The 139,556-nt window shown below is 54.6% G+C and overlaps 2 protein-coding genes, 2 long non-coding RNA genes and 1 pseudogene across 8 annotated transcripts; 3 read left to right on the top strand and 2 right to left on the bottom strand.

Annotated features, from left to right (window-relative positions):
• The first annotated feature begins 53,861 nt into the window (after window positions 1–53,861).
• PADI1 (peptidyl arginine deiminase 1) lies at window positions 53,862–94,999 on the top strand. Its single transcript, XM_072828171.1, has 16 exons — window positions 53,862–54,029; window positions 73,662–73,842; window positions 75,041–75,113; window positions 75,722–75,783; window positions 77,069–77,186; window positions 77,313–77,438; window positions 79,565–79,737; window positions 79,888–79,991; window positions 80,928–81,051; window positions 81,443–81,550; window positions 82,852–83,003; window positions 86,709–86,853; window positions 87,760–87,853; window positions 89,261–89,340; window positions 90,142–90,267; window positions 92,936–94,999. Exons 1-16 carry the CDS (start codon window positions 53,938–53,940, stop codon window positions 93,167–93,169), a joined length of 1,992 nt encoding a protein of 663 aa, XP_072684272.1. The 5' UTR covers window positions 53,862–53,937; the 3' UTR covers window positions 93,170–94,999.
• Window positions 61,406–63,906, bottom strand: LOC140634362 (uncharacterized). Its single transcript, XR_012031877.1, has 2 exons — window positions 63,694–63,906; window positions 61,406–62,453 (listed from the first exon to the last, which is right to left on the bottom strand). It is a non-coding gene; the product is annotated as an uncharacterized lncRNA (long non-coding RNA).
• Window positions 91,434–96,844, bottom strand: LOC140634359 (uncharacterized). Of its 5 annotated transcripts, none has more exons than XR_012031872.1 (4): window positions 96,670–96,844; window positions 93,807–94,001; window positions 93,437–93,586; window positions 91,434–93,141 (listed from the first exon to the last, which is right to left on the bottom strand). It is a non-coding gene; the product is annotated as an uncharacterized lncRNA (long non-coding RNA). The 5 variants fall into 5 exon arrangements; XR_012031873.1 differs by having other exon boundaries at window positions 91,434–93,094; XR_012031870.1 differs by having other exon boundaries at window positions 91,434–93,091.
• A 261-nt stretch (window positions 96,845–97,105) lies between these two features.
• On the top strand, window positions 97,106–124,978 carry PADI3 (peptidyl arginine deiminase 3). The gene is made up of 16 exons (XM_072828170.1): window positions 97,106–97,241; window positions 104,715–104,895; window positions 107,166–107,238; window positions 108,628–108,689; window positions 109,642–109,759; window positions 110,761–110,886; window positions 112,431–112,609; window positions 112,835–112,938; window positions 113,062–113,173; window positions 114,911–115,018; window positions 116,136–116,287; window positions 117,854–117,998; window positions 118,107–118,209; window positions 120,049–120,128; window positions 122,084–122,209; window positions 123,634–124,978. Exons 1-16 carry the CDS (start codon window positions 97,150–97,152, stop codon window positions 123,865–123,867), a joined length of 1,995 nt encoding a protein of 664 aa, XP_072684271.1. The 5' UTR covers window positions 97,106–97,149; the 3' UTR covers window positions 123,868–124,978.
• An 11,993-nt stretch (window positions 124,979–136,971) lies between these two features.
• Window positions 136,972–137,824, top strand: LOC140634353 (histone H2A.Z pseudogene; annotated as a pseudogene).
• Window positions 137,825–139,556: the final 1,732 nt, after the last annotated feature.

Below are 139,556 nucleotides of genomic sequence, written 5' to 3'. Positions count from 1 at the left end.
ATTTGTCGCCGGCTGAAAATTTCTTTTGTGAGCAGATAAAAACCCAAGAGTCAGTTAGATGTGGATTTCAGATAAACGACGGATAATGATCCCAGGTTCCAAATATTGCGAGGGGCATCGAAAACTATCCGAAAACTATTGTTTATTTGAAATTCACATTTAACTGGGCTCCTGAGGTTCACCCGATGAGCCCACCCTACTTTCGTGTTGATAATTGCCTGTTCTATACCCTCTCCCCAACTAACACTGTAAGCCTGTGAGTGTTCAGTCTTTTTTTTTTTTTTCAGATTTTATTTATTTATTTGAGAGAAAGAGAGAGAGAGAACGAGTAGGGGGAGGGGCAGGGGGAGAAGCAGACTCTCCATGGAGCAGGGAGCCCAATGTGGGACTCGATCCCAGGACCCTGGGATCACAACCCGAGCCGAAGGCAGACGCCTAACCGACCGAGCCACCCAGGGGCCCTCAGTCTGTCTGTCTTGTTCACTGCTGTATTCCTGGGACCCAGCACAGGACCCAACTTACGGTCTCCCCTTTTTGGGGAGGTTGCCCTTGGTGATCCCTTGAGAAATCAGAAATGAGCCTCCAGGCTGAGTTCAAACCTGGCTGGGTCCATCCTAGACCAATTTTTTGAATGTGCTGTTTGGGTGTCTGTCCTGTGATGGAGTTCAGAGCTGGGAGCGGCAGGAACACTGACGCTCCTCTCGGCTGGGACCCGTTGGGGACCTGGGGCAGGTGCCTCTGAGCCCCAGTGATGTACCTGGTCCACCGGTCTGAGGCCAGGGGGTGGCTGCCCGCCCACAGCAAAGCTGAGTGGAGGGGTGAGCCACTCACTGGTCCCACTTGTCCCCTTCCCAGGGCCTGCTATGTGTGCCTGAGAGAGAGAGCGAGGGTCCCACATGTGGCCTGCAGGAATGTGCTCTCCTGGGCCTGGTGGTGACCTTCCTGCCCTCACAGCCCTTGGGGGCTCCAAGGAGGGGCCCCGGGGCCCCCAGAACCTCTCTCACTCCAGCCGGGATGGGAGGGGTCAAAGCCTCAGCCTCTGTCCCCTTGAACCAGACTCCTGGTCTCAGCACGGATGTGCTGACCCTTGCTCTGGCCCAGACGAGCTCGTGTGCACACACTCAAACACGTGCACACCCGGGAGCTCATCCTGCTTCGATCTCATGGACCCCGCACGTGTCAGCTCCCAGAAGCCTCCCTGGGACCCAGCCCCCTCTTGGGGGGCATGCCTCACCCTGAGTGGCAGTGAGGGGCTGGGAGGTCTGCCCTCGGCGTTCAGGGACCTCTAATTCATCTCGGTGTCTGGCGCCTGGCACAGGGCTTGGCAGTGCTCAGTAACCACTTATGGAAGGGCACGAGCGCAGGCCTGGGCCCCGCCCGGCAACAAAATTAAGCACCGAGACATGCTTCAAGCCAGGCACTGCTCTAAGCTCTTTAGCTTAGTGCTTAGAATTCTCTGAGTGCTCTCAGTGAGCTTACGAGGCGGGTACTACCCTGACCCTCACATTTCTGAAGGGGAAACTGAGGCACAGCAATTCAGTGAAGCCAGTGGTGAATTCATCTGAGCCTGTGAGCCCGACAACTGTGAAGGTTGAGACCCACACACACACCTAGTAACTCCCCTTATCCACATGACTTAGCTAAGGCTCACAGATGTCCCCTGGTTCCCCTAGGACCAGGCCAGAGCAAACCCTTCGAACTCCCATCCTTCACCGGGTCAATGATTAGCCGAACTGCTTGTCCCCACCGAGCCATCGATCAGAACAAGGCGTGTACTGGCCGCGCCGCTTTCCTTCCTGCGCTTCTGGCCCACGGTCAGCACAGGCCAGCTACAGGCCCCCTGGAAACAGTCTGGCTGTGGGGCACAACCGGTCTACCTTCCTGTCACCCACGGTCCACCCCACTTGCCACCCCGATTCCTCTTGCCTCATTAAGCTCTTTTTGCCTGCCTCTTAGGATGCTTGTAGAACATTCCACAGAGCTCTACCTACTGCCAGCAGACCCCCGCCCATGAAATCGTCCCTTCCTGCCCCGCAATAACCGGTATTGAAGGCTGCTCCCCGCAAAAGCTGGGCTTGTCGGATTTTATTTGGCAGTAACTCGCCCAAGCTCACATGGCTAGCAAGGGGCAGAGCCAGGGGCAGAGCCAGGCCTTCTGCTCTGGGAGCTGGGAGCTGGGCTCTAGATGCTCCACTCGTTGGCCTGTGGTGGCCACTGCGCCCTCCGTACCTCTGCAGCTACACGCACGCACACACGTGAAGCGCACCTCCATCACCCCCCTCCTGCACGCAGGCTCACACACGCACCCACCCTCACCCAGGCATGTACACCCCCCACGTGCATGTGTGCACGCACCCATCCTCACACAGGTCTGTACACCACCCCCCATGTGCATGGGTGCACGTGCTTATCTTCATATAGGCATGTACTCCCCGCATGTGCTCATCCTCACACAGGTGTGTATCCCCCCCATGTGCATGTGTGCATGCGCCCATCCTCACACAGGCATGTATCCCCACATGTGCATGTAAGCACGCGCTCATCCTCACACAGGTGTGTACCCCACCCCCGTGCATGTGCGCACACGCTCAGCCTTACATAGGTGTACCTCCCCCACATGCACGCACACTCTCACTCTCCACATCTTCCCTGCGCAGCACTGCGGTTCTTTGTGCCAGGAAAGGAAGGTGAGTCTGTGGAAAAGCTTGTCGCAGGCTTTGGCTGTGACCCCCCTCTCCCTGCATCCCTCCGCGGCCTGCTGGGATCTCCTGAACCGAACCCCCACCCCCATGCTCTCCCAAGGCACCCGCCAGGCTCATGGCACGTTACTCTCCACCCACTGTGATTCAGGCACCTGCAGGGAGGGAGCTTGAGCGGGTGGAAGATCCAGTAGATGGATAATGGAACTGGGGTAACGTGGGCCCCAACACTCAGGAGCTGGCTGGCAGATGTCGAAGGAAGCCTGGAGCCGCACACGTGGAGGCGTGCCTTCCTGCCCCTCCCTCTGAGAGGAGCCTCTGCTCCGGGTTTGCTTCTGGGTTTGAATCTTTGCTGCCTGCCAGCTGGATGGCCCTGGACAAGTTACTTACCCTCCCTGAGCTTTAATATTTTTATCTGTTACATGAGGGCAGAGAGGACAATTAAATGAGATGAGCTAACACTGTGTGCCAAACACTGGGCCAGGGAAGTTAGATGCGTTAATTTATATGATCTTCTCAGTAACCTGCCAGGTTAGACCTTAGGTCAAACCCTGTGAAATTGCCATTTTTATAGGTCAAAAATAGTCAAATGCTGACAGATGTATTTAGTATAGCCTTTTGTTATCATCCCTGTGTTACAGGTGAGGAAATGGAGACTCAGAGAGGGGACAGGACCTGCCCAGGATCACACGGACGCAGAGCAACAGAGCTGGGGTTTGGACACTGGTCCACCTGGTTCTTTTTTTTTTTTTTTTTTTTTTTTTAAGATTTTATTTATTTATTCATGAGAGACACAGAGAGAGGCAGAGACACAGGCAGAGGGAGAAGCAGGCTCCCTGCAGTGGTGGGGGGGGGCTGATGTGGGACTTGATTCCAGGACCTGGGACCGCGCCCTGAGCTGAAGGCAGACGCTCAACCACTGAGCCACCCAGGCGTCCCCCACCTGGTTCTTCTGTTAAATGTTAATGCTGGGCCTTGGTGAGGACCAAACCAGCCCAGGTCAAGTGCTTGGCATGGCACCAGGCACACAGTGAGTGCTCAGTAAATACACTGTTTCTTTCCTTGTTCCTGGGGTGACTTCTCAGCTAAAATCTGAACCCCTCATCAGGCTAGATGACTGACTCCCCCATTCCTACCCCAACCCCTCCCTCTGGCCTGTCACTCACACCAGTGCTGGAGTGAAATCATGTGCTGGCCTCACCCACACTTGACCCTTGTCCTTCATCATCATCTAAATGCTTTCTGGCAAAGGCAACCCATCTTCTTTCAGGGAGTCTTCCTGGATGGGCACCTCCCTGCCAGGTGCACACTCCCCTTCTTCCTGGGCTCAGGTTCAACACCGCGTTCAACTGGTTCTGCATTTGCCTGTGGAGGCTGTGTGCCTGCAGTGCTCAGCAGGGCTCTGGAGCCGGAGGCCCCCCACCCCCACCCCTGAGATCACCTGATAATGTTATGTGTGGGGCGCTAGGCTAAGTGTTTTCTGTGTTCTCCAATTTTGTTCCCATAGCAACCCTTCAATAGGGAATACTTTTTTATTCTTTCTATTTTGCAGTTGTTGAGACTGGGGCTTTCAGAAATAAAGTGACTTTCAGGCTTGAGGTGACTCTGAGGATGGAGGGGCTGTGACTTCTGCCCAGGGGAACTGAGGGGAACCGAGGGATACCTCCTGGTGGAGCTGACGTTTGGGAAGTCCCTTGACAAGGGGCTAGCCTGGCAACAGGCAGGCAGGGGTGGGGAGGTGAGAAGAGAGGAAAAGATGAGCCGGGAGGAGGAGACCATGTGAGCCAGGATTGAAGACACGAGCAACCCTGGGTGTCTTCAGAGAGTCAATCCCAGGGTGGGCGGGAAGCAGGGTGGGTGGTGGGGGCTCACAGCATGACCGGATGGATGGTGAGACTCTGGGATTGAGGTCAGGCAGGAAGAGGAAGTCGTCTGCTGGGGCTGGGAGGGGAGTCATGGCCCAGGCAAGAAATGGGTCCTGACCATCTAGGAGGTCCCTCCACCCAGGACACTCTGATATTCCACTGTCCCAAACATCTGCGGTTCTCATCTACCGCAGGCTGATGAGGCCACCTTTTTTGGTGTTTGTTACTTTTAACAAGTAGCATCCTGAGAGTCCCTAATCTTGACATTTTAATTGTCTAAGGTCATGCGTTTCTTCCATCTAAGCTTCTACTAAAGCAAGAGCTTAAAAGCTTGGGGAGTCTATAATTCATACCTGCTGAGGAGCCCTTTGCATCTCAGATCCAGTGATTTGTAGATTCTATGATTAATTTCAGGAAGATGCTGAGCGTGTGGGTGGGGAAGGCAGGGACAGGCCTGGTGCATAAGCATCAACCCCCTCCTTGAGTGTCAAGTTCCCAAGGGCTGGGTACAGAAGAGGAATCAGGAAATATTTACAGAATGAATGTTTGGGTGAGAAAGGACAAGGCCAGCTCAGGGGTGGGGGCTTGGGTGGTTCTGGGCCGGGGACAGGGCTGGCGTTGGTGCAATTAGGAGGAAAGGGCCAAGTGCATTTGTGGGAAGTCCACACGGAGTTGCAGATAAGGGTTGAGCATTTGAGCTTGTGTTTGAGACGGGAACCGTGCTGACATTGGCACGTAGTGAAGTCAGATTTGCAGCGCGGCCCCATGGCTGCTGTGAAGCCACGATAAAGCCAAAATGGGGGTGGGCCAAGCTTTTTCGTAGATGGCCAGCTAGTAAGTATTTTAGGTGCTTTGGACCAAGATATGGTATTGTTTTCTTTTAGCACAGATAGAGTGTCGTTGCATAAGTACGCCTTGCCCCCAAATTCAATAGCGAAATAATACACACGCTCCCCTGTACCTTAAAGTGTGACATCTGACCATCCGCAGTCGGAGGGATCATCATGTTGTAGTAAACACACATGTTGGAATACTATTCAGCCTTAAAAGGAAGGGAATTCCAACATCTGCTGCAGCATGGATGGAACCTTCAGGACATTCATCCAAGTGAAATAAGCCAGTCACAGAAGGACAAATGCCCTATGATTCCACTTACACAAGGTCCTAGAGTAGCCAGATCCACAGAGACAGGAAATAGAATGGTGGTGGCGAGGGGCTGGGGTCGGGAGAGGAGGGCATGGGGAGTTCGTGTTTAGTGGATGCAGAGTTGCAGTTTTACAAAATGGAAAGTTCTAGAGGTGGATGGAGGTGGTTGCACAACAATGTAAGCGTATTTAGTGCCACTGAACCGTACACTCTGAAAATGGTTAAGATGGTTAAATTTACGTTGGGTGTATTTTATCACAATAAAAAAAATTTGCAGCGTTCAAAAAGTCTCCTTTTTTCCATGTTTTGACATGATCGGAATGTACCAGTTAAAAAAAAAAAAGGAGTGTGCTGTGGCCATACGCACGCTGCCGCCTTCTCAGCTGTGTCACTGTGATCTGTCATGCTCTGAGCGGCCACCCACGGCGAAGAGAGCGGCGAGGCGGTGCCACGACTCAGCTCCCCGGTCGTGGGGCGCAAGCACCATGGACAGCGTGTAGCGAACAGGCTTGATTGTGTTTGGATGATTGTGTTCGGCTGAAACTTTATTTATGGACTAAATTTCATTTAGTTTTCATGTGTCATGGAACATTCTTCTCTTGATTCCCACCCTCCCCCCCCCCCAAGATCAATGTAAAAAAGTATTAAAATCCTTCTTAGCTCCTGGGCTGTAGGAAAATCAGCTGTGGGCCGGATTTGATTTGTGAGTTGTAGTCCGTCAGCCTCTGGTCTGAAACATTAGATTTCTTCATAATTTGGCCAGAGGCTTCCTTGGAGGATTGATAATACGGTGGATTGACTTTTGGTCTGTTTGCTCGGAGTCGCTTGTTCTGCTTCCACGGGCAGGGACGAGTTCGGGCCACTTGGGTGCCACTTTGCCTGACAGCTCGCTCTTGGAGGAGAAAGACTCCTGGTGCCCTAAACATCTGGCTAGGATGCTGTGGTCCAGGTCAGCTCCCTGGGGGAGAAGCTCGGGGGATGAAGTGCGGGACAGGGTTTCAAGGCTGTGTCCCAGAGAGGAGCCCCGCTACTGTTATGCTCTTGGATGTTGGGCACCGAGGGCTCATTGGTGTTCTCCACGAATATGGTAGCTCTGGGACTCTTGCTTCCAATCCCAGTTACCTCCTCTGTGAAACGGGGTAAGAGGGGATGTCCGCTGTGGGTGGCACTGTCTTCATTGTTAAGTAGAGAGCCTCTTAGGTGGGGGTCAGGATGTACACTCAGCGACGAGCAGGTACCTCGTGGGGCTGAATGTGGCTAAGAGCTAGGGTGGGGATTGGAAGGGCCTGGAGCACCCACTGCCCAGGTAGCTCCCACCTACATCACTGACGACCATTGGCGACACCATCTCCCAAATGGTGGCATGTTTCCTAACTTTGCAATTTTTGCCGTGTCCGTGATTTATGACACAATTACTACTTGGATTACTGTTTACCTGAATAATTATTTACTTCATTTTTTGTCTTTGTCTCACCTTTTCTTTTTTTTTTTTAAAGATTTTATTTATTTATGAGAGATGGAGAGAGAGGCAGAGACACAGGCAGAGAGAGAAGCAAGCTCCATGCAGGGAGCCTGATGTGGGACTCGATCCCGGAACTCCGGGATCACACCCTGAGCCAAAGGCAGATGCTCAACCGCTGAGCCACCCAGGCACCCCTCTTTTTTTTTCATTTTTAGTTTTATTTTTTTAAGATTTTATTTATTTATTCATGAGAGACAGAGAGAGAGAGAGAGGCAGAGACACAGGCAGAGGGAGGAACAGGCTTCATGCAGGGAGCCCGACGTGGGACTCGATCTGGGGACTCCAGGATCACACCCCAGGCCGAAAGCAGGCGCTAAACCACTGGGCCACTGGGCCACTGGGGCTGCCCTCTTTTTTTTTTTTTTTTTAACTCACTTTTTCAACATGAAGTTATTTAAGAAGGCCGGTTTATATCACTGCCGTAAGTGGGAAAGCAGCATGACTTGCCCTCAGTTGATTCCTATAAAATACATATAAGGGAAGTGAAATCATTTTTATTAAGGTCAAGCTGGAGACATTAGCTTGGCATAGGTTCGCGAGCCTGAGACCTGATCCCTTCTTGCCTGAGACAGAGGTTGGCAAGTGGTAAAGACTAGGCAGTGCCAACCCGAGACCCCCTCCTCCACATGACCAGAAGGAATGAAGAGAACTCTAGAAGGAATTCAGTGCTACTTCGTGCTGGGTTCATTTCCCTGCGCCTCCTGAAAAGCATCTGGACGACCACCAGCGGCATTTTGATCACCTTGGGGAACGGGACAGTAAATCACGGGCCTGCCTTGAATGTGTTACCTCCAGGGCTAGGTAACTCCAGGAGCATTATCAGAACAGGATACTTGAGGGTAAAGGATTCTGTTGGTTCCCTCCCCACGGCTGCTGGTAGGGTGAAGGGAGGAGGAGAGATGGGTGGTAGCAGGAGCTGGTTGGGGGGGTCACTGGGGAGGAGGGCTGGAAAAAGGGCTCAAATGAAGAACGTGTGTGTGGAAGGGAATGCATCGGTAGGGAAACACTGAGTTTGGAGGATCTGCTGCTTCTACAGCAAGCAGAAGGAAGCCAGCTTCGTCCTAGGGGTGATCTCCCCTCATCCCCCCAGTTGCTTGCTACAAACACGAGCCTGAGACATGGCCTGGGTAAGGAGCAGTCAGGACGCTGCAGTTTTGGCAGAACCAGCAAGAAGGCAGAGACGCTTCGGGCCCGTGGCCAAGGGCCTCTCCTGAGTGATACGGGTCCGTGTAGATCTCCCCGGGAACGGGAAGAGGGAAGAGGCTTTTTCCACGACGGAATTTCGTCTTGCTCTTGAGCTATAGGAGCATTTCAAGTCTGCTTTCCAGGATGACTTTCACTCCCCGGGCCTTTCTGGACACGGCTGATCATCCTTATCAAAACACGCTTGCTCCTTCGGTTGATGAAGGGCTTACTGAGTATCTGCAGTCTGCTGGGCACTGCACTGCCCGGAGGTGCCCCTACCATGTGCTGGGTGCTGTGCTGGCCATCGTGTGGACCCTGAGAAGGGTCTGAGATCTTACCCTCCCCTTGAGCTAATATGCCACCTGTCATAGTTGCATGGATGCTGGCCTTGGGGCTCCTTAAGGAGCTCAAAATGGGGGCACTAATACAGGTTTCAACCCAGTACCTACCAGAGCAGGAGGTGCCAAGGAAGGAGCAACAGGGGGGGAATTTGGGAAGGCTTCCCAGAGGAGGTGGTATTTGAACCAGGTACTGAAAGTCATGCAAGAGTTTGCCAGGCAGAAGATACAGAAGGGTGTGTCTAGCAGGAGGATGTTGTATGCATCTGGAGATGTGAGCAGTCCAGAATGTTCCAAGGAATGGGTCTGGCACGTTGGCCCTGGATCTAGAATCCTGCTCATTTAGCCGCTTGCTTATCCTGCTACAGTACCTGTGGGGCAGGAGAGAGCCCAGCAGAGAAGGTTGGAAGCCCCTGACTTTGAGGATGCCGGAGCTCTGCCCAGCACAGCATTAAATTAACGATTTCCAGGGAGGGGCCGGATGAGGGACAACTGGTTAGGGAACACTGCCCAGAGGGAGTGAGTCACTTTATTTTAAGAACTATTTTAAAAATTATTATTGCATATAAAATGCGTATTTGTTGTAAAAAAAAAAATCAAACAATTCCGAACTATATAAAGTAAAAAAGTGAAACCTCACTCTCCCCCACAATCCTCCTCAGAGGTGACCACTTTTAGCCATTTGATGTGAATCTTTCTAGAGCGTCATATATATAAAATGAATTTTTCCAACAAAAATGGGATCATACTAATATATATCTTATTTTGCAACTTGCTTTTATACACAATCATTATTCATTTGCTCAGTAAATATTTATTGAGCACCTACTATAGTCCAGGCAATGTAGGCTCTGGAATGAAAGCAAAGATCAGGTCAGGCAAGGTCATTGTTCAGGTTGAGCTAACTTTATACAAAGAGATGAATGGTAAACAAGCAAATGTATACATAATTACAGGGTATTAGAAGTGTGTAAAGGAAATAAGCACAATGCTGTCACAGAGACAACAGAAGAGACCTATTTACATAGGGTAGCCAGGGAAGGCTTCTTGGAGGAGGTGACGTTTAAAGTGAGACTCACAGGAGGAGCAGGAGAAAGCAGCTGAAAAGCCAGGAAGTGAGCTTTAGGCAGAGGGAAGAGAAGCACAAAAGCGTATGCCATGCGTCCCCGGAGTCCAACCACGGGGAACTGGCATTACTGGAGTCTAATCACGAGGACGCATCAGATAAAACTGAGGGACAGCGAGTGAAGAAGCTTTAAGAATGTCAATGTCGGGGATCCCTGGGTGGCTCAGTGGTTTAGCACCTGCCTTCGGCCCAGGGCGTGATCCTGGAGGCCCGGGTTCGAGTCCCACATCGGGCTCCCTGCATGGAGCCTGCTTCTCCCTCCGCCTGTGTCTCTGCCTCTCTTTGTGTGTCTCTCATGAATAAATAAATAAAATCTTAAAAAAAAAAAGAATATCAATGTCATGAAATACAAAATAGGTCTGAGGAGCTGTTTCAGATGGAACCAAAGAGACATGATGACCGGATGCAACATGTGATCTTGGATTTTCTTTTGCCGAAACAGACGTTATTTTGACAATTGCTGAAATCCCAGTAAGATCCATGGATTGGACAATAGCATCGCATCAGTGTTAACTTCTTGATTTTGATAATTGTACTGTGGTTATGTAAGAGAATTCTACACTTTTAAGAAACCCATGAACAAATATGTACTTACGGTAAAGGATGTCATGCCTGTGGCTTACTATAAAGCAGATTGGGGAAAATATATATATAATATATAGAAAATATGGATAAATATATATATAGAGAGGGAGAACACTAATGTAGTAAGATTTTTTTCTAAGATTTTCTTTATTTGTTCATGAGGGACACAGAGAGAGAGAGAGAGGCAGAGACACAGGCAGAGGGAGAAGCAGGCTCCATGCAGGGAGCCGGAGGCGGGACTCGATCCCAGGGCCCCAGGATCATGCCCTGAGCCGAAGGCAGACGCTCCACCGCTGAGCTCCCCCGGCGTCCCAACTAATGTAATAAGATGTTAATATTTCAGGTATGTAGCTGATCCAGATGGAGGGTATCTGGGAATTCTTTGTATGATTTTTACAATTTTTCCGTAAATCGGAAATCATGTCAATAAGAAAAGCTTAGGACAAAGTATAGGGTTGATCATTCTATTCCATTTTATCTATATATTGATAGATATTGGGAAGACCATACCCTTTATCCTTCTTGCTTGTGGTGGAAGAAAGGGCTTGTCTCCCCTCTCCCCCAACCCATGCTAACACGGAACATCAATAATCTTTTAAATCTCTGACACTGTGATAGATTAAATGTGTTTCATTGGGCATCTCTTCTACCTGGGGCTGAGCACCTTTTTCTCTGCGTGCTGCTCATGTGCATTTTTCTTCTGTATAAGTAGGGAAGCGAAGGGGGCCCAGGACCAGAGCCCCGGCCCCTTTGAGGAGGAACAGAGAGGTTGACGGAAGCCAGGGAAACCAAGTAACTCAGGAAGCGGGGAGGCCAGCTATGTCCAAGGCTGCTGAGAGGGCCGGTAAGGTGGGGACAGAGGAGTGGCCCCTGGAGGCCGCAGTCTCGGTGGCATGTTGGGATGGAAGCCTAGTCACAGCAGGTGGAGGGGAGAATGGGAGGTGATGTTTTTGGAGAGACTGACCACCCCCACATTGCTAAGAAGGTGGGGTAGAGAGATAAGGCAGGAGCAGGAGAGGAGATGTAAGGAGGGTGACACTCCTTGTGTTCGCTCATGGGGACATTCAGAAAAGGGAGAGGACTAGTGGCACAAGAATGGGCAGAGAGAGCAGGAGTAATGTCCATCAAAAGAGAGGGGACGTTACATTCTCCTGGGTGACCTCCTAGCCAGACACCAGTGACTCCCAATGGCAGCCCCTCTCTTTACCCTAACTGCTTCCCTGAGCCCCAGGCAGGGCCATACACCTGCCTGCTTGATAGCTGTCCATGGGTGGCCAGTGGGCATTCAAGTCCAACTGGGCCAGAAAAGAACTCATGACTTTGGGGTGTCTGGGTGGCACAGTCGTTTAAATGTCCAATTCTTGATTTCAGCTCAGGGTCACGGGGTCGAGTCCCATGTCAGGCTCCCCACTCGGCGGGGAGTCTGCTTGAAGATTCTTTCTGTGTCTCTCCCTCTGCCCCTCCCCCCAGTCTCTCTCTCAAATAAATACATAAATAAATCTTAAAAAAAAAAAAAGGAACTAAAAGGAACTCATGACTGGATATGTTTCTTAACTACTATGGGCTACAGTTTCCTCATCTGTAAAATGGGGATAATAGAGCCAACCTCATGGGAATTTGTGGCAATTATTTTTTTTCTATTTATTTTATTTTATTTAAATTCAATTAATTAACATACAGTGTATTATTGGTTTCACAGGTAGAGGTCAGTGATTCATCACTCTTACATAACACCCAGGGCTCATTGTATCATGTATCCTCCTTAAGGCCTGCCACCCAGTTACCCCTCTCCCCTCCCTCACCCCTCCAGTGACCCTCACTTTGTTTCCTATGATTAAGAGTCTCTTATGGTTTGTCTCCCTCTCTGATTTTGTCCTGTTATATTTTTTTCCTCTCTTCCCCTATGATCTTCTGTTTTGTTTCTTAAATTCCACATATGCGTGTGATCATATAATTGTCTTTCTCTGATTCACTTATTTCACCCTCTAGTTCCATCCATGTCATTGCAAATGGCAAGATATCATTTTTTTGATGGCTGAGTAGTATTCTGTTGTGTGTGTATATATATATTTTTTTATATAATATATTAATATATAATATATTTTATATAAAATATATAATAAATATGTAATATATAATATATATTTTATTTATATAAAATATATATTATATATTAATATATTATATAAAATATATATTTTTTATATATATACATACCACATCTTCTTCTTCTTCTTCTTTTTTTTTTTTTTTTTTTTTTTACCACATCTTCTTTATCCATCATCTGTCAATGAACATCTGGTCTCTTTCCATAGTCTGACTTCTGTGGACATTGCTGCTATGAACATTGGGGTGCAGGTGCTCCTTCGGATCACTACATTTGGATCTTTGGGGTAAATACCTAGTAATACAATTGCTGGGTCATAGGGTGGCTCTATTTTTAACTTTTTGAGGAACCTCCATACTGTTTTCTAGAGTGGCTGCACCAGCTTGAGTTCTGACCAACAGTGTACAAGGGTTCTCTGGGGATTATTATGAGAGAATCCATGTAGAGCAGCATTAACTAGGATTGACTCCCCCCCCTCCCCCGGGGGTCATTCAGCAGTGTCTGGAGACAGTTTTGGTTGTCCACCTGTGTGTGCATGTGTGTCTGGCATCTAGCCGGTAGAGGCTGGGGATGTTGCTAAACATTCTATAATGTGCAAGATGGTCCCATGACAAAGAATGATCGAGAGTACCAAGATTCGGAACCCCTGATGCGAAGCTTGCCAGGCATAAAGGAAAAGCTTGGTAAGTGTAAGATATTACTATTATTTAAAACTTCTGGGGTGCCTGGGTGGCTCAGTCAGTCAGTGTTAGACTCTTGATTTTGGATCAGATCATGGTCTCAGGGTTGTGAGATCGAGCCCAGCATTGGGTGTGGAGCCTGCTTGGGATTCTCTCTTTCTCTCTCCCTCTTCCTATGCTCACCCCCCCCCCCCAACCTCACTCACTCTTGCTCTATCTCTTTCTCTCTAAAAACCAAACCAAACCAAAAAACAAACAAAAACTTCTAGAGTACCCAGCTGGCTCAGTTGGTGGAGCGTGTGACTCTTGATCTTGAGGTGGCATGTTCAGGCCCCATGTTGGGTGTAAAAAATAAAAAAATAAAAATAAAAAAATAAAATCTTTAAAGAAACCAAACTTCTGTCTGAACCAGCTTCTGTTCCCACCTTCTGCCATTTTCCCCTTCTAAGAAAAAGCATGACCATCAACCCAAGAGTGGGGGACCTTGTCTTGTTCACGATGTACCTCCAATGTCTACAACAGTGCCTGACATACAGTAGTTGCTCAATGAATAATTGGTGACTTGATTTTTAAATTATGTGGCTTGTCTTTTCATGACCTTTACCGTTTTTCTTCCGAGTTTTACTCATTTGTAAGAGCTATTTGTTTATGAAGGATATTAACACTCTGTCTTTTGATTTCTTAAAAGGTGTTTGCTGGAAATGGTACAAAGTTTTAACTACGGTAGCATGAACTCCAACTAGCTGGATTAACTGTTCCAGCCTTAGACTATACAGAGCAGAAAACCAAACAAAACAAAATCCCACTAATGGACACTTAAGAGTTTGCCAACTCATAGGCAGAATCAAAGGGAGGGACCAGTTCCCCTCCTTGGAATGCTGAGGAGCTTGGACTCCCAGATCCTTGCCCTGACTTAGCGAGTGGCATGAGCAGGTGACTTTTTGGCATGTTTCTTTGCCTGAGTTGAGTCACTCGCAAATTGGGGATAATGATGTTTGTTCCTGGCTCGTCAGCTTGGGGGTGTTTTAAGCTTTTCAGGTAGAAGGGTTTGGTGTTGGATCAGCAGGCCCACAATTATCGAGTGAGTTCCCTCTCTGCACCATGGCCCTGATTGAATAAGACATAGTTCTGCCTTTGAGGAGCTAAAAGTCCACACAGGGACAGAGACAAGTACGCCAATCACCATAGTGGCTATGGGAAATGGTGTGTGTGTGTGTGGGGGGTGTGTAGAGCCCCAGACATTATACACACGAAGTGGGTGGCTGCCTAGAGGGAGGGCAAGAAAGGCTTCCCAAAGGAAAGGGTATCTGAAAGGGCTGGAGGGGATAAATAGGGATTTGTCGGACAGGCAGGGGGCAGGGTGGTCAGAGAGAGGGAAGTGCATTTGCAGAGACTTGGAGGTGCACAACAAGACAACGGAGATGGGGACACTGCACCTTGTGGGATTCCTCCTCTCTGGCTGACCCAACACTTCAATTACTTCTTTCCTTTCTGGACTTTGGCCTGAGCCAAGTTGGTCTTGGCGGGCAGGAGGCTGACATGTGACGGCAGCAGTGCCCAGCCCCCCTGGGGAGGGGGAAGCAGTCCTGTTAGGAGGCTCTGCTTGGGGGAGCAGGCCTTTAGGGGGCTGGTCAAGTCTCCTTTCTTTGCACAACAAGGAAAGAGGCAGAAGGAGGCTCTGACCCATGGCTCTCTCATTTGGCCCGGGAGTCTCAGCTGTCCTAGGGGAGGATTGTTTTCAGAAGCAGAGAAACCACAGGGGTGGGGGCTCTGGGGGGAACTAGAAGATATCGAGCTGAATGGCAGAGCTGAGGAGAGTCTGAGTTACCTTAGTCTGGGGAGGGCAGAGCATTTCACCTCCCTTGGTACCTCTGTCCTTGGTGCTTGGTGGCTTCTGGGAGTGATGTACTTGAGGCTGAGATGTGTTTCAGCAGGAAAGTGTGCTGGGATCCATTAGCAATGTCTGCTCTGGGTGCTGGAAGGCAGAGAATGGGCCCGTATGCTATGTTGCTTGCCGCCTCTGCCCTAGTCAGGTGCTCATGTTTTACAGATGGGGAGACTGAGGAACAGAGAGTGGAAGTATCTTATTGGTTGTTGTATCTCCAGTCCCAGGACAATAACTGTCACAGAGTGTCAGGAAATGTCCATGGAGCTAACTTTCACCAAGTCCTCGAACCTCAATTTTGTGTTTTATTAAAACTGGACAAGTGGCTGTTTGGTGCACAGAATCTTGCATGTTCCCTGGAAGTTTTTCTGCAAAGGAACAGCCCCCAAGAGGAGGACCTGGAGTGGTGTCTTCTCAGGGAAGCTGTGAGCTGACCTGGGCAGAAAGGCCGAGAGCTGGCTCAGGCAGCAGGCTGCAGGAGAACTGACTTGGCCCTTTTCAGAAAGATCAACTAAAAAATATTAAATAGAACTGAAGGGCCACAGAACCTCAAGTCTGAAAGCCTTCAACAGTTTAGCAGGAAAAAACCAACCAACCAACCAACCAACCAAACACAGACCTGTGTTCAAACATCAACTCTCTCTCTTTCTAGCTGTGTGACTTTGGGAAAGTGACCTAACCTCTCTGATTCCATTCAGTTTCCTCATCTGTAAAAAACGAGTAATATCATCTCCAGCTCAAAGGTTTAAATGAAATATGCAAGCACATTGCCAGCCCAGCGCCTGACACTGAAAATAGGAGTCCCCATTTTACAAAGTGGAAGAAAAAAAAAAAGAAAGAAAACCCAGCAACTTCAAGTTCCAAAGACACTAGTGTCCCTATTTCTAGCAAGTAGTCGTCTACAATAGGCACATTTTACTGGTCTTCCATGCCTTCCAGAATATGCAGTGCCTTGGCTTCTCCCACAAAGTCACCAGTTGAGAGTGGAGTTCTGGAAGGACCCCAAAGGGCCCGGGGTTCACCTAGCACCTACTACCTGCAAAGGCCTGGCCTAAGCGCTAGGGCCTGATTTTAGTGTAGATGGGAACAGGGGGTGACAGTTGGTGACCAGGGCTTCCACAGGGGTGTCCAGCTCTGCGGCTCGGGCCAAGTTCCTTCCTGCTGGCCCTATTTCCCCATGTGTGCCTGGGGGATGGGATGTAGGCCTGGACCAGTGGGCCTGCATGGGGAGGGGAAGGAGGGGGTTGGCTGTTGCCGTCGGGGCTCTGGGGGTGGGAAGGGGCAAGCGAGGTGCACCCACCTGGGCTCTGACTCGTGACCCCGGCCCCGGAGTGAGCCCCCCCGCGAGGGTTAGGGAGGCATTAGCCTGGATTAGGACGGGTGGCCCAGTGACTAAGAGGTGTTTGCAACCTGAGCTCCCGCCCTGGGCGCCCGAGGTGGGTGGCGGGCACCCTCTCCCTCCCTAGCCCTCCCTGGGACGGCCAGCTTTGGCTGGGGACAGATGGTTGTCCCTCCGCACAGACCCCCGCCCCAGTCCCGCCCAGCCCTGCTCCTGGCCGAAATCTGCGCTTCCCAAAGCCAAGTCTTGCCCCGCAAGTGGAGCCCCCCTCTTGGGGCGTCCCAGGCTTCCTCCCGTTCGGCGGCAGCCCGCTGTGCTGGAGCCACCGTGGGCCCTGAGTTCCAACCCCACCCTTGCAGGTAGCCTGCTCTGTGACCTGGACAAGTTAAGGTCCCCGAGCTCCAGGTTCCCTACGGGACTGTGGTAAACTCATTATTAGGAAAAACCGCAGCGAACACTTAGCAAGAGGCCATGCACAGAGCGTGGAAGCTGCTCGCGTGGGCCGTGGACCAGCAGCACCGCACCGCCAGCAAGCTTGGTAGAAATGCAGCGGCTGGACCTCAGGCAGATGCCCAACCTGCTGAGCCAGCCTGCATCCCCCCGCCAAGATTTTATTTATTTATTCATGAGAGACACACACAGAGAGGCAGAGACACAGGCAGAGGGAGAAGCAGGCTCCATGCAGGAGCCCGACGCGGGACTTGATGCCAGGACCCTGGGATCACGGCCTGGACAGGAGGCAGACGCTCAACTGCTGAACCGCCCAGGTGCCCCTAGCCTGTGTTTAAAATAAAAGAGATTTATTTAATTAATCTATTTGAGAGAGAGAGTTGAGTGAGGAGCCCAAGGTAGACAGATCCAAGACCCCAGGACCTGAGCGGAAATCAAGAATCAGAGGCTCAGGGACGCCTGGGTTGAGCATCTGCCTTCAGCCCAGGGTGTGATCCTGGAGTCCTGGGATCGAGTCCCACGTCGGGCTCCCTGCCTGGAGCCTGCTTCTCCCTCTGCCCGTGTGTCTGCCTCTCTTTGTGTGTTTCTCTCATGAATAAATAAATTAGAAAAAAAAAAAAAAAAAAGGAATCAGAGGCTCAGTAGTCTGGGCCCCTCAGGCGCCCCCCGGCCTGCATTTTAACAAGATCCACAGGAGATTCCAGTGCGCTCCGGAGTCTGCCCAGCGAGCGGCGGGAGCCAGGACCTGCCTGCAGACCCTGTCTGCCTCCTACCACGCACTCAGCTTGGGCACGTTACGGGGCGCACTTTCCTCCTCTGTAAACGTCGAGAATAAGAGTGTGACATAGTGTGCTTCTAGGGATTGTGAGCATCAAACAACTGAAAAATGAAAAAACACCCCTCCCCCCCATCACCTCACACGGCAGAGGGCCTGGTACAGAGAAGGACTCCCTCGAGGACAGTCCAGCGTAAGGGGGTCCCGCATCTGGCCTTTGCTGCCTCTCCAGCCTCCGCCACTGCCCGCTCCCCTGTCCCAGAAAGCAGCGCCCCGCCCTGGTACCACCGTCCTTCCAGAGACCCCGTCTCCCTCTCTCCGTGTTCCCCCCGCAGGGAAAGGGCACGTGTCCGCCAGTGTCCACCACCCTTAGGGCTTTACACACAGGAGGTCACTAATGAGCACCTGTCCCGCCCGGGCTGACCCGCCCTTGTTGCTCTGTGTGGGGGCAGGGGGGCTTAAAGGGAGTCTAATGACAGCCTGTATTAAGTACTTGCTGTTTCTAATCCTTGCTGCATACTTTACATGGTTATTCATTTAGTGCTCACTAAACAGCTCTGAGTGAGGGACACTCTTATTATGCCCATTTTTCTGATGAGGAAGTGAAGGCTCAGGGAGATGAACTCAGTGGTCCAGGTTCCCACCGCTGGCAGGTGGCTGACCTGGGATTTGGCTTTATCTTTCTGCCCTGCGACACTGTCTCTTCTTTATTTTTTTTAATATTTTATTTACTTATTCATGAGAGACAGAGAGAGAGAGGCAGAGACAAAGACAGAGGGAGAAGCGGGCTTCCTGCATGAAGCCCGATGTGGGACTCCATCCTGGGACTCCAGGATCAGGCCCTGGGCTGAAGGCAGGCGCTAAATCGCTGAGCCACCCGGGCATCCCCCGTCTCTTCTTTATTAAGTCTTGGGGTGGGGGGAGGGCCGAGAGCAGTGAAAGGACTGGGGTGAAGGGAATCTAGCCTGGGTCTGGACTGAAGTAGGGTCAGAGGTTCTCCTTTGCCTGCCCCCGGGGGAGGGATTTAACCATGGTATGGGGTAGGAGGGAGGGAAGGGAGGAGTGGGAGAGAAAAGGAGGATGTGTATGAATGGGAGTTGGCTATTTCTAGAACTCTTCTAGCTATTTCTAGAGCTCTTCTTCCCTGTTTTCCAGATGGGGCGAGCGAGGCTAACTGCCTTTCTGGGAGTCCCACGGTCAGAAGCTGAGCCTGCCAGTGTGTTTCCCTCTCCCAAGACTTTGGCTGCACCTGGCATCTGGGCCAGGACCTAGCCCTGCCCCAGTCTCTTCCTGCCCCTCCCAAGACTCTCCCTTAATCCTTTCTGCTTTGGCCTGACCAGGGGAGGTGGCTCAAGATCAAAGGCCCAAAGGAAAGCTGGGGGCGGTGTTCGGCCAACATGCCTCACTCAGGTGGGGAGACAGGCTTCCCAGGAGGCCAGCAGAGGGTGAGCCCCTTGCCCTGCCTGCTCGAGGGGAGACCCCATGTGAGTCTGGATTCGAACCCTGGACTTTGTGATTTTAGGGATGGGTTCCCAACCTCTAGTTCTCCCAGGATTCCAGGGAGGTTGGTCCTGTCACCTATTCCCAATTGGGGAAACCGAGGCTGAGTGTCTGTATTTGTTTCCTGTGGCTGCTGTAACAAATTGCCACAAAGCTGGTGGTTGAGCAACACGCATTTATTATTTTATAGTCCCGGAGGTCAGCATCCTGACATGAGTCTCACGGGGCTAAAATCAAAGCGTCAACAGGGCTGCATTCCCTTCAGGAAGCTCTAGAGGAGGATCATTTCCCTGCTCTTTCTAGTTTCTGGAGGCTGCTCACATTCATTTGTTCCTGCCCTCTTCCCCCAGCTCCAAAGTCAGTAGCGTTGCGTCTCTCTACGCCCGAGGAAAGCTTCTCCTCACCCAAGGTTGGTCCACCTGGAGAAAGTAGGGTTATCTCCTTATGTCAAAATCCTTAACTTTAATCCCATCTTCGAAGTCCCTTCCCCCGTTTTTATGAGTTCCAGGGATTAGGATGTGGACCCGTTGAGTGTGGGGGTGGGCGTTATTTTGCCTAGAACAGAGGGGTTAAGTGATCTGTCCAAAGCCACACAGCCCAGGAGTGGCAGAGCTAGGACTTGAACCCAAACCCCAAGCCCCAAATCCTGGCGACCTCTCCTGCCATACTCCTCTGCTGCTGTGGTTCTAACCTTATGGATTGGGTGAAGTTTTCCTCAATAGTGTCAGGAGGCTTCTAAATTAATAAATCACTTTATAAACGAAGATGTCTCAGTAGACAGGTGCTCAGTAGACACCATTAGTTGGAGGACAGAAATGCCAAAAGTACATGGAGGAGGAATTGTCCCGTCCCCCCCTCTGGTGTCACTGCTGCCCTCGAAGAGTCAGTCTTTCCTCCAAAGCTGGTGAGAAACAGGAGCTTGTTTGTGAGAGACGTGCTTCCTCTCAGATGACAGTAGGAGGGCTGGCCTGGCTGCAACCAGAGTCTTCCACTGTGGGTGCTTTAGCTCGGCCTCCTCCGTGCTAATGTGCTAATCCGGTTGCCTCTAGGACTTCCCCCTAGATTTGCATCTTGGGGTATAACCATCAGGTTTTCTTTAGTAAAAACTGGGCAATAGGGATGGAGCTGGAGGAGGTGCCTTGCTGGAGATCTAATGATGGGCAAGGCAGATGTGGTCCCTAACCCAAAGGGCCTAGTTTTCCAAGTGTGCGAAGTTGTCGTTACCATTTTGTAAAGATGCTAGTATCAGAGGAGCCTCTGGGACTTTCCCAAGACCACACAGTGGTGGAGCTGGGACTTGAACGTGGAGCCTCCAGCTCTCTCCAGGATGACCCCGTGCCTCTCCCTCCCCACAGTAGCTACCTTCTGGTTAATGGGCCAGACTTCCTTCTGGTGCACTCAGGAGCCACGTTTGATGTTGCTCTTCCTGGCTCCAGGAGCCGACAGGCCCTCCTCAAATTACCGCTGGTAATTGGGGTGGAGAATTAATCACAGCTTTGAGGTTCCACTTTCCCCTCCGGCAGCCCTGCACTGCTGCCCAGAGAGGGAGGCGGAGCCCCAGCACCGGGTAATGATTTTGTGTTCTGGGATGAAGCCATCGGGAGGAGGGCAGGCCAGCTCTGCTGTGTGTGTGCATATGTGTGTGGGCACATTTGGGCGTGCAGTGTGTGTGTGTGTGTGTGTGTGTGTGGTGGTGGGGGTCTATGAGTGTTAGAAGTAACCCTGGGCAGGGTTGGGGACTTCCCACTGGAGACCTTGTTCCACCTGTCCCTAGCTGGGTCACCAGGGCCTCAGTTTCTTTAACTGTAAAACAGGAGTGATCCTTGCCTTGGTCCTTCATCTTCCTTAGGAGATGTTTGTGAGTAACACGTAAGACCACAAGGACAAAACTGCCTGGGAGGAAAGGGAAGGATGCTCTGTAGAGACAGAATGGCCCGTGGTTAGGGTGGCTTGATCCCAGGATGTTGGGATCCTGACCTGAGCTGAAGGCAGACGCTCAACCAACTGAGCCACCCAGGCGCCCCTATAATGTTATATTTAAGTTATTAACTAGGATTTAAATACTACTAAAAGAGGAGGAAGGGGTGAGGAAAGGGGAGGAATGGAACTCACCCAGATTGATGGAACTCACCCTTATTTGCCCAAAGCAGACAAATCCTAAGTGGCTGAAATTAATCTGATATGACCGAGGTTACCCGTTGGGTGGTTTAGGTTTCCACCCGCAGGAAACAAGGAGCTGGAGACATAAACTCCATCCAGTTGCAGAAAAACAAAATGTTTCTTGCCTATGTGAGTTTGTGTCCTGGGAAATCCACACTCATTGCATGTTCAAACGCACACGCCTACGTATGCAGATGGGTGTTCATGGCCATATTGATATATGCAGGAAAAAGAATCAAAGGAGAGACATCCAAAGGTAACGGGGTGTCCTCTGCATGGGGGCCACCTCGGTTTTTAATCCATCGGCACACGGGTTTTGTTGTTGTAACAAAGGCCAGAGGAACTGTAGTTCCCAGGAACGGGTGCAGGACATGCACAGTTCAGGACTGACGTGGGTGCTGGTTGACGTTTAAGATCCCAGGCTCCTTCTGACTTGTTGCTCTGCCCTCCCCCATGTTTGGCTTCCACCTTAGGATCTCACCTGGCTGCCCAGGTCCTTCCCTCACATCTGCATTCCGCCTGGTGGGAAGGCAGACTGGGAAAAGGAGGACAGATTTTGTTCTTTCTTCTTTTTTTAAGGGCACAATCCCAAAGTGGCACATGGCGCTACCTGTCACGGGACTCGGATGTAGCCTGGTCACATGGTCGTGATGGCTACAGGGGATGCTGGGAAATGGAGTCTTTCCTGGGCAGCCACGTGTCTACTCTTCAAAGGATCTGGATGAGGGACATCTAGCAGTCGGCCGCATGGATGGCCTTCTGTGTTCCTTTCTGTCTTCCGCAGTTAGTGAAATCATCCTGCCCTGTACCGCTGGTGCCATTTTTACCTGGTTTTTCCTTCCTTGCCTGATGGGAGGCAGTGTGGGGTCTGATCTGGGTTTAAATTTGCCACCGTCTGGCTGGGGAACTTAGGACAGGTGACTCCAACTCCTTGTGGTGGACACTGTTGTGTGCTGCCCAGATGCTCCCCGCCCCCACAAAACCAAACAAAATCCTGAAGCGCACGCGCCCAGCTGTGAGGAATATTTGGGTGACCGAGGGCTGTCCTGTGGGTCCCTCTCCAGGAATTGCCCTTAGCCAGAGGGAGCTGCCTTGCCCCAGGCTATGTTGCTTTCCTGAGGCAGCCCCCATGCAGTGACATGCCAGTGTGGGGGTACAAGGCCCACCCCTCGCCTCAGTGGAGGACATCTCTGAAGGACATTCCAGCTGCAGAGCCTCCGGTGGGGTTGGCCGAGGTCTCTCTTGGGGATGCCGTCCAGCCCAGCTTCTCCCTCCACCCAACCCAGCTCTCTGGCCCCCCACCACCCCACAGGTCTGGGCCTGCGACCACCCCTCAGTGAGCTCCCTTCGTGCAAATCTCCATCTCGGAGTTTGCTTCCCCCGGGAGTGACTCTTAAGTCGGTTCCCTGGATCTGTGGACTTGAAACATTATTACTATGAGGTTTTAAGTGAAGCCGCCCGGCACATAGTAGTTGCTCAGTAAAGTATAACACCAGCGAGCACTTCAATGGCTAGCACGGACTCTGCCAGACTGTGTTCCACGTTGTACACGCCATGACGTCATTCACTCTTCCCGACGAGCCTGTGAGAGAGGTACCACGCTTACTCCCATTTTACAGATGTGCAAACAGCCTCAGAGAGGTCAAGTAACATGCTCCAGGCTCCCAGCTTGCGAATACTCAGACGCAGCACTGTCACCGGTCAAGTGGTGGGTCAGGATTTCAAGGCCAGGGCCAGGAGGCCAGGCTCAGTGACCCCAGGCAAGGAGTGTCTGCTGTCACCTCAAGGCTCCCTCCCGTGCCACCGAGGATGGAGGTCTCTGCGGGCGGGAGCGCGCTGGGCACCGCGGGGGCAGGGGCTCATCTCCCCGTGGCTCTTATTCCCACGATGACGGTGCCCGTGCGGCCTGTACTCACCATGTGCCGGGCCCGCATTGAGCCCTCGACAGGCGTCGTGTCATGGACTTCTCACCACCCCCCCGCCCCCCGCAAGGCACCCCGGCTCTTCCTGTCTGTTTTATAAATGGGACAGTAGAGGCTCGGGGAGCTTAAGTAAATCGCCTCAGTCCCAGGGCTGGGAGGTGGCACCGTGGGTCCAGCCCAGGTCAGTGTGAGTCTGGACGGTTGTCGCTCCCCGTGAGGCCTTCATTGGGGTGAGTCCCTGAAGTGACTGCCCTCAAACAGACCCAAATAGAGAGCATAAGTTTACCCGGGCTGGCCAGTGTCCCGGAGTGGGTGGGGGGTGGCACCCAGGGGTTCCCAGCGCGGGGGGCGGGGGGAGGTGCAAGGCCACCCTGGAGGAAGCCCCCACTGTGACGGGCAGGCTCGGCTTCTCTCCGGGCAGGGCCGCTAGTCTGAGAGGGGAGGTCCAGGGGGAGCACCTGCCGTGGGGGGAGGCACAGGCCCTGCCTTAGGGGAGGCCCGGTCTGATGAGGAAGGCTCAGGCCCAGCCCTTGGCGTCCGCGCTGGGGAGCTCAGGTGCCAGGGGCCCCCGGAGGGAGAGGGTGCCAGGAAGGCGCCGAGGGGGGCTGGAGCAGGAAGCTGGCTGGAGGCCAAGCCCAGGCCAGTCTCCCCCAGGCGCAGGCCGCTGTGTGCCGGGGCCTCTGTAGGCCGGTGAGTAAGTGCCCAGCAGCCAGGCGCCGGTCACGAGGGCATGACGGGGCCTCCTGGAGAAGCCACATGAGCTGGCGCAGCATCTGCTGACTCGACGTGCCCCGGGTCGGGGGGTGCTTGCCCGGCTCCAGCGCCCTGGGCCATTTCTTTCCTCCCTGGGCCTCAGTTTCTCTATCTGCCAACGGGGGGGCTTCCCACCCCACCACCCCTCTGTGCGGGAGCGTGGTGCAGTGACCCCTGGGCCCTGGCTCCCGGCCCGCTCCCCCGCTCCCGGCTTCTCAGCCCCCCGCCCTGCGCACAGCCGTCCTGAGGACACGCTCGCTGCGGAGCACCTTGGCCTTCGGTCCCGCCCCGGCCCGGGGTGTGGGGGGTGATGTGTGGACGCCCCGCTGCGGCACTCAGCCGTCTGCCGCCAGAGCAGTCCCGGGTGCGTGTCCAGCTGCCCCCCCTCCCTGCGGGGGTCCCCGCCCTACGGGGTACTTCCTCGATGCTCACAGCAATTCCCCGTGCTCTGTCCGGATGTGCTGCTGGCCTTCCCTTCTGCACACTCACGGCTAGTGAGGCCTTCACATTCCCCCGTCCGGGCGTTCGTGCCCGGTCCCCAAAGCCAGGCGCCCCTCAGATGGCATGTGCCGTAGAGCTGGGATTGCGTGCATGTCTACCCCAGTTCTGGACTCCAGCCCTGGCATGTAGTGGGTGTTCAATACATGCTTCCCCCCGCCCCCAAATACATATAGTGACTGGATGGGGAGGAAATGCATGAGAGTGTCCACATCTGTACGGTGGGACTGGCTTCTTTATGTATTTGGGAGGAGAAATGAGAAATGCCTGTGGGGGGCTCACCCAGGAAGTGCCCAGTGCGTGTTGACTGTGACCATTATTATCCGGCTATAATTTGGCAGGACCAAGTGATAGGAACTTGCACTTGCTGCCCTGCTAATCTCTTTTAGGCCTCCATTTAGATTCCTGCCCATGGTTTTTTTTTTTTAAAGATTTTGTTTATTTATTCATGAGAGACAGAGAGAGAGAGAGAGAGAGGCAGAGACACAGGCGGAGGGAGAAGCAGGGAGCCCGACGTGGGACTCGATCCCAGGTCTCTAGGATCAGGCCCTGGGCCGAAGGCGGCGCTAAACCGCTGAGCCACCAGGGTTGCCCCTGTGGTTCTTTAGAGCGAGTCTAGGCCAGTGTCTGATAGAGCTCAGAACTGCTGAGTCTCAGCCTCCAACTCCTGGGGACTTGTGGGCCCCCCGGGGCCCCTGTGTTGTTGTTGGCCAGTGCCCGCAGCCGTGACTGGAGGGCAGCCTGTGACCTGCAGGAGGACCCCATTTGAGAGAAGAGAGGCGAGCGAGGCAGGACCCCACACAGAGGGTGATCCCGGAGGTTGCAGCAGCCTTTGGATCGGTGTTGGACTCTCCGCTGTGCACCTGCTGTGTGCCTCCACCTGGGAGGGTGTGATCTGAGTGAGATGTGGGAGGCAGCAGCTTATAGGGAGCCTGGAGTAATATACTTGGGGTCCAGTCCTAATGGGGCGGTGGTGGAGAAATCCCCTGACCTGTCTGAGCCTTTGTCTGTAGGCTACAAGCTGGCCCTAAAGGCGAAGTGAGCACAGAGCACAGCTTTGGACGGTTCTGCGGCCAGGCGTGGTCCGCACCCACCCACCTTGTACACCTAATTATAGCACGGGGTCTTGGCTCTTCAGGATCTTACAGTCCAGCACAGGAGGCAGGTGAGAAGCAGGCTGGGAGGTCTAGAATTTCAGCTATGATGTGCGTCCCAAGGGATAAGCTTCAAAGGTGGAGACTCACCTGGGTTGGAGAGATCTGGTTGGGTTTTCTGGAGAAGGGGGTCCCTGAGCCAAGCCCCAGGGAGAAACAGGCTGTGGACTGGTGGAGGGGAGAATGGAGGCGTCCGGGCAGGGGAATAAGGTGCAGGGGTCATGGCGGTGGGTGGAACGGCGTCAGGGGTGGCAGTGGTGTGGCCTGAGGGCTGCCAAGGACACTTCGGGGTGTAACAAGAATGGGGTGGGAGGCAGGGCCCATGGTCTTCGGAGAGCAGGAGAGGTTGCTGAGTGGGCCTGTGTAAAGAAAGCTTTTCCCTTTCATCCGTCACAGGGTTAAGAGTTGGTTTTAGCAGGTCGGGGAGAGACCAGGGGCTGCAGCCTCTCACATCTTCAGGATCAGGGCAAGCCTCTCAGCCTGGCCCCGCTCCCCCGGGGCCCTGGTGACCTGGCCTCTTCCCATGTCTCCGGCCTGAGCAGCCCCACCCAATCCTCTGGCCCTTCGGAAGCACGCCCCGTCCCTAAACCTCGCCCTGCTTCTGAGGCCTTTGCTCCACTGTCCTCAGCCTGAACTGCCCTTTCCCCCACACCCACTTGGCAAACCCCAGCTAATCCCTTAAGACCTGGCTTCAAAGTCACCTCCTTTGTGAAGCCTTCCTTGAACTGCGCAGGAGGGACAGACTCCTTTCTCCTCTGTGCCCCACAGCAACCCTGCCTTCGTTCGTCACAGCAAATGCATTTTGCTCTGCCAATTAGTGGCCGTGTGACCCTGGGCAAGTTCTTAAATGTCTCAATGCCTCACTCACTGTCCTCCCCAGTAAAATAGGGGCAGTAATAATAGTAACCACCTCGAATGGGTTAACACTTGTAAAGCGTCCAGAACAGTGCCTGGCATTTAGTCAGTAGTAAATGTTACCCATGATTAAAATAATTACTGTTGCCTCATCGGGCTGTTACGAGGATTAGTGAGTTAATGCATGTCAAGTGCTCAGCACAGTGCTGGGCACCTGGTGAGCCCTTAACAAATTGGACCTATCATCCCCATTGTCACTGCCATCCCCCCATCGCCGTCATCATCTGTAGGCCCATCTGCCTCCCCCACACGGAACCCCCGAGGCACTGCCATGACCTGGCCATCTTTGATCCCAGTGGCCAGTTCAGAACCAGTCACACGGTAGGTGTTCAGGAAGTGTGTTAAGTGGCAGCGAGGACAGGGTAGAGATACTCAGAGCTGGGTGGAGAGGGCTCTGGGGAGCCATGTTGCCCTCCTTGGAAGATATATATATATACTTTAAGATTTATTTAATTATTTTAGATTGAGAAAGAGAGCATGGGCGGGATGGGAGAGGGAGAGGGACAAGTAGACTCTGTGCTGAGCACAGAGCCCGACGTGGGGCTCTATCCCATGACCCCGAGATCACCATCTGAGCTGAAACCAAGAGTCTGACACTTAACTGACAGTGCCCTCTAGGCACCCCCCCTTGGAATATTTTGTTTTATGTTTATTTTATTTATTTAGTTGAGAGAGTATACAAGCAGGGGGAGGGGCAGAGGGAGAAGGAGAAGCAGGTTCCCCTCTGAGCAGTGAGCCTGGGGCTCCATCCCAGGACCCGGAGATCATGACCTGAGCTGAAGGCAGACACTTAACCGACTGAGCTACCTGGGTGCCCCTCCTTGGACTATTTTAAAGGTAGTCCCACTAGAGGCTTGGAAACTTCTAAGCTGTGACCTTGCTCCAGGAGGCTACCCAGGCTACCCAACTCTGTAAACTAGCAGCCGTTTGGCCTTGGCAAGTCCCCTACCCGCATAGGGCCTCAGGTGCCTTCTCTGCTTAATGGGGTTGGTGACAACCAGGATGGCGTTCCTTGAGGGGGGGCCCCTGCACTAGTGCTTTACACATAGGGGTAACTGGATCCTCACGGCCACCCCGCGAGACGGCTGCTAGTGAACAGAGACGCAGAGGATTCTGCGTGGTAATGCTGCCCAAGCGTTGGCACCGCGTCTGGCCCTGGGGAGCACTCTGCTCTAGGAGTTGCCAGTGAGGGGCCCCTGGCTGGCTCAGCCGGTAGAGCTAGAGCATGTGACTCTTGTCCGTGCAGGGCCTAGAGCTTATGTAAAAAAAAAAAAAAAAAAAGATTAAATCTGCATAAAAAAGAAAGAGAGGGGGCACCTGGGGGGCTCAGTTTTTGAACGTCTGCCTTTGGCTCAGGTTGTGATCCTGGGGTCCTGGGATTGAGTCTCGCATAGGACTCCCCACAGGGAGCCTGCTTCACCCTCTGCCTGTGTCTCTGCCTCTCTCTGTGTGTCTCTCATGAATATATAAATAAAATCTTTTAATAAAAGAAAGAAAAAGAAAGAAAAAGAGTTTCCAGTGAAACGGAGGGAAATCTATCCCCCTTGAGGAGAGAGCCCAGGCCCTAGGACCCTCTCTGGATGCCGACTACTAGGACCGAGTCAGGATGGGATGGTCCTCAGAGTTCTGGGCCTTGACACCCGCCTGTGCGAGGGGTCGTCGGCACATGCCAGGACTCCCTCTGGAGCCTGGTCAGGCCACCTACCTCTCTCTCTTGCTGTTCCCCCCGGCGGTGGCATGAGTCATGCCGTGCCGCCTCCCTGGCTGTAAGCCTGGCCGGCTACCTACTGTGCATCACGTTTTGATGTCAGGTAATTACAGCCATTACTGTCATTATGAAAAAGTTACGTGATCGTGCAGGTCCAGGAAGCCCCAAAATGCCCCGGGGGAGCTCCTCTCCACGGCTGGGCTGCTCGGGAGGAGGATCCTCCTTGCCAGCCAGTTCTGTCTTCCTCCGTTGGACGAGGAGCTCCTTGAGGATAAAGAGGGAATCTCCCTCATGGGGCCGGAGCTCTGGACACAAGATCTAAAAGAATGTTTTAAAATGCATGACTGAGCTGGCAAGAAAGGAAAAGGAGCACTCAAAAGCCAAAAATAGGTTAAAAAAATTAAAGATAAAGAAAGAAAGGCTGTGTACACACATCGAGAGGGGAAAGTGAGCCCTGGACTGGTAAGTCCCCCTGAAAGATGCCTGTAAACCAGGGCTTTGTTAGTTCGTCAATGGCAGCCAAGTTTACAAAGCAGGACAACTTGCCTCTTTTAGCATCAAGGTCTTTGAATCGTGGCAAATGCAAAGACAGTTGACCCTTGAATGACATGAGGGTTAGCGATGCCGACCATGCCTCGTCCTGCGCAGTCGAAAATCCCAATATAAATTTTGACTTCCCAGACCTACCTACTAAACAGCCTACTGTTGTCCAAAAGCCTTCCTGATAGCAGTCAATTAACACACTTTTGTGTGTTCTGTGTACTGCCTACTGCATCCCCACAGTAGAGTCGGCTAGAGAAAAGAAAATGTTATGATCATTGTAAGGAAGAGAAAATACATTTGCAGTTCTGTTCTGTATTTATCAAAAAGAAATCCAAGTAAAAGTGGACCCACGCAGGGTCCTTCGAGGGTCAACGGTAGTTGTGTCCACATTACCATGGTCAAGATCTACAAGGGTCTTCTCCTCTCAAATATCCGTGTCCCCCTGTAGTCAACCTGTTTTCTCCTCTCCGGCCCTTGGCAAACTCTTATCTGATTTCTGTCCCTGTGGTTTTGCCTTTTTGCAGGATGTCATAGAAATGGAATCCTATAGTATGTCACCTTTTGTGGGTTGGCTATATATATATATTTTTTTTAGCACAAAGCATTTAAGATTGATCATGCAGTTGTGCAACTGGTAGTTTATGTCATCGTATGATGTACCACATTTTGCTGATCCGTTTGCTTGTTGAGGGACATCTGGGTGGTTTGGAGTTTCTAGTGATTATAAATAAAGCTGTTACACACATTCACGAACAGAGAACGGTGTGAACGTAGGTTTTCATTTTACTCAGGTAAATAGTTAAGAGTGAGATCGCGGGGCTGTATGGCATGTACATGCTAGACTTTATAAAGGACTGCCGAACTGTTTTCCTAAGAGGCTGTGCCACTTTGCATCCCCTCCATGACCAACACTGTGGAGCTTTATTCATATATATATATATATATATATATATATATATAATTAGCAGCTTTATTTTATGTTCTATATCAAGTGTTTTTTTTTTAAGATTATTTATTTATTTATTCATGAGACACAGAAAGAGAGAGGCAGAGACACAGGCAGAGGGAGAAGCAGGCTCCATGCAGGGAGCCCGACGTAGGACTTGATCCCGGGTCTCCAGGATCACACCCCGGCCGAAGGCGACACTAAACTGCTGAGCCACCCGGGCTGCCTGCTTTATTTATATTTTAAAGATTTTATTTATTTATTTATTTGAGAGAGAGAGAGAGAGAGAGCAAGCATGTGAGAGTGGGGGGGAGGAGCAGAGGGAGAGGGACAAGCAGATTCTGTGCTGAGCACAGAGCCCGACACGGAGCTTGATCCCACAACCCTGAGATCATGACCTGAGCTGAAATCAAGAGTCAGATGCTTAACTGACTGAGCCATCCAGGTGCACCAGGAGCTTTGCTTTTAATAGATGCACATGGGACAGAAGACATAGCCCAAGACCTGACCAGGTAGGAAGGGGGATCCAAGATCCCCCATAAAGTCAGAACCTCTGCAGACAACGTCTTCACTGAAAGGGTAAACTTGAAAAGTATCTATCTTCCAGGACATAGAAAGAAAGATGTTAATCTTGGCTTTGACTCACGATAAATGGGAAAATAAACTCTTCTCTGAACCAGCCCTCAGGTAAGACCAGAGCCCAAGTTCCTACTTCTCACTTGGTCCAGAAACTTCCAGCTAAGAAATTTTTTAAAATTTTATTTATTTATTCATGAGAGAGACACACAGAGAGAAGCAGAGATATAGGCAGAGAGAGAATCAGGCTCCTCGCAGGGAGCCCGATGTAGGACTCGATCCCTGGACCCTGGGATCATGAGCTGAGCTGAAGGCAGACGCTCAACTGCTGAGCCACTCAGGCATCTCTCCAGCTGAGAATTTAAAGTAGTTCCTGGTGGATAATACTCTCAGGTCTCTAGCAAAAACAAACTAAAATCCTTTCTGGAGGGAAACATGTCAATGAAAGCCTTATAAAATTCCCACAGATAGAGTCCTAATGATCATGAGCTCACAATGAAAAAAATTTAAGAACACACAAAAACCAAGGTTCCATGGACACAAGTTTTAATAGAAACAAGAAGCAGCAGAATCAGATCTGCCAACACTTCAGGGATGGGATCTAGAGCATTCATTTTAGGAAAGAAAGGTGCTAAATAATTTAAACGAGTAGAAGAAAGTATTGAAAGTATAAACAAGGAACAAGAGACTATCATGAATGACCAGGCATGGTTTCTTATAAAATTAAACATATACTTAGCCATATCCAGCAGTTGTACACCTAGGTATTTGCCAAAGAGAAAGGAAAACATGTGGGTGCCTGGGTGGTTCAGCTGGTTAAGCATTTGCTTTTGGCTCAGGTCATGATCCCAGGGTCCTGGGACGGAGCCCCATGAAGGGCTGCCTGCTCCCTGGGGAGCCTGCTTCTCTCTGTGCCTGCCACTCCCCCTGCTTGTGCTTGTGCTCGCTCTCTCTCTCTCTGTCAAATAAATAAAATCTTTTTTAAAAAGGTGCATATATTCTTAAGAAAATTAAAAAAGAAATGAAAACATATGTCCTAGAAAAATTTGTGCATGGGACGCCTGGGTGGTTCAGTGGTTGAGCACCTGCTTTCAGTCCAGAGCATGATCCTGGAGTCCTGGGATCGAGTCCCATGTCAGACTCCCTGCATGGAGTCTGCTTCTCCCTCTGCCCATGTCTCTGCCTCTCCCTCTCTGTGTGTCTCTCATGAATAAATAAATAAAATCTTTTAAAAAATTGTGCGTGAATGTTCATAACAGTTTCTAATGGCCCCAAACTAAACAACACAAATGTCCATCAACAGGCTGCTGGAGAAACAAATTGTGGTATGTAGTGGAGTGCTACCTAGCAATAAAAAGGGATAGACTACAGATACTTTCAACTACCTGAATTCATCTCAAAAACACCATGTAGAGGGGATCCCTGGGTGGCTCAGCGGTTTAGCACCTGCCTTTGGCCCAGGGTGTGATCCTGGAGTCCTGGGATCGAATCCCAAGTCAGGCTCCCTGCATGGAGCCTGCTTTTCCCTCTGCCTGTGTCTCCGCCTCTATCTCTATGTGTCTATCATAAATAAATAAATCTTAAAAAAATAAATAAAAATAAAATAAATAATAAAACGAGGTATATATATTTAAAAAAAACACCATGTAGAGAGAGAGAAGCTAGAAACAATGACACACTGTATGATTTAATTTTTATGAACTTTTCAAAGAGGCAAAGGCTAATCTATAGTGACAGAAGGCTGATTAGCAGTTGCTGGGGGTAGAAAGTAAAGGAGCAAAAGGACACGAGGGCCTTTTTTAAAAAAAATTTTTATAATGGAAAAGTTCTGTATCCTGATTGTGGAGGTGGTTACATGAATGTCAAAACTCATCAAACTGTACACATCATATAGATGCTTTTATTGTGTGCAAATTATACAACATAACCGCACCTCGGTAAATTATGCTTCAGTAAAGTTAATTTAAATAAAGCAATAAATTGTTGGGGTACCTGGGTGGCTCAGTTGGTGAAGCGTCCAACTTTTGATTTCAGCTCAAGTCATGACCTCAGGGTCGTGAGACTGAGCCTGGCCTTCCACTCTGCGCTGGGTGTGGAGCCTGCTTAAGATTCTCTCTCTTTCTCTCCCTCTACCCCTCCTTGTGGACATGCACGCTCTCGCTCTCAAAAGAAAAAGAATTAAAGCAATAGGCAGGCAGTGTGAAAAAGACTTAATCTGAGCTTCTAGAGATGAGATATACAAAATTGAAACAGAAAATATGACAGATAGGTTGCATAGCAGACTCAGCCGTGAAAAGAGCTGAGGAGAATCCATGAACCAAAAGGTTGGTAAATAAACACCCTGCGAGGAAGGACAACGAGGTGGAGACGATGAAGAGACGTGAAGGATGGGGTGAAAGCCTCTGAAGCAAATGGGCTCGCTCAGTGTTCTAGAAAGGGACAGCGGTGGAAATAAAGGAGCAACATTTTTCAAAGGGATAAAGGCTGAGAATTTTCCAGATGAACCTTCATACTCAGAAACCCCAGCAGGAAAAATGAAAAGAAATACACATCTTGACGGTTAGATCGAAATTTCAGAATAGTAAGGATAAAGGAAAGACTCCAAGAGCGGTTAGAGCAGTTACATCGCCTACGAAGGGACAGGGACAAGGCTGATAGGCCACCCTTGGTCAGAGACAGCAGAAGCCAGAGGCCACGCCCACAGGAGAGCTCAGAGGAAGAACAGATGCTTCGCGAAGCTTTCCTTGTGGAGCTTAAGGCAGTTTCAGATCTGGAAAAGCTGAGCGTGTGTACAGTTTCAGAGGAGACACATTTGGAGGAGCTCGCCAAGGAAGTGCTTCGGAAGGAAAGAACATGATCTTAGAAGGAAGGCTGAGCCTCAGATGGAATTGTGAGTAATAAGCATGTCAGACCCGTGGCTAAATCTAATTAAACACCAAATCTATAATTAGTGCTAATAATGTCTTTTTTGAGGGCTTAAAACAATAAAGTGAAAATACCAGACAACAGTAGCACATTAAGTCACGAGGGGGTGACGGGATTTAAAGTTGTCTAAGGTTGCTGTCCTGTTTTGGAAGGAAAGTAACTGTAGGGATTTATGTACATAGGCTTTAGGACAGAGGCCTGCAAACTGTGGCCCTTGGGCCAGATCAGGCCCAGCGCCTGTTTTTATACATAAAGTTTTATTGGAACACACCATGTTCATTCCTTTAAGTATCATTTATTGCTGTTTCCAAGCTGCCTATGGCAGCGGAGTGAGTGGTGGTGCCCAGAGAGCTCCGTGCGCAAAGCTCCTCCTGGGCGCTTGTAGGATGCGTTGGCCCTCGCCTGCTTCAGGGTAGCTACCGAAAGAAGAGAAACAGAGGCTATGACATTTAAACAGTTGAGGGAAAACAGAATGAGGAGAAAACTCAATTCAAAAAAAGAAACAAGAAAGATCTAAGATGGGGATCCCTGGGGGGCTCAGCGATTTAGCGTTTGCCTTCGGCCCAGGGCGTGATCCTGAAGTCTCAGGATCGAGGCCCACATCGGGCTCCTGCATGGGGCCTGCTTCTTACTCTGCCTGTGTCTCTACCTCTGTGTCTCTCATGAATAAGTAAATAACATCTAAAAAAAAAAAAAAAAAAAAAGAAAGATCTGAGAAAATCAAGATAATAGAGCGTGTAAAGCAGGATGTCAAAGTTGGGAGGCCTGGCGGGGGTCAATCTTTAGGCCTCTTCTTAGGCTCATCTTCAACATTTCATGCAACTTATGCTGCCCCTTCTTGAGACACTCTCCCTTCCGGACACAGCCACTCACTCTTGGTTTTCCTCTCCCACCCTGGCTGCTCCTTCTCGGGCTCCTCTGTTGTCCCCAAGCTCTGGAGGACTGCAGGGCATGGTCCCCGGGCCCCATGTCTCAGTTGTCTACACTCCAGCGTCCCGGCTTCGAACCAGCCCTGCAACTCCTACTGTCCTACCTCCAGCCCATCCTCGCCTCCAGACCCCAGTGAGGCGGCCCACCATGCCTCACCTCGTGGAGGCCTAACTGGCACCTCAGTCTCAACACCTGCAAACCAGCCTCCTGATTTCCAGCCCCATGAGCCAGCCCCTCACCCAGGGTCCCCATTTTAGCCAGTGGCAGCCCCGGGCTTCCATGACCCACACCCAAATGTGGAATCACCTTTGGCTCCTCTCTTTCTCTCATACCCCACATTTGATCCATCAGTGAACCCTATCGTCGGATCTGCCTCCCAAACCAATTTCAATCTGACCACTTTTTACCTGCTCCACTGCTGGTTTCTCATCAGGGTTATCATCACCGTCTCCAACTGGTCTCTCTGCTTCATGCTGGCCTCCAATGAGCTGTGGTCAGCAAGGTAGCCAGAGGGATTCTGTTAGAACCCGGGCCAAGTCATGTCTCCTCTGCTTAAACCCTTCCTGGGGATCCTCCACTCATGAAGATGTGTGAGACCCTTTCTTCTGTCTTGAAGGTCAACATGAATCTACCTTCCCCCTTTCTGACCTCATCTCCTAACACCCTGTCCCTTTCCCTGCACCATGCGGCCACACTGGCTTCTCAGCAGGTCCTTGGATGTGTCTTGGGGGTTTTGCACACTCTGTTCCCCTTCCCAGCACTCAGATCCCCCAGATATCCCCCATTGCTTGTTCGCTTGCTTCCTTCCGGTCCCTACTCAAATGTCACTGTCTGAGAGGCTTCCTGGCACCTGTGCAAAACAATCACCTTGGGGCACCTAGGTGGCTCAGTCAGTTAAGCATCTGACTCTTGATTTCGGCTCATGTCGTGATCCCAGGGTTGTGAGATTGAGCCCCACATTGGGCTCTGCGCTGGGCATGGAGCCTGCCTAAGACTCTCTCTCTCCCTCTGCACCTTCCCCTCCCCCCAAAAAGCCCAAACCAAAACCAAAACCAAAACGAAAAAAACAGTGGCCTTGCCCTGCTCTGTGGCGTTGAGCACCACGTCTTACCACTGCTGGCGTTAACCTTGATCACCTGGCTGAGGGTATGTTGGTCAATTTTCTCCACTTGTTATGATTTGAATTGTATCCCACCCCATTCCCTAAATACATGCACTGAAGTCCTAACCCCCTGGTATCTCAGAATGTGACCTTATCTGGAGATGGGCCTTTACAGAGGGAAGCAAGTCAAAAGAGGTTGTTAGGTGGGCCTGAATCCAGTACGCCTGGTGCCCTCATAATAAAGGGGGTGACTTGGAGACTGACATGTGGGGAGAACGTGGAGGTGGACCATTTACAAGCCAAGAAAGTGGCCAGGAAAGGTCCTCACAGCTGTCAGAAGGACCACCGTGCAGTCACTCTTTCGTCCCCCTTTTTGTGCTCTGTGCATTGGAAGAAAGTCATTATGTGCAGCCCATAATTAAGCTCTACCTCTCTGAGGTGAGAGTATCTCCAGAAGCTGCTTGGAATCCTTATCCATGGACATGGTATGTGTTAGTCATGCATTTGGTGTCTGTGTCCCTAACCAGCCTCTAGCTCCTAGGGCTTGATTCTGGCTCTTTGATTCACTGCTGTAGCTCAGCCTCTAGAACAGTGCCTGGCACACAGTAGGGACTTGAATATTCGAATGTCCAAAAGCAATGAGTCAGCAATGACAATAATTAGAAATGGACTGTATTATCTACTTTAAAGGCATAGAGGGTCCACGTACTAAAGAAACTCTCCATATATCAAATCACAGGAAGTTTGAAGAGTAGAATGGAAGAAAGATGAAAAGAAATGCCAACCTAAAGGAAGCTGGTATGGCTTTAACAATCACAGATAGAATGTTAGTTATTAGAGGGGCGCCTGGGGGGCTCAGCCGGTTAAGCATCGGACTCTTGATCTCAGCTTAGGTCTTTTTTTTTTTTTTTTTTTTTTTTCAGCTCAGGTCTTGATCTCAGGGTTATGAGTTCAAGCCCTGCTCCATGCTGGGCGTGAAGCTTACCTAAAAAAGAAAGAAAGAAAGAAAGAAAGAAAGAAAGAAAGAAAGAAAGAAAATCATGGCTAAAACATTATTAGGAAACAGTAATGTAATTATTTATAATAACATTATATTTATAATGTTATAGTAATGTTATTATTTATACCAGAGAATAATTATAAATAAATAAATAAATGTATAATGAAGGGGGTTGTCCTGTAATGTTAAAAGGTTTGATACTTTGGAAAGCTGGAACAATTCTGAACTTGTATGATCTGATGTAACGAGTTCAAAATATATAAAGCTGAGTTTCCTTTTCTTTCTTTTCTTTTCTTTTCTTTCTTTCTTTCTTTCTTTCTTTCTTTCTTTCTTTCTTTCTTTTTTTCTCTTTCTTCTTTCTTTTTTTCTTTCTTCTTTGTTTCTTCTTTCTCTCTCTCTCTCTTTTTTTAAAAGATTCTATTTATTATTTGACAGAGAGAGAGAGAGCACAAGCAGGGGGAGCAGTGGAGGGAGAGGGAGAAGCAGACTCCCCAGTGAGCAGGGAGCCCTGTGTGGGGCTTGATCCCAGCATCACGTGATCATGACCTGAGCCAAAGGCAGATGTTTAACGAACTGAGCCACCCAGGCTCCTCTTTTTTGCCTTTCTTTTGCATATCCCAGACTAGGTACCAGAGAAGGTAGCAACCCACAAACATCAACAGGCACAGATAAAAAAAAAAAAAAGCCCCACAAAAGTCTGCTTTCTCCAGTCAAAGAACCAGAAAAGAGGCAGCTGAGCAACATAGAACAATAAACTGCTCTGTTCCAGTCACACACCACAGAATGAACTGTCTCTGGTATCATCCCACCAGCAAAATTGAAAAGAATTGAAATCATACACAGTGTGCTTTCTGACCACAATGGAATTACAATGAAAATGAAGAACAGAAAAGTAACACAGAAATCCCCAAACTCCTGGAAACTAAAAAAATACACTTGTCAATGATCCACGGGTCAAAGAGGAAGTCTCAAGAGAAGTAAAAAAAATATGTTGAACTGGATGAAAATTGGAATATATCATATCAAAATGTGTGGGATGCAGTGAAAGTGGTGCCGGGAGACAAATCTATACTAAATGCTCGTGTAGACAGTAATGTAGAAGTCTCAAATCAATACTCCAAGCTCCGGCCATAAGAAGCTAGAAGAGGGAAAGAAACCCAAAGCAAGCAGAGGGAAGAACCTAATAAAGTTAAGAGTAAAAATCAATGCAGTTGAAAACAGAACAATAGGGAAAAATCAATGAAACAAAAAGCTAGTTTTTTGAGAAGATCAGTAAAATTGACAAGTGTTCTAGTCAGACTGACAAAGATGAGAGAGAGAAGGCAGGAATTGTCAACATCAGCAATGGAGCCAGGGATATCTATACAGACCCTGCGGATATTAAGAGTTAAGAAGGGAATGCTACAAACAACTCTACACACCTCACTTTGACAACTGAGATGAAATGGACCACTCTCTTGGAAAACACAACCAAAATTCACCCAGTAAGAGATAGGTGATTTGGCCCTGTAGCTATAAAGTAATTGAATTCATAATTGAAAAACTAAAGAGCATGCAGCTTTTGATCTTGGGGTTGTGGGTTTGAGCCCCACGTTGGGTGTAGAGATTACTTAAAGAAATAAAACTTAAAATACATACATACTCCTAAAAAAGAAATCTGGCCCAGGTGGTTTCCTTGGAGAATCCTCATTGAGAGAATTAATTCTGCACAATCTCTTCCACAAACAAATTCTGCACAATCTCTTCCTGAAAACAGAAGAGGAGCAGTCATTTTTCAATTCACTTTAGGAAGCCTGAATCTCACCTGAAAATAGAAAACAATAAAAAGATGACAACGTATCAAAATACAAAAAATAGGGATCCCTGGGTGGTGCAGCGGTTTAGCGCCTGCCTTTGGCCCAGGGCACGATCCTGGAGACCCGGGATCAAATCCCACGTCGGGCTCCCGGTGCATGGAGCCTGCTTCTCCCTCTGCCTGTGTCTCTGCCTTTCTCTCTCTCTCTCTCTGTGACTATCATAAATAAATAAAATTAAAAAAAAAACCCAAAATACAAAAAACACTAAAATCACAAAAAATATGTGAAGGTAAAATGGATTGAACTCTGAGCATTGGATGGGGGGGGGTGGCGGATTTTAACACATCTCATTAATTGATGAGGTAGACAAGAGAGTGGGTAGCCAAGAGAAGGTTTGAGAAGCACAAATAACGGGCTCCATCCACACAACAGACGTGTAGCACTGCGCATCGATCATGGACAGACACCCATTCTTCTCAAGTGCAGGGAACAGAAGTGACAACTGACCATGTGAGGCCTGTGCAGAAAACAAGGCTCAACGAAATGGAAATAAATTGTATCATCCCAACAACATCCGACTCTAGTGCAATTAACTTAGAACTCAGTAAGGAGAGTAAGAAAAAAGCATTCGTTTGGAATTTAAAAAATATATATATATATTTATTTATTTTACAGAGAGAGAGAGAGAGCGCACGCGCACATGTCGGGGGAAGGGGTAGAGGGAGAGAACCTTCAAGCAGACTCCTTGCTGAGCCCCGAGCGTGGGGCCTGTCTTGCTGCAGCTGTGCTTGGAGGCTGATGCGGAGCTTGATCCCACGGCCCATGAGATGGTGCCTTAGCCAAAACCTAGATGACAGAGCCACCCAGGTGCCCCTTGTTGGGAAACTTATTTTTTTTGGAAACTTTTAAAAACAGCCTTTTTTACTAACCTATCAGTCGAATGGAAATTATGAACTGAACACCAGTGAAAAGGCAACATCTGGAAACAAGTGGGCTCAGCGAAATAGAGCAAGATGCCGCATCTGAAATGTCGATGGCCGGAAATAAGGAAGGCAGGAAATTAATGAATTAGGCACCCCCGGATTGAGAGGTTAGGAAAACAACAAGATTAGCCCAGAGAAAAGAACGAGGAGTAGAAATGTGGGGATTGGTGAAAAAATTAGGATTTAAAAAAATCTGAATTTGGTTCTCGGAAAAGATGAATTCAGTTGGCAAAGTTTGGGCAAGATTCATGAGGATAAAAAGGGAAAGGCATGAATAAAGGGACTTAGAGAGGCTGATGATGTGGAGTAGGCGACCCAAGGAAGCCACGTCAGTGCCTGGAGGGGACAGGCACCGTCTCAGATCTACTGGCTTTGGAAGGACCCCTAGAAGGGGGTCACCCACATCCTGCCATCTTTTGGAGGAGGCAAGCCCATGCCTCTGGGAGCTTCACAGTCCCACTTGCAAACACGCAGGAGCTTGGGCCTTCAGGGAGGGCCCGCTTCTTTTCTGACAGAAGCTCCCACGGCAGGAACCCCTTCCTTTGATGGTAGCCAAGGGTCAGATTACCACACAGCTGCCTGCTGATTCCAAAGCAGCTACATCCCCGCCAGGTGTATGAGGGTTCCAGTTTCTCCACATCTTTGCCAACACTTGCTGTTATCTGTTTTTTGGACCGTAGCCATCCTAGTGGGTGTGAGGCGGCCTCTCATTGTGGTTTTGGTTTGCATTTCCCTACTGACCCCCGATGTTGAACATCTTTCATGTGTCCGGTGGCCATCTGGATGTCTTCTTTGGAGACATGTCTATTTAAATGCCCGGGGTGCCTGGGTGGTGCAGTTGGTTAAGCATCCCACTCTTGATTTCGGCTCAGGTCAAGGTTGCGGGGTCATGAGATGGAGCCCTGAGTGGGGCTCTGCCCTGGGTGTGGAGCATGCTTAAGATTCTCTCTCTCCCTCTCCCTCTGCTAAATGGGCTCTCTCTATCTCAAAAAAAAAAAAACCAAAACCCCACAGAAAACCTTTGCCCATTTTGTAATTGGGTTGGCTTTTTGCTGTTGAGTCGTGAGAATTCTTGATATATTCTGAATATTAGACGCTCATCAGAGCACAGTTTGCAAATATTCACCCCCTCCTCCCTCTTCTCTCCATTGTCTCTCACTTTTTGGATATTGTCCTTTGAAGCACCAAAGTTTTAAATTAAAAAAAAAAAATTTTATTTGTTTTATTCATGAGAGACACACAGAGAGGCAGAGACACAGGCAGAGGGAGAAGCAGGCTCCCTGGGGGAGCCTGATGCGATCCTGTCATGGCCTGAGCCAAAGGCAGGTACTCCACCGCTGAGCCACCCGGGCGCCCCAAAAGTTTCAAATTTTGATGAAGCCCAATTTATCTTTCATTAGTTATTAACATTAAATTTATTTATTTATTAAAAAGATTTTATTTATTTATTTCTGAGAATACACAGACAGGAGAGAGAGAGGCAGAGACACAGGCAGAGGGAGAAGCAGGCTCCATGCAGGGAGCCCGACGTAGGACTCGATCCGGGGTCTCCAGGATTAGGCCCTGGGCCGAAGGCGGCGCTAAACCGCTTGAGCCACCCGGGCTGCCCTAAATGAAATGAAAAATATAAGCCCAATAAGTGTGAAAACTCAGATGTAACGGACAGATTTCTAGAAAAATATAACTTATCCATACACCCGGGGTGTGCTGGTCAATGCTTCTCAACTGGCTTTCCAAACCGATAAAATACACAGGCGCGCACACAGAACCCCCTCTGGTGGTGTTACCAGTCTCCGTGCTGTGACCCTTCCCGCCGTGACCGGGGTCAAGCCACGAGCGTGACGTGGCTGAGAGCAGAGGTGCGAAGAGATGCGCACGGTCCGGCCTCCAGTGCCCCACTGAGCCGCGACACAGGAAAGAGACACCTGCCGTGCCTTCCTGCACGTGAGGCCCCCCAGCCCCCTGCACCCCAGAAGAGCCGCGGGGGCTGCAGCTAGGGAGGGGTGGCTAGCCCGGGAGCTCCTGCCTCTGCTGGCCCAGCTCCCGCTCTGACGGTGGCCGAGCCACGGTCCTGCCTGAGCCTTTGAACCTCACCAGGCGTGCGTAGACTCCTGCATCGCAGAACGCCAGCGACCAGCTTCTGGAAACTGAGGCTCAGAAAGGCCCAGCAACGTGCCCAACGTCACGCAGCAGGACACGGCAGGGTTCATCTGGGACCTCAGCCTGCGAACTCCCATCCCGGCCTCGGGACTGTGCAAACTTGGGTGTGGCCCCTCGTGCAGCCTTGCGCCGGCCTGGGGGTCCCCATGGGGTCGAAGGGACCCCCAGGTCAGGTGCGGCTCTGGCTACCCTGTTGCCTCGGGCGGGAGCTCAGCGAGCCCTGGAGGCCGCAGGTCAAGGCTGCGGTGGGGGGGGGAGGCCAGCGGGGAGCCAGCCAGCGGGGCCCTCTATCCTGCGACGACGGAGGCCGCAAGCTCTGAGCACTCCCCAGAGGAGGCGGGCAACCCCTGGGACCTTTCTGGAAGCTGCGGGTGCAGAGGAGGAATAAAGCGTGGGCTCCAGAGGCAGACAGCCCGGCTGGCGTTCCGGCTCCCCACACAGGTGCCGCGTGACCTGGGGTGAAGTGTCTCAACATCCTCGAACCTCCATCTCCTCTCGTCAGGGTGCCCAGGCCACTGTGACGAGCGTGTTCCTCTCCTTCCCCTAGTTTTCTCTTCCCTCCTCAGGGGATGCCGCTGGCTGGCCATGAGGGGCTGGAGGGAGGGGTCATGCGAGCCTCCATGCCCCCTGCCCCCCTCCCCGGGCCCGCTCCACTCGCCCTGGGGCCCCAGAATCAGGGGTGGGGAAGGGGGCTTCAGCCCCAAGGCCGATGCTCAAATATCCCCAACACAGATCTTTCTGATACCAGCTTGTTCCCACGAGGGCAGATTGGGGTGCAGGGCCGCCCTACTTGGCCCCAGTGCCGGGAGAGTCCCAGGCAAGGGGCAGGGGCCAAGCTGTGCTGCGGAGGTGCTGTGTGACCTTGGGCTAGTCCTTGCTCTGCCTCTGGTCCTCACCGTCCCTTTCTGTACAAGGCAGGGGCTCGGGCCAGCTCAGCCCTGGGGTCCCTCTGGCTCTGACCGTTGGAGATTCCTGACATCGGTTCATACAGAAGCTGCGCCCCAGGCTCCCTGGGCCAGACCAATAAACCAGGCTCATAAATGTCTGGCGGGGCCGCAAGCCTCTCTCCAATAAAAACTGTTTCCCAAACAGGATTGAGAAAGGCTAGCTCTGGGCGACCCTGAGTCAGGCCATCACGGGGGCACTGGTCCCCGGCCAAGGGTACAGGAAGCCAGCTCCCTTAGTCATGTGCCGCTCTTTCCTGCCTCCTTCCTCCCCTCCTTCCCTTTGGAGATAAACTTGGGCTCTCATCCTGCCTCCCTGTGTGGTCTTGGCCCTGTCACTTTTCCTTCTGGGCCTCAGTTTCTTCATCTGTCAAACAGGGAGGCCAGTCCTCGGCTGGCCTTGCTTCTAGATGATGAGAAGGCCCAGGGAAGACAGTTCCTGAAAGCTTTTTGCCAGAAGGAAGCGAATGTGGGATGTAAGAGTGACCCTCACCCTCCTTCCACAGACAGGAACAGAGTTTCTTTAGGTTCTTCCCCCAAACCATAGATTGTTCCAGGACAGAACTGTGCTTCCCCCCTTAGATCAGAAGGTTTGATAAAGAGGGAGAGGGGGGCTTTGCCTAACCCTACGAGGCAGGAGCCGTGTTTCCCCCATCAGACTAGCTGATCCGTGTGGTCAGAGGCTGTGCCTCCCCATCAGATTGGAAGCTTCTCAGGGGAAGGGGCTGTGCCTCCCCCATCAGAGACACAGCTCCCGAGGGACAGGCAGTTTGTCTTGTCTCTTCACTCAGTCTGGGGCTCCCGCAGAGCATGGTCGGTGCCTACCCCTTCCGACTGGGGGCTCCCCCATGGCCTCTGCTTTTCTCCTTGGGGGCCAGCACCCAGGATGACCATGTCATGGGCGACTGCTGTGTGGGCGGCTGCCCCCGGGGACCTGGGCTGGAGGTCAGGGAAATGGAGGCCGTGGGTGGACTCAGGGGAAAGCGAGCAGGAAGTAGAGCCAAGCAGGGGCTCGGAACCTGCCAGGCCACGCTGGCACCGGGCTGCCCCAGGGCAGTGGACCAGGGCGGGTTGGGTCCGTCCGGCCCAGTTGGAGCTGCTGGGCTCTCAGACTCGGCCAAACCCTGGCCGGCCTCACTGTGCCTTACCTGGGGGCCCCGTGCGGTGGCGCAGGGCTAGCAAGAGCTGCGTGCCTCACCTGCCCTCCAGTCAGTGCCAGCAGTGCTCTAAGGGCAGCTGCCCCGTCTGCTCATACAGATGGAAAGACCAAGGTCATGGAGTCGCTGCCTCAAGCCACCCCCCGCCCCGGCCAGTCTGCACACAGCATGTTAGCACCAGATCCTGGGGCTCCTGACTCCCAGCCCAGTGCTCCTTCCACTCCGCCAGCCTGCTTCTTGCAGTTGAGCTCTTAGGGGGCCTCCCCTCCTCTCCCAGGATGAATAGAACCCCCCTCCCCGCACCCCCAGTGTTAGCACTGAGCCTGGATAACTCAGGGGAGAGCCCATGGGCCGGTCTGGGAAGACTCGCTGTACCTCTTACCTCTGCTCCCGGCGTCATCCGGCCTCCTCTTTTCCCGTCCCTGGCTCTGCAGCCAGGCCCCTCTTTACAGGAAGCTTTCCCAGATTGACCCTGAGTAAAGGCCCGGGTGGATGCCTCGGGGTGGTGGTGGGGGGCCGGGGTCCCAGACCCCGGGGAAGCCAGCGGTGAGCACAGACTCTCTTTGAAGGCTCCTGCTTAACGTCGTGGCACGTGAGCGTCGAGGCCCACTCGACTTGCCACACGGGGCTGGTGGTTTCTCTTTTGCGTGTGGATTTATAGGCATGTTTCATACAGGCTGTGAGTCCTTTGTCAGATATGCAGGTTATGAGTATTGTCTCCTCTCTGTGGGAATTTAATTCATGTAGCCACTGGCCATCCCAGGAGCCCCCGTGACGACTGGCCAGGCCCTGCCGGTGCCGGGGCCTGGGACTCGCCCCTGCCCTCAAGAGAGCTCCCCTCTGGTGGAGGAGACGGACATGCAGAATGGGAGAAGAAGCAGTTATTGAGAAGCCGGTTCCTCTCGACAAGCTGACGTGATTTTCTTTACAAACGTTTTACCAAGGAGAATGTCTTCCAAACTCAGGTGGCGTGAAAAGAAAGGTTTCCCTGTGTTTGTTTTCTGGGCTGGGTCTTTAAATCCTTTGCAGGGAGCACTGCTTCTAGAAGCTTCCTTGGTTCCACAAGTCCCATGGGTGGACATGTGCTCACTTGGTGACCTCTCCGCTGGCATCTGCCCTGGTTTTGTGCCTTATGGCTGGACCCACCCATCCCCTATCCCCTCCCATGGTGGGGGAGCCTGAGGACACGCTTAGCTGATGTCGGTGAAAGTTAGGGGTGTCTCTTGTCCGTTCCGCATGGGAGTCCGGGTTGGGAGGCAGGGAGGTGGGAGGTGGAGGTGCCCTGGTGATGGCCTGGCCTCTAGGAGATAGGACAAGTTTGGGGGGGGGGGTCCTGAGCTGCCCTTCCTAGAAAAGACAGCAAGAGGTAAGCAAGGATATGACAGAGGGTGTTGACAGCTTTTAGGTTGTTGGCTACAGGCCATCTGGTAAGACCTGGAACCTGTTTGCCAAACACTTAATGAGATTTACTTTGTTTTTTTTTCACAGCCGGGCAAAGTGGCAGCGGCCCTGGCTTTAAGCTTTGGCTCCGTGGCTGGCTGCTGTGTGACCCGGAGCCAGTCACTTCCCCTCTCTGGGCCTCAGTCTCTCTGTCCCTTGCCCTTCCTCCTGCGCCCTGGCAGTGGGGAATCCAGTTTGCTTGGCTGAGTAATCTGATGGCTCCTAGCCTCAGTTTCTTCATCTGCACAGTGGGGATAAACACTACATGGGACAGGTCAGCGGGCGGGGGGGGGGGGGGCGTGTCCCCAGCACCAGGGGCAGGTGCAGAAGGCGGGGGGCTTGGGGAAAGGGAGCCCCTGGGGGAAGCAGGAGGTTGAGAGGGGACTCTCTGGGCTCTGGGATTCACGGGGCTCCTGGGTTCTCATCTGCCTCGCCCCGGGCCTCTTTCCTGCTCTCCCATCGGTGTCTCTGTGTCTCTTATTCTCTCTTATTTTCTGTCACTCCCTCTGTCTTTCGATTGTCTTTCTCTGTCCCTGCTGCTATGATGCTCTTCCTCACTTTTGTCCCTTTATTGTCTGTGTTGGACTCTCTGTCTCTGCTTCTTCCTGCCTGTGCCTTCCCCTGTCCCCTCTGCCCCCTACTTCTCTCTGGCTCCACTGGCCAGCGTGGGGAGGAAGCTGGAGCCTGGGTCTGACCACACTGCGTGCCCCGAGGCTGCCCGGCCCAGCCCTACGGTCAGGGTGATGGACCCAAGGGCTGCGTCAGGGGGCGGCTGGAAGGCCTCCCTGGGGACTGGGGCTGCTGGGTCGTGGTGGGTGGGTGGCCGGAACTGCTCTACCGCTGTGAGTCTTGATTTTTTCATCCAAGCCAAGCTTCCTGATCTCCCAGGGCTGAAGGCCCGGCCATTCCCTGTTCCTGTCCCTCTGAAACAGGTAGTCTTGCCAGAGTGATGAGGCAAGTGGTTTTAAAACAAGTGGTTCCCCAGGGGCAGAGCCTGGGTGGGGGTAGGGGGGCTGCTTAGAGAACAGAACATTCCCTGGGAGCCAGAGGCAGGCATGTAGGACGGCTTCCTGGAGGAAGCAGACTGCGAGGGGCCTGGAGGGAGACTAGCGTGCATGGAGTGCCCGCCAAGGGCCTGGCCCATGCTGCGTGCTTTGCAAACATGGCCTTGGAGTCTTCATCTGCAGAGTGGGGCTGAGCACAGCCACCACCTGGGGGGGGGTGTCACGGGGAACATGCTGCAGAGCCCAGCACTGGGGTCGAATGTGCACATAATAATTGTGCAGATGAGGCCAAAGCTGTCCTAGAGGCATCAAGTGGCTGCCCGTGGTCACCCAGCCGACGAGTGATGGGCCGGAGCTGGCCTGCCACCTGGACCCATGTTCTGTCTGCTGTTGGTACAGCCTGTCCAACTGCTGACCCCCCTACGCCCCAAATGCTCCTTCTGCCTTCCTTGGAGGGGGAAACAGAAGGGGCTGTGTGTCTTCGGACAACTTGCTGGCCCCCTCTGGGCCTATTAGTGGTGACAAATCGAGCTGGTGGCTTTCTGAGAGGATCTGCAGAGCCCCAGGCTCCTGATCAAGGGCTGCAGGTACTGCTGGGTGGGAAGGGTGAGTGGGTGGGCTTCAGACCCCTCCGGTGGGTGGTCCTGAGTGTCTACTCTTCTGTCTGTTTTCAGTGTAAACCCCTGAACTTCCAGCTTATCTCGAAAGCCTCCTCTTTCTCTGACTTCTTAGCAGTGTATGTGCCCCCCACCGCAGCGCAGCCATCAGAGCGCACCCCAAGGTGGGAGTCTGCCCCTGGGCTTGCCCCCAGCCCCAGGGCTCAGGCCAGGCCAAGGCCAGCAGGGGCCAGATGGCTGGGGCCCGTGTCATGAAAGCTTCCAGGTTTGAAGGGGCCAGAAAGACAGAGTTGGGCAGCTGGAATCCATGGTCTTAATGGTGTGAGGCATTTGGGACTCTTGAGTCCTGTCATCTGGCCTGTGCCAGACACGGGACAGCCTGGTGTCCCCAGGGCAGAAGGTGGGGGTGTGTGTGATGTCACAGGAGGGGCGAGGCCCAGTGGCCCCTGAAGCCAGTAGGCACCACCACCAGCAGAATGTGGTGCACACGAGCTCCGAGTCCCACGACGGGGCCGCGGCTCTGTTTCCATCCCCATTAGCAGGAGACCTCAGACTACGTTTCCTCCTCTGCCAAGCAGAGGCAAGAGCAGAGTGCTGCCCAGGTCTGCTCCCAGAGTGCAAGATGGTGCCCCAGAAGTGCAAAGCACCCGGCCGGCTCCCTGTAAGTGCTCAATGAACTCTGGCTCCCGTCATTACCATCCTTCTCTCCACGCATGCGTCCCGGGCCTCAGCACCTGTGCCTACTGGGGCTCTTGGAAAGCTTCCTCGTAACAGCACTTTCACACGCCCATGCTCCCCGATAAGGCAGGCTGGGGCCTGGTCTTGTTCCGCTACTCACGCCCTGGGCCATGGTAGAGGTGCCCGAGAAATCTTTGTTGCACGAGTGAGCAAGTGACGTGGGGAAGGGTGCTGGGCTCTTCTGTACAGTGGTTTCTCCACTGGGGGCCTGGGGAGGTGCTGTCTCGCAGAGGTGGTGACAGCTGGACAGGCCGGATCTAGATGGAGGGTCCCTACTGGACAGGGCTGCCCTATAGGAAAGAAGAGATTTTCAAGAAACCCTCAGGTGGCCTGAGGATCCAAGTTCCTAACTCTGAGCTTGATTTCTTGTCTTCTACTTCACTTGGCCTCCATGGGGCTGTGTATCTTGAGGCAAGTTGCTCTCCCTTGCTGGGCCTCTCTGTCTCCACGTGTTTGATAAGGCAGGTGGACTACGTTTTCTGGGGGTGCCTGCCGAGACCTGAAGCGTTAGGTGATGCCCAGCAGAGGTACTGTCCCTCACCCCTTTCCAGGAATGATTCCCCAGCTCTGAGTGAGCCAGTAGAAGGTGCCAGGCCTCAACTGCAGCCAGGTTGGCCAACACTGGGAGATACTGGACCTCTACTCTAGCAGCTGGGAGGAAGAGCCATCATCAGGGAGGGAACCCCTACATTCCCCGCTACTCCTCATTTAATCAAAGGCTTGAATAAAGTGAAGAGTATTCAATGAGGAGGGTCTGAAGGGTACCAAGCACATTTTACATTAGCACCCAACCCCAAAATATGACTGTGGATCAAGCCAGACCCAACCATAAGGATACTGTGGATCATGTAGTTCAAAATCCCACACTTGCCCCATTTGGTAAACTCCACTCCGGGATGGGAGGGGGATGTCCCTTAGTTTTTCAGGGCCCAGAAGAGTTGGGCTTCTCTTCTTCAGTTGGTTTAGTTGTATCTTGTGAGCACCATGATTCAAGAAATCGATTCTATTTCCCTCTTCTCGTGGGCCACCAGGGAACTCACAGCTAGATCTACCGACCATACAGATGTCCACCCCTGTCTTTCATTTTCTTTCTCCACCCTTTGACCTAATTTTCTCATTTGAAAAATAATTTTATCCAGGGTGTATTTTGTAAGCTGTCTCAAACTCTTTCTACTAGGGTGTGGGGTAAAAATCCACAAAAGAAGTAAAAAATGTCGAGTCTTCCCTGGAGTGAGCACTGGAGGCAGGGAGGTGGAAGTAGGGGAGGGCAGGCAGGAAGGCTGGAGATGGGCTGAGCTTTATGGAGCCCCCCCCCCCCCCCACGGGTCAGGAAGCAAATCCCCAGCAGGGGCAGTGAGCAAGGGTTAAAGAAATATGATCAAAACAGGGGTCGGGCACCGAGTGAAGAAACAGTTGTCAGGGGCCTGGTCTGGGGGGGCCCTGAAATGCCAGGCGAAGTTTCTATTTCTTGAGGATCACCTTTCTCCCAGGCACTTTTCATACGTCATTTTAAACTTCTCCATTATTCCCGACTTTACAGATTAGGAGACTAAGTCTCAGAGAAGTTAAATCATTTGCCGAGGGCTCTGAAATCTGAGAACTGGCTGAGCCTAGACTGGAACTGCACAGTAGGGCCCCAGCGTCTAGACTTTTCCCATCCAGCCACCCTCCTTTATCCGGGGGCCACAGGCCGCTGGAGCAGGCTTGTCGGGGGAAGGGCCGATCAGGTGCATGCTTCAGACGGGTCACTACTGGCCGTGGGGCGGAGTGAGGTGAGCCCGGGACTGGGGGAGCTGGAGGCTGCTCAGGTCTTGGCTGGAACTCGGGTGGGGGTGACGGTGAAGGGCAAGAGATGGGGCCAAGAAGGGTTTGGGAGGTAGAGCCGATGAGTCAGGTGGGGTGACTGGATGCTGGGGATGAGGGAGGGGAAACTGGAGAGGCACCTGGGAGGGAGGCCGCCCCATTTGCTGAGATAGGGGTGCAGGAGGAGGGGGAGCCGGTGGGGGGGCAGGGAAGGAGGTGCTGTGCCTGGGAGGCTGCTGAGTCGGCCACTTGTGGGGTGGGGCTGAGCGCACCTGACCGCAAGCCCCCTGGGCCCGTAGCGCCCGGCCCAGCCCCGCGTGTGATGCCATGAACGCCACGGCCACGTGGAGCCTGGGACGTGCCGGAGCCGAGGAGGGAGTCAGTGATTCCCGAAGGTCCGGTCCGGGGTGCCCAGCAGAGACCTGGGCCTGGCCTTCAGGCTCTCAGGGGACGTGCAGATTGAGTTGGGTGACTCATGGCCCTCGCCACTTCCTGCGATTAGAGCCACTGGCCCCAGGCCCTCTGGCCCTGCGGGAATCAGTGGGTCCCCTGCCTTCTCGCAATAGTTGATTCAGAGCCCCCGAGGCCCACAGGGGGTCCGGGATCCTGCCCTGGGTGCCTGGGGTGCGGGAAGGGATTGGGGCTCCCTGGGCGATCCCAGAGGGGTGAGTCAGTGAAGGAGCCGAGAGGCCTCTACGGGTGCTGAGCTCTGTGACGCCCAGAGCAGCACCTGCCTACCAAAGTGCTCAGGACACGTTGTCTTCAATCAATGAAAACCTTGAACCCAGACTTGGCTCCTGTGCCTCTCGTGTGCTGTCTTGTGTAAGTCATAGCTCTGCTCTGAGCCCTGGGTTTCCCGACTGGAAAATTAAGGGGTCCTAGAGGCCCTTCCAGTTTGCAATGGGTGCATCCTGGAAGGCCACAGGCCCCACCCCAATGGCCATCCTAGGTAAGCTCAGGCACAGGTGGTGTGGGGGTGCTGAAGAGGGGTCCCCCACATAGAAGAGCCCACAGCTGGTGTTAGCAACCATGGGAACAGCCCAGAACCCATTCTGACTGCCCGGGAGGCCTTGCCCCGATCCTGCCAAGCAAGGCTTACCCGGGCCCAGGTAGCTTCCCCTCCTGGGCATCAAATAACTTCCCCAATAACTCAGATTGGGATTATCCCTTCCCACCCCTTCCTTATCCACCAGTTTTTAAATCGTCCATGTTGGGCTCTCAGCAATGGCCCAAGAGCCAGGTCCGACTTACACGGGAGGCCTGACCTATAGGGTTCTAGTTTTAAGAAATACTCATATTTCATGCATTAGGCAAAGCAGGTTTTGTCCCTTTGCCACAGTCCCACCCCTCCCTTTTATGTTGCACCTGGCAGCTTCCCTCATTTGCGGTCTGCCCAACCCCGGAAGGCATCTGAGTCTGGAAGCTCTGCTCGAGCTCCTCAACCCCGTCTTGGGGATGGGGAGATGGGAGGTGGGGGCTCCCGGGTGAATGCAACCCTAGGTTCCTGAGGTCAGAAGAGCCCTGGAGGGCCCTGAAGTCTGCTCTTGGGATCTCTGCTCCAGCATCATTTCCCCAGCGAGGCCTTCTGTGATCAGCCTACTCGAACAGCACCCCGGGCCCTCTGCCCCTCTACCCTCTACCCTGCCTCACCATGTCCCATCAACTTCTGACGCCCCAGGCTTGGTCCTACATGTAGTCCCTGCCTCCCTTGCTCCTCTGTACGTCCCATGAGGGCAGGGCCTCGGATTTATTCACGACTCTACCAGCAGTGCCAAGAATAATGTCTGGCGCATGGTAGGTGCTCAGAATTGTTGCAGGATGGGGAACGTGAGTTCCCAGACATGGTAGCCCGGGCGCTGGACATCCTCTCTGCTGTGGTGGCCCTGGGCCATTCCGGGGACATCCTGGAGTCGTGCTAGGGTCCCACGGTCACTCAGCAGCTGACAGGCCCCTCCCCGTGTGCGGCCGTGTTTGAGGCTAAGGCGGGCAGGCCCTCCCAGCTGAAGCTTCCACTTGCTGGAGGGGAAGGGGGCAATGATGTCACTCAGCTCCCCCACCCCTGCTCCTCCCAAATTGGACCAATCAAGCCTGAAATTCCAAGTTCAAATAGACGACAGCAGGGGTGTACAGGATGTGCCTTTGCGGGTTGTGGGCAGGGCAGGGGCCCAGGCAGGTCATGGTGCCTGTAGGGAAACGTTCTCGGAGCTGGAGGAAAGAGGGAGGGAGGCCTCGAGCAAAGAGCGGGTGGGGGGGGGGGTGCAGGGAAGCCAAGAGCAGCAAATGCTTCTTCATTTTTCTTACAGAAAGATTTCATTTTTTTCCAGTAATAAAAATATTTGTTTACCAAATTTTTCAAACAGTACACACAAGCATAAGGAAGAAGGTAAACAACAACAACAACAAGTAAACACAAAACCCTCTCATTCTATCTCCCAGGGACCCGGTCAAAAATTATGAGCCAATCCAGGGTCAGATGGCCTGGGCTCAAATCCTGGTTTGACCACTTTCCAGGGTCAGATCTTGAGAAGGTCCCTTAGCTTCTTGGTGCCTCAGTTTCTCCATTTATAAAATGGGGCTGCACAGATGTTCCTCTCAGTATCTGTGTCCATTCTTTGCTACCCCCCTCCCTCTTTCCTCTGGCTCAGAGAACTTTTCCCTACAGACACCATGACCTGCCCGGGCCCCTGCCCTGCCCACAACCCACAAAAGGCACATCCTGTACACCCACGCTGTGGTCTATTTGAACTTGAGATTCCCAGCTTAGCTGGTACCTGCCACCTGATACTGTGGTGGGGATTAGGTGGGTGAGGGCATGGAAAGGGCTGAGCATGGTACCTGGCACACTGTGAGACCAGACAGGTGTCTGCTGGCATCTCGTCCCCTTTGTCACCATTATCACCGTCATTTTTGCAGATAGCTCTTCATGCACCGACCTTCTTCCCTTCCTCCCTTTGTCCCGTCCATCCATCCATCCATCCATCCATCCATCCTTTCCTAATAGGAATATACCCATGCGCTCTTCGGGAGCTGCTTTTTATGCTCCACACTACATTACATATGAACAAAATGGCCCAGGCTCTGGTTTGTAGGGACAGCAACCAGGGCTGTGCGCCCCTGGAGTGTTGTGTTGCTAGATTCCGCGTCCACCGGGTAAACCTAGTCACCTTTGTGTCGGTGCCATTGAATGTAAAGAACTTTGCAGACCGAGAACACTTGCCCTCGGATGTGCTGGCAATAAAAAGACGTTTCAGGAAGATCTTCAAAGTGAAAGAGTAACCAAGTGAATGCTTATACCATTTTTATATTTCCTGTCTTCTTCATCGGGCTGGGGGCAGAGGGGTTCCCGGAGCAGAGACTGGGTCCCCCTCCTACCCCGTCAGACTGGCAGTTCCCCAGGCAAGGATGGTGCTCCTTTCTCCCTCTTTCTCTCTGCCATCCTCCCCCCACCAGACCTGTGGACGGTGGCAGTTCTGGTTGTGTGTCCTTACTCTGTCCTGTGCAATGGCTGCCTGGGGGCCGGAGGACCCTGCGGCCAAGGGGGTGTCCAGTGCTTCCCCAGGGAACCCCCCTTCTCCTCCTCCTTGACACCCAGTATGAAGGGAGCATGGCACCTGTCAACACTGCCTCCCTCGCAGGCCTAGTAGACACTTCCTGTCTAACTGGGAGCCCCTGCCCACCCTGCACACCCCCAGCCTTCCCCGTCCCTCAGGCCAGCCCTCTTATTCCAGCTGCTGTGGCCCGAAGCTCTCCCGTCATCCCCAACTCCCCTCTTTCTCCCACACCCACATGCAACAACCCTTCCCAGCCCCGTCCTCAAGAGCATTGAGAATCCTGCCTTCTTCCCCATGTTCACGGTTACCCCTGGGGCAGAGCCACTGTCGTCTCACCTCTTACGGTGGCTCCCAGACCAGAAATGCCTTCAGAGCAGGGACTGCGGTCTGTTCTGTTCTCAGCTGCGTCTCCATCGCCTGCAGGAGTGCCAACCCCTGAGTAGGTGCTCTGCAAACTCTTGTCAAGCAGGCCTGAGACCAGGCAGGGCTGCAAAGGAGGGATTTTGAGAAACGAATCAGGCCTCCCCAGCCCCTGGCTCTGAGGGGCCCTCCCCCATGGTGCTGGCCTGAGGGTGGCCTTTGCCATCTCTGGAGTCGGGGTACGAGGGCAGGCCCTCACCTCCTGGGGGTGGTATAGCGGGCCAGGCGGACCTGGGGGCAGGCCACGGCTCTCCCACTTACTGACAGCGGGTCCTGCAGCCGTGAGTCTCTTCTCCAGAACGTGAGGATCCCGAGAAGAGTCCTTAGCGTTTCTTTTAGTGAATGCTTGCTGTCAGGCACTGCGCCCAGTTCCCGCAGCCCCACAGCAGTCACCGGGACGGGCACAGCTGCCACCGGACACCCGGGAAATGAAGCCACGGGGGTAGGGTAACCGCCCAAGGTCATAGGTTGTAAGAGGCAGAGCCAGGATTCGAACCCCGGAGGTCTGACTGCCCTGTGCTTCTGGGCTACCTGATTTCTCAGCACTGGAGATCAGATCTGCACCTGGCGCTTCATCAGCCCTCAGAAAATGCTGACGTCATTACGTTGGCGCGTTCAGACAACCAGGAGTCTGAGGATAGAGGCAAAGCTCGGGGAAGGAGAGACAGGGCCGACGGGGAGCTTCGGCTGGCAGCTGGGCCCTGCTCCCTGGGGACCCCTGCCGAAGCCCCCATTTCCCATCCCTCTGGGAGACCCGAGGTGCCTCCTCCCCTGGCCTCCTGGATTGACAGGCCTGAGTGAGAGGGCTGGGCGGGGAGCCAGGAGGTGGGGACTCCGGCTCAGGCAGCTAATCAGGTCACAGGGTGAAATTAAAAGGGAGGAGGAAAGCTCCGACCCGTCAGAAGGCAAGCTCCTTCCTGGCGCGACTTGGTGCCCAGGAGAGGAGCCGGGGCCATAGGAAGTGCAGAGGCCGGCGGCCAGGGGCACGGGATGGCCCCGCAGAGGTCTGTGCGGCTGTCCCTGAAGAAGCCCACCTACGCCGTGTGTGTGGTGGGGGTCGAGACGTCTGTGGACGTTCACAGGTGAGAGCTGAGAGGTACCCACCTGGCTGCAGAGGGCTGGGCCACCGGGGAGGACCCCAAGGCCACGGGGTGGTCGCCCGGTGGACAAATCGAACGTGCTGGTAGGAGATGGTTCTGACGGCAGGGCAGGTGGAGTGGGATGGAGAACTGGGGCTAAGGTTTCAGGCCCATCTTGGGGTTCCATCTCCTGGGCACCGGGGTCAGGTCTTTGGCCTCGAGGCCCCTGGATAAAGGTTCTAGCTCTGAGCCCTGGGCTCTGCGTTCTGACGTCAGCATGGGACTTGGGTGCAACACCAGAACGAACTGGTGCTCGAGACAGGGAGCGGGACTGGGCCACCCTGAATTTCTCCCTCTGCCTCTTGCCAACGACCCATCTGTCTGAGGTGGAGAGGTGTGAGGTGTGTGGCAGCTCGATCCTTGGAGGCCCGCCAGGGTGATTGGGATCAGGAGGGAGTGTCAGAGGGATGATTCAAGGAGTTAATAAAAGACAAGAACCTAGAATAAGACCCGGTCTCATGTTTGCCACCGTGATGACGATGGTGCTGGTGGCGATGGTAGCCCTGGTGACATCTTAAGGGCCCCAGAAGAATCGGCTTCTCCCTTTGGCCTGAGTCCTCTCTGTCCTGGCTCTGCCCAGATGGGGGCCCAGGGAGCTGGACTTGGGGGGTCTTGGGCAGCCTTTCCAGCTCTGACACTGTCTATGGACTCCATCCCTGCTGGATCAGATGGGGCTGGAGCCTCTGCAGATAAGGGGCTCAGGGTGGAGGCCCCCCTCTCCGAGGAGGTGGGGGCTGGGGAGACTGGGCTCTCGCTGCACTCCTGGATCTCAGGTGCTGTGCTGTCCCAGTCTGGCTAGTGAATGCAGGGCCTGACTTCCCACTTGGCCTCAGGTGAGCCTGTGTCCCGGAAGCCCTCCTGACCCCTCTGACAGTGGCCTGCGGCCCCAGGGACAGGGCTGAGGAGGGGGAGCCAGGATGCATGGAGGCCGGACCTCGGCTCTGAGTCCTGTCGGAAGCCCTGGTGTGGGGCTGCTTCTCTGGGACCAGCCTAGACCTTATTTTCTCCTGTCCCTTCAACGTAGCGTTTCCCAGGCTTAGCAAATGGGAAACCAGGGTGCCCAGTTAAGTACGCTTTTGAGAGAGACAACAAAGAATTATTCCAGCATATTGTCTGGGTCATCCTTATGTTTTTAAAAACTGCTGCTTAGCTGAAATTCATATTTAGCTGGGCCTCCAGCTTTGTCTGGCCACCCTGCTTTCACACCAAGGGCAAGGAAGGGGTGGCTAGTGGGCGCCCACGGTCCGATTCCGGACCTTTGCTCTCATCCCCAGGGGATGGTCATCCAGGCCTCTACTCTCATCCCCAGGGGACGGTCATCCAGGCCTCTACTCTCATCCCCAGGGGATGGTCATCCAGGCCTCTGCTCTCATCCCCAGGGGAAGGTCATTTCAGAAACTTAGGCCTACATGGTGCGGCTGACTAAGGCCAGAAGCATTTTACTGGGAGCCCGGAGACACGGGTTCTGGTCCTGGCTCTACTGCTGACTTGCTGTCTGGCGTGGGCCAAGTCACTGGCCCTTTGCTGGGCCTCCTCCCTTATCTGAGTCCCAAGAGGGTGAGCTAAGTCCCCTCCCTCTTGGGGAGGTCAAGCACCAGATTCTGAGCTGGACAGACTTGGTTTGTCATCCTAGCTCCATTCGTGGCTGTATGCCCCGGGCAAGCCGCTGCCCTTCTCTGAGCTGTGGCTTCCTCAGCTGACAATAGCACGGACCTCCACGGGGCAGGGTGGGGAGTAAATGAGACCCTGGCTGTGTAGGGCCCCTGGAAGGCAGAGACGGTGCTCACAGCTCCGACAGCTCTGTGGGTTCCCTGTTCTCTGGTCCCTTTTCCTCCCATCACGTCTCAGAAGGTCAGAGGAACAGAGGACAGATCGGGCTGGGTGTGGTGGGAACAGAGGGCTGTGCTGTCTGGGAATCCCTTTGGGATCACCAAGCACCTCAGCATCTTCAGATTCGGGCCCTGGCCCAGCCATGGAGCATGAGGAAGCTGCCTGGGTCAGCCACAGCTGCTGTGCTCTGGTTGACCCTGGGAGGGGGCGCTACTTCAGTGCTATTTCTGAGTGAGCACTTTATTTTGTTTTATTCTATTCTATGCTATTTTTTAAAGATTTTATTTATTTATTTATGAGAGACACAGAGAGAGAGAGAGAGAGAAAGAGGCAGAGGGAGAAGCAGGCTCCATGCAGGGAGCCCGACGTGGGACTTGATCCCAGGACTCCAGGATCAGGCCCTGGGCTGAAGGCGGTGCTAAACCGCTGAGCCGCCCGGGCTGCCCTATTCTATTCTATTTTAAACACGGGGCTTGAACCCATGACCATGAGATCAAGACCTGAGCCAACTGAGCCACCCAGGCGCCCCCTGAGTGAGCATTTTGAGAGATCCCCACCCAACAGCCCTTGAGGACCCTTCACGCTGGGCATTGGTCTTGACTAGGGATGTAGCCACGGAGGGTCTCTAGAAAATAAAGCTTTAATCTGCAGCAGTTTGGTTTAAGAGTAGATGTAAGGAAGAACTTCCCAGCCATCTGGTCTGGGATGGGTAGAGAAAGAGGCATGAAATTATCAGCCTGGGAAGGTTTGAAGAGAGCCTAAAGGTCACCCAGGGCCTGGGTTGCACATGATGATCAGTGTGGGGCCTCTCCACCCCCATTGCCACGAGTCTGGCTCCAGCTGAGACCAAGCAGGGGTCTCTACTTAGCTTTTGCTGGTAAAAGTGGGGGAGTACCCCGCCCCTGCACCGAAGAGGTGGTTTGTGGGTCACCTGAGCTGCCGGGAGGCCAAGCCCCCCAGGAGGGCCAGTGGGTGGGCATGCGGGGTGACATCATGGGGAGTGATGAACTCCCCTGGTGCTGTGTGCACTGTGTGGAGCAATGTTTGTCTTTGGGGTAACTGTGTGCCCCAGCCCCGGGAACCTTTGGAAAACGCCCGACTCTGGGTGTGCTAAGATTCTACACCATCCCCTCACTCCATGGCCTAACTCACCATCCTGACCTGTCACCCCAGCGCGCTGGCTCTCCATCCTGACCCTCCCGGTCTGGTCAGACTGCTCTGGTTGTCCCTGCCCGTGCTTGGAGGTGGCCCCCAGAGGATGCACGCCAAAGAAGAGGGGGTGGGCGGTGTGGGGGGGAATCGATTCGTGGTGCAGTCTCACCCCCTTTGTCTGCCCAGAGGCCAGAATCAGAGCTCCAGGCCAGAGGCGGTAATGAATGTTTACTCCCTGGCCAGGACGAGAAGGCTGGCTGGGTGGGGGACACAGACATCCTCCCGGGTCCCAACCCAGCCTCCCCCAGTTCTGCAAAGCATCAGGGCAAAATAGAGTCTTCAGATCAGGCTGGCGGAGTTCGGGTGCCCAGAGAGGAGGCCTCCGCAGGCCGCTGATGAGCCAGAGACTGGCCCCAGGCTGCTGCTTTTCCCTGGGCTGCTGTGTCTTTCCAAAACCCCGAAAATGCCAAAACAGAGTTATAAAACCTGTGGTGTGTATATTCTTAATGTTTACATTGAGTAAATTGATGCTTTTAACGTGCACAGAAGTACAATGAAGCATAATTGTGCTGCTCACGGGATAATGACAGGGTTGTGGAGACGCTAATTCGTATGACGGACAGGCCTCAAGAGCCGGGCTGGACCTGGGCTGAAGGGCCGGGTGAGGACCGTGTCTCGGCCCGGCTCCCTCCTGGGCCACACCGCATTCCTTCATTAGAAGTAATGTCACAGTTTAGACGTGAGGTGCTTGGAGACTTCGGGGCTTCCCTACGCCGCGCGGGTGGCGATCCATGTAGAGTGTGGACACGGGCCGTGGAGTGTGTGCTCTCGGGACGGGAAGCGTTGGCATCGGGTGGTCCTCCGAGGTCAGCCGCTCCTCCATCCTGCAGGCGTCCCTGCCTCCCTGGTCCGCCTGGCCACCTGCCATTTGAGACCACGGGCCCTCCCCTCCCTGCCACTCCCATCATCTCTGGTCTTTGAACCCAGCCTCATTCTGCGCCTTCGGTTTTCCTTCCTGCCGCCCTCACTGCCAGCCCCCAGCTGCCCCTTCTCCGCCCAGTCCCTGCCCTTCCTCGCTGGGGGGCCGACCAGCCGGGGACCCTGAGAGAGCGCTCGAGATGCCAGGAATGGGAGGGTGGCTCACATGTGACGTGGATTCCTCTCGACCCCAAAACGCTCTCCGTCTGACATGTCCTCAGCTTCGCGCCCTCCAGAGAGGCTTCCACTCCCTTCTTGGTGGCTGCTGAGCAGCTGTTTAGCTCTGCCAAGGGGTCCTGAGGCTTGCAGATGTTGTGGGCGGAATGTGGGGCTAGAAGGAACTGGCAAGTGGCCCCTGGGTGCCTCAGTTGGTTGGGCATCCGACTCTTGGTCTCGGCTCAGGTCGAGATCTCAACATTGTGGGGCCGAGCCTCATGTCGGGCGTGCCATCTACTTGGCATTCTCTCTCCCTCTCCCTCTGCCCTCTCTCTCTCTCCTTCCCTTTAAAATAAATAAATAAGTAAATATGTGAATCTTTTAAAATAGAGAAAGAAAGAAAGAAAGAGCTGGCAAATTCCTCCCCAGCTATGGGGGGAGCCCAGGAGGTGGGCCTCAGCTGTGGGCCTGGACGGGCGCCCTGCAGACAGCACGAGGGAGCTGGGACCATCTGGGAGCTCTTGACGGGGGCCTGCCCTCTCCGGAGGTCGGGCACTGTGTTCGGGCCTCCAAATGGCCCGGGGAGGCCAGTCACCCGCACTGGAGTCCACGGCCACGTGGGGCCCTGAAGGTGCTCCAGCCACGGCTGTGAGCCCGCCCGCCCCCGCCGGGGTCCCGGGCACCACGCTGGGACGGGTGGGCTAAGGCAGGGCTGGTTGGACCCCGTGGCGGGTACAGCTGGTGCGTCTGCTGGGCCCGGGCGAGGACTGGGAAGGCAGGCGGGTTCCATCCTCCCCGGGCACCGAGGGGGAACTCTGTGGCGCTGGGACCATCTGGGAGTCAACGCAGCACCCGCTGCTGAGAACAGGGTGGCTGGTAGTCACGACCTCTGGGTGGGGCTCAGGCTTAGACTTGCAGGCTGTGTGACCTCGGGCCCGTGGCTTAGCCTCGCTGTGGCTGCTCCGCCCACGAGAGGTGGGGATAACATTGCTTGTTGTTCATACCTGTGGCTTTGGCCCCCATTTTACAGACGAGGAATTTCATAAGGCACGAAATGCATACGCACGGGCATGCATGGTGACCCCACGGGGAGAGGGAAGGAGTGACTCATGGGTGACTTCCCATCCACAGCTCTGGGCTCGCGCTCTCTCCGTCTGTCTCTCTTGCTCGTGCGCACGGAGAGGTTCTCGTCCCCAGCCCCTGCGTGCCTCTGCTGGGGAGGCCTGGCGCTGAGACTGGCACCCCCCGGCCCAGCCCCCACTCCCAGGAAGGCAGGGGGTCCCAGGAAGGCCTGCCCCGGGTGCGCCCTCCTTCCTTCCAGGCCCTGGGCGTGCCCCTCCGTGAGCAATGACAGGGCACAGGTTACCCACGATTGTAATCTCTGGGAAGGAAGGGAAGAAAGAGGGAGAGAGCACAGCCCTGCCCTGCGCCCTTCCAGGTTGAGGCGAGAATGTGTGCCCGTGATGGGGAGTCTGCAAGGTGCCAGCCGTTTGCCCTCCCCTGACCTCTGTCAGCCGCAGCCAGCACCCCGGGGAGGCCCAGGGAGAAAGCCGCACCGGGGTGGGGAAGCTGGGGGACCTTCTGCGGCCTTTGCCCCATGGTGGTCACTTAGCAGATGCCTCTGCACACCTGCCCTGTGTGCAGCTCCGTGCTGGGCTCGGCACTCGGCGGGGACACGGCCCAGTCCTGCCCGTCACGGGCTCCTGTCACAGTCTGGGAGCCAAAAGGACTTCAGGATGCGGATGTTCCCAACCCACATGTTAGTGAAGGGAGGTACGGGGCTCCTCTTATCCACCAGCCCTCGCACCAGCACCTGCTCGCTCCCCAAGCCCTGGCGACCGCAGGGACAGGGGTGACACCGTAGCAAGTGCTCACTGCCTTATCCCGATGAAGTGTCACAACAAACCTGTGCGGTACAGACATCTCAAATGATCCCCAAATGGCAGTTGAAGAAAGTGAGACGTAGAGAGGTCAAGGGACTTGTCCAAAGGCACGCAGCCCACGAAAGGCTGGAGCTGGGATTTGAACCCAGGTTTACTTCGACCCCCAAAGGCCTCATTATCCTTTTTTTTTAATTTTTTTTAAGGCCTCATTATCTGAGCATCTCTTCCGTTGCTGGGTCCGCTCGAGGGGTGGAGTGGGGTCAAGGCTGAGGTTGAGCTTTGGAGTCAGTCCCCGGTGGGGTCAAATCCCAGCTCTGTCACTCAGGTCCCCGTGTGTGGCCTCCCTTTGAATCTCAGTCTGTAAAATAGGGAGAGGAATATTTAACTTCCCTGCCCCGCAGGCAGGGCCCAGGCGATGGAATTGGAGTGGGATAGAAGTGCGGCGCAGACCGTGGTGTGGACTCGTCGAGGGCAGGGCCGGGGAGATTCCTCTCTGCTTTCACCGGACACACAGCAGGTGCTCGGGGAATGTGCGCTGAGGCCGAGCGGCCAGTGGCACTAACCGGACGCTCCATGTGCCCCTGCGGGGTGATGCCCCTTAGGATGGGAGCCTGCAGGGGGCTGGTCGGCCCGCTGGGACTGTCGGCCACGGCGGGTCTGGGCCCCCAGCAGAAGCACCCCCAGGGCTGGCCGCTCCAGAGAGGACCCGCCGGCTGGCATTCCTTGTGGCTTCAGTCCAGAAAACTCCAAGTCTAGGACATTGGGAGGTGGCACCTTGGGGGCATCCAGTGGGCAGGTGTCCGGTCAGGTGTGAGGGTGGCTATCGGCTCAGCCGGGCCAGGCAGCTCAAGGGCTGCCCACTGGCTCACTCCTCAGCTCTTCCATCTGATTCTACATCATTCTCTTCTCCTGCCTTTGCCTTTGCCCAGCACGGTGCCCTGGGCAGCCCTCCAGGGCACACGAGTCCTTTGCCACCCTGTCCCATCCCCACCCACCCAGCTGGAGGCCAAGTCAGCACCATCTGCCCTCCCTGCCCAGACCCTAGGCTGGGAAGAGGGGCCCCAGACCCCCAGCTCTATTCCCAGGGGCTGGTATGATGGAGGGCATGGGAGGGACTTCTCCACGACTATTGTGTTTCTCTTCTCCTCGGAGGCCAAGTGGTAAGTAAGGTGTGGCCTGCTGAACCCCCGTGGGAGGAGGCTTCCGGGAGCCAGGGTGCAGCTAAGCAAAGGAAAAGCTTTCCAATTACCTGAGCTGTCAAAACACAAAGGAGTGTGAGGTAGTGAGTTGTCTGTCACCGGAAGTATTCAAGCACAGCCCTTTTAAAAAATTTTTATTTATTTATTCATGAGAGACACAGAGAGAGGCAGAGACACAGGCAGAGGGAGAAGCAGGCTCCAGGACCCCGGGGTCACGCCCTGGGCTGAAGGCAGATGCTCCACCGCTGAGCCCCCCAGGCGCCCCTCAAGCACAGAGTCCTGCGGGGGGCAGCAGGCAGGCCAGGATGATCTCTGGGACCCTTCTCCGACCTGAGGCCTATGAACACCCTGCAGAGGACTCACTGTTTAGGGCAAGCAGGAGCCAGGAGGTCATGGGCGCTGGCTGCCCTCTTGCCCTGCACCGACCTCACCCCTGCAAAGTTCAGGTGCACGTGTGGCGAGGAAGGGACATGGCTTTCCTGACTCGGTGCCCCACACGCTGCCTTGGCCACCGCCTCCGTCCCCCACCCACTCCCAAGCAACCATGTTGAGGAGCTTGTGTTGCAAGGTTTCGACATTTTCCTTTTTCCTTCCTACATCTTCCCCACCTAACTCATCCTTCCGGTCCCCGCTGGGGGCACGCTCAGGGCACGCATGCTCCTTTTAACGTCAGCCAGGCCAGCACAAAATAGAAGACAAACCTGCTGCTCCCTCCTCCCTCTGCCAGCTGTGTGACCCTAGGAAAGTTACTTAACCTCTCTGGGATTTCTTCGTGGGTCAAATGAGGACAGCAACACATACCTGGGAGGGTGTGTGTAGATGAGATCATGGGTGTCAAAACCTGAGCACATGCCTGCAGCATACCCCTCCCCACTATTACCCCCGGGACACCCTGTGCTTACGCCTTATCAGGTGGGGGGGCACACACCTCGCCACAGCAGGTGGGCTGGGTTCTTGCTGACTTGAGATCCTCCGTCCCACCCTCTGCGCCTCCTTCTAGGAGATTCTCTAAGCATTGACTCTTCTCCTTGCAGCCTCTTTATGAGCCTGGCACACAGGTCCAGGCTGGGCACGGGGCGCAGGGATGCGCAGGACGAGTCAGCCAGGACGCTGCTCTGGGTGACACAGACGGATGGTGAAGGGGCCCCCAAGGAAGGTCTGAACCAGTGCTGTGGGAACACAGGGGACGCGGAGAGCTGGCCCGAGTGGGCTGGGCTGCTGGGGGTCCCGGGGACAGTAACCGTAACGGTGGCAGTGGCACTAATGCCTATGAAACTCCTACTGTGTGCCAAGGGCTTGAAATGCATCATCTCATGGGATCCCCCAACAGCCCTAGGAGGTAGCTCCCTGGGTTATGCCCCTTTCACAGAGGGGGGAAGTAGAGGCTCAGAGCAGTTGAGTGAGCGGGTTTGAGCCCACGCTCCACACAGAACGCGCACTTCCCTCCGTGGAAGAGGTGGCAGTTGAAGTGGGTCTTCAAGAATGCAGAAGGTTCCACTGCCCCCATCCGCATCCTCACCCCGTGCCCCTGCAGAGGCAGGAGAAGGGCTCTGGGAAGCAGGGCAAGGTGAGGGCACCCGCCGGTGGGCGTCAGCATGGACGTGATGACAAGGACACGATGACTGCATGCGTGGGAATGACGGAGACCCTCTCCTCTGAGGGGAGCTTTCACATGCTTTGTGTCACCTGCCTGTGAGGTTGGGGTGGGGCTGGGGGCTGCACCCAAGGGCGGCAAGCGGGCAGGTGTCACCTGGAGGCTCCTAGCCCACAGCCCCCCCCCCAGCAGCCCTTCATCCACGGCCCCCGCAGATCCGGGAGCCCGAGCCATGGGGAAGGCAGCGCGAGTCCCCCCTTCGAGGACCGGGCGGGTCGGGGGAGGCCGTCAAGGGAAGAGAATCTGAGCTGCAAGTGCCTGCCCCGCATAACCCATAAGCTGCCAGGCATGCGCACCAGCCGGAAGCCCCCTCCCAGGGTCCTCTCCTCCCCCCCCTCCTCTTCCCCTCCCCTTCCCCCTCCTCTGTCCCCTCCCCTCCCCCTCCCCTCTTCTCCCCCTACCCCCTCCTCTCCCCTCCTCTCCTCCTTCCTCTTCCCCCTTTCCCTCCTCTCCCCCCTTTCCCTCCTCTCCCCCCTTTCCTTCCTCTCCCCCCTTTCCTTCCTCTCTCCCCCTCCTCCCAGTCTGCAAAGCTCCCGCTGGAGTCCCCTCAGCTCTTTCACACCTTTTCCACCCTGAGCAGCGACCTAAGTGAAACCACCTGGGTGGCGGTGACAGACCAGGGAAGGCTGCGGGGAGCTGGGGGGGTGGGGGTGGGCTAGAGGGCGGGAGACACCTGCAAGGGTGGAGGCGGAGCCCTGGGCGTCCCTCCTGCCTGTCGCCCCCCCTCCCCGAGGCCCGGCCTCCGAGGGACTCACCTGGCACCTGCTGGCCCAGGACCCCAGGGATGGCAACAGCTGAGCAGGGGCACGGGCGGCGAAAAGCGGGCTGGGCTTGGAAGCCCCAGGGCATTTGTTCCCGCTCTGGCCCCTCTTCCTTTACCGTCGTTGTTATTACTGTTACTGTTATTTCTTACCCTAAATAGGGAGTCCGGAGCCAGGGCCGTGACTTGGAAATGTCACCTTTTGCCTGAAGCTGGGGATTGGCTGCACGGAGCCCCGCCCCCTCGAAAGGGCAGTGCCTGGGGCTGGCAGGTCCTGGCTGGGCGTCTCCACCTCCGTGGAGCTGGAGCCCCTCTGCCGTGGGTGCCACCGGCCCTCGGGGTGCGCGGGCAGAGGCCCTGGGGCCAGGGGGTCGGATTCTGGTCCAGCGCAGCCCCCCCCCCCCCGCTGCCCCCAGCCTGGCAGTCCCAGTTTCTGGCTTGCCCTGTCCTCATTGTTTGTGCCCCTGGTGGGTGCTGGGCACCAAACGGGGCGCTCAGGTGCCAGTAGCATTAGAGAGAGCAAAGTGGGGAATAAAATCCCTGCATTCCAGAGGGAGATGCAGGAGGGAAAGGCAATAAGCAAATACGTCAAAATAAGGAGACTGTGTCAGGTGGAAGGAAGCTGGCTCACGGGGGAGGGAGCCTGGGCCTCATGGTGTCTTCCTCTCACACTGTCCTAAATTGGGCAGAGAAGACCTCTCTGAGAAGGAAATGAGGGCCGGGGACCCAATGGATATCTACCAGCTGAACATTCTGAGCGAGGGGAACGGCAGGTGCAAAGGGCCTGAGGTGGGCGTGAGCTGGGCGCGCTGGAGGCAGAGCAAGGAGCTGGGGAGGGCGGAGAGGGGAGCCAAGTGGGCAGGAAGCCAGTTTGGCTCTGTGGAAGGCTGATGAGTGGGAGGGACAGCATAGGACTTTTTTTTTTTTTTTTTTTTAAAGAGGACCCTTCTACTGTTACATCCAGAACAGACTGAGGGCCACAGGAGTGCAGGCGGGAGACCAGCCTGTTGTAAAAATCCACGTGGAAGCAGTTGGTGCTCCGCCCCGGGGTGTGAGCCGTTGGGGAGGTGAGAGTGTCCGCTCTGGAGGCGACGTGAAGGTGGAGTCCTTAGGCTTTGCTGGGGCGCTGGGTGTGAGCGCGAGGGAGGGAGGGGACCCCAGGCTGAAGCCGAGGATGGAGTGGTTTAGATCACGCAGGGGTGGGGAAGTGGGAGTTTGGTTTGGGACACTTTAAATCAATCAATCAATGAATCAATATTGCTTTTTAGAGTAGAACTTCTTTTACTTTTTTTTAAAAAGATTTTTATTTATTTAGTCATGACAGAGAGAGAGAGAGAGGCAGAGACACAGGCAGGGGGACAAGCAGGCTCCATGCAGGGAGCCCGACGTGCGACTGGATCCCGGGTCTCCAGGATCAGGCCCTGGGCTGAAGGTGGCGCCAAATCGCTGAGCCACCTGGGCTGCCCTAGAACTTTTTTATTTTTATTTTTTTTAATTTATTTATTCATGATAGACATAGAGAGAGAGAGAGAGGCAGAGACACAGGAGGAGGGAGAAGCAGGCTCCATGCTGGGAGCCCAACATGGGACTCGATCCCGGGACTCCAGGATCGCGCCCTGGGCCAAAGGCAGGTGCTAAACCGCTGAGCCACCCAGGGATCCCCCTAGAACTTAAAAAAAAAAAAATTATTCCAGTATCTGACATAGGGTGTTATACTAGTTTCAGGTGCACAATATAGTGATTTGGCAACTCAGCGCTTATCATTTTAAGTGTGCTCATTAATTCCCATCCTGCCCCCGGCCTCCCACCCCAACCTCCCCTCTGTTAGCCATCAGTTTGTTCTTTATAGTTAAGAATCTGATTTTTGGTTTGTCTCTTTTTTTCTTGTTCATTCGTTTTGTTTCTTAAATTCTACATATAACGGTAATGACGGGATATTTGTGTTTCTCTAACTTATTTCACTCAGCATTATACCTTCTAGATCCATCCATGTTGTTGCAAATGGCAAGATTTATTCTTTTTTATGGCTGTATAATATTCCATTGCGTATATAAAAATATATATTTATATACTATAAATATTGTATGCATATAGTATACGCATGTTTATACATGCATATTTATATATTTTTATGCATCTTTATACCACATATTTTTTATCCATTCATCTATCAACAGACACATGGGCTGCTTCCATAATTTGGCTATTGTCGATAAACTTAAGGGTGCATGTATCTTTTCAAATTAGTGTTTTCACATGACTTGGGTAAACACTCAGTAGGGGAATTACTGGATCATAGAGTAGTTCTATTTTTAATTTTTTGAGGAACCTCCATACTATTTTCCACAATGGCTGCACCGGTTTGCATTCCCAACAGTGCATGAAAGTTCTCTTTTCTCTGCATCCTCACCAACACTTGTTGTTTCTTGTGTTTTTGAGTTTAGCCATTCTGACAGGTGTGAGGTGATTCCTCATTGTGATTTTGATTTGCATCTCCCCAGTGATGAATGATGTCGAGCATCTTTTCATGTGTCTGTTGGCCATCTGGATGTCTTCTTTGGAGACATGTCTGTTCATGTCTTCTTGCCATTTTCAATTGAATTATTTGGGTTTTTTGGGTGTTGGGTTGTATCAGTTCTTTATATATTTTGGATATTGACTCTTTATTGGATATATCATTTGCAAATATCTTCTCCCATGCAGTAGGCTGCCTTTTTGTCTTGTTGATTGTTTCCTTCACTTTGCAGAAACTTTCTATTTTGATGTAGTCCCAATAGTTTATTTTTGCATTTGTTTCCCTTGCGTCAGGAGACATATCTAGAAAAATGTTGCTATGGCTGATATCAGAGAGATTACTGCCTATGTTCTCTTCTAGAGTTTTTATGGTTTCAGGGCTCACATTTAGGTCCTTAATTTATTCTGAGTTTATTTTTGTGTATGGTGTTAGAAAGTGATCCACTTTCATTCTTTTGCTGCCTAGTTTTCCCAATACCATTTTTTGAAGAGACTGTCTTTTTCCCAATGCATATTCTTGTCTCCTTTGTTGAAGATAATTGACCATATAATTGTAGGTTTATTTCTGGGTTTTCTATTCTGTTCCATTGATCTACATGTCTATTTTTGTGCCAGTATCATACTGTTTTGATTACTGTAGCTTGGTAGTGTATCTTGATATCTGGAATTATGATATCTCTAGTTTTGTTCTTCTTTTTCAAGATTGCTTTGGATAATTTGGGGTCTTTTGTAGTTCCATACAAATTTTAGGATTATTTTTTATAGTTCTGTGAAAAATGCTGTTGGTATTTTGATAGAGATTGCATTAAATCTTTAGAGATTTTTAAAAATTTTTTTTAATTTATGATAGTCACACACAGAGAGAGAGAGAGAGAGAGGCAGAGGCACAGGCAGAGGGAGAAGCAGGCTCCATGCACCGGGAGCCCGACGCGGGATTTGATCCCGGGTCTCCAGGATCATGCCCTGGGCCAAAGGCAGGCGCCAAACCGCTGCACCACCCAGGGATCCCCTAAATCTGTAGATTATTTTGAGTAGCAGGGACACTTTAACAATATTTGTTCTTCTAATCCATGAGCATGGAATATCTTTCCATTTGTTTGTGTGGTTTTCAATTTCTTTCATGTCTTATAGTTTTCAACATAAAGGTCTTTCACCTCCTTGAGTTTACTCCTAGGTATTTTATTATTTATAAAATAATATTTATTTATAAATTTATAAATAAAAGGTATTTTTATTTATGGTGGAATTATAAATGAGATTATTTTGTTAATTTCTATTTCTGCTACTTGATGTTTAGTGTATAGAAATGTGACAGATTTCTGTATATTGGTTTTGTATCCCGCGACCTTACTGAATTCACTTCTCAGTTCTAGTAGTTTTTTGGTGTAGTCTTTAGGGCTTTCTATATACGGTATCATGTCATCTGCAAATAGTGAGTTTATTCCTTACCAGTTTGGATATCTTTTATTTCTTTTTCTTGTCTAATTGCTGTAGCAAGGACTTCCAATACTATGTTAAATAACAGTGGTGAGAGTGGACATCCTGGTCTTGTTCCTGATCTTAGGGGAAAAGCTCTCAGTTTTTTACCATCGAGTATGATGTTAGCTGTGGACTTTTATTTAAGACTTAAAGGTATGTTCCCTCTAAACCTACTTTATTGAGAATTTTTAAAAAGTTATTTAAATTCAATTTGCCAACATATAGTATAACACCCAGTGCTCATCTTGTTGAGGATTTTTATCATGAAGGGATGTTGTGCTTTGTTGAATGCTTTTTCTCCATCTGCTGAAGTGATCATATGGTTTTTATCCTTCTTGTTATGTGATGTATCATGATGATTGATTTGCAAATATCGAACCACTCTTGTATCCCAGTAATAAATCCCACTTGATTGTGGTGAATAATTTTTTAGTGTATTTTTGCTAACATTTTGTTGAGGATTTTTGCATCTGTGTTCATGAGAGATATTGGCCTGTAGTTCTCTTTTTTGATGTCTTTATCTGGTTTTGGTATCAGGATCATGTCCTCATAGAATGAATTTGGAAGCTTTCTACCTCTCTGTTTTTTGGAATAGTTTGAGAAGAATAGGTATTAACTTTTCTTTAAACATTTGGTAGAATTCACCTGTGAAGCCATCTGGTCCTGGACTTTCATTTGTTGGGAGTTTTTTGATTACTGATTCAATTTCATTGCTGGTAATCAGTCTGTTCAAATTTTCTATTTCTTTCTGATTCAGTTTTGGTAGGTTGTATGTTTCAAGGAATATATTCATTTCTTCTAGGTTGTCCAATTTCTGACACGTCATTTTTCATAATATTGTCTTACAATCATTTGTATTTCTGTTGTGTCTGTTTATTTCTCCTCTTTTGTTTCTGATTTTGTTTATTTGAGTTCTCTCTCTTTCTCTTCGAGTCTGGCTAGAAGTTTATCAATTTTGTTTGATCTTTTTAAAGAACCAGCTCCTGGTTTCGTTGATCTGTTCTGTTGTTTTTTTAGTTTCTATTTCATTTATTTCTTCTCTGAGTTTTAGAATTTCCTTCCTTTTACTGGTTTTTAATTTTGTTTGTTGTTCTTTTTCTAGCTCGTTTAGGTGTAAGATTAGGTTGTTTGAGCTTTGCTTCTTGAGCTAGGCCTGTATTGGTTATAAACTTCCTTCTTAAAACAGCTTTTGCTGCATCCCAAAGATTTTGGACCACTTTCATTTTCATTTGTCTCCATGTATTTTTTATTTCCTCTTTGATTGCTTGTTTCATTGATCGAAACATTCATTGTTTAGTGGCATGTTATTTAACCTCCATATGTATTTGTGGTCTTTCTAGATTTTTTTCTTGTGGTCGACTTCTAGTTTCATAGTGTTGTAGTCAGAAAAGATGCATGGTATGACTTTAATCATTTTGAATTTTTTGAGACTTGTTCTGTGGCCTAATATGTGATCTTGATTCTGGAGAAAGTTCTGTCTGCACTTGAAATGAATGTGTACTCTGCTGTTTTAGGATGGAATGTTCTCTATGTTTCTGTTATATCCATCTGGTCCAACGTGTCACTCCAAGCCACTGTTTCCTTGTTAATTTTCTGTTTGGATGATCTGTCCACTGATGTAAGTGATATGTTAAAGTTTCCTACTATGATCGTATTACTGTCAATTACTTCCTTTATGTTTGTTATTAGCTAGTTTATGTATTTGGGTGCTCCCAGGTTGGGTGCATAAATATTTACAATTGTTATATCTTCTTGTTGGATTGTTCCCTTTATCATTATATATGGACATGTTAAATTTAAAGTGCCTGTTAGACACTCAAGGGAGATGTTCAAAAAGCAGTTAACTATATGGGTCTGGAGATGGAAAGTAAGGGTTCTAAGCATATCAACATGGTGATCATCATGGGGGTGGGTGTCACCAGACAAGAGAACTGAGCACCAGGTAGGCTCGAGCCAGCTGGGGCACACTTACAGGAGTGCATACTAGGTGACCGTGCCTGTTGCTTAGTGCTACTCCAATAATGCAGTCTGGAACTGGAGGGGAGGAAGCCACAGAATGGAATCACAGGCCCACTGGACCCACTGGTAGCTGGATCTGAGCTAAACCCATTGGTCACCTGACCACTGCAAGCCTCTACTCTGACTGGCAGATGGCCATGAAATGTGAGTCTCCTGCAATTAGCCTCAGTTCACAGCTCGTGTCCAATATAGCTGGAAAAGTCTGATTATTTCCTTTCCCCCAGTGCATAGTCACCTGGTAAAGATTGTGAATTCCTTTGGAGAAGGCTAGGGGCGAGGTGAACAGTACACATTTTTAGCAGTAGCGCAGGGTCCTTCCCTAACAGGACCCAATTCTCCATTTTTTTAGGAAGTTTATGAGCCTGTTGCCAAACACAGCCATGACAGTATTTAAAATTAAACTCTATGTGCTTACAATTCAATAAATTATGTTTAAAACAAAGGTAATAACTCAAAATGCACCACTTCCTTACTATTTTACTATACTCTACCATGATCTATGCTCTGAGGTCATTCACCTTTCTATGGTAGAAATTGTTATTTAGGGGGTGCTATTGTGCATTTCTTTGCGACTCTGAATTCAAAGACATTGCATCGGTAACTTGAAATTGACCATTGGTGGAAGTCTCTAGACCACAGAAATTGGCAAAGCCTACAAACCGGAACTCCATTTATTGTTTTATTGATGAAGGAAAGTAACGCAGATTAAATTTAAAAGTGTGTTACATTGTGATTAGCACAAAAAAGTGAGGTGTTTGTCCAGTATTACGTGGCTCAGCAAAGACGTTGCTAGTATCACCAATAGAGTGAGGCCAGTCTCCGTGGCTTCGCTTTCATTTTACTCTTGAACACAAATGAAAATATCAATCCACATTTATGTCACGTATCACATTTCATGACAACATATCTATTGGGGAAAGAATGAGCAGATTGGGATGCAACTCTGTTGGTGGAGCTGTGGTTGAATGGCCAGCATGGTTTGGCTGTGGTTGCGGGCGGCATTCTGTAAGAATTTGGGGGGGGATTTATGGGATTTACAAGTAATTTTACAATGAAGAGTCACATATATTGTACTATTGTTAATATTCTGTGTGCTACACATCATTGGCATCAGTAACATTAATAATAAACTTAAATATGCACTCGCCCCACAACTGGTAGTGGTTAACGGGGGGGCCAGCCTGCCCCTGCCTGGGCACTCTGCAGTTAAGAGGGCAGGGCAGCAAGGGAGAAGCCCAGGGGAGGAGAGGAGAGCCTGTGTCCCACAGGCCAAGTGAGAAGTGTTTCAAGGACGACAGCTGATCGTTTGGGTCCGAGGTCCCTGATGGATCTCAAGAGGAGGAAGACAAGGGACCTCTGGAACTGGCATGAGAGCGGTTTCATTGGCACAGAGAGGAGGAGACCCCGATTAGGGGCAGGTTATAGGGACAAGGGGAGACAGGATTGGGCAGCAAGCACACACAACTCCCGAGGCATTTTTCTGTAAAGGAAAGGAGCCAAAGAGACAAAGGTGTGGTGTCCAAGCTGTCACCCCCCACCTCTCCACCTCCGGTTGGGTGGATCATAGGCGAGAAACAGAGGGAGAGACAGGGCGGCCCAGTCCTGTCCCTGTCTTGGGTACCAGTTCATTCTGAGGCTGCACACAAGTTCCACCTGGATGTCGGAACGCACAGCCCAGACCCCAAAGCCTGGCCCCAGGACTTGGCTTATCTGCAACCTTGGGACCAAAGACCCCAGTGCCCAGGAGATGGAGTCCCAAGATGGGCCTGAGACCTTAGCCCCTCCCCACCAGGCTCTCCAGCCCCCACAAATGTTGTGAGGCTGCCAGGCAGTGGTAAGAGTCACTTGGGGTTGGCGGTCATGAATCTGAGTGGAATGAGCTGGCAGGTTAGCAGGTGGTATCGGTGGGCTGCTGGTGGCGGGTGCAGTTCTTGGTAATGACAGAGTCCGGGGTCTGTCCTGGGCGAGGGTGGCCGAGGCTGGATGGGGGCCAGGGTCGCCTGAAGAGGAGGAGGTCAAGCACCGGGGCGCCAGGGTGCTGGCCCATCACCCCCACGGCTACTGAAATAGGAAGTGGGGGCAGCAGCGCTGGAGCTGGTGGCAGGAGCCAGTCCCCTCCAGGAATGCGGGCAGAGGGACAATGCCATGGAAGTGACAGAGAGGAGCACACTGGGCTCCTGCTCATCTCGGGGCCCGGCGGTAGGGGAGGTGAGGGGGAAGTGGCCCCATTGGCAGGGCTGCAGGGGGGCCCCTGCCCACTGTGGGGTCAGGCTTCTGTTGTAGTGCGGAGGTCAGGGAAACACTCTGAGATGTGGTTGAGGCCATGGTGCAGGTGACAGCACGTGGGACTGTCCAGGAGTGGGGGCAGGTGGGAGATGGGGTCAGATGAGAGGGTGAGCGTCTGGGGTACTTGGGTTTCTAGGGTGACTAATGAAACCAGGATGAAGGGCAGGCAAGATAGGAATTCCTGAAGGTACCGGGCCCACAGGGATGCGGGGCCACGAGTGTGGGGTGGCGTGGGGGGGTCTTGCCAGTGGGCCCACAGGGCCCCAGCCCCTTCTCCACTCCGGCCGCATTTATAAAATGAGGATAATGATAACTGCCTTGCTGAGCCTCAGAGATCAGGTGCTGAGCAGGACTTGGGGTTGTTGTAACTCTGACCACTGACACCATTATCATCGGAGGCAGTCTGATGGGCACAGGTGACCGTGGTGGGGGTTACGGAGGGGTGACTGGTTACTCTAGAGGGTTCAATATCTCAGTGGGTCCTCAGGGGTCCAGGAAAAGATAGAGGCCGGAGGATACACCAGAGGACCCCTCTGGCCCAGCATCTTTGCAGTCAGGTGCATCTAGCAAGTGGGCATGACCTTAAGTGGTGGCCTTGAGGCTGGTGGCTGTCTGGGGAGCGGCAGGGGAGAGCCATGACAAATAGGGGAGGGAGAAGGACCGACATGTCAGTGCTGTTGTCCAACTGCCCCTCTAGGGTATGGGCTCCCCATGGGGGGCCTAGCTTGAGGGATAGGGAGGAGGGGGAGAAGGTGGGGGCAAGGCACAGCATTAAATGGGGTGCTGGAGGGTTTCACTGAGAAGCCTTGAAGAGGGTAAGGAATGAGCCTTGTGGATATCTGGGGGGAAGAGCTAGTGCAAAGGCCCTGAGGCAGGACAGACTGGGAACTGTGTGGAACAGCAAGGAGGTCAGTGTGGCTGGAGCAGAGTGGGCGGGGGGAGCTCTGTGAGGAGGAGAGGTCGGGAGGTGGCAGGGGCAGATCACAGGGGGCCCTGTAAGTCCCGTGAGGCCTTTGCCTTTTACTGAGTGACGGAACCACTGCTTTTGAGGCAAGGAACAATACAATTGGCTTCAGTGGGCCGTGTGCAGGGCAGGCTGGAGGGGGCACAGGTGGGTCCGGGGAGACCCCTGAGGAGCTGCCCAGCAATCGGGTGGCGGCGGTGGGGGTGGTGAGAGGTGGACAGCCGAGTGGGTTTCCTATCGGGTCAGGGAATTTGGAAGTCCAGAATGGGAAGGCTTGGGGTGGGGGTGGGGGTGGGGGTCCAGAGGTCTGCTGCCTCTGCTCCGGGAGCCTCAGGGACCGCTGACGGAGTGGGGGGTACATGCCGTGGGTTGGCCTCACACCCTGCTCCCTTTGTCTGTCTCATGTCCTGGGTACTGTGTGGGATCCAGCGAAAGGGCCCTGCGCCTAGGCTGAAGCCCCACGGCCAGTGCTCGGCTCCCACTCCTCGGGTTACAGATGGGGAGACTGAGGCCGGAGGACAGGACAGGTGCCCAGGGTGGGTCACATCGAGCAGGGAGGGAGCCCAGGCTGCCCGGTGCCCAGTCGGCCGGTCTCCTGGCCGGGGGCAGGCCCCTCCCGCTCCCCTGCCCAGCTATTGGGGGTGCCGCTGTGGGGTCTCCCTCGGGGCCCCCTGGAACCTTTCCTCTCTCCTTTCTGGCAGTGATGTGCCCAAGGGGGCCAAGACCTTCGGGGTCTCTGGGAGCTCTGGAGTGGAGGTGTTTGTGGTCTACGACCCAGCACGGGTGACGGTGCCCCCAGATGAGTCCCGCTGGCCGCTGGCCGCCGACGTGGAGGTGACCCTGTCCGTGGACGCGGCCAGTAAGGACTTGAATGATCTCAAGGTAAGAGGCCACGTCTCCGCGGCCAGGGGCTGCGTCTCCCACCCCCGCCCAAGCACAACCCCATTCACCCATCACTCTCCTCGGCCAGACCCCACGAGGCTCTGATGCCGACACCCGCAGAGCACATCTTGGGGCTGCTCCGCAGACACCCCGGGCACGCAAGCCCACCCGAGCCTGCCACGTCCCCCCGCCACGGGTAGATACTCCCATGAAAACAGCCTGCCGACTCACCCCCTCAAGTTCGCGGGCGCCCTCGTGTTGATCCCTGTGACCCGCCCACGCACAGACCCTAAAGCAAGCCCTACGTGTGGCAGGTGGGGCTCTGTAGCGACACCCCGTGCACACGCACGCACGCACGCACACGTGCCCGAAGACACGGGCGCCTATCCAGATGTCGTGTGTCCCCGCATCGAAGAAGAAAGCTTCTCTTTCACGGACAAGCCCCTCGTCACCCGCCCCCAGGCACCCACCACACACATGGACACCCACTGGTCCGTGGACACGGCCCTTCCTCCCCCGACGGGGAAAAGGCAGAGGCTGTGCAGCTGTTGAGAGCCTGCCCTGGGGCCTGCCCTGGGGCCTGCCATGGGTTCAAATCCTGCCTCCCCTGCTTACGGGCTGCGAGCCGGCAGGGAGCGCCGAGGCCCTCCTGTGAATGGGCCCGGTCTCCTGGGCCCATCTTGGGTGCTCGCTGAGATGGCCTGGGTGGAGCGCTTGGCATGGGTTCTGGACGGTGGGAAAGACTCTGTGGCCATTGAGGTGGGGGTGGGGAGGGCATGTGGTCATTGTTCCCGTTTTACAGATGAAGAAACGGAGGCCTACCAGGCTGAGTGACTTGTCCGTGTCAAAGGCGTCAGCTGCCCCTTCCCTCATTCCTCCTCTCTGACCTCTCCGTGGGCTCCCGAGGGTCCGGCTGTGTCCTGTGGGATCCACCCCGCCCTACTCAGCCCTCCTTGCTCCTCAGCCCAGCCCTGGGGCCAGGGAGGCATGGCCAGCCTCTCTAGCTGGGCAAGGCGGCTCTGAGTCCAGGCCAGGAGCCTAGAACCTTGGACCTTCTGCAGTGGGGAGCACCTAGAGACGCCCAGGCCGCCCCTGCCTCTAAGCGGGACTGTCGGGGTGTCTCCCCACGCCCCCTGCCACTACCATCTCTGAAGGGGTGGCCGTGCCGGCTTAGGGCTGACCGTGTCTGTCCCCACAGGTCAAGGTGTCCTACTTCGGGCAGCACGAGGGCGGTGCCCTGGGCCACAGCGTGCTCTACCTCACTGGCGTCGGTAAGCACCGCCTCCCTGGCTCCCCATGAATCCCCTCACCCTCCACCTTGCCCGCTTGGGGGTCTCAGGGGGCCCCCTGGTGCCAGGCTCATGGCCATCTTCCTCCACCTTGAGGAGCTTCTTCAGAAGCCTTCAATTGACCCAGGGAAGGAGACCCAGCAGTGCTTAGGGCCACCAGAATCCAGAAACGGCACTGCCCACGGCCCAGCAGCTACACCCACGTGGGCCTCCTCCATCCCGAGTCCCACCTGCCACCCCCTGGACTCCAGGGGTCCACGAGCCACCTTCAGCCAGAGCCCGGGCAGGCGGCTCTACGAACTGCAGAACCAGCACCTAGAACCTCAGGCCTTGTCCCCATCGGCCAGAGCCAGGGCCACCAGGAGCCAGCAATCCAGCATCCGTAGATATGCAAGAAATTCAAGGGCCAGAGACTCGGGCCCCCCAGCATCCAGGGCCCCAGGGGGCGGCCACACGGCCTCCTGGGCATTGGTGTGGTCCCCAGATAGGTCCTCCTGGGTCCCGTGGGCAGAGCTCGCCGGGGCCCCGGCCTCAAGGGCGTGAGGACAGAACTGGCTCCGGCTCGGCAGCTGCTCTCCCTCCCTTTTCAGACATCTCCCTGGATGTCGACACGGCTCGCAGGGGCAAGGTGAAGAGGAGCCACGGCGACAAGGTGAAACTCTGCTGGCTCGCCCACGACGGCAGGGCTGGCAGGCGGGCCCGCCTGGGGGCGATGGGTCCGACCGTGTGGGGAGCCCATCTGCAGGCTGCCAGGCTGGGACAAGTGGGCGTAACTTAGACTGTGTGACCGATGTGCCGGGCGACTCGTGCGCGAGCCTCCCTGAGTCCATCTGCTCCGCTTAGGGCTTGGGGTTGGCTCTTTTGCTTGATGCCTCTTCCTTCGCTGTATTTGCACCCCCTCCCCCCGACACGGTAAGTGCCTCATGGAAGGTTGTCAAGTGACTGGCTGAAGTTGAAGGCTGGGAGAAGACAAGGCCTCTGGCAGAGAGGCTGGGTGGACAGGAGGGTGGGGTGGGCTCGAGGCACGACCATATGGGGAGTATCTGAAGCCATCCTGGAAGGGGTAGAAGGTGTAGTTTGTAGGGAAAGAGCCATGAGGATAGGCTTTGAGGACAAGATGAGGAGGGGCAGCCTTGGGGGGTTGTGCGGGTGGCTCACTGCACAAGGTTGCTTGGCTAAGGTGGTGTGTGGGGCTGTGGCACAGGTCACGTCTTGCGCCCTGGCATAGGGCAGCATTTACTAAGAGAGGTGGACATGTGTGTCCCATGGGCTAGCAGTGGCCCTGTGAAGTCCCCCAGATGAGCGTGAATCCCACCCCTGGGACTGGGAGCTGATTTCCCAGAGCCTTCCTTTCCGTGACGCAAGGCAAGCGGGCCCTGCCCTGTGGGGCGTGCGGGGGACTGAGCAGAGGTGTGTCAGGGAGAGCTGCAGTCAGAGGCCGGGCTGCAGCATCCTTCCACCTCAGCTTAGGCCTCCTTGCAGGGCCTGCGGAACTGAGGGTGGGTGCCAGAGATGTCTGCGGGACAGGGCCCGGGAGAGTGCTGAGAGGGGGGACGTTTCCCTGGGATCATCCAGCCAGTGAAGTTCAGGGCAAGGCAGCCTCTGTCCCCCAGGCAGGGCCAAAGCTCAATGGGCTGGTGAAGGTTTTTTCTGGAATAACCTCCCTCCTGAAGGTGGGACACCACCCTTCCTCCTCCAGGGCGATGGCCACTGTGTAAGGTTGCACAGGTTGTTCACTGCAGAAAAGTGGGGTGGATCTGGGTCAAGAGACCTGGAACTCCAGTCTCCAAACCTATGATCCCTCCTTAAATCTTGAAGCAAACCCCGAATACGCAAGTCTCTGTGTTAACAAAGCAGCCGGCCCTGGCCAACTCCAGAGCCCCTTCCCAGGCCCTCTGGGTCCCACTGACCCCCAAAGCCTCTTGTTTTTATTATAGAAAACCTGGCGCTGGGGGCCCGAGGGCTATGGGGCCGTCCTGCTGGTGAACTGTGACCGGGACAGTGTCATGTCCAGAGGGCCCGACCTCACCGACAGCCAGCTGACGTCACTGGACGGTGCGTGACGGAGGGTGTGCGGGGTTGGCCAGGGCAGTGGTGTGGGCAGCAGCGGCTGGGGAGGCGGTGGGGGCGGCCTGTTGGAGGGGCGCAGGGAGGGTGGTCTCAAGGGCACCCGTCCTCCAGACCTGCAGGACATGTCCCCCATGGTGCTGAGCTGTGACGGCCCAGACAGGCTCTTCGACAGCCACAAGCTGGTCCTGAACGTGCCCTTCTCGGACTCCAAGCGAGTGGGGGTCTTCTGTGCTAGGGGTGAGTGGCCTGGTGGGGCTGCTTCCTCCCGGCTCCGCTCATCCTCTGCTCCCCAAAGCCTTTCTTCTCTTACCCCAGCCCCATCTTCCAGCATCTTCCGTAACTCAGCTCGCAGCATGCCACCTAAGAAGGAGGTTCCAAGACGAGTCCCAGGTTTATAGACGGGGTAACGGGCTCGGATGCACGATTCCGCTGTCTGGCGGAGCAGGGATCCGAACCTGGGTCTCCCAAGCACCAAGGCTCCTGCTCTTTCCACGGGTGCCCCGTCCTCTACCCAGGGGGCCGGCTCGAGGGGGAGCGAGAACTCGGGAAGCAGAGGCCCCAGCCAGCCCTGAGGACCCGGCTGCTCTGCTAAGAGATTTTATGAATCACAATCTGTGGCTTTAAAACAAAACAAAAAAACCAATCCTTAATCCTGACCGGCCTGTGTTCATTTTTATAAATAGCAAGAGGCTTCTCCTGCCCTCATCTTTCTCCCCCCTCACCTCCCTCTGTGCAAACGGACCCAGAACTCGTCGTTCTGGCCACACGAGCCTGGCAGGAGCCAGAACCTTCCTCCCAGGCCCAGTCCTGGGAGGTTAGGAGGAGGCGCTGCTTGGAGACACTTCCCGCGACACCAGAACATAAGCAGCGTCTCTGAGTGAAGGGATGACCTTTCCTGCTGAGAAGAAGAGCCTGCCAGGGGGACATTTCCTGGGCACCCCTCGGCGGGGACAGACGGGGGCACAAGTCCTACATACCAGGCGCTTTTGCTTTTTTAAAATTTTAATTTTAATTTCTTCAGACCAGGCTTATTTATTTATTTATTTATTTATTTTTAAAGATTTATTTATTCATGAGAGACACAGAGAGAGAGGCAGGGACACAGGCAGAGGGAGAAGCAGGCTCCATGCACGGAGCCCGACGCGGGACTCGATCCCAGATCCCAGGATCACAGCCTGAGCTGGAGGCAGACACCCAACCACTGAGCCACTCAGGCGTCCCTTTCAATTTATTTTTAAAAGCGCCTGATCTGGGGACCCCTGGGTGGTTCAGCGGTTGGACACCTGCCTTTGGCTCAGGGCGTGACCCCGGGGCCTCGAGATCGAGTCCCGCATCGGGCTCCCTGCATGGGGCCTGCTTCTCCCTCTGCCTGTGTCTCTGCCTCTCTCTCTCTCTCTCATGAATAAATAAATAAAATCTTTAAAAAAAAAAACCCTAACCTTCTAAATAAATATATAAAAATAAAAGTAAATTGAGGTGAAATGCACATAATTGCAAGCAGCCACTTGAACGCGGACAGCTCAGGGGCGCTCCGTGCATCCTCGCTGCTGCGCGACCACCACCTCTTTCTAGCTGCAAGACTCACCCCCACATAAAGCCTCGTGGCCTCAGCACTCAGTCCCCATCCCCTCCCCCGCCCCGCCCCCCGCCGCCCCCAATCCTAGGCAACCAGGACTCTGTCCCTGTGGACGTCCCTACCTGTGTTGGATATTCCCTGTAAATGGAATCACATGATACGTGGCCTTTTGCGTCCGGCGCATAATATTTAGTATTTTCTTTCACTGCGCATAATATTTAGTATTTTCAAGGTTCCTCCCTATGGTAGCGCGTGTCAGTACCTCGTCCCTTTGCGTGGGTAAAAATATCCCTTTCTGTGGACGGGCTATGTTTTGGTTATCCATTGTCCAGTTGATGGACATTTGGGTATTTTTCACCTTTTGTGCCAGCTGCTTTTATCTCTTTACCTGATATTTAAAAAGATTTTATTTTATTTATTTATTCATGAGAGACACACAGAGAGAGGCAGAGACACGGGCAGAGGGAGAAGCAGGCCCCATGCAGGGAGCCCGCTGGGGGACTCGATCCCCGGCCCCGGGATCACACCCTGAGCTGAAGGCAGACGCTCCGCCGCTGAGCCCCCCAGGTGCCCTCTTTATCTGATTTAAGGCTCATGCTGACCTCATGAGACACAGATGAGGAGGTGAGGCTCAGAGAGGCTGAGTCATTGAGCCAGGGTCACACAGCCTGCCCGTGCCAGGGCTCGAGGGGAGCGCAGGTGGCTCTGGCCGGCTCCCCGGCCTCTGGTCTCCTTCCTCCCGTCCGCAGTCCCAGCACGGACGGGCCCTGACTCTGGTTTCCCGTAGGCGGCAATTCCCTCGAGGACTACAAGCAGGTGCTCGGGCCTCAGCGCCTGTCCTATGACGTGGAGCGGCAGCGGGGGGAGCGGAAGATCAACTTCTTTGTGGAGGGACTCGCCTTCCCTGACGCCGATTTCTTGGGGCTGGTGTCCCTCAGCGTCAGCCTGGTGGACACGGGGGTACGTACCGCGTTGGGGGGCTGGGCTAGGGGAGCTGAAGGTTTAGGGGACCAGCCTGGAGCCTCTAGGGCCGGTGGCCGGAGGCCTGGGGGAGCTTGAGGCCTGATGGGGCTCTCTGCAGGGCCCATCTAGTCCTCATTTCCCCCCCAGACCCTGCCTGAGGTGCCCCTCTTCACAGACACCGTGGCCTTCCGCGTGGCTCCCTGGATCATGACCCCCAACACCCAGCCCCCACTGGAGCTGTATGCGTGCAGGTGAGGCCTCACCCCTCCTGCAGCAATCCCACCATCTCTGGCCTCACAGAGACAGGAACAGAACGCTCCTGCCTGGATAGAGGCATCGAGGTCACCCGCGGGTGCAGGCTGGGGCAGGGGGAGCAGGAGGCTGGCTTGGGCCGGTCAGCCCCACCGTATCCTGTGCAGCGAAGGCCCGGCTGAGGTCACCAGCTCTGGCGCCGGGGTCCCTGCTTGTGCAGCCCTAGGATGGCTTGGACCTAGACCGGGTGGCGAGGCCGGGCTCTGCTGAGGCCGTGGGCAGGTGCAGGAGCCTGGGTGCACCCTGCTGTGGGTGTGCCTCTGGGCCTGCAGAGAATGCGGGAGCCCAGCCTCCACATCGGCTGTGGGCCCCCGCCCAGCCCCGGACCCTCGCGCTTCTGCTGTCTCTTGGGTCCCCTGTCAGGCTTGGGCGGGTGAGCCTTGCTTGGCAAGGCCGCTCCGGGTCCCTGTGTCAGAGGTCAGTCCAGTGGACAGGCCCGCAGCTGACCTGGAGCCTACGTCAGGAGGCAGGAAGGTGTGGAGACGTAGGCTTGCTCCGCAGGCGTTCGGAAGAGAAGTCTTTCTTTCCCTTTGCTCAGTGACTGCACCCTGACCCCTGTGCGTAGGCCAAAGGAGCAGGGGTGGCCGGGGCTCCTTGTCCCTGCCCTGCCACCTTAACCCCGTCTGCAGGTGACCTTCTCCCTGGCTGCCCTACTGGCCTTGTGCCCGGCCTTCGGGCTCCACACACCTGGGCTTGCCCCTCCCCTTGCACCCACCCCCTGATAGATCTGGGGACACGATCTGCATCTGCCTTCCTAGGGTAGGGGCTGTGTTTGAAACCCTATACCCAGGGACCACACGGGGCCGAGTGCGGACGGGACCCAGGCCACCATGGTCAGAGGTCATTGTCACGTCCTCTCTCCTCGTTTCTTACAGTGTGGTAGACTCTCATGGCCCAAATAAGAAATTTCTGGAAGACATGTCTGACCTAGCGTTGAAAGCCAACTGCAAGCTGGTCATCTGCCCTCAGGTTGAAAATCGAAATGACCGCTGGATTCAGGTGGGTGCTGGAGCAGTGGGGGTGGCCTGGGATGCCTGGGTCCCCAGCCTTCACCCTGACTTTGGGAAATGGGGACTGCACAGGCTCCGAAGCATCCTTGGTCTCCCGATAGAAGCCAGGCCTCGGTTGGGACGGGGTGGCGAGGCGCAGGCAGCTTAGGGTAATGCCTGCCCACTGCCCACGTCACCCCAGTCTCTCCTGTTTCCCCCAAATGCTTGGGTTCCAGACAGAGTCGTCTCCCAGTTGGGGTCCTAGGAGGCCTCATCTGCACCCCCGAGGCACGTACCCCCAGGTCTTAGGGGGCAGCTGGGGCCCCGTCCTGGTCCAGGTCACCTCATTAGGCAAATCACACTCCGGGACACCGCTGTGATCTCTTCTTCTCCCCTCCCAGGACGAGATGGAGTTTGGCTACACGGAGGCCCCTCACAAAGCCTTCCCAGTGGTCTTTGACTCCCCCCGAAACCGAGGTCTGAAGCATTTCCCTTATAAGCGGATCCTGGTATGTGGCAAAGGGCAGAGTGGGGGTCCCTTGGGTGGCTCCCCCTATAGCACCCTGCAATCGGCCTTCCCTGGTCCTGGTCTTTGTCCTTAGGGGGCGAAAGGGACACGAGTGGAGGGCATGCAAATGACATGCAAATTACATGCGAGTGGCATGCAAATGACATGCAAATCCCCCCTGTTCCAGGAGGGACAGGAGTAAAGTCCTCCTGGGGAGCCCTCCTCCCCCATGTGGGTGGGGGCCAGCAGGGGAGTTAGCTCTGGGGAGACCAAACTGCCTTTTGTGGGAGATGCACCGTTCGTCAGCTCTCACGACTGGCTTTCATGAGGCGGGGCCTCTTCCCAGGTAACAAGTGTTTTCTGAACACCTGCTGCTGCCAGGCCCCATGCTGCCTCTCACGCGCAGGATGGGGACAGAGCCGCCCCGGCCACCGAGCTACCGTGTGTTCCAGGCCCCCGGCCCTAGCTCTATAGATCACCCCCCAATCCTGAGCCCTGTGGATAGCTGCTGTTTTGATCCCCTCTTTCCCCGAGGCCTGGAGAGGTTAAGTAACTCAGCCTGGGCCACGCAGCTCGTGGCACCGAGATGCAAAACCAAGGGACTGTCTCCGCAGCCCCCCCACTAGGCGGCTCTGCCTGTTTACGGGCTCCCACACCCCCGGCACCAGCACTGTGCCCGTGTCCAAGTGGGGGCCGTGAGCGGGGAGTCCGGGAGCTCATGATGGGCACCCAGAGCGGGGCGCCAACCTCAGCCAGAGGGGCCGGGGCCGGGTCCCAGTGCAGGTGACAGCGAGCCCTGCGGGGTGACTCTGTATCAGCCAAGGGCCTGACCCCAAGCCCAGGCTCGCCCTGGCCTGGACGTCCCCTGCTGGTCTCTGCCCTCATCGTTACTCCGTCCCCCCTCCCCTTGCTCTGCGTCTAACTTGCTGTTCTTTTCCTGCCTGGAAGCGGAGGCAGGATTTTCCGACCCTCTCTCCTCCTAACACGGGTGCTCAGAGCTGCGGCCGTTTCCGAGCGTGCAGCCTGGCGAGCACCTGCAGGGGCCGGTGTGCTGCGTGCTTGTCACCTCTCACTTCAAAGTAGTGTCTGGTTTCTGCTTGGACTTCTGCGTTGACCTATGAGTTCTCTAGAAGCAGCGTGTTGCCTGGTTTCCCAACAGTCGGGGATTTTTTGAGTTACCGTCCTGTTTCGGGCTTGGACTTTAATTGCACCCCCACCCCAGCCCCTACCCCACAGCTGTCACTTCCTGTCCTAACTGACCCCTCATTCTGGGGTGGGGGGGGCTTGCTGGTCCTCCCCTAGGGTCCCGACTTTGGATACGTAACCCGGGAGATCCTGTTCGCCGGCGCCTCCAGCCTTGACTCTTTCGGCAACCTGGACGTCAGCCCGCCGGTCACCGTGGGCGGCAAGGAGTACCCCCTGGGCCGCATCCTCATCGGCAGCAGCTTCCCCAAGTGAGAGGCCTGGCGGGAGGTGGGGGGCGCGTAGGGACCCCCCTACATACACCCTCCAGGTCTCTGGTCTGAGAAACAGTCTTAATTCCCGTGAGCGGTCCTGCAGTCAAAGACTGAGACCTAGAATCTTAGATTTGAAAGCTTCTGGAATCTTTGGAGAAAACTCACGAACTAGTGACTCCCGGTCTCGGGCCTGCCTAGTATTTCGTGAGCCTCATTAGTCACCCACTACGTATGTAGGGGGAGGCCTTACGTAAAAAGCCCGATTTCCAGTTTCTTCTGAAACATCGGACTTGCCAGATGGTGCAGAGAGGCAGGAGATGCACCCGGTGACCCGTCCCAGGAGGAGGTTAAAATAGCTGCTGTTCTAGCAGCAGCTGAAAGGGCTCGCAGGTCACCATGTGGCTACAGGCGAACGGCACGACACCAGGGCGGTGGAGGTGACTTGTGGGTCCCTCCCTGGACAGCTGTCATCAGGCAGGACACAGGGGATTTAGAGGTTAGTGCTTAGACAGGTGACAGTACCTGCTAAATCCCGCCGAACGGGCCCCCACCCTGCCTGCAGGCCACCCAACAACAGGGTGCGCGGCATAGGGATCCTGGGGGGGCCGTTTGTTTCCTGCCTGGGGCGTCAGCACACGCCAGGCACCAGAGGCCACCTTCTCCTTTGGGTGTGGGTGGGCATGGAAACCAGGTGAAAATGTGAAGCCCTGACTGACACCCAGAGTGGCCAGGCAGTGACAGGAAGGCCACTCAGCCTTGAGCGGTGGCCCTGGTGGCCTCAGGGCTGCGCCCAGGCGAGGCAGGGTCTCCTGGCACCGACACCAGGCACGTAGCTGGGTGGCCAAGCTGGGTAGAGCAAGAGGAATGCTCACCTTGCGGGTGACTCATGCTCAGACACCATCCGGGTCCCGATCCGCTGCCCCAGAGGTAGAAGGACCTTGGGGCCTCTGCCGGGTGCTGGGTGGTCATCCCGCACTCCAGAGGGGGACCCAGGAGGAAGGAGCGCAAGCTTCGGAGCATGCGTGGACTTGGATTTGAGTCCTACCTCTGCCACATACGAGTCACCTGTTTTTGGGGTCTACCACCTAAGCAGGCCTGACGACAGTGCCTGGCATGCAGTGGGTGCTCAACAAACTCATTCGAAGCTATTACCCTCATGCCCAGGATGTGCCAGGCACGCTGGAAGACACGGGGGTATATTAGGGCACGACAGATATGTTATGAAATGAACACGCTATTTTATACCCCTGCCTCAGTTTCCCGTCTGTGAAATGGGTCTATTAAAAAAAAATCTCTGTGCTAGCTGCATAATCAGCACGAGTGTGGACGAAGAATTCATGATAACCGCCTTCTGAACGTGCAGGTATTGTTTACCTGGGCCCCGGCCGGGGGTCAGCCACGCAGCAGGTTGGAACTCATTGGACCACAGGTTATTAATCACCTACTACTACGTACCGGGAACATAAGGATTTAGCCGTCACCTCATTTAATTCTTGGAACAGCCCTATGAGGCTGGGACGATTGTTATTCCCATTTCACAGATGAGGAAGCTGAGGCTCGGAAAAGTGAATGGAGTGCACTCATTCGTGCGTTTGTTCACTGATTGTGGAAATGTTTCCTGAGCTTTCCCACATGCCAGGTCTGCGGCCCTGGATAAAAGAAATGTTCTAGAAGCTACTGGGCTCAGAGCAGGGGCTGGGGATAGGGACGGGGTGGGGGACCTCCAGCGGCCCAGCCCACCAGCCGTTGTGTCGACACCAGGAACGAGGTCCTCGGTAAACGGAGGGGGTGAGGCTCGGAGAGCGACAGCCACCGCCCAGGGTCCCACAGCGAGTTAGCGCTCTCGTCAGAATCCAGAGCTCCCTCGGCCGGGCTCATGTGAAGGTAGCGCTCAGCCTGCCGCCCGGGCGCCTGCCTCAACCTCTTCCTGACGTCAGCCGTGGGCAAACAGACACCCCACGTTCGTCCTCGCAGGGAGGAACAGACGGCGGGCGGGCCTAGTAGATGGGTCGGTGATGTCAGATAAGGGAGGCCCTGCCGAGAAGCTGGCATGGAAACGGAGCCCCGAGAGAAGCGAGGGCCTTAAAGATGTGGGTATTTGGGACGGAGAAGCGCCAAGGAGCGGAGGTGGGCCGTGCAAAGGCCCTGAGGTAGGAGTGTGCGGGACATGAGAGGGGCCGCAAGGAGACCTGCGGGCTGGAGTGGCGTGAGCCAGGAGGGGCGTGGGGGTGGGGGGTCAGAGAGCTCAGCAAGGCCCCCTTCAGATCATGACCTGCGCCTGGTATTTGTAGGGATGTCGGGGCCTCAGGCCAGCACCCCCTCCACCCTCCGCTCCCGTATCTAAGATCATCTTTAAGCAGGTCTGCCCCCTGGTGGTGACTCGGAGGGCAGGTCAGCCTCTGCTGGCTGGGACCCCTGCCTCAACCTCCCCGAGTTCCCTGCTCAGGAGCGGGTTCTGGAGCCTCACTCTTCACCCTCTCAGTGTGTTTAAGGCGTCTTTTTAACTCGCCGGCACTGTCTTCAAATAACAGGAATATAAGAGATGTGTTTGCCCGCAATCCCATCCCCCAGAGCAAGTTAATGTTGTCATTTGTCACTGCCCAGCGTCGAGTCTATGACATGATTGGGTGACAGGGACCATGGACTGTCCCTCCCCGCCAGCCCCCCGGGAGCTCACGTTCTGGTGTCTGACATCAGACAGCATGCGAGGTGTCAAGCGTGCTAGCTAGCACCCCATACGGTAAAGAAACACAGAGCCGGGAAGGGGATTAAGGGATTGTAGCAATTTTCAAAGGTCTCCTAGAGAAAGAGGGTGACATTTGAGTTCAACCTTGAAGATGGAAGTGACCATGGGGTGACGGGGCGTGGGAAAGAATTCCTGGTACAGAGGACAGCATGTGCAAAGGCCCTGAGGCAGGGCTGTCCCCGGTATGGTCAAGGGGCAGCAGGAGAAGGTGCTGTCCCAGGGGAAGGTGGAGAGGGCCCAGAGTATACAAGACATTGTTCTGACTTTGGACAAGTCACCCCCTTGAACTTGCAGGGCCTTGGCTGCCCCATCTGTGAAATGGGGACATGGCCTTGCCCAAGGCAGTGTTGAAATCCCTGCGCACGTGCAGGCGGCTTTCAGTGACGTCTCCTCCCACAGCCCTGAGACCCCAGCTCCCGAGACCCCCTCCCTGTCCCCTCCCTCTGCTGGTCCAGGGCTCATTTCAGGAAGTGCTGAGGATCAGACAGGCGGCGTCGTGCACAGATGACGGGGCAGTGGTTCTCTTGCACACGAATGTCTGCCTCCCAGGGGGTGCAGGGCCCCACTTTGGGAGACGCTGGGCCGAGGGAGGGGCTGGGCGTCTTGGGCAGAGGCAGGCCCTCCGAGTCCCGGGACGTGGGGTGAGGGTCTGTTGTTCCCTTTAGCAAGCGGAGCTCGCTTGTTTGAGTCTCTAGTGGGAGGAGCGGCCAGGACCTTCCTGGCCTCGCGGAGGATGCTTTGTGGCAGGAGGGGGCGGACTGTCTGGGATGATGCTCAGGATGCACAGTGAGCTCCTGGGAGCACCGGGCCGGGGGGCAGGAAGGGGGGACGAACGACGACCCGTTCGGAGGGATGTCACGAAGCTCAGACAGCGGTGGGGGGCTCAGGACGTGCACCCGCGGGGAGCCAGCAGCCCATCGGCCTGAGCTGACCCTGCTCTCTCCCTCCTGCCCCAGGTCCGGTGGGAGGCGAATGACCAAGGTGGTGCGGGACTTCCTACAGGCCCAGCAGGTGCAGGCGCCCGTGGAGCTCTACTCCGACTGGCTGTCCGTGGGCCACGTGGACGAGTTCCTGAGCTTCGTGCCCACCTCTGACCAAAAGGTGCGTCCCCTCTCCTCCTGCCTGGGCCACCCCTGCCCCTACCCAGCCTGAGGGGATGGGAGAGGGCAAGGCCGCCTGGAACCAGCTCACCACCTCTGTGCGTAGTGGGCTCAGAGCCAGGGCACCCTGGGAACCAGATGGTGTTAACCAGGGGAGGGGGGCTTCCTGGAGGAGGTCAGAGCTCCTCAGGAGGGCACTGATGGGCTCCACTGCTCATACACTCGCTCTCACGTTGCTGAGTGTTTGCTCTGATCCAAACCTCTCAGCCTGGACCAGGGAATGACAACGCTGATGATAATAATTGGTAACATGTAGGGAGCACCTATGATGTGCGTGTCCTTTATTTTATTATTTTATTTTATTTTATTTTATTTTATTTTATTTTATTTTATTTTATTATTTTATTTATTTATTTATTTATTTATTTGTTTATTTATTTTATTGTTTTATTTTATTTATTTTATTTTTTGTTCATTTGCTTTAGTTTATTTAATCCTCTAACAGTTCCATATGATCATGATCCCCATTTTGCAGATGGAAAAACTGAGGCTCAGAAGGACAATTACGGGTAGGGTGAGATTCAAAACCTGAGACAGAGGGCTTGGCCCCCTTGCAGAGTGGGGCCCAGGCCTCAGAGGGCAGGTGGCCCGGGAGGGGAGACCTCCCAGCAACCCCTGGCTGAGTTCCCTGGGAGACAAGGGCAGCCGGGCAAAAAGAATGGCTTGGACAAAGGCCTGGGCCATGAAGCAGCTTGGAGAATTAGGGGAATTGCGGAGAGGTCTTTGTGGCTGGTAGGTGGGACCCATGTGTGGTCTGGCCTCTGAACTCAGGCCCCTCCTGGGTTTGGGGTCTCCTGCGTCCAGGGGGATCCTGTCCACTGAGCAGTCCTCCCTCCCTCTGTGCCAGGGCTTCCGGCTGCTCCTGGCAAGCCCCAGTGCTTGCCTCGAACTGTTCCAAGAGAAGAAAGACGAGGGGTATGGGGAGGCCGCCCAGTTTGATGGTGAGTGCCAACGACCCGGTCACTTGTGGGGACCCCATCCTCTGGGAGCCAGCCCTGGGCACCGGCCTGCCTTTCGTGGCTAGGCCTGTTAGCAGGCCCTTTGCCTTGCTCGTCAGCTCAGAGCCGGACCTCGCTGTTCCCCCGACATCCTCACCTGGTTGCTAAGGATGAGGGCCCTCGGGCTGCCCTCCACTGGGCCCGGCAGGGGAGCCAGGAGGTCAGTGGACTGGCCCAGGCACACGCAGGGGGTGGCCTCCTCTGCAAGACTGGGCGGCTCCTGGCCACACCCCAGGAGGGGCACCACCGGAAAGAGTGTGCACCCTGCTGATCTCGTACCCTCCCCCATCCCTTTCCCCGGAGGCTCCGAGAGGAGTGCTTGGCCCAGGACTTTCCCTGGGATGTGGGATGAGGGATGCGGATGCAGGATGTGGAATGTGGATGTGGGATGTCGGACGCAGATGTCAGATGTGGATGCGTGATGTGGATGTGAGATGCGGGATGAGGGATGTGGATGTGGGATGTGGATGAGGATGCGGGATGTGGATGTGGATGCGAGATGTGTGATGTGGGATGCGGGATGCGGATGTAGGATGTGGGATGCGGATGTGGGATATGGGATGTGGATGCGGGATGTGGGATGCAGATGAAGATGCAGGATGTGGGACGCGGATGTGGGATATGGGATGTGAAATGTGGGATGCAGATGCAGGATGTGGGATGCGAGATGTGGGATATGGGATGCGGATGTGGAATGCGGGATGCAGATGCAGGATGTGGGAGGCGGATGCAGGATGCGGATGTGGGATGCAGGATGCATAGGGCTCTGGGCTCAAGAGTGGAAGAGGTGAGAAGCCAGGTGGGTGGTCAGAGCCCCGCTGTGGACCTGCCTCTGGGAGCTGACAGACGGTCCAAGGGCCTGGCTGGCCCCCTTGAGCCCCACCCCCACCCCCCCATGGATCTCATCACTCTCACCTGGAAGGGATGTGGCAGTGCTTCAGGACCTGGGTTCGAGTCCTGATCTTGCCGTTAGTGGCTGCGAGATCAAGATTGCATTCGAAACCGCTCAGTGCCTCAGTTTCCTCTTCTCTGAATTGGGGGTGATAATGAACCCACCTAGCCTCGTTTTGAAGATTAATCATAACCTTAGTGGGGTGCCAGAGCGTGGTGGGAGGCCAGTGACGGTAGCTGTGCTGTAATCACATAGTACCGAGCCACGACCCCCTGCCCGAGGAGCCCCTGCACTTGCAGCCAGAGCCTGAGGGCAGGGTCCCCAGGCTTTCTCCATCCTAGCTTCAGCCCCCGGCCCTGAGGTGGGAGAACAATCCTGGCCCAGGTGCTGCGGCCCCAGGCCCGAGATGGCCCTGGGCAGTCCGCCCTGAGCCCCGTCCTGCCTTCTTTCTCTCGCAGGGTTAAGGCACCAGGTGAACAGAAGCATTAATGAGATGCTGGCGGACCATCGCCTCAGGAACGACAGTCTCTATGTACAGGTGAGGCGGCCCGCCGCTCGCTCTTGAGGGTCCCCACACCTCCCAGCAGAAGCTGCCCCAGGAACTGCTGGGGTGGGGGTCAGGGGCTCAGCCCCAGGGCCTCTGACTGTCCTGTGGGTAGGCTAGGGCCTCTGCCGCAGGGAACCCCCAGTCTGATGGAGGAGACAGCAGGGGCCTCAGGGAGCGCCCAGTCGGATGAGGGAGATCTAGGTCTACTGGGGCGGGGGGGGGGGGGGGGGGGGGAGTGATGAGTTTCCGGAAGCAGAGTGAATTGGGAGAGATGTGGTGGAGAAATGGGGCCCCGTGGGGTGAGTGGTGGGGTGGGTAGGAGTTAAGGGGACCTGGCCAGGGGACACCAGGCGGGAGGGGGTCTCTGGAAGGGGCAGGGCTGGAGCCGGCCGCATGCAAGGTGCAGGCCGGGTGCAGAGCTGGAGCTCAGGAAACGGAGGGGGCCCTTCGCTTCTCCTGAGTGGAGCCTGGCCCTCTCCCAAACTGCCGACATGGACAGGGGTACGCGCCGCGCCGTGGCCGGGGCCGTGTGGTGTAGCGGCAAGCGCCTTTTGGAACCAGAAACTGTCAGGATCCAAATCCCAGCTCTGCTGCCTCCTAGCTCTCTGCCCTCGGGCGGATCACTCGTGACTCAGTTTCCCCATCTGGGAGGGGCACACAGCTATTGGGAGGACGGATGGAGAGTGCCTGGGTGCCCGGCGCTCTGTGGGGGCCTGGCACGCAGTGGGAGTCCAGCCAGCGTTAGAGGCCCCCTGGCTCCCCGGGTGCGCCCCCTCTCTCCCCCTCCCCCAGAAATGCATCGACTGGAACCGGGAGGTGCTGAAGCGGGAGCTGGGCCTGAGCGAGCGGGACATCGTGGACATCCCCCAGCTCTTCTCCCTCAAGGGCTCCTACGCAGAAGCCTTCTTCCCTGACATGGTGAGAGCGCAGAAGGAGGTCGTGGCCTGTCCCTGGGGCCCGGCAGGGTCCGGAGGGGTGTCAGTAGGGGTTCCAGGGGACAAGCGCCTCCTGCCCCACGCAGACGGGCACAGAGGCTGGGGAGGCCTGGTGGACCTCTCCCGCGTGTGTTTGGTTTCTGCGCAGGTATAGAGCATCTCCATCGGTGGCTCTCAACCGGGCGATTTTGCCCCCTCGAGGGCATCTTATTGCCACAGGGAGGGGCGTGCTGCTGGCATCTAGTGGGTGCAGGCCAGGGATGCTGCTAAACCTCCTTCGGTGCCGACGGCAGCCCCACAACTTAGGCCTCTTTTCCCTCCCAAGTGGAAAAAAGAAGCGTGTTTTGGTTTCGGTGTTTTCAGGCTTCCAACTGTGGGCCTCAGCTGCGCGCTCTTCCCCGCACCCCGGCCCCCAGCCGGCTGCTCCCCAGTGCGGCTCCCGTGGCGGGCAGGCCGGCGCAGGGTGGCGGCTTCCCTGGCTGTCATTAAGTCAGGCCGCTGACAAGCAGATGCACAGATGTGATCTCACTGGGGTGGCCTCTGGGAGGGGCCGGGCGATGCTATCTGCCCTGCGCTAGCTAAACCATTAACACCTTGGGAAAGGATGTCAGGGTGGTGGCAGCTTGTGGAGTGGCTCCCCAGGATGGGAGACCTTCCCTCGTCAGCCTGGGCCCTTTCATCCCTGTCACTGGACAAGCCGAAGGGTGGGGGTGCGTCCTGATCCTGACTGGAGGCACGTATCCGGGGTGGGGCTTCCCTGCCCGGATTTGCGCTCACTCCTGACTCCTCACTGTGGGGTCCTGGTAGAGACCTCCAAGGCAGGGCTTCATCACCTTGGCTCTGCTGATTTTGGGCCCGAATCCTTTGCTGAGGGGCTGTCCTGTGCATCATGGGATGGCTGAGTGTCCCTGTCCCCTGCCCACTACATGTCATTAGCACCCCCCTCATTGTGAACACCCAGATGTCCTAGGGACAAAATCACCCTGGCTGGGAGCCACTGCTCGAGGGCGGTGCTGTCTCTTAGAAGTGTCTCAGATGATGGAAACGTTCTGTGTCTGCACAATACGACACGGGAGCCCCTAAACCGCATGTGGCTACTGAGCACTTAAAATGTGGCTAGTGTGGCTGGGAATGAAATTTGTACTTTTATTTCATTTAAATTTCAACTGCTGCATGTGGCCAGTGGCTGCCTTACTGGTCAGGGAAGGATTAAGGGGCATCCAGGCTCTGGTTCTGGCTGAAGGTTAGGGGAGGGCCTGGGCCAGAGCCCATGACCTTGGCCAGCCCTCTCTGGGCTGTGGCCTTGCCCACACCAGCTGGGAGCCCCGACCCCAACACGCACCCCTCTGTGGGGATCTCTGAGCTTTGGTCCAGACCCCGCTAAAGGATCCCAGTACGTCCTCAGGGGAGAGCCCATGGGGGACACTCCCTTAACCCCCTCATTTGTTAGATGGGGAGACAGGCCCTCTGAGGAGGGTGCTTGCCTGGCCTGAGGTCACCCAGCACATGAGGAGCCTCCCATCTCCTGAGTTCTCATCTAGGAAGAAGCAGACCCAGACTGGCTCCCCTCCTGGCCTTTTGTGCCTCTACGTGCCCCACTTCACTCAGCACATCCCAGCCCATCAGGGGGCACGTGGGTAGCTCAGGACCAAGGCCCTGGCACTGACCCCAGAGGATCCTCCAGCTTCATGATGGCCCTGCAGGGCAGACCTGATGGTGACAGGGCCACGGCATGGAGAATGTGAGAGCGCAGAGTCTAGGGCAGCCCATCCCGTGCTGAGATGACCCAGCACTACCCTCCAGACAGCAGGTCCAGAGGGTCCCCTTTGAACTCCAAGCACAGCTCCTCTGGCCATCAATGTAAGGCCGAGGTCTTCTCTGAGACCCTTCCATACCCTGCCCTGGGGAGGCCTCCCTTCCGCAGGGTTAGGGCCCTCAGCCAGGGAAGCAGGAGATGTCCCCAAGGGCTCCTAGCCCCTCGCCCCAACTCCTCGGCTCCCCCAGGCAGCTGTAGTGCTATACGTTGGTGGAGTATAAAGAGTGTGAGTTTGGGCATGAGTTAGACCCACATCGAATTTTAATCTCTCCGTTCTCTGATTGTGTGGCCTGGATTATGTTACTAACCTTCCCAGCCACTGACTCAGAGGGAGGAGTGAGGTTTAGTGATGATGTATCTGGCACACAGGAGATGTTCAATAAACCATAACACTTATCAGGGCTTCCCGGGAAAGGTGAGCAAGCTGTGCACTGCACAAGGGCTCCACACCTGTAAGGACGTGCACGCTGTAGACCTCATAGGTATTTGTTGTCTGAAGTTTGTGGCAGATGATGGTAAAATCTTGTTCTAACATTTATTTTCCAACAATTTATGTTGGAAAATTGACCATTTTCTGATAGATGGAAGAAAGTATTGGAGGAATACTTTCATTCCTATAAAGCTGCCATGGGTGTTCCCGGCAGCCCCACCTGGTATGAATCCTCTCTTCCAACCACAAATCCGTTTCTTTTCTCCATAGACCCTAGTTTTGGAGCAAGTGCCCATCCTGGTGGCCCAGGGATGCTGATGAGGATGGGCCAGGCCTGGGGATGGGTCCCCCATGTGTAGAGCATCCCCAGCCAGCAGGGCTCCCCTCTCGCCTTCTCTTCTGCAGGTCAACATGGTGGTCTTGGGCAAGTACCTGGGCATCCCCAAGCCCTTCGGGCCCATCATCAACGGCCAGTGCTGCCTGGAGGAGAAGGTGCGGTCCCTGCTGGAGCCGCTGGGCCTCCACTGTATCTTCATTGATGACTATTTGTTCTACCACGAGCTGCTGGGGGAGATCCACTGTGGCACCAACGTGCGCCGGCGGCCTTTCTCCTTCAAGTGGTGGCACATGGTGCCCTGAGCCCACCTCCACCCGCCATCCTCTGTGCCCACCTGCCAGGGAACCCCGCCAGGGTGAGGGCGAGGAGCCTCCACCCGGCCTCCATCCTCTCAGGGGAGCCTCAGGTGCATCTTCCCGGGTCCTGGACACGTGCTGGCCACCGCAGGCCCCGGGGTACAGCCACAGACACCACGCACCCTCATCCCTGGAGTGGCCGCCCCAGCCCAAGGACTGTCCTCATTCTTCCCTCCCTCTTCCTGATCCGAGGTTCTGGAAAAGAGCAACCACCTTAACATATTCAAGGATGGCCGTGCGTGGTCATGGTCGTGCTGGGTCCTTGCTCCTCTGTGCTGATATTCCTTTCGTGTCTGCACCAGGAATGGGGCCCAGAGGGCCTGAGCTCAGGGGTGGGGGCCTGGGTCCGGGCACCTGTGGTTCCTGTCAGAGCAGGAGCAGAGAGGTGGGGCACCCCCTTTTCTCTCCCAGCTGTTGCCCCCATGCAGGGGACCCTCAAGCTGTGACCTCCTGGCACCCCTCAGCCGTATTTATAGAGGCCAATAAGCACAGGAAGGCCGAGCATCTGAGGGCCTGTCCTAAAAAGAAAAGGCAACAAAACCCCTTTAATGCCTGACTCCAGCCTCAGAAGGGTGCTTGTTACCTGTGTAGGAAGCCTTTAATTACGAGTGCTGGCAGCTTCCGGCCCCCAAACGCTGTGAGGCCAGAGAGGCCTCCGGGGGCCACCCAGAGGAAGGCTGGCAGGCGGGAGGCCAGGGTGGTGGACGAGCCTCAGGGCCTGGCCTCTGTGTCCCAGGTGTCCTCGCTTCGGGTTTTGTACCCTGAATGTGAAGGGGGGCTGGCGGTTCCAGATGTCACAGGGGGCAAGGGCCCAGAGGTTAGGAGAGGGTGGGGGGGCCATTAGGTTATCTCTGAAGGTGGGGTTTAATTTCCTTTAATTGTCTTTAATTATTCCCCTTGGTCCCACTGGCAGTGGGAGGAACGGCTTGCCCAGTCCCTCTTGGCAGCCCCGAGACCCTGCGTGTCACCTGGGTTTCCCTATAGAGTGACCCCCCTCCTCCGGCAGGCCTGTGTCCCCTCCCAGAGAGGGGAAGAGAGTTGCTACCAGGGTGCGGGGTGGCTAAGAGCCTGGCCCCGGGTGAGGTCACCAGGATGTGTACAGGCAGGTCGGCTTGGCCGGTGCCTGGCGAGAGGTATCCTTCTCCAGCCCCAGGCAGGCATGGGCACAAAGGACCCAGCCTGCCCCCTCCCACCATTGCCTCTGGGGCCATCCTGGCGGCTCTCGGCCCTAGCCCTCCACCACCGGGGCTTTACAGAAGCCCCTGGTAAGACTGGGGCCGGGCCAGCCAGCCCCTGGTAAACTCTGTGAGCCACGGACTACTTAGCAATCAGAAACTTCCATGGAAACCCAAGATCTGAAGCGGATAAAATCAGGACTGCTATGGTTTAAGGCGGTGGGGGTGCTGTACCTGGGTCCTCCCCTTCCAGAAGACTCTGAGGACCCCACTCACAAGTCCCTGGTCTAACTTTTGCACTTTCTGCTCATAACCATGACCCAGCCTAGACTGAGCCAAGGAGAGAAGGGAGCTCTTTGGGGGCCAAGAGCCTGCAGCCAGGGTTGAGGTTCTCCAGGGAAAGGCTGTGGGTGGAAGGGCAGGGGCATTGCAGAGTGATAGGGAGGGCGGGGAGCAGGCCTTCTAGAGCTGCCCTGGGCGTGGGAAGCTCTGGAATTGCTGCTAGAGTTGTCGGAGGGCCCTAAAGTCCCCTCTGAGAATGTTCTGGACGACTGATCACCTCCTGCTTGATTAATAAAAATGTCAACATGCATTTCTTCAAGTGGCTGCCTCCTTAGTGTCTGTTTGTTGGGCTGTAGGGAGGAGGGGAGGAGCGAGGGGGGCCCTCCTTCCAGTTCTCCCCACTGTGCCCCAGCTCCTTGGCTCAACTTCCGCTGGCCACGGGCAGTTCCTACCTGGCTGGGAGAGCCCCAGGGCCAGTCAGTGCCAGGCAGGCAGGCAGGTAGGCTGATTCAGCAGGATGGCTGGCACAGGCCCATCGCTCTGAGGCCAAGTGCCCGGCTGAGATGGATATCAGGGGATGGGTGGGGCCTGCCTCTTCTTTCCCTAGGCTATCTCTTCCATCTCTCAGAGCGAAGGCAGAGGCAGGAGATCCTCCAGTGGGACTGGTGCCCAGGGCCAAAGGCCACTAGGATTCCCTTTCATTCCTGCCTCTAAAGCTTGCAGGTTACCCAGCCTCAGTGGTCTGATTTCAGGGACCTGGAAATATCACCCCCTCTCATCCTACACACTGGCTGCTGCCTCAGATTCTATCCTCTGACACTCATTCACTTTATTTTACCTTTTGTTATGGACTAAAAGGCAAAAAGCTGCTGCCCATCAGTCATCGACACTTTAGTCTGAATGAACCACAGATGGGTTTCTAAAACCTGGTATTAACAGGGGAGAGGCGAAGGCTTGGGTCTATTTCCGAAGGGAGATACAGGGCTCTAAGGCGGAAGCTGGTCCTGCCCCCAGCACTGTGGGCCAGTCCCCAGGAGGAAGCCCCCACTTTCTGCAGCAATTCCCCAGTTGTGCTCATAGGCGGGTAGGGAGACTGTTTGGGGCTTCCTCCTGAGTCCAGATCTGAGTCTGCCATCAAGCCATTTTCTAGCCAAAGAAGTAAAGCTGTCATTGAATTCAGCAGCCCAGCATCTCCCCTTGGGAACACCCTTCCCAGACTCTGGGATAGAAGAGCACCATTCTTAGAGTCCTGCTGAAGATCCTTGAGCTGCTGGGCGTGCACCCACTGGGGACACTGGGAAGCAGGTCCTTGTCCCTACCCTGCCTCAGACTGGCAGCATCGCCAGAGAGAAGGGAGGAAGCTTCTATTCAGCACCTTTGGAGCCTGGCTGGGTAGGGTGTGTCCCCGCCATTATCTCTGCCGGGCTGGTGATTAGCCACATTTTCTACAGATGAGGAAACCGAGGCTCAGAGAGAGGGAACCTATCACCCAAGGCCACATAGCTGATGCATGGTGGAGTCGGGGTCCCCAAGACCCCTCTCCTGAGAGCCCTTGCTCCTGCTGCTTCAGGTGGCCAAATGCCTCCTCTGGCCTCAGTTTCCCCCCCTCACAAGTGAGCCTTCCTGCTCCGACATTCTAAGTTCTTCCTGGCCAGAGAGGGCCACCCACCCCTTCCACAGGCTTTTGCCATGTGGTCAGAGTGACAACGCCAGTAATAGAACGAGGCCGGGCTCCACACTAGAGCTCTGCCCACGTGGGCCCATGTGAGCCCTGCAACAGCGTTTTCAGAGGCGGCAGGTGAGGCACAGAGCAATGAAGCCACTTGTCCCCAGCCACGCAGCAGCCAGCACGAGGCTGAGGCAGAGCTGCCTCCAGTCCTGCTTCCACGCTCCATGCTCTTAAGAAAAAGGCAGGTGTTTCTCAAAGTTTCTCACGATGCTTTGGGGGTGCTTATGAAAAAAATCCCGATGCCAGGAGGCACCCCTTACCCGCTGTGTCAGGCTGGAGGTGGGGCCTGGGAGCCTGCATGTTCACCAGCTCCTCCAGCAGGGTGGAGAGCTCCCCGCTAAACCGTATCAGCTCTGGAAATGCAGGAAAGGGGGGTGAGGAGGAGGAGTGTGGGAAGTGAGGAGGGTGCCCAGGTCAGCGCCCCACATCTTCGCCTCCCCCCGCCCCCACCCCCCAGGCCCTGGTGCCCCAGCCCCGGTGCCTGCGGGGACTCGCTCCCTTGGAGGGAGAAACGGACGCCCTCCGTGCTGGGGGCGGAGCAACAGGCTCTTATGCAAATGAAGGGTTGCTTCTGGCCAATCCTGAGCTCCCGGCTCTGGGAAGGGGCTGGGCTTCCAGGACGGGAGCCAATGAGCTAGCAGCCTGGGCCGGGAGGCGGGGCCAGGGCCTTTTAAACCGCACGACCTGGGATGTGCCCGGCAGCGCTGGGGTTGGCGGCCCAAGCCCCGACCGAGGCCAGCATGTCCCCGCAGAGGATCGTGCGTGTGTCCCTGGAGCATCCCACCAGCGCCGTGTGTGTGGCTGGCGTGGAGACCCTCGTGGACATTTACGGGTAAGAGCCAGAGGCCGGGGGTCTGCAGGCCCTTGGTGCTGAGCCCCTTGCGCCCTTCCCTGGGCAGGGCTTCCTCGGGGCTCAGGCCTGGCCTGGCCGCCCTCTCCCAAGCTGGGGGACTTGCAGTGGTTGAGCTCAGGCCCAGGGCCTTGGAGGGTGCTGGTGTCATGGGGGCTTGGGCACTCCGGAAGACCCTGCAGGCTGGGGTCACAAGGATAGGAAGAGGTGTGTACCCCCGGCCCTGGTCCCCAGCCTATGAGCTCTGCAATGAGCATCAGTCGTTTCCTTAGAAATCATTTATGCATATGTAGCCCTTCCTATGTGCCAGGCGCTGTTCTAAGCTCGGCAAGCTTCTTGGATTTAACCCTTGACCTTGAATGCTCCAGTTTAACCTTCACAACCGCCTAGGAGCTAAGCTTGTCAACTTCATCTCACTGATGGATGAGGAAACTGGGACAGAGAGGACAAGCCATTTGCTCAGGTCACACAGTAACTACGGGTCAATGCCAGGGTTCAAACCCATTTATGATCAAGTGTCTTAGGCTTCTCACTGCCCCTTGAAGAGGAAGGATCAGGTCTCCTCCATCCACTCAGAGCCCACATGGAATTCCTGCACTGTGTGCCATGGCCATGTCCTTAAAGCCAGTGGCTGGAAGTAAGGCCCTGTCTTGTCTCTCTCCCAGGAAGGAAAGGAGAGTTTGGGCAGGGTCTTAGGAAGTGGGCTGTGGGAACCATTTAGGGAGCTGACTCCTTAGGCTTTTGGGGAGTCTCTGGGGGTCCTAGCTCCAAGACTGAGCTGTTAGGGGATAGGAAGGAGAGAAGGAGAGCCATGTCATCCTTCCCCTGTCACTGGTCTCCCACCCCCGCCTCTGACCAGGTTTTGAAACCTCAGCACTACTGACCCGCTCATTCCCTGTGGTGGAGGCCGTCCTGTGCACTGTGAGATGTGGAGCAGTGCCCCTGGCTTCTACCCACCGACGCCAGTGGCACACCCCCACTTGTGACAGCCAAAAATGTCTCCAGACATCACCAAATGTGCCCTGTGGTGGTGGTGGTGGTGGGGGGTGGAATCACTCCCAGTTGAGAACCAGTATCCCAGACTAAGACTTGAAAAATTGGAGTGAACTTAGTTGGAAGCAGAGCTGGGGTCGGTCCCAGAGTGTTAGGTAAGCAAGGGTGAGAGGCCGGTCTTGGGAGGGAACCAAGCGTGGAACAGGCCCAGCCCAGCTGGGCACCGGGGGCTGAAGCCTGGGTGACGGTGGGTGGGCAGTGAGAAGTAGGGAGGGCACTGGGAGGAGGGGCAGCACAGAGGCTGTGCCAGGAGGAGGGACAAGGGCGGAAAGGTGTCCCTGCTCCTGGCGCCACCTCCTCCTCCCGTGCTGCGTGCCCATGGGGGTGACTCACCTGCGTTGGCTGCCTCATGCCCGTCGGGCAGATGTGCCTCCAGTCTGACCTGGCCCGGGAAACCCAGGGCCGGCCCCTCCCCTGCAGCAGCGCCTCCTTAGAGGATGGAGCCAGCGGGGCAAAGGCAGCAGTGTCTTGGGGTTACGTGAGTGCTCCCAAGGAGGCCAAGAGGGGACAGCCCGAGGGCGCGGGGCACAGCCTCAGGCACCCTCAAACCAAGGATTCTGGGGCCTCTGTGACAGGACCACCTTGCAGGAGGCAGAGGGCTGCTGGTTCATTCATTCATTCACACATCCATCCAGTATTTCTTTGGGGTCTAGTGTGGGCCAGGCTTGGGGACACGATGGCGGTGGCAAGCAAGGAGGCACGGTCCCCGCCGTCTGAGAATCCTGTCCCTTCAGAGTTCTATCACAGGCTGGGTGGCCCCGTGCTCTGGGGAAGGATCCCGTCCCTTCCAGCTTGGAGATGTCGTGATTCAGCAATCCCGGCGCTCACACCGCGGGCCAGCCAGGGAGGGGGCAGCGGGTGTGCCGGCCAGTGCCAGGCCTGGGACTTAGCAGCCATCTGACTTCGGGAGAGTCACTTGGCATCTGTCCTTCATGTGTAGGGTGGACACGGTCCTCTCAGCCATGATCCTCAGAGACTGCTCCGTACCAGGCGCCGCCCTAAGCACTTGATGTTTAGTAACTAACTCTCAATCCTGCGAGGTGGGGACTGTCATCATCCCCGTTTTATAGATGAGGACACAGAGGCACAGAGCAGTTAAGGCACTGGCCCCGTGTCACACAGCCCATGAGGATGGCAGAGCCAGGCTGCAGCCTAAACACGTCGGCCTTCGCGTCAAAGGACTCGGGTGTTGTGTGTAGAGCCCGTAGGCCGTGCCTGGATGTGGTGGACATTCCATTGTGGCAACTGCCACCACCACCAGCCCTGCCACCACCACCCACCACCAGCACTGCCACCACCACCACCAGCACTGTCATCATTTTAAGGCTCTGTCCTGGCCCCTTGGACAGCCTCAAGGGTCCCCAAACCTGCCATCCACAAGGTGGCTGGGGGACAACCTCTGAACCCTACCCGGAGAAGGAGATGAGAAAAGAGGAATGAACATCAGCCGAGTAGTCGGGGCAGGTCTCCTGGAGGGAGGGCACCAACCGGGGCCTTGAAGGATGAGCACAGGCAAGACCACTGGGGCGCTCCGTCTGTGGCAGTGGACTGCACCCTGTCTTCTTGCCTTCCGTTGAGTTGGAGATGGCCCAGACTTGGTCAGGGGGCCTCGCTTTCCTGAGCAGGGGCTCGCAGGGCGAAAGGGAAGGAAGGGAGATACAGGGGTGTGCTGAGCCACATCCTGGGGATGAATGTGCAGCCAGGGCTGAAACCACTGCCCTAGTAGGACAGGCCAGCAGCTTGGGTCACCTCTTGCTCAGCAGAGGCAGGTCAAGGGAGTGAAAGGACAGAGGGATCCGGGGGGCCCTGAGTTTTAGCTCTCGCTCTGTCGTCCTTTGCTCTCTCCTCTTGAGCCCTTTCTGGTCCTCAGTTTCCCCTTATGTGCCCTGAAGAGGTTGGCATAGAACAGCGGGGGGCCAGCTCTGCTCGTGGAGGCGTCTGAGCCCCCTCCCTGGTTTGACAGAGCAGCTCTCCCTCTGGCTCGTGATCCGTGAGAGAGCTCACCTGCGTGGGCAGAGCCGGGCCGGGAGGCTGATGCATCTTCCCAGCTCCTAACGAGCTGGGCTGTAGGGAAGCGGTTCAAGGGGCCACCATTTCTCAGGGGCGGGAAGAGGGTGGGACGAAGGAGGGACTGTGGTCTGCTGACCCTGGGGATGCTGAGGCCAGAGGACTTGGGGTCTGGGAGCCTCGCTGAACAGGGCAGGGGTGGGTGGGGGCAGCTGCCACCCAGAGCCTGCACTGGCTGGGTCTTGCTCTCCTCTGCCCCCGTGGGCCACATCAGTGGGGACCGTGGCGGTCACCTTGTCAACCTGTCTGGTTGCAGCCGCAAGGACCTCTCCCATCAGTGTTTTGGCTCTGAAATGTCTGGTTCTGTTTTCCCGGAGGCCCTGACCCTGAGCCCATGAAAGGAGAGGATGGGTTTGGGTCTGCAGGGGAGCAGGGCCTGAGCCCCAGCTGTGAGTCTTGGCTCCGTCACCGACCAGCTGTGTGACTCTGGGCAAGTCCCTGTAATCTCCGAACCTCTTCCCTCATCTGTAAAGTGGGGATAACAGGACTGATGGTGTGTGTGTGGCTGTGGGGGCTGCTTTGTCACCTTTGTCACCATCGTCGTCCTCACCACTGAGAGGGTGACACGGGACGTAAAGGAAGACCTGACTCGTCTGGGTTCCTAGGAGGGGCGGGTTCACACTGAGTCACTCCCACGCTGCTGGGGAGACAGCCCCCCCTTAGCCACGGTTCTCAGATGTCACTGGGCTCGGTGCAGGGAAGGTGCACGGAGGGCCTTGGACTGTCCTGTGCATGGACAGGAGGGGAAGCCCGAAGCCCCCGGGGCGGGACTGGGGGCCCTGTCTGGAGCAGCAGGCTGGCAGCATGGGGTGGCCAGGCCGGAGGAAGAGCTTGGGCCGGGCGAGCCTCTGGCTGCTTCTCCGGCCTCCACAAGACGGGAAATCCAGACCCTCCTGTACCCGATGCAGGCTCTTGTCCCAGCAGCCATCCTTCTCATCCTCCCAACAGCTGCTTCCCCGATGGGCGTGAGCACTGGACCGGGAGTCTGGTCCCTCCTCTGCTGGGTCTCAGTTTCCCTGGAACGAAGTGAGGCATGGGTTCAGGTGCCTCCAACTTTCACTCGTCTAGAGCGTTTACACACATCGATTCCTATAGTCTTCTCCGCCTTATAGACGGAGACACTGAGGCAGAGAGAGGCCAAGCGTCTCCCTCAAGGTCACATACCTCATGGGTGGTGGGCTGGGATTTGAACCAGCATCCACCTCAGTGCCCCTCCTGATCAAGAACATTCGCTGGCTCCCCCTTACAGTCTGAGTTTACCCTTGGCCTCCTGAGGCTCCACCGTGGAACTGCCTTCCCCTCGGATGAGTCTCCCCCTCGCCCTTGGCTCCCCCTGCCTCCCTCTGGGAAGCTGCCCCCAGCACCCCCAGCCCAGCCTCTCAACCCGCCCTTTTCCTGCTTCTTAATCAACCTGAAGACCCCACCCCCACCCCCCACCCCCACCCCGTGGGTGATTTTCCAAGCCTTTCCCATTACGGCATCTGAGCCTTGCCATGGCCCGTGAGGTTGACCAAGTGGGTGTCATTATTCCACTTTGTTGGGAGGCGAGGTGATTTATTCTGGGTCACTTGGCTTATGGGCAACCCGGCCCAGTCTAGAGCCTGGCTCTTGACTCTGATCCTGGCACCACTGAGCTCCCGGCTCCTTCCCCCTCAGGCCCGAAGGATCTTCATCAGGAAGCCCCCAGCATCTCATACAGGGAAGTGCAAGGGAGCTGGGCCGAGATATCCCAAACCCAGGGGCTGGTGCTGGGGAGCTGGGTGCGGTTCCGTGCCTTCTGCTCCTTCAACCTCCAGGTCGTGGGCACCGGGGTCCAAGCAGCAGGTTGGGGTTGGGGGGAGTTTCATAAAAAGTTTACAAGCCTCCTGGGGAGCGGGAGGCCAGGTGACTCAGAGAGTGGGGCCGAGGGTTCTCCTTGGGGTGGAGGGAGCTCTCCACACCTGGTCTATCTCCGTGTGTGTCTTTCTGGCTCTCCATCTCTCAGGGTTTTCTATATCTCTTTGTCTCTCTCTCTCTGTCCAGGCTCTTTATGTCCCAGGATGGGCTGGCCTGCACAGCCAGGACACCCCAGGACCGAGGGCTCCACCAGCCCTGGAAATTACAGGCTTTGGGAATAGGGTTGCCAGATAAAATCCAGGATGCCTAGTTAAATTTGAAATCCAGATAAACAATTAGTATTTTTTTTTAGTGCAACCATGTCCCAAATACTACATGGGACATCCTTATACTAAAACAATGATTTGCTGTTTATCTGAAATCTGAGTCCAGCTGGGTGTTCTCTAGTTTTATTTGCTAAATCTAGCAGCCCTGCTTGGGGGGAGAAGCAGGTGTGTCAGCCCCGCCCAGCTGCTGGGGACGCCCGGGAGGGCCACGCGCTCCACCAGGACCCGCCTGACAAGTGGAGCCTGGGCTGAGCTTACTTCTCTATTTATAAAAAAGCCACTTTGAGAAGTTTCAGAGTCCTGCTGGTGGAGGAGTGGAGAGGGCGTATTGAAGGAAGTCTGCGCTCCAAGTGGAGCAGGGAAAGGAAGAGGGCCCGGAGTGGAATTGCCGGCTGTGCAACCGTGGGGAAGTCTCTTGCCCATCCTGAGCCTCTGTTGCCCCACATGTGCATGAGAGTCATAATCCCCTCCTCCCAGGCCACGGTGAGGATGAATGAATGCTGTTTGGAAGGCCTGCCCTGGTAAGCGTGCAGGGGAGGGGGCCCTCGGGCCCTTGGGGGCTCGGGGGCTATGATTATTGTGACTCTTTTATTTATCTTAAGATTTTATTTATTCTTTTTTTTTTTAGTTTCTTTTCTTTTAAAGATTTATTTATTTATTTATTTATTTATTTATTTATTTATTTATTTATTTATGATAGAGAGAGAGAGAGGCAGAGACACAGGAGGAGGGAGAAGCAGGCTCCACGCGGGGAGCCCGATGCGGAACTCGATCCCAGGACCTCGGGATCACGCCTTGAGCTGAAGGCAGACACTCAATCACTGAGCCACCCAGGCGCCCCTATCGTGATTACTCCTGGGAAGGCGGTGGGTGAGAATATGGACTCAGGAGCCAGGAGGCCTGGCGTGGGATCCCAGTCCTGCCACTTACTAGCTCCATGACCTTGGGCAGTGTGCTTAACCTTAGTTCTCCCATCTGTAAAATGGGAAACGATGGTAGTAGGCACCTCCTAGGTTTAATGGGAGGATTGCTTTACGTAACACACCTAAGAACCTTGCACAGGGCTGGCCTATAAGCAAGAACAAATGTCAGCTACTGTTTATCTCCCGGGCACACGTGTGTGTGCTGCTTCCTCTAGGAAGCCTTCTGGTCTCTCTGGCTCACAGGGGCCTCTCCCTACATGGGATCCCACAGACCACTGACTTTGTGACCATAAGCCCCACCTGGCTGCCCGGCAGTGCTGTTTTTAACTCCCTGGTGGGATGGAAGGCTCTGGGGCAGTGGGGAGAGTAGTGGGTGTACCTGCCTCTGGGCACAGTAGGCACCCCGGGCACCCCACAGACAATCAGAGGGTCGACAGACTGATTTCAAACAGGACTCCCAGACCAGCTGGAGTGGGGGGAACATGGCCCCAGGGCCAGATGACTTTTGAAGGTACTAATAATGCCTGGTTGCTTGACTGAATCAGGCCAAGTTTCCCAGGTGACGCTGCAGGGCCACGGAGAAGCACAGGCGCTGTGTCAGAGCCCCAAGTGCAAACCTGGCAGCACCATTCCATGCCGTGTGACCTTGGGCTTGGTACTTGACCTCTCTGAGCCTCAGTTCCTCACCTTTCTGATGGAGATGATACCACTCACTTTGCAGACTTGTGAGAATAAAAGGAGCTAGGAAATACAAGGTGCCTGGCACCCAGTGGACACTCTACAAAATTTAGTACCCTTTCCTAGGGGAGACCCCAAGGGCATCTTCTTGCCCGCTAAAGAAGGGTGCAAATGGGACTCGGAGGGGAGACTGCTCTTCTTAAAGCCATGGACTCAGAACTGCAGGGGGTCCATTTGCAGGCTGGTGTCCACTGAGCTCTCTGCACCCAGCTCTGCACTGGGGGCTTATAAAGCACTCAACCAGGTCCTAACTTCCCAAGAGCTTGCAGTTTTGTTGGGAGTTAAAATAACTCACAGGGAAGTGTTAATAAATACAGAGCCTTGGAAGGTGAGAATGGGTATGCATTTGTGTGGGGTCCAGGCTTCACTCCCAGGAGCTTGCCGTGGGGGGCTGAGAGGCCTGGGGTGGTCAGGGAAGGATTCTTGGAAGAAGCAAGTGTTTGAGCCAAAACTCAAGCATCTGAACAAGAATCCACACATTAGTACCTCCCATGGCTTCTTGTCCTTCCCAGGTCGGTACCTGAGGGCACGGAGATGTTCGAGGTGTATGGGACCCCCGGTGTGGACGTCTACATCTCTCCTAGTATGGAGAGGGGCCGGGAGCGTGCGGACACCAGACGGTGGCACTTTGATAACGGGTTGGAGATCATCGTGGTCATGAACTCTCCCAGCAACGACCTCAATGACAGTCATGTGAGCAGGTCCCCTGGGTTGGGGTGGGTGGGGCAGCGATCTAGCGCTGCAAGGGCCAGCACCCTCTCTTTACCCAGATGGCAGGGTAGCACGATGGGTAAGTACCTGCTCCAGAACCAGCCAGCTCTGCAACTTCCAGACATAAGCCGTGTGTCTGTTGGCACGTCATATCAGCCCTCTGGGCCTCGGTTTCCCCATATGTCAACTGGGGATGATCACAGCGCCCTCCCCCCGTTGTTGGTGTGGGGTGGAACATGAGCTAACATTTGCTGCTTTTCTTGTTTCTCAAGACCCCAGTGAAGGGAGGTGTCTGCATCTTTCTGTGTCGGGCCTCAGTTTCCCCACCTGCAGGGTGAGGGTTGATTAGGTGATCTCTGCTACTCTGAATGATGGAGAGAAAGCAGAGGTGGGGGGATGCCACTGCCTGGGGAGACCCCCTTCTACGAGGCACCCCACCTCCTAATCTACCCCCTCCCTGACCGCATTCCCTTCTCAGAGGCACGTAATTTCTCTTCCTCCTCTCTGCTCACTCAGCCAAGGGTGAGTTTAACAAGCCCCAGCCGTAGGCAGGGTTCTGGCCTCAGGGCAGGGATGGGACATGGGAGAAATGGGGTGGCCGTTGAGCTTGGCACAGGTGATGCTCCCTTAAAGGGGTGACAGAAAGCAGGCCCAGCATGTGGGAGTGGCAGGTTCCTGCTCCATGTCAGGAGCAGCATTTCAGGAAACTGATCTTTTAGGGACCACTGAGCAGAGGCCACACCTCGGGCAGCCACGACCTCATGCAGCCCTGACAACAGCTCAGAGAGGCAGGGTCCGATCCCCATTTCGTAGGTGGGGCCACTAAGGTTCAGAGAAACTGTGTCCGGGCCACAGAGCCAATCAGTAAGAGAGCTAGTATTCCACACAGACCTGCTGACACCTGGGGCAGGTTCCCTTCATCACCCCCACGTCTTTTCCTGTCCATGTATCTGAGATGAGCCTCTCCACTGAGCTCTGTGACTCAGGTGGACAGGGAAATGAACTCATTTTACAGATAAGGAAACTGAGGACGAGAAGGGGTGTGGCTTACCTGAAATCACCCACCTAGTGAGTAGCAGAGTTGGTGAGAGGCAGGACAGAGGCCCCTGGGGCAGGACAAAAGGATACAAAAAGGGCAGGTGCCCTGCCGAGCTGGGGGCTGTGTGGGTGCCAAAGACCAGAGGGATTGAGGAAAGGCCCTTCTCCTTTCCCCACCTTTGGCCTGGATCCATTCGTTGTATGCCCGAGGCCAGCATCGTTGCTCAGGCTTGACAGATGGGGGTGAGTGATTGCGGGATTTAGGGGCTCCCAGCACTGAGGGGTGAAGGGTCTCTATAAGATCCTGAACCTTCAAAAAAAAAAAAGATCCTGAACTTTCTGGCAAAGCTGAGGGACCCACATCAGGAGAGAATGTGCAAGCAGAGGGCTGGGGGTGGAAGGGCCTTTGATACATGGTCCTTGAATTATGTTCTCATCACTCTTTGTCAGCCAGACCTTCAACAGCTATCGGGGCTTGCTGCAGCCGAGCACTGCACTGAGCATGTCACACACCTCCCTTTCTTTGATGGTCACAACTTACAATCAACCCTCTGCAGTAGGGACTATTATTATCTCTACTTTACAGCAGGGGACACTGAGGCCCAGAGAGGACAGGTGACTCTTCCCAGGGTAGTCACAAGTGGTGGATCTGGGCTCCAGCTCACACAGTGCCACCTGCCCTCTGTTAACAATAGCTGGCATGTCTTGAGCCCTTCCTGTGGGGGCCAGTCTTGTACATGTATTGTTTCTAAGCAGCACTACAATCCTCTGCGGTAGGGACCTGTGTGTTCAATGTTCTGCAAGTGAGGAAACCAGACAGCTCAACCAGAGGTGAAGGGCCTTGGCCAAGGTCACAGAACCCGGAGGTGCTGGGCTCAAGTCCAGGCCTGTCTGAATCCTACAGATAGGAGAGGGTCCCTAACCCCACCTGCCAGACCTCCTCATTTTACAAATGGCAACACAGAGATCCAAAGGGGAGCAGAGGCGGTAGTCATTGGCAGCACTGGGGCCCTCACAGGTAGTTCCCATATTACAGCAAGGCATGGAAAAATAAATGGCACAAAGACTAAAAGGAAGAGCTGGGTTGGTAAACTCAACGTCAGTACATAGAGGTTCCTGAGACCCTGACTCTTTCTTGCCAGATCCCCCAAACCTGTCCTTTGGGGTGGGGGCTATTGGCTTCAGCTGGTTGACTCTGGGCCCTTTCTTCACAGGTTCAGATTTCCTACCACTCCAGCCATGAGCCCCTGCCCCTGGCCTACGCGGTGCTCTACCTCACCTGTGTTGGTAAGTTGGTAAGCTGGCCCTCATTAGGGCCTGGGCCAAGGGCAGGGGGTGGTGGTTGGGAATGACAATGAACAAGGGTCTTTTCACAAACATCAACTCATTTTTTAAAAAATTAAAATAAGTGTACATTAAAAAATTCAAGTGGTATAAAAGAATATATATTGCAAAGTAAACCTCCCTTCCTCCCAACCTAAGACTTCCAGTTCCACAAACCCAGCATCCTTCTAGAGATCTGCTGTGCTCATGCAGGTGGACACGGCATACTTGTATACTCCCCCCTTTTGTAAGCAAAGGGAGGCACCCTGTAGGCCTGGAACTGGACCTTGCTTTCTCCACCTTAAGTTTTTTGTGCCAGTTGTCCACAAATTGATATATAAACTCCATGCGAGATAACTCAGATTGGTTAAGACGTTAAAGGAAAAGGTGGATAACATGAATGAGCAGATGGGGAATTTCTCTTTTTTTTTAAAGATTATGTATTTATTCATTCATGAGAGACAGAGAGAGAGAAGAGAGAGAGAGGCAGAGACACAGGCAGAGGGAGAAGCAGGCTCCACGCAGGGAGCCTGATGTGGGACTTGATCCCGGGTCTCCAGGATCACGCCCTGGGCTGAAGGTGGCGCTAAACTGCTGAGCCACCTGGGCTGCCCCAGATGGAGAATTTCAACAGAGACATGAAAACTATAAGAAGGTGTCAAGTGGAAATGCTAAGATTAAAAGTCATGGTAACATTAAAAAAAATGCTCTTGCTGGGCTGTCTTGGTAGACTCGACACAGCTGAGGAGAGGATCAGTGACCTTGAAATAAGGCCATGATAAGTTAGACTATATTACATTTTTAAACTTTCATACAAGGGAGGACAAGTAAAAAGTCAAACTATGGGATTGCCTGGATGGCTCAGTCCACAGAGCACGTGAATCTTGACCTCAGGGTTGTGAATTCAAGCCCCACACTGGGCACAGAGCTTACTTTAAACAAAAAAGGAAGAAAAAGTCAAAATATGGACGGGGAGAAGAAATTTGCAATGTATATGGCTGACTTGGTGCATAAAGATTATGGAGAACTCTGATCAATAGGGAAAAAAAGACTAACTAATGGAAACAGGGAAAAAATACGAACAAGAAATTCACAGAGGAGATAGCTCCAGTGATTCCAGTGAACCTGAAATGGAAAGATGCTCAACTCAGTGTTGCCAAGGACGTGGAACCAGGGAGCTCCTTGACAGTGGGTGGGGGTTTGCGTGGGTACGAGCACCTGCAGAGCACTTAGCAAGAAAGTTGAAAATGCTCTGTCTGCAGGAGGCATTGTTAGAAGCAGAATGTGCATTGTCGGACCTGTGCTGACTCCTGCGAACCCCACAGTGACTTACTGTCTCCCGTCTCCTTGTAGACATCGCTCTGGATTGTGACCTGAACTGCGAGGGCAGGCAGGACAGGAGCTATGTGGACAAGGTAGGCCATCTCGACCTGGCCCCAGAAAGGGGCGTGGAGTTTGGAGTTGACCTAGGCTGGGTTAGGAGGGGTGAGGCCATTACCGGTACCCCCTGCCTCCTAGGAGAGGGTAGGAGAGCCAAATGGGAACCAGGCGTGGCTGGGGATCTTCTTTCACCAGGAGAAAAATCATTACCAAGGATTATCAAGCCTATACGTGCCCAGGCCTGGGCTAGGCCTTGCCTTGTGGGGAAAAGTCCTTCTGGAATTTTAGTCTAGGTCAGGGGTCAACGAACTTTTTCCATAAAAGTGAGATAGTAAACATTGTTGCAGCTCTTCGATTTTGCCACTGTGCTGCGAAAGGGCTAGAGCCAATACAGAGACACGTGGGTGTGATTATTCCAATAAAACTTTATTTACAAAATGAGGCAGCGGGCTGTATGCGGCCCCTGGCCCTGGTGTGCCAACCTCCTGATCGAGGTGAAAGGGGGATTATGCCAAGCATGAGACTGTTAAAGAACTTTGGGCTGAATTGTGGTGGCACTTAGTGCGTCGGGAGTTCAGAGCAGGTCGGGGGTGGGGCATGAGCAAGGAAGCCTTCCTGTGAAGTCCACTTGAGCTGGGCTCTAAAGTATTGCGGGGGGGGGCATTCTGGGTGGAGGGAGTAGCGGGGCAAGGCCTGGGTGGATCCACGAATGGATCTGTAATCAGGAAGTTGCCCGTCGAGAAATGGGACGTTGGCTGGAGCCGGCTCGCAGTTGGGCCGTGAAACACAGCTGTGTGGTTCGGACTTGCTGGTGCGGGCAGTAGAGACCACTGCCATGCCTGGCACGGGAAGCGCTTCGGGGAGAGCGGGCCTATCCGCCCAGGGAGGGCAAGACGAGGTGAGGTTAGGAGGCTGGCCAGGAGGTTGCTGGGCGAGGGCACGGGACTGGTCCACGCTCCATCACCGGCTGCGCTTTGCCATTGGCAGCGGCAGTGGGTCTGGGGCCCCGGAGGGTATGGAGCCGTCCTGCTGGTGAACTGTGACAGGGATGATGTGACCTGTTATGACCAGGACAACTGTGACCGGCACGTGAACTGCCTGCAAGGTAAGGGGGGGCGCCCAGGGTCATGGCTCAGCTACCCCACAGGGGCAGCTCTGAAGGCTGAGCCTGGGGCCAGGGTCCCAGCTCCTGGACACACTTCGACGTTGCTCAAGACCTGCCTCAGGCTGGCAGCTAGCCCCTCCCAGTCCCCCCCAACGCCAGCGAGCTCTCACATACTGGGGGGCTGGGGTGGGGGGAGCTCTAGAAATGGGCTGACCCGCCTTTCTCTCCCTCCAGGGGAGCAGGGGATGCTGACATTTATTTGAGTGCCTCTGTGTGCCAGGCCCTTTTGCAGATTCTTGTTTAATCATCCAATTGGGAGGGCAGCATCACATCACCCCACGTAGGGATGAGGTGTTGAGGCCGGAGGTCAGGGGATCCCCGAAGTCAGTCAGCCTGTCTGTGGCAGGTCCAGAGCTTCCCTTCCGACCTTCGAATCTGGCCTCCCCACCAGGCACCTCTGGCCTGTGTTTCAGGGCACCCCATGTTCTAAGTCCCACAGTTTCCCACAACAGCCCCATGAGGGAGGCCACAGTCATATCTGGGGGAACCAGCCACGTGCTTCATGCACAGGCGGGCATGGCTTCTCCGAAAGTGGGCACAACCGTCCCTTATTTCAGACAGGGGAGCGCTGAGGCTCTGGGGGGCTGCCCGGTGTGAACAGAGGGATGCTAGCGCTGACACCAGACTGTCCCCAGCGTGCCGCCCGGGTGGCCTGCCTACCCCACCCTTGTCACCTGTCAAGGGCACTGGGCAGCCGCTCTGTACTTCCCGTTGCTCTGGGGGGTGAGGAAGCGGAGGCCCGGAGCAGACGTGTGGGGCTCACGGGCACACGCTCAAGACGTCCTCATGGTTCGCTCTTGGTGGTTTCCAGTGCCTTCCAGTGTTTTCTGATGGTGGGCAGAGCTGGGGCTCCCTCTGCCCTTGGAGGGGGTGCGGTGGGCAGGAGGAGAAGACGCCAGTGCCGCAGGCCCCTGAGCTGCCGCCCCTGTCTGGCCCCACAGACCTGGAAGACATGTCCGTCATGGTCCTGAGGACGCAAGGCCCTGCCGCCCTCTTCGACGACCACAAACTTATCCTCCACACTTCGAGCTATGACGCCAAGTGGGCACGGGTCTTCCACGCCTGTGGTGAGTTCATGCCCATCCCTCCCCGCCGCCCCGCTGCTGGAGGGGGCCTCAGTTTCCCCACCGTGAGCCAGAGGGCAGGCTCTGCTCTGGCTTCTAGCCTGCCCTGGGGGTCAGATGTGGGAGCCGTGAGGCGGGCGGGCTGCCTTCCCAGAAGAGCCGTGGCCCAAGGTCATTTGATTTGATGAACTAAAATAGAATTAGGGGCGCCAGGGTGGCTCAGTCGGTGGCGTCTGCCTCCAGCTCAGGGCATGACCTCAGGGTCCTGGGATCGAGCCCCGGGTCCAGCTCCTTGACCAGCAGGGAGTCTGCCTCTCCCTCTCCCTCTGCCCCTCCCCCTGCTCTGTGCTCGCTCTCTCCCTCCCTCTCTCTCTCAAATAAATAAATAAAATCTTAAAAAAAAAAGACACAAAAATCTTTAAAAACATTCTTGAGGGGACGCCTGGCTGGCTCAGTGGTTGAGCATCTCCCTTCGGCTCAGGTTGTAGTGCCAGGGTCCTGGGATCGAGTCCCAAATACTTCTCCCTCTGCTGGTCTCTCTCTCTCTCTCTCTCTGTGTCTCTCATGAATGAATGAATGAATGAATGAATGAATAAATAAATAAATAAATAAATAAATAAAATTTTTTAAGACTTTAAAAAATCAAACAATATAGAGATACATAAGGTAGAATATGAGGGTTCCTCATCCTCCCCCCCTAAACCTGACTCTTAAAATGTGTTCACTGTTAACGAGCTGCAGTGTGTGCAACGCCCCGACTTTTCTGTGGATGCGCTAAGTGTGTGGCGTGTACCTACTCTGCTTTCCAGACACTTTCTCCCATCGAGTGATCTACCCGACGGTGCTTTCTGTACTCTTGCAGCTCGGCCCCCAGCTTCCCGCCGCCGCGTGTGTTCCGTGCCCGGGCCTCCGACCACACGACCACACGGCTGTTGGCAGCAGGCGGGGTTCACCGCGGCGCAGGGGGCCGGAGGGCAGGGGCCTTGCTCACGGCTGTGTCCTGAGCCTCGAGCCTTGCCTCGCAGGTGCAGGGTGGGTGCTCACCTGTTCCGCGAGTGGACAGCCAGTGAACACCCCGTACGTGTGTTTGTAGCCGAGACACCCAGAAGCGGAGAGGCTCGTTGGGAGTGGACATTACTCTGTGAGACGCTGCCCACTGTCCTGAACGCCAACATTAGAAAGGCAGGGCCGGGGCAGCCCGGGAGGCTCAGTGGTTTAGCGCCGCCTTCAGCCCAGGGCGTGATCCCGGGGGTCTCCGGATCGAGTCCCATGTAGGGCTCCCTGCATGGGGCCTGCTTCTCCCTCTGCCTGTGTCTCTGCTTGTCTCTCTGTCTCTCTCATGAATAAATAAATCTTTAAAAAAAAAAAAAGGCCTCGCCCACACTGGGCAGGCATTAAGCATCTTCTGTCCTTCGCCGGCCCGACGGCAGAGGGGCGCTGCGGTCTGGCCCGAGGGGCCTGGTGAGGCCCGCACGGCCCTGCTCTGCAGCCGTCGCGCTCTGCGGGCCCTCCCGGGGCTCACGGCCCTCCCTCCCGCCCCCTCCCAGGTCCCGAAGACTCGTGTGAGGCCTACCGGCACGTGCTGGGCCAGAACAAGGTGTCGTACGAGGTGCCCCGCTTCCACGGGGACGAGGAGCGCTTCTTCGTGGAGGGCCTCTCGTTCCCCGACGCCCGCTTCACGGGGCTCGTGTCCTTCCACGTCACTCTGCTGGACGACTCCAACGAGGTAGGGGTGGGGGTGGCCCACGCACAGAGGGTGCGAAGGGGCTCCGTCCCCGGGACGGACGGGCACCACTGGCACCAAGGATCCCAGGCTTCCGGACCACCCCCCGGTGCCTCTCTAGAAACTAAGGGAAGTGGTGGTTTGCTCAGGGAACCGCACGAACGAGCCAGGCCTCTGGACTCCAAGGCCAGTGCTCTCGCCCTTCCTTCTGCTCGTCTTCCCCTGTAGGATTTCTCCGAGTCCCCGATCTTCACCGACACCGTGGTGTTCCGCGTGGCGCCCTGGATTATGACGCCCAGCACCCTGCCGCCCCTGGAGGTGTACGTGTGCCGGTGAGTGTGTTGGGCGGGGGGGGGGGGGGGGGGGGGGCGATGGGTGTCCTGCGGCCCCTGGCGGCCAGTCTGGTCTCCACACCTGGCTCCGCCCTGAGCCCCTCTCCCCGGGCTTGTGTGCAGGGTGCGGAACAACACGTGCTTTGTGGACGCGGTGGCGGAGCTGGCCAGGAAGGCCGGCTGTAAGCTGACCGTCTGCCCACAGAAGGAGAACCGCAATGACCGCTGGATCCAGGTACCACGGCCGCCGGGCAGCACCGACCGGGCGGCATCGCAGAGGGGGAGGCTGGCCTCCCCCAGCTGGGGCGTGGGGAGGAGGAGGCTGTGAATATCCAGAAGGACCTGGGGGCTCCGACTGTCCTCCCCAGGGCACTCCTTTTGTTCATTCTAGACCTAGAGCTCCCTCCCTCTCTCCAGAACTTTTTGGAGACCCAGGCACACACCGACATTGGGTTGGACCCCATTCACCTCCCACAGGGTTGGTCCTGAAGGGAATGGCAGAAGGATGGGACATACTCCCTGCTCCCAGCGGCCTGGTCTGTGGTTCTCCACGGAAGGCCTTGGTCTCCCAAGGGACACTTGGCAGCATCTGGAGACCTTTCCGGCTGTCACACTGGAGGATGGTGGTGCTACTGGCTTCGAGTGCGTAGAGCTTGGGGATGCGGCTACGCATCCTACAGTGAATGCACAGGGTGGCCCCACAACAAGAATGATCTGGCCCCAGTGTCACGAGCGCCAAGGCTGCTGTGGTGACTTATTGCAACAAACCTCCTGCTCTTGCAGTTGAAGGTGTAGCAGGGGTGCCAGCAAAGTGCCAGCAGGGTTTGGAGGAAGATGCATACAGACGTCCAGGAGGAAGGCCTTAGGGTGGGACCTGGTGGCGATGGTGGCTGCCATGAATGAGGCACTTACGGTGGGCCATGCATCACGGTGGGCCATGCATCATGCTGTGTCGCCCTCTCAACACCCCCCTGCTCTTACCCACCTGAGGAGCTCGCAGGGGCCTGTGCCCAGGGCCGCAGAGCTGGTAAGGGCCGTGCTGGGGCTCAGTGGACGGCGGTCCTCACAGAGGACCAGCGTGGGCAAAGGCCCCAGAGAGGGGAGACGTGAGAAAGATGGCCTCGTGCTCCTGGTGGCCGGGGCCAAGTTTCTGCGAAAGGCAGGAGCTGAAGTGGGAGACCGTGAAAGCCAAGCTGAGAAGCTTTCGTGGCTGGAGGTTCATCGGAGGAGACGGAAGTTCGGGGCGGGCCTCTGGAGCAAGATGGGCTGGTGTGATCCCGGCTGGGCCACTGACTAGCTGTGTGTCCTCGGACAAACAGACCTCTCTGTGTGTCACCTTCCTCCTCTGTAACGTGGGTAATCATCGTGCCTCTGCACGAGTGTGCGTGTGATGAGGATTCGTGGAGTTAATATTTATAAAGAGTTAGAGCGAGGCCAGGCGCGTAACAGGCCGGGCTTCTCATCGGCTGTATGGTTCACCCGTGCTGGGCCGTCTTTGCCTCCAGGACCAGGGGGGTTGAGAGACCTGAGAAGGAGGCAGATGGATACGTCCTGAGGTCCCCTCCCAGCCCTGTCCAGCTGTCAACCCCTTGTGACTGCGGGTGGAGGCCAGAAGTGTCGGCTGATGTCCAGTCACTTGTTTGTCCAACTCAGGCCACCCTGAGCCCCTCTCTGGGGCCACCCTGAACCCCTCTCTGGGGCCACCCTGCCCTGATCTAACACGGGTCCACCCCCAGGGTCACGTCCATGTTCTCATTCATTCCCCGCCTGTCTTGCTATGTGGCCCTAGGTAACAGCACCCTCTGTCCGAGCCTCCGGGCTCTCCTTCAGCCACAGCATCATGAACCCCCACCCTCTTCACCCCAAAGGGCAAAGCAGGCCCGAGACAGAGAAATCCCAAGAACGTTCCTCCTCAAAGCGCTCAGTGCCAAAAGAGTGTCGATTGTCCACAGGGTGTCTCTCTCGTTTGCAGGACGAGATGGAGCTGGGCTATGTCCAGGCGCCACACAAGACTTTCCCAGTGGTCTTTGACTCCCCCAGGAACGGGGAACTGCAAGATTTCCCTTACAAAAGAATCCTGGTGAGTGGTCCGGGCCGCAGGCCGCAGCCTGGCTCTGAGGGCCGAGGGACACGACCCGAGAGCCACCCCAGGGTGTGGAGTCCAGGGGGGCAGCGCCGGGGACCGCGTCCTTAAGGGACAGGAGTGACCACCTGACATACGGGAGACGCCTAGTTACGTTCGCGTGTGTTCCAAACCTCACACGGACTTGGTTCTACTAAAAATGTGGTTTGTCTGAAATTCAAATTGAACTGGGCACCCTGGATTTTTATTTACTAAATCTGGCAGCCTTCGGTAAGGGGTGGGGGCAGCGCTGCCGTTGAGAACACAGGCTTCGGAGTCAGGACAGCCCGGCTCTGTGGCTCAGGTGCTGTGTGACCTGGCCTGCGTCACTGCCCCTCCCGGAGCCTCAGCGTCTTCATCGGCAAAATGATATTGTGAGGCTTCTCTGTGCCCGGGCAGAGGGAGCACGCAGCCCCGTTAGCCGGGGCTATGACTGGTGATAAGGAGCACTGTGAGGATGCTGGTTGTGGACCGGGACCTCCTTGAAAAAGAGAGGGGAGGCTCCCTTGGTGCTGTAGAGACCGGGAGGCCCTTGCAACCTCCCGCTGGATCCCAGAGGCGGTAGGAGGGGTAGGAGCTCTCACTGGCCCTCAGTGCTGGTTACGTTCCTTCTAAGCGACGGCCCTGGGGAGCTCGCCCCTTTTCCAGAGTTGAAAGACTGAGGCTCCATCCCCAGTCCCTTGGTCCCCAGGAACAGCCAGGTACCTGCCCTTGGACTGCACTTGGCAGGGAGGCCGTTCAGAGGGTAAGAGGCAGCGGGGCATAGCCTCGGGCTTTGTGTCTACCGGGGCCCACGGGCAACCAGGGCCCTTCCTACCGTCTCCCTGGGACCACGGGGCATAACGTGCTCCAACACGGCAGCAGGGCCAGAGCGCCTGTGTATGTCCCAGCGTTGGCCCCTACGCATGCGTGAAATATTGACTAGGTTAGATCCCTGTCTTTGACTCAGTATTTCCATCTGAAGAATGGGCAGCCGCTCCTGTGCCATCCTCAGGGAGCTCAGAGCCCAGCGAGTTGGTTCAAGCTCTTTCTGGTGACCCCCGCCCCTCGCCTGACTCCGTTTCCCCCTTGCCAGGGCCCAGATTTCGGCTATGTGACTCGGGAACCGCAGGACAGCTCTGTGAGTGGCCTGGACTCCTTCGGGAATCTGGAGGTCAGCCCCCCAGTGGTGGCCGATGGGAAAGAGTACCCCCTGGGGAGGATCCTCATCGGCGGCAACCTGCCTGGGTGAGACAGGAGCAGGGAGACGTGTTCCGGGGGTGGAGGGTGGTGGTGGTGATGAGGGGCCACTCCATCCTGGGAGAGAACCAGAGAGGAGTCGTCAGATCCTAGTCTCGACGGGGGCCGGGGGACAGTGGGCTGATCACCGGACACCGTCCACACGTACCTTGGCGAGTTCGAGAAGCCCAAAGTGAGCAGAGGCCTAAGAGATCATTCAGTCCAGCCTTTTCATTTCACAAAGGGAGCCCAGAGAGGGTGAGTGCCCTGGTACAGGTCACACAGAAAGCAGCGCTGTGACTAGGCTTTGGTCTTATGATTCTAGAAAGAAATGATGTTGCCGATAACAGTCTATTAATTAATAGCTCTAGAAGAAAAAGCTTTAAGTCTCGACAGTCCTGGAGAAATCACATTTCAGGAACCTGTTCATACTACGATGTAAATGACCGCCGTCAGATCTTTCCCTGAGAACAGGAGAAGGAAGGACTAGGACATGAAAAAGGAGACGTCGTAGCACGCAGGCACACACAGCGAGTAACAGATTGATTGTTGTTCACCATGTGACACGGAGAGACTGATGCAAAAGAAAAGGAATATCACGGTAACGGTTTTCCCCTGCGGAGTCGATCAACACACGGAGCCGACCAAATTCCACAAAGCAGTTAGGACAGACTTGCAGTCAAATAACAGGTGAATCGAGAGGCTTTGGAGGGGACTAACTGCCCTCCACACGTGATCCCACACGACGAGGAAGGTTGAGGCGCCTCGGTGGCTCAGTTAAGTGCCTGACTCTTGATCTCAGCTCAGGTCTTGATCTCAGTCAGGGGCCTGAGTTTAAGCCCTGCATTGGGTTTCACACTGGGTGTGGATCCTACTTAAAAAAAAAAAAAAAAAAAAAAAAAAAAGAGGACGTTTGGGCCATGGCATCAGATATGTATGCAGAAGGCCAAAGAAGGATGGGGTTTAAGTTCACGAGCACAAAATGCTGGGGCTGTGCGGCCCTTTGGGGGTGATCGTGTCCACCTCCGTCCCCACCGATGTACAGAAGGTGAGGCCCCAGCAAGACGGACAGAAGTTAAACTCCAAGAAGAGCCGCCTGGCCCCAGGGGACGGGATAGGGTGGTGAATCAGACTTTCAGAGAATGTGAGGATGAGTCAGGGCGGCTCTGAGCATCTGCCTGGATGGCAAGACCCGGTGGGTCACCGACCGGGTGGGATTGAGCTGTCCTGCATCTATCTGCTCAAGAGCTCAGCCTGAGCAGAGTTTAAAGGACGCAGTGCATGGGGCTTTCTTGGTTTGTTTGTTTTTTTTTTAATGAGATACTGCAGAAATCTTGAACTCTTGTCATTCCATTTTTTTTTTCTTTTTTAAAAGATTGTATTTATTCATCAGAGACACAGAGAGAGAGGAGGAGAAGTTGGTTCCCTGTGGGGAGCCCGATGCAGGACTCGATCCTGGGACCCTGGGATCACACCCTGAGCCAAAGGCAGATACTCAACCACTGAGCCCCCTAGTCTTCCTTTCTGCATAGACTTTTTAAAGTTAAGCAATTTTTTTAACCCCTTGGGCCCCAGGTCCAGCGGCCGCCGGGTCACCCAGGTGGTGCGGGACTTCCTCTATGCGCAGAGGGTACAGCCCCCAGTGGAGCTCTTTGTGGACTGGTTGGCCGTGGGCCACGTGGATGAGTTTCTGAGCTTCGTCCCTGCGCCCGACAGGAAGGTAAGGACGGGGGTGACATGCCTGTCCCCGGAGCCTGGGTCAGAGGATGAGCTCCAGGGGGCCGTGCTGAGGCCAGGGAGCTCAGGCAGGTCTGCTCTGTCCACGCAGGGCTTCCGGATGCTCCTGGCCAGTCCCAGCGCCTGCTTCAAGCTCTTCCAGGAAAAGCAGAAGTGGGGCCACGGCAGGGCCCTCCTGTTCAAAGGGGTTGTTGGTGGGTACCTGTCTGCATCCCTCACCCCAGCCTCCCACCCCCTCACCTGATGCAAGACGCATCTGCCTTGAGAGAGGGGTGGCCGAGTCTATAGCAGGGCTGTCCCCCCACTCAAGAGCCTCACTGCCACTGTACCCCTTGCCCCGCCAGCCCCCACTGCCCACGGCTGGGCCAGAGACATGGCCAGCTTCGTGGGCACATGACCAGTGTCGTCAGAAGGCTTAATGCTTTGCCACCACTGTCTTGAAATTCTTAGCAATTTGTGCTTTGTGAGTGGATCCTCCTGCTGCTTCCCAGGGATGAGACCCCCATGTAGCCCCCTCACTCCCTGGAGCCTCAGCCCACCAGGCCTCCCCGTCCAGTGATTGCTGCAGCTGGAGCCTGGGCGTGGAGAGGCCTGGGTGCATGTGCCCCTCAGCATCTCAGGGGGGGCCTGGCATTAACTGTCCCTGCCCTGGGCTTGCTTGCCAGGGGTGAGCCTCTACGCCCACCCCTGATCCAGGTACCTAGCACACCCCTGTGCAGAGGCCGCGGTATCCCTTGGAGATTGCCCATTTGCCAGGGCTCGGGGTGGCAGGCCTGTGGGAAGGGGAGCTGCCTGGCTCCGCGTGGGTCCTGAGGCTCGTGGGCTCGGGTGCCCGGCAGCCGGTGGGCTGTGCACATGCGTCAAGTTCTGGGGTGCTCCCAGCGCTTCTTAGGTGTGCACTCACCATGCAGGTGTCCCATGGCCAAGGAAGCGTGACATCAAATAGTGTGTAAAAAACCAACATGACAGCGGGAGAGAGACCATGGAGGAAGGAAAAAGCTTCATGTTTTTAGTACCTTTAGTGATAATTTTTTTTTCTCACTGTTATTTGAACAAAGTGCCCCACATTTTCATTTTGCTTGAAAGGAATTCTGAGAGCAATTGCTGGCTGGGGCTGGAGCAGGTGCACAAGCCTGCTGGAAGGGCTCCATCCCCGTCCCCACCTGGATGGCACGAATCCTAGTGAATTCTGAGTTCTGCGGAAGCTCTCAAGTAGAACTTTCCAGTCCCTTTCTCCCCACTCACCATCCTCACCCCCTTCCTGGCACCACCCTGGAGCCCCAGCCGTAAGGTGGGGGAAATAGTCTTCCCAACCCCCTTGTGCCTATAAGGACCGTGGCTAAGCGCCTTTGTGTCCAGAGCAAACCTTAAAAAGCCTCAGATCCAGATGTTATGTACCAGGTGGAGGGAAAGCCATTGTCCCCTTTCCCGGGAGCCCTCTCTTACCCCGTGGTCAAGGCTTGCAGCCCTTTGTAAGCCCCGGACTTGGCTTTGAATCACACGCCCCCTGTTTCGTAGCTGTAAGATCCCGGGCAAGTCGTTTGGTCTCTCTGAGCCTGAATCTGCCCACCTGTAAATAGGGTGATAACGCACACCCTGTGGGGTTACAGTGAGCTTACATGAAGTGTTGAATGTGGAGAACTGAACTCACAGCCTGCCCCTGGTAAGAGCTTGCTGACAGCTCCACGGATTGTGAATCTAACCCCCCCCCCCCACTTCCCCGTCCAGCCCTGTCTCCAGCAGGCAGGCAGGAAGCTGGGCAGTCACCTCTTGGAGAGCAGGGACAGGGTCCCGTGTTCCCTCAGGGCTGGTGGATGATGGGTGGGTGGCCCAGCCTCCCTGCTGCTGGCCGGAAAGAAGAGGGACAGCACCCAGTGCCCTGGAAGGGGCCACGTCCAGAAAGGCCAGAGAGCTACTGACTCCCAAGACCAGGAGCTGTGAACTTGGCCTCCGCCCGGCTGCCTCCCAGAGCCGGTGACCCTCTCTCTGGCGTCGCCCCTGCCCCTCCTCTAACGCTGCTCTCTCGCTCACAGGGGATAAGCCAGTCCACACCGTTTCCATCAACCAGGTCCTCTCCAATGTAGACCTCATCAGCTACAATAAGTTTGTGCAGGTACAGGCCACGGGCTGTGAGTAGAAGGTGGGCACGGCTGGGGACAGCGATGCGGACGGAGTCTGAGGCTCCGAGTCCGTGAAGGCCCAGGCTGGCATGGGCCCAGACAGAGGGGCTCCCAGCCCTCCTGGGACCCAGGAGAAATGAGGGGTAAGCCGTGTGCGTGTGAGGAGGACACGCATTCAGGCAGAGAGAACAGCACAGACGATGGCCCTGGGTAGGGGGAGGGGCATGAAATATTGAGGATGAGCCGAGGGGTTCTGGGGAGGTGAAGGGAGGCTGGGATTGGGGCAGAGGAGGGACCCAGGATGGCCCTGCCACCGTGCTGAGAATATGACAATATTTCATAGCAGGGGGTGGGGGGCGTGACATGAGGTCCTGGCGAGAAACCCATGGCACCGCAAGCTGGATAACTCTAGAGTTTAATGAAGGGAATATTACAAGGGCAGAGGCAGGATTTGAGGAAATTAGCAGGGGACTGTGCAGTGTCCCCAGGCTAGAGAGAGGGGGACACTCTAAGCTGTCACCACCCTTAGGCCTGATGGAATTAGGGAGAAGTCATGTTACTGAACGTGGAGAGGTCGTCATGGAAAGGGGGCTTTGGGGCAGGAGCCGTGACCTTCCTGGCCAGTGAGCAGAGGCTTGGCAGTGAGGAGCTGCAGGAACCCAATACCCCGCTGCCCTCGGCTACCACCCCCACCTCCTGTCAGGGCTCCACTGGCTGAGCCCCGCCAGAAGCCAGGGGCACAGGAGCCCCTGATCCCCAAGGACCAGGCTCCCAAGGCCCAGAGCAGAGGAAAGGGCTATAAGGAGGGTCCAGAAGGGCAAACACGACACCCAGCACGCCGTCATCTAAGAAGCAAATGCCAAGATGGAGTTAAACATGCGGGGATCCTATTAGGGACAGTGCCTGTCCCCGAGAAAGAGGAGGGAGCTGGAGGGGCGAGAGGGAAGGCAGGCTGAGGGAAGCATTCTGCGCCTCCATTCCGTCTCAGCTTCAGCAAATCTGGGGGGCGGGTCCTCAAGCCAATGGTGGCCATAGGAGGAGTCCCCTGGCTCCCAGAAACAGGTCTGCCTCAGTATCCTTGTCGTACTCAGCATTGCTGTCAGCAACTGGTGGGAAGTGTGGTCCCAGGCGCAGACACAGGAAGGATTTCAGAGCCAGAGCCAGGCCGGGAGGGTCAAGGCCGCCCCCGCAGCTGGAGGCCTGCGAGGATATGGTGGTGCCTGCCACGGGCCTCAAAGGCAGGAGCAGCAAGGAGACTGGTTCGGAAGCCACTGTTAACCGGGGGGATGGCTGTCCACCAGGTGAAAGCAGTAGAGGTGGTGGCAAGAGGCCAGACGGGGGAAACCTTTTAGAGGTGGAGCTGAAGAGGGGTGTGAGGCGAGGGGGAAGGAGGCAGCGGCCTTGGAGCAGGCGGCCGGCTGCACTTACGATGTCGAAGGACCCCAGCGGGGCGGGGGGAGCGTGCAGATGTGAAGAGCTTGTTTGGGGGCCTGATGTGCCAATTGACCATCCGGGTGAAGGTGCAGAGTGGCGGTTGTATGTGCCAATCTGAGATCGGGAAAGAGGGTGGGCGCCCTAGAGCAGCTGGGAAATAGAACTGTGGGAGTTGTCGGTGTGTAGACGGTGTCCGAAACCATGAGACAGAAGGAGATGCCCCCCTAAGGAGTGGAGGATCTGAAGAAGGGAAGAGGGCCAAAGATGGGATACTCTGGAACACTCACTAAAGCAGATCGCCGTGGAACACTCTGGAACTAGCCCAGGGAGAGGGGTGGGACTGTGAGAGGTGGGACCCAGAACAGGTGCACTCTGACGAAGGGACACATAGGTAAGGTTTGCGTGGAGAGTTGGTCCGTGGACACTTGGGCAGCCTGTCTCCTTAACCAGACGTGACCTCTTGGGTCCCCCCAACACCCCCTGGCAAGGTCTCTCCAACTCTACCCCCCACCAGAGCTGCATCGACTGGAACCGGGAGGTGCTGAAGCGGGAGCTGGGCCTGACGGAGCGGGACATCGTGGACATCCCCCAGCTCTTCAAGACCGAGAGGAAAAAGGCGGTGGCCTTCTTCCCTGACTTGGTGAGGCCTTGTGCATGACTTAAATCCGTTTCTTCAAATTAGGCTCCAGGCTCCTGCTCCGCAGAAGGCCAAGACGCTTTGTCGCTGTCACGTGTGGGCTGGTGGTGGCTGGTGGGGGTGGCAGAGAGAATCGGGGGGCCCCATGACGGCCAGCGGAAGCACTGCCCTGGTCACAACGGAATGCTCACCGGCCAAGCCCCTTGCTCAAGGGCCAGGAGGGAAGGGGCCTTCCCTTCCTCTAGGGACCCACTCGGTGTTTGTGGAGTGAAGCAGTGATCGCACGAGGCCCCGTGCGCACTGTGCTCGCCCGCCCCCAGCTCCCCGCTGTCCACCCAGCCCCGGATACTTAGGGTGCACCGTCAGGGAAACGACCAAGGTTGCTCCCTGCCTTCGAGTTCCAGTCTCATCTAGTGGGAGGGAAACTCTCTTTACCTCCCTCAGGGCGTGTCCTAGTCAAGATCTTTTTTGTATAATAAAGTCACGGGGCAGCTGAGAGGTAGGACAAAGTGCGTCCAGCCGGAGAGGTAGGACAGGAGATGCGAGAAGGCTTCCTGGAAGAAGCGGCCTTTGGTTGAGGAGGGAGGGCTTTGCCTCCGGAACACCTGGACTTCTGCCCCCCCCCCATTGGTTCTGATTCAGCAGGTGGCGCTGAGCTGCTCCCCGAGGAGGACCACGCTTGGAGTCGCGCTTCTGTAGATGACCCAACTCTCCTCCTCCGCCTCCCTCCCCTCCTCCAGCCCCCCTTCACCTCCACCCCCCAGAGGAACTCAACTCACCCAGCATCAGAGCCTTACAGGGGGCCTGTCCACACCGTCATTGCTTCATCCCCCGTCCCCTGTTTCTCTTCCCCTTTCTGGCTAACCTTCTGGCCTCCTCCCCATTTGCAAAACTCGGTTTCCCCTCCTATTATCCCCCTTCCTTCCTGCATGTTTAAGGCGGATGTGCAATTACGGAAGTGCCTCCAGGGTCTGCAGACAAGGGCCACCCATGCCGGCCTGAGCCAGAGCAGGAGGTTTAAGGTGGCACAGCCACGCACAGATGCACACAGAGGCAGAGGCCCCGCTGCAGATAGAGCAGAGAGAGAGAGAGAGAATCTGATTGGTCCGGCTTGGGTCAAGTGTCTGGTCCAATCAGCCGCAAGGAGGAAGTGGGCCTTGGGCGGCCCCCAAGATGCCCTGGGAAGGAGGGCAGTCCCGGGAAGTTAGCTGTCCCTGGGAGCTCTGCAGCTGCTCCCATGGGATCGCATAGACGCCAGAGTCTCAGCAGCCCAGGTGCCTCTCCCACTGCGCGCAGGATGAGGGGCTGTGTTCAGGGCTGCCCATGAGACAGGCGCAGGCCCTGCCAGGTGTGGTGCAGGTGTGGAGGTGGAGCTGCTGATGGAGTGCTGCCCTGAGCTGGGACCCCCCCCCCCCACTTCCTTGCAGGTGAACATGCTGGTGCTGGGGAAGTACCTGGGCATCCCCAAGCCCTTCGGGCCCATCATCAACGGCCAGTGCTGCCTGGAGGAGAAGGTGCGGTCCCTGCTGGAGCCGCTGGGCCTGCACTGCACCTTCATCGACGACTTCACCCCGTACCACATGCTGCACGGGGAGGTCCACTGTGGCACCAACGTGCGCCGGCAGCCCTTCTCCTTCAAGTGGTGGAACATGGTGCCCTGAGCCTGCCTCACCCGCCCCCATGATGCTCTCCCCACCGGGAGGACATCTGCCGGCCTTGAACAATAAGCATCAAGAGACCCCCAAGGTTCCAGATAGCACGCTGGGGGGGGGGGGGACTGTCTCTCTCAGAAGCCTTTTCCCTAGAAGTGTTCACACATCACTTGCAACCGATTTGGTTCTCGAACTTGATTCCTGTTGGCCCTCCCAAGAAGAAAGACCTCACTTCTTGCGGCCTCTCCTGAGGATCAACATGACTAATGGGGACTCCTCCAAACCTCCCCCTTCTCGTCCCCAAATCCTCCGTGTGGGATCTTATTTACTTTGGGATCTAAAAACATTCATGCATCTCATCTGCCATCTTGACCTGTGCGTCCTAATTGAGGAAGGACCTACAGTTCTGCTTGGATCTGATTGCTTCTCACTCTTACAGGGGAACAGCGTTAAAGTCAGATCCCTCCTCCCAGGAGAGAGTCTACTCATAGCTTTCCCCAGAGGGAAGGAGGTGGAGCCCATGTAGATCAAGGTTGGATCATCAGTCTACCTGCCAAGCTTCTGACCAGATGTTGAACTCCCTACCCCACCCAGTGCCCAGTATGAGCTTTCACATAGTTGGTCCTTCCTAGATGTGTGTTGAAGGACTCTTGGCCCTTAATCTTATAAATGCCCCATCATCTGACATTCAGAAATCCAAATTTGTGCAACACCCCCCCCCCCGAATTCCCTGGAGATGAATATATGTGGGAAATTCTTGGATTTGGGGAAGTCTGTGGGTGCAAGGGTGAAAGAAGGTGTCCTTCATAATGTGTAGTATGCTTCCTTGGCCCCAGATTTCTCTCTGCAGGAGGGGTGACCTCTGGCAGCATCAGTCCTAGGCTTTCTGTTGCCCTCTGGTCAACAATTCTATGTCCTGCTGTGCCTCAGGAGAGGGGCCCCACAGGGGCAGATCCACTGAGACAGCTCATAACGGGCCAACTCTGGGACTGAACCACTCTGGGTGTAAGGGGAGGGGGCGAGGGGTGGGAGGTCTTCTCCAGATGTGTGCCAGTTACGTATCTGTTCTGTATGGGTCCAGCAGGGTTTCTATCACTGGCTAATAAATCTACAGGACATGCATGGTTTGAGTCTAATCTGGGCCTTTCTTAGGGATTAGAACATGACAGTAAGGACAGAGGGGTTGTTTGCAGCTGAAGCATGTGTTCACCTGGCCCCTGAAGAATTTGGAGCTCAAAGGCCCAGATTTTGGTAAGATAGTGAGGTTGCTCCATGTTGGCCACAGGATGAGTTAGGGCTGCCATGGACAGTTGTGATATAGCTACATACATGCAAGCCCAGGGGTCAAGGGCCAGGCGGCCAGGGCCAAGTGAGTGGCAGGGCGAGGGTCTGGGCTGTGGCCGGAAGGTTGCATTGTGAGTGTGGCAATGGGGGAAGCTGAGGTGTATAGAGTGTGGGACGCCTGTTGTGTACCCTTTTCAGCATCCTCCTTCCTGCCCATGGGAGGCCATGCACCCCCATAAAAGGCCCGGTGGGCTTGCTCCAGAGCCTCAGGAAAGCACTCCCTCTGCTTGGTATCCTTCTAACCCCCACCAAGGTGCAAAACAGAAACACACTCAGGCTGGCCCCAGAACTGGGCTGCTTCCGGGTGGTTAGAGGAGGTGCTACAGGCTCTCCCACAAGCCTCCTCTTCACCACAATTTACTTAAGTTCTCTGGAACAGACTCCCAATGACCCTACGTGGCCAGATTTTATCAGAATAAGCTCACCTCCAAGGGAAGCTGGTACAAATGATGATGCTGAGAAAATCCTATTTTTTTGAAAGGGTGGGCAGTGGGGAATGTGACTTTCTAGAAGCCAGGGGCTTAAAATCAAGAGAACTAGGATGAGTTTGCCAGCAGGCTTTTCTCAACCGTCCCCTGCCCCTTCACCCCCATGCTTTCAGGCTGGACCCCACAGAAAGCCCTGGAAACTTCTCGCTTCTCCAGTTTGCCTCTTGTGCTTTAGGCTGGTGTGAGTGGCACCACTGAACAGCCCCAGGAACCTGACCCCGAGGCAGAGAGGAAGCAAAAGAAGCTCTCGTTGGGGCCACCAACCATGGCGCTCACCTGTCCCCACAGCGAGGGGTAGCGCTGGTACATTTTTTGCCCACTGCTGCTGTCCTGAGTTACCAGAAACGCTGTGGTTTCAAACAACACATTTACTATCTTACAGTCTGGAGATCTGAGGTCTGAAATGGGTCTCACTAGGCTCATGTCAAGGTGTCAGAAGAGCAGGGTGTCTTCTGAAGGCTTTAGGACAGAATCTGTTCTCTTGCCTTTCCAGCTTCTAGAGGCCGCCCACAATTCTTGGCCAGTAACCTCTTCTTCCTCCATCTTCAGAGCCAGCAATGCAGCATCTCCAACTATTGCTCTGATTCTCTGCTTGCCTCTTCCACGTCTAAGGACCCTTGTCATTACATTGAGCCCACCTGGATAAGCCAGGCTAATTGGCCATCTCTGGGTCAGCTGGTTCATAACGTCAAGTACAACCACAACCCTGATCCCCTTCTGCATGTGAGATAAAATATTCACAGGCTCTGGGGATTAGGACGGGGACATCTTTGGGGGAAGGGGGCCTTACTCTGCCTACTGTGGGCAGCCAGGCTCTCTGACTGGGCTTTCTGGTCTTCATGAGCTGGACCACGTACGTCCCCTCTGAAATCCAGCTCGGCTCCTCAATGAGTATCACAGGGGCAGCAGGAGGAAGATGCCATTGGTGTATCCTCTGTCGGGACTGGTGTTTAGTCCTGGGCCCTTGTGACACTAGGCTGAGACCCAGGATCCCATGAGTTCAGGCTGGTGGCTCTTAAGAGCACTGGGGCTTGTTCATCAAACCTGAGGACCAGGGCCTCCCCAGGCAGCCACCTGTGCTGCATTGGATGCCTGGTTCTCAGCCCTGGAAACCCTCAGGGGGACCAGGATGAGAGCTAGGTTCTTGTAGGGGCAGCCCACTTCCCCACAACACACCATGGTTTCTCTGACACAGAGGTCAGCCTTGACCCTGAAGGTTAGGATGGGTGTCCTAGGGGAGGCTGAAGGCTGCTGCTAGGTTGGGCCAGTTGTTGATACCCCAACAGAAGCTTTCCCAGCACCCTTATGTAGTCTTCATTCATTCAAAATCTATTCAATGAGCATCTGCTGTTTGCTGGGCAAAATCTCTAACCTCGGTTTATATCTCGGGAGGCAGCAAGTAAAGAGATATAGATCACTAGAAATTTTTTTTTAAAGATCTTATTTATTTATTCATGAGAGACACACAGAGAGAGGCAGAGACACAGGCAGAGGGAGAAGCAGACTCCCTCCGATGTGGGAGCCTGATGTGGGACTCGATCCCAGGACCCCGGGATCAGGACCTGAGCCAATGGCAGGTACTCAACCACTGAGCCACCCAGGCATCCCTAGATCACTAGGAATTGTGACAAGTGCCACGAAGCAGAGCACAAGGAGTGGGGAAGAGGGGTGGGGCCTGCTTTAGCAGGTGACGGACTCTACCCAGCAGTGGAGATATTTGGGCTGAGACTGAAGAATATCACGGTTGGGCCAGCGAGGGAACAAGCTTCCAGGCATGGGGGCAGGAGGAAGCCCAGAGGTAGGGGAGGTAGGGGAGGTAGGGGAGGTAGGGGAGGTAGGGGAGGTAGGGAGCATTTGTGGCATAGCGGGATGAAAAGAAGACCAGGACAGGGTGGGGGTCTGGAGTGGGGTGAGTGAGGAGGAGGCCCGTTTCCCCAGAGCCCTACCATGCCCACCTCGGAGCACACTGCCCCTCCCCGCCCCCCTCCCCAGGGTCGGACTTGGGGGTGGGCAGGGTGGGGTAGAGAGTGTCCAGACACTCTGCCCACACAGCGCAGTCCCTGGGCAGAGCGCCAGAGCACAGTGGAAAGGCCACGCGCCTCTGGGATGGACGGTCCGATGCTGAACTGGTACTTCTCAGCACCGAACCTCTCTGAGTCCGTTTTCTCCTCTGCGAAATGGGTGTAATAATTGTGCTCACATGGTTCAGTGAGATGCTCAGCACAGCATCTGACACATAGTAAGTGCTCAGTAAATGTTGCCTGTTGTGTAATGTCCTCAGGCTCTCCCCAAGCCACTGCTGTGTATACGGCCCCTAATCCCCGGCCCCTAATCCCCGCATTCTAGGGGGATAGAGACCCTTTGAGGCCCAGAGGTCAGATTTGGGAGGAGGGGAAGGGAAAGCCATCCTGGCAACACTCAGACGATACCCTGCTGCTCTCAGCTGCGTGAGACTGACCCAGGAGGAGGCTCCGGCCCGGACAGGAGGCGAGGGCCCGTCTTTCCTGTGCGGACGGACAACTCTGCGCGGCGCTGGGCCCTCCTGACTCCTGCTCATTCCAAGTAGGAATAAGTAACTGCAAGGCCCCGGCAGGAGGTTGCCCAACTCTCAGGTCTCCCACACCTTTGCCTGCACCCCGGAGGATGGAGCATCAGGCTGGGGCGGCTGAGGCTCCCGCTGGAGGACTGGACAGTCGGCGGGAACCACCGTTCCCTGCAAAATCGTCGTCCTGCCGTGTCTCCCACAGCCTAATGGGAGTGAGTGTGGGCCATGTGCCAGCATGCGCCAGACACCTGCCCCATGTCACCTGGTTTGCTCTCCACAACAGGCAAGCAGTTACTACTATTACCCTCACCTTATAGACAAGGAAACGGAGGCACAGAGAAGTGAAGGAACTTGCCCGGGTCCCAGAGCCATTAGGTGGGGAAGACAGTCTTGAGCCTAGACAGGTGACCCCCCAAACCCTGTCAGTGATTCTCCGTCCACCTGCACGTGAGAGTCACCTGGGAGGCTGGAAACCAGCAGGACAAGGTCTCCATGCTTGGAGGGACACTGGGATGTTGCACAAAGCTGCCCAGGGCTTCTGACCTGCAGCCGGCGTAGAGCATCAGTGACCCAGGCCATATCGCCTCCCCAGCCTCTCTGTCCCTCCTCCTGCCTGGCACCCTTCTGCGGCTCCTAGAATCAGCAAGTTCAGGGGGCCCTGGGGTCCCACACCACTCAGGCTGTGGTGGCACCTCCAACAAGCAGATGGTTCTTGCTACATTCACATTTTCTTGCAGAGCCAGTGCTTCTTAGAGAGTCATTAAAAATACAGATTTCTGGGTACCCCCCCATCCGTTGGGCTGGCCCTCCTGAGCCACTCCCCTGGGTCTAGCCATCTGGATGTTTAAAGCTTCCCAGATGGGCCCGATGGTTCTCACGGCTCTGGGTTAAAAATGTTAACCGTTTTTTGTTCACCGTGGCAAAACATCTGGACACAGCATGAACGTTTATCAAGAGGGTGTCTTTGAATTCTGGTGTGGTCGTCACCTCGGACTGTAATACTGTCATTTAGCAAGAATGAGTGGGAACGACCCCGACTGACTCGGAGGGATTTCCACAAGGCCCTGAGGGAGAAGCGCAAGACGTGGAACAGTGTGGACGGCAGGTGGTCAGCGGGGTCACGGTGAATCTCAGAGCCCCCACACCCCATGTGCACATGTGTGCGTGCAGATCGCTTTATGACTATATGACCACGGGGAAAGATATGGACTGATATACACGATGTTGTTAACATGGGCATGGGGGGGTGGAGCCAAGCAGATAAGTAAGGGATGAAAAATATATTAAGAGGTGGGGATGATTTCACCACATGTGTAATTTATCATAATTACATGTGGTATGTATACGTATAAAAGCTATTTATTTATTTATTTATTTATTTATTTATTTATTTATTTTTATAAAAGCTTTCTTTAAAAAAAAAAAAAAAAAAAGACTGTGGCCATACTGGGAAGTCAAAGCGTAAGTTGAAGTTTCAGGACATCGTGCTGAGAAAAATGGTGCTCATGACAGCTGAGGCCCCCTAATAGAGGCTCCTCCTCTGTGGAGCTCACATTGTGGTGTCCGAAGCAGCCAATGCAGTAACACAGCACCAAATAATGCTCAGGTCATGAAACAGGGCACGTGGCTGGGAGCCCCGGGGGCCCTACCTTAGACAAGTGGTCAGGGGGCCTTCCAAGGAGGGAGACATCTCAGACTGGATTGGAAGATGGGAAGGAGCCACAGTGGAGAGAGCAGCTGGTGCCAAAATCTTGGATGGGGGCTGGCTGTGTGTTCTAGAACCTGGCCCAAGGCCTCCGGGTGGGAATGGAGGGAGCAAGCAACCATGGGAGGGTGCTGGGACAGAGGGCAGGGCCCCATCTCTGCCGCAGGGATGAGCTTGGCTGTGGCTCTGAGACGAGCGAAGCCCTCCACGCAGGGTATGATGTGGTTTGGTCTACATTCTTCGAGAGAATGCTCTAGATGGGGAACAGGTTTTGGGGTAAGAAACACAGGAGGAGTGGATCCCTGGGTGGCTCAGCGGTTCGGTGCCTGCCTTTGGCTCAGGGTGCAATCCTGGAGGCCTGGGATCGAGTCCTGCGTCGGGCTCCCTGCAAGGAGCCTGCTTCTCCCTCTGCCTGTGTCTCTGCCTCTCTCTCTCTCTCTCTCTGTGTCTATCATAAATAAATAAATAAATCTTTGAAAAAAAAAAAAAAAGAAACGCAGGAGGAGAGGGCAGAGACACGGGTCAGGAGGCTGTGTACTGTCAGTCAGAGAGCAGCGACTGTGTTGGGTTCACCGTTTGGGTGGAAACCAGAAACAACAAGGCTGCTGCTGGGCAAGGCCGTGGGAAGGGGGAAAGGCAGGTCCTGAGTGACCGCCAGATTGCCAGGCCGATTGATTGATTGGTTTGCCAGGAAGCAGATCATCTACAACAAAGTCTTTAGAATGTTTCCGTAGGATTGAAAATATTAATTATGAAACGAAAACCTGTGTGGTGGGCACTGTTTTCTAAAAAGAGAGCTTTGCAAGCCCGTCCGCAGGCTCATGGGGTGACCCTTCCCTCCCCTCTCCCACACCCAGGGGTCCTCACCAACCTGAACATTGGGTTTACCATCGCTCACCCCCTCTTTATCGTTGTGCCACGAACGGCAGCATCTCTGGGTACCTACTGGTCAGCGCTGCCCAGTTTTGCAGTTTACAGGCTCGCGGCCACACTCACGGCCTCAATCTGCGACTCGCTCTTTTCCTCCAACACTGTGTTGGCGGGATTCGCGCAGGGTGCGTGTCCCCGGCACTCGTGCCTTTCCACGGCTCTGTAGGATTCCATTTTGTGGATGGAGTTTGTGTTTTTCTGTCAGTGGCCGTTGGGTCCTTTCCATGGTTTACTGTCCCCAACAGCGATGCTACCAGCACTCCTGCAGGTGGGCGCATTCATGAGTCTCTCTAGGATACGTATCCAGGAGGTCTCTAGCCTCGTGGCTGGGGGAATGGTGATCCCACGGAGGAGAAAGGGAAAGGACCATTTTGGGGGCGGGGGGAGTATTCATTCAGGGAGGCTAATTGTTCCAGCGAATGGACTTGAACTTGTGTAGGGATCAGACACAGCCTGTTTTCTTCTTACCTGAGCTGACAGTCTAAGGTGTGCAGGGGTGGGGTGTGTGGGATGCAGGGGGGAGTTCTGCTCCACACAGTCACTCAGGGGCCCAGGCTGACGGAGGCTCTGCTGTCTGCCACCCCTGCTTTCCAAGGTCACCCTGGGCGTTGGCCTCGAGCCAGCAGAAGAGAGAAGAGCGAGGGAGGAGATACGACATCACGGTGGGGACGCGGTGCCTGCGTGTGGGTGCAAGGGGCTCTGGGAACACGGTCCTTGCTGGGGCAGCTGCCTGCCAAGTCGTGACCACATTACGGAAGAGGGCAAAGGACTCCTTGCTGCCCGCTAGCCTCTTCAGACCTAGAGGAGCAAGAGAGTAGGCCGAGAGAAAAGTCTCTAACTGAAGAGACGTCCCAGGTGCCAGCAGTTAGCTTCCAGCCCGGTCCTCCTCTCCCCCGTCCCCGGGCCCAGCCGACGGGTGGCTCTGGATCTCGCCCGCAGGTGGGAGCACCGTAGGCAGCTTCCTGGACAGAGATGAACGAGTCAGGGGTTCCTCAGTGGAAGCAGACGAGCGTCCTGCGTTGAGGACCTGCTGACGGATGAAGGTGTGTGCGGCAGTGCCTCTTTCTGTCTTTCCTGCTTCCTTCTTTGTGGCGATGAGGCAACTGGTGTGCCGACACGGACGTGGGCTGAGGTTTACCTGCCCGTTGCTCACAGGTGGGCACTCTGCAGGTGGGCACTTTCATTGAGCCTGGTAGGTGTTTACTGAGCACGTACTATGTACCCAGGCAATAAGGGGCAATGGTGGTAGCATAGTTAAGAGCACGGACTTGGGAGCCGGGCTGCCAGGGTTTGCTTCCTGGCTTGGCTATTGCCAGCTCCGTGACCTCGGGCAGGTTACTTAACCTCTCTGAACTTGACTTTCCTCGTTGGTAAGATGGGGAGAGTCATAGTACCTACCTCGGGCAGGGGGTGTGAGCAGTGTAGGAGATTGTCTAAAGTGCTTGGCGAAGTGCCCAGCACTCAGTAAACTGTAGCTCTGTGATGGGGGGCCACAGCTCAAAGTAACCTAAAAGACAGATGTGGGGGCGGCCCAGGTGGCTCAGCGGTTTAGCGCCGCCTTCAGCCCAGGGCCTGATCCTGGAGACCCAGGATTGAGTCCCACGTCAGGCTCCCTGCATGGAGCCTGCTTCTCCCTCTGCCTGTGTCTCTGCCTCTCTCTCTCTCTCTCTCTGGGTCTCTCATGAATAAATAAATAAAATCTTAAAAAAAAAAAAAAAAAAAGACAGATGTGGCGGTGCCTGTCAGTTAAGCATCTACACCTTTGGCTCAGGTCATGATCCCAGGGTCCTGGGATCAAGCCCCATGTTGGGCTCCCTGCTCAGCAGGGACCCTACTTCTCCCTCTCTCTGTGCTGCTCCCCCTGCTTGTGTTCTCTGGCTTTCTCTCTCTCAAATGAATAAATAAAATCTTAAAAAAAGAGACAAATGTGGTTTGGCTCTGAAGCCTTGATTTTTCTGCGTGGCCACTAAGGAGTCTCTTACTTACCTTTTCCTAATAAGAGATTTTTTGTTTTGTTAAAGATTTTATTTATTCATGAGAGACATAGAGAGAGAGAGAGAAAGACAGAGAGAGAGACAGACAGAGAGAGGCAGAGACCCAGGCAGAGGGAGAAGCAGGCTCTGTGTAGGGAGCCTGGTGTGGGACTTGATCCCGGGTCTCCAGGATTAGGCCTCAGGCCGAAGGTGGTGCTAAAGCACTGAGCCATCCGGGCTTCCCTTGTTTTGTTTGTTTTTAAGGTTAAAAGTTGGACATTTAGGAAGTCTGGCTACAGCAAAGCTTTGATGAACACAGCAGATCTGAGCAGTCTCTGCCCACTGGGAGGTGGGCTGTGGTGTCTCCCATTCGACCACCACAATGTGCCAGTGGCCACCCCCTTCCCCATGACTTAAGCTGAATAAGCAATGGGCAAGTTTTCATGAAGCCAGGGTGGAGGGGGCTGGCTCCCTGATCCTCCAAGTGTGCCACCCCTGCCTGGGCACTGGACCAGGACCTCCTGCTTCCCAGCATTTTCTTGTTATGTTGGTGGTGAGGATTTAAGGAGGTTTTTGATGGCATATCAGAGGGCAGGAGTCACCCTTGGAGTTCCTAGAAAGGAATGCACACTCGAAAACCTAGGGTGAGTGGTATTGATGTGAGTGATCAATGGACGCGTGTGTGTGTGTGTGTGTGTGTGTGTGTGTGATCACCCAGCAGATGAAAAGAAACACCGTTAAGCCAACTCTCTGAAGCAATGCCATCTTTGAAGAGTTTAAGACCAGCAACGAAGTTCATGCCATAGTTTCTTTTTTGAACCTTCTCTGGGTCTTTATATGTCTCAGTATCCTGAGAAACTGCATCTCAATGTTAATTATCTTAATCTGAAACATCTCAATCACAGAAATTATAGCCGCCCCAGGGACTTCCCAGGGCTCCAGCAAGCAGGGACCTGAGCAGGGCTGGGCGGGGCGTGATTCAGAAATGAGTTTTTATGTGAGTAACCACCCACAAAGGTACTGGACAGCTCACTCATTATAGGTACTTCTTTTCTTTCTCCCTCTCTCTTTATTTTTATTCCCTTGATGAGAATTATTCCTCAAGGGATTTGAGACCATTTATCATAAGGAGACACTCGGCAAACTGATAATTTAAAAATAGAGGCACCAAAGCAGGAAGGTTTTAAGAAATAAAGGCCACAGGAAAGGACAAACGTATGACAGTGGGGACCAAGCTTGTGAGCATGGTTGAGCTCAGAATTAGGATCTGAGCTTCCCAGAAGCCCATGCAAGAAGCAGAACCTGCCATCTCCTCCTCATGATCAGCAGGAAGGCAGCGTGCCAACCGATTGCCAGCACACTCAGGCGTGGAGCGGTCAATGCCCGCAAACCCCTGCAGCAGCAAACGTGAGGAGAGAGCTCCTAAGTCTGAGCCTCCATTTCTCATCTGTAAAGTGCGAACGGTGCTTATCTTCCCAGATTGTTTGAGGGCTAGAGCCATGCCTGGCAGACCGTGAGCATCCAACAGATACTCATTTCTTTACTTTCCATTCTCCACCTCCTGTAGGATTCGTGCCTTATTCATCCTCCTGACAGCGGTTACTTAATCCTGGCTCCTGTTTTATATGGGCACAATCATCCCTGCTTGTGTATCCAGCTCAGGGGTAGATTCTGAATGAGTGGGTGTCGACCCTGACTTCACTCAGCTCGCAGATTAGTAGTGGAGCAAGGTGGACAGACAATTGCAACATGACACGACAAGTACAACGATCTGGGCCGAATAATAATGTCCGTATTTTAGCACTTAATCTGAGCTAGGTACTGTCCTTGATGAGAACAGCAGGAAAGAGGAAACTTGTGGACACAATAATGAATTCATAAGTACACAAATTATAAGCAGGGGCATCTGGATGGCTGAGTCGTTGAGCATCGGCCTTCGGCTCAGGTCATGACTCCTGGGATCAAATCCCGCATCAGGCTCCCTGCATGGAGCCTGCTTCTCCCTCTGCCTATGTCTCTGCCTCTTTCTCTGTGTCTCTCATGAATAAATAAATAAAATATTAAAAAAAATTATAAGCAAAACGTTAGCAAACTAAATTCAAAAAGGATATACCATCAGATCAGATTAAATGGATCCCAGTAATGCAGAGTTTTGCCTTAGAAAATCAATTCGACGGGGATCCCTGGGTGGCGCAGCGGTTTGGCGCCTGCCTTTGGCCCAGGGCGCGATCCTGGAGACCCGGGATCGAATCCCACATCGGGCTCCCAGTGCATGGAGCCTGCTTCTCCCTCTGCCTGTGTCTCTGCCTCTCTCTCTCTCTCTGTGACTATCATAAATAGAAAAAAAATTAAAAAAAAAATTAAAAAAAAAAAAAAAGAAAATCAATTCGACGGATTAATAGATCAAGGACAATTTACACAATGATCTTGATAAATCAGGAAAAAACAGTTGATAAAATTTCCACTTGTGACTAAAATAAAACTTAAACTAACCTTAAAAAGGAGCTCCTTTAACCTTTAAAGAAAGATTTACTACAGGGCTTCTCACAGCGAGGTCCCCAGACCAGCAGCGTTCAGCACTGCCAGGGAACTTGTCCAAGAAGAAGCCCTCAGGCCTCTCCCAGACCTACTGGATCTGAAACTCTGGGGTCAGGGTGTGGAGGTGGGGAGCAGCAGGCTGTGTTTTAATGAGCCCTCTGGGTAACCCTGGTACAGATGGACTTCGAGAACCACTGGCCTACAAGAAACCCACATCAACAATTACACTTAATGAGTGATGTTGAAACTACCCTCATAGGATCAGAGAGGATCAAGGCGAGACAAGAGCCCTATTGTCATCACTTCTACTCTGCATTGAACCGAAAGTTCGTGCAGTACAGTCAGGCAAGAGAAAGAAATGCAAGTTCTAAGGACTGGAAAGGAATGATAACATGTAGAAAATCCAAAAGAATCTACAAGCTGTAAGAGCTAATAAGAGAGTTTAGCAAGGCTATTGCTATAAAACCAATACACAGAGATAAATTGTATTTCTTTAAAAAAAAAGATTTTATTTATTTATTTGAGAGAGAGAATGAACAGGGAGAGTGGCAGAGGGAAAGGGAGAAGCAGACTCCCCGCTGAGCCTGGCCGAAGGCAGACGCTTAACCAATTGAGCCACCCAGGCGCCCTGATGAATTGTATTTCTATATACCAAACAGTAAGTAGAAAATTTTAAAGTTAAATATGCCAATCATAATAGCAATAAAAAAGTAAAAAAATAAAACAAAAACCAGAAAATAAATCTAACCAAAGATGTGCAAGACCTCTATGGGGTACGCTACACAACAGAACTACAAACACTGGAGGAGGTCTGAATGAAGGGAGAGAGATGCCATGCTCATGGATGGAAAGCTCCATATTGAAAAGATGTCCCTCAGGGGCACCTGGGTGGCTCTGTTGGTTAAGCATCTGCCTTCGGCTCAGGTCATGGTCCCAGGGTCCCGGGATGGAGCCCTGCTCAGGGGGGGAGCCTGCTTCTCCCTCTCCCTCTGATCCTCCCCCTGCTTGTGCTCTCTCTCTCTTTTGCACTCTCTCTCTCTCTCAAATAAATAAATAAATAAATAAAATCTTTAAAAAAAGAAGGATGTTACTCCTCCCTGAGATCTACAAATTGATGCAAACCCGGTCAGAACCATTGCAGGTTGTGTGTGGGTGTGTGTACAGAACTTAAAAACCAATTCTAAAATTTGCATACAGTGCAAAGAGCCAAGAAGAGCTAAGTGAGTCGTTAAGGTGGGAGGATGAGAGAATGTGCTCCACCAGGTTTAAGACTCATTGGAAAGCTCTAGTAATGAAGGCCACGTAGAATTCATGCAGAGAGAGACAAATAGTCCAACTACCCAGATCAGAGGGCCGGATATTTTATTATTACGTGGTAGGTAGGAGTGGCTCATACATCCTATGGGCTGGTCTGTCAGCACATGTATTACTGATACATTTTCTCCCAGTTTGTGGTTTACTTTTTTATTTGCTTAATCTGTCTTTCAATAAGTGGAAGTTCTTCGCTTTCATATAGTTAATCATTCCTTTCCTTTATCGTTCTGTTCTTTGCGGACCACTATCTAGAATATATAAAGGAGTCCTTGGCAGTTTGAATCCCGGTGCGATGACGGAGTAGGCGGTGGGATCTCGCTGGCTGTCTGACTAGTCCTTTCTCTGCCTTGCTTGTTTGAGCTTCAGCAGAATTCGAAATGGCTGGCAGTAAGGCTGGGAAGGACTCCGGAAAGGCCAAGACAAAGGCAGTTTTCCGCTCACAGAGAGCCGGCTTGCAGTTCCCGGTGGCCCATATTCATCGACACCTGAAATCTAGGACGACCAGTCATGGACGTGTGGGTGCGACTGCCGCTGTGAACAGCGCAGCCATCCTGGAGTACCTCACTGCAGAGGTACTTGAATTGGCAGGAAATGCACTGAAAGACTTGAAGGTAAAGTGTATTATCTCTCGTCACTTGCAACTTGCTATTCCTGGAGATGAAGAATTGGATTCCCTCATCAAGGCTACAATTGCTGGTGGTGGTGTTATTCCACACTCCCACAAATCTCTGATTGGGCAGAAAGGACAACAGAAGACTGTTTAAAGGATGCCTGGATTCCTTATTATCTCAGGACTCTACATACTCTTAACAGCTGTCCAGTGTTGGTGATGCCAGTGGACTGTATCTCTGTGAAAAACACAATTTTGCCTTTTTGTAATTCTATTTGAGCAAGTAGTAAGTTTAATTAGCTTTCCAACCAACCAAATTTCTGCATTTGAGTCTTAACCATATTTAAGTGTTACTGTGGCTTCAAAGAAGCTATTGATTCTGAAGTAGTGAGTTTTGATTGAGTTGACTGTCTTTAAAAAACTGTTTGGATTTTAATTGTGATGCAGAAGTTATAGTAACAAACATTTGGTTTTGTACGGACATTATTTCCACTCCAGTGGATAAGCTCAATAAAAGTCACATCCAAAAAAAAAAAAAAAAAGTCCTAACCATTCAATAAAGATAAGAAAAAGAGAAATAGAGAAATAATCCTATGGAAAAAAAAAGATAAAACTATGAGTGGGCCCTTCACAAAACAGAAAACACAGATTTCCAATAAGGAAAGGACGGAAGATGGAAGGATTTCAGCCTCGTTTGTAATCAGGGGGACTCAGATGCACACCGCGATGATACACTATCACACGCCCACCAGGTAGGCCAAAATAAGTAGATACCTGAAGGGCAATGGTTAGCGAGGATGCAGAACAACTGAAACATCATAAACTGCTAGTGGGGATGACAGGGGTGCAACTACTTGAAAAACAGTTTGTGGCTACCCAGTGAATTAAAACTGCCACACCCTCTGCGAGAAATTTGGCTCCTAGGTACATGCCTGTGCCCCGAGAGACATGAATGTTCACGGCAGCAGTAGCCAAATGATCCCCAGACTGGAAATAATGCCCGTCGCCAGCGGGACGGATAGCTAAATTGTTGGACGTTCCCATGACGGAATATTGGAGAGCAATGACGAAACCATCTATAGCTCACATGGCCACATGGATGCATTTCACAACCACGACCCTGAGTGGAAGAAGCAAGTCACAAAGGAATGAAGCCTGCTTCCGTTTTCATCACATCCAACCAGATAGAACTAATCAATATGGCAAAGATGTAAAGAAAAAGTGAAGGAATAATGACTGAAAGATTTGCCTAATGGTTAGTTCAGGGCTGGGAGGGGGATGCAGTGAGGGAGGGGCCCCCAAATAGCTTCAGAGCTACTGAAGGCTTTCTATTTCTTAACCCAAGTGGGGTTTCCACGGTGTCCACGTTGCTGTTATTCCTGGAAGTGGTTGTCTGTGCAGGCCCTCCTCCGTGGGCATGCTGTGATCTACGATTTGAAGCACCGAACCGCAGAATGCACGCACGAGTGGGTCGAGTTCATCAGCACAGCTCCCACTGGCCGGAAGAAGCGCAGATCCCCGCCTCCAGCAGGCAGACAGCAGAGGATTTGCCACCCCTTGTAAAGGGTCCCTGGGGGCGGCTGCCAGCTGCTCTGAAGTCCCGAAGGTCAGAGAAGAGGGCACACTGGTGACCAGACCACAATGCCATCGCTGAGCCGCCTCCCCTCCGGAAGAGTCCCTGAGTGTATGTGGGTGGAGGGCAGCTGTGTCAGGAAAGCCTTGACTATCTCCTGGTGGGGGCGGGTGGGCGGGCTTGGGGGAAAGAGGAAGGACAAGTCACAGGAGGTAGAGGTCTTAAATCAGGGTCCCTGGGTGGGTTCCAGGGGGTCCATGAACCCAGCAGGCTCTATGCAAAACGTTCTATGTGCATTTTTTCAGGGAGAATGTGTCCGCAGCTGTCTCCTGCTCCTTGAAGGAGTGGGGATGCCCCAGGCTTCCCGTGGCAGATGCTGTCAGTGCCCCCCACGCCCCTGCCATCCCCTCCCTCTTCAATTCACAGAGACCTGGCCTCAGAGTAGCAGCACTAGCACTTCGCCTGAAGCCTTCTCTGGCCATCAGAGCAGCATCAGAGCAGGGTGACCAGAAACCAGGGGACTGGTGCCTGCAGGAGCCGCCCTCAAGCAGTAAGTGATGGGAATGGGTGTATAAATGCCCCCGCCCCCTTGCCACTGGGGTGGGCTAGCTTTGGGGCACTGGTCCACACTCTCCAGCACCCCCAGTGGCTTAAGCTCTACCACCCTCAAGTGGTGAC

The sequence above is a fragment of the Canis lupus genome, chromosome 5 (assembly GCF_048164855.1).
Source record: "Canis lupus baileyi chromosome 5, mCanLup2.hap1, whole genome shotgun sequence".
NCBI classification, from domain to species: Eukaryota; Metazoa; Chordata; class Mammalia; order Carnivora; family Canidae; genus Canis; species Canis lupus.
The sequence above is the reverse complement of the archived record's forward strand: the minus strand, read 5'-3'. Positions and strand labels throughout refer to the sequence as shown.

Bases quoted from the DNA above. Each gene is read 5' to 3' on its own strand.
- PADI3 (XM_072828170.1), top strand. From the start codon at position 97,150: ATGTCCCCGCAGAGGATCGTGCGTGTGTCCCTGGAGCATCCCACCAGC. The intron at 110,887-112,430 runs GTGAGTTCATGC...GCCCCCTCCCAG, and splicing joins ACGGGTCTTCCACGCCTGTG to GTCCCGAAGACTCGTGTGAG. The intron at 113,174-114,910 runs GTACCACGGCCG...TCTCGTTTGCAG, and splicing joins GCAATGACCGCTGGATCCAG to GACGAGATGGAGCTGGGCTA.
- PADI1 (XM_072828171.1), top strand. From the start codon at position 53,938: ATGGCCCCGCAGAGGTCTGTGCGGCTGTCCCTGAAGAAGCCCACCTAC. The intron at 83,004-86,708 runs GTGAGAGGCCTG...CTCCTGCCCCAG, and splicing joins ATCGGCAGCAGCTTCCCCAA to GTCCGGTGGGAGGCGAATGA. The intron at 86,854-87,759 runs GTGCGTCCCCTC...CCTCTGTGCCAG, and splicing joins TGCCCACCTCTGACCAAAAG to GGCTTCCGGCTGCTCCTGGC.